This window comes from Boleophthalmus pectinirostris, unplaced genomic scaffold, assembly GCF_026225935.1.
Source record: "Boleophthalmus pectinirostris isolate CB_2022bp ecotype Guang Dong unplaced genomic scaffold, ASM2622593v1 HiC_scaffold_2, whole genome shotgun sequence".
In the NCBI taxonomy this organism is placed as follows: domain Eukaryota; kingdom Metazoa; phylum Chordata; class Actinopteri; order Gobiiformes; family Gobiidae; genus Boleophthalmus; species Boleophthalmus pectinirostris.
Window position 1 is genome coordinate 43029618 of NW_026571152.1, and position 122500 is coordinate 43152117.

Consider the following 122500-nt stretch of genomic DNA (forward strand, 5'->3'; position numbering starts at 1 on the left):
GAACATTCAGGAGCGTCATTTGCCAAACTTTTTGAAACATTTTTGAAAATCAATCTGTACCTAGAATCATTGTTTTACACTTGCCAAACTCCACGAGAAATTTCATGAAATTCTCTTGACGTTTACTGGGTCCAACCAAACCTCTGAAGTTTAGTTCCTGCAGAAGCCTGAAATCTGAGCTGAAAAATCTCAAAAATAATTAATTTATCTCACAGACATGAACATTCACACAGACCGAGGCTTCACTTTTCTGCTTCACTCGAGAAAAAACTAAAACTCAATCACAACAGCCCCACGTCCGTCCAGCTTTCCCACAATCAGGGAATAATTTAGCTCCTTAAAATGCTTCTTTATGAAAGAAAAATAGATATTTATATCATAATATAATAATGTACACTGTATTAATGGAAGTTGAATATAAATATGAACTTTGTGGATCATTTGGCGACAGTTTTATGTCTCGATCATCGTTTCTGAGAAATGGCAAAAGTGTCATTTATATGGGACTTCAAGAACCTTAAATAAGCAATTATTAATTAAAAATAATAATAATAATATGAAAATATATATTTATAAAAACAACAACATTATTTTTAAAGTTATTTGAGAAAAACTGAATTTTCTGCCAGAGCTTTATGGGATGGAGTTTCAGAGTCTTGGTGGACCCAGTACATTTTATTCAACTGATCAAATATTCCATGATTTTCTTTTAATTGATATTGTCACATTTTAAAATTGGGTAAATGATGCGTCTTACAGAACATCCAAAGCAAGAAAAATTATCCGATGAAGACTTTTTGCCAAAACGTTTTTTAAAAATTATTTAAAAAAAATAAAAAGCTTTTGGACATCGGTCGTCTGAGTGTGTTGTGCAAGTTTTTCATTTTTAAAACATCACAAGGTGGAACAGAGTGTTTTCTGTTTGAGAGAAGAACTCAGATGTAAACTCAATCTGCAGGTTTGTGAAAAAAAAAAAACAACAACACAACTCTAGATCTGTTTGTGACGAGGAAACGACATTAGAAAAAAACTCAAAAAACTGTGTAATAAAGACCTTTTAAAATCCAGCATTTGACAGTCCTAGAACCTTCATTTCTACAACTGACTCCACATTAAACCTGCCACAAAACCTTCACGACGGCTCCTGATGCTCCAACCTTCACCCAACAGGATCGATTCACTCTGACGTCACAAACCAAAGAACCAGATGTTTGGAAACATGCGACGAAACTTCCTTTGGGTTCTGTTCTCCGTCGTAGGTCTGATTGACTGAGAAGACGGAACACAAATGTCCCCAAAAACAAAATCAGATTCTGCAGATTACAAACTGCAAGTCATGAAATCTGCAGCAGAAAGAAAGTTTGGAGTGAGAGAGAAACTTGTGACACCGGGAGGATGAACCATGAAACTTTAATGAAGTCACTGGACGGATGGACAAAGTCTGGACTTCAGTGACACCGAAACCATCCTGTCGAGATTCAGAAAGACTCGAATAATTCTAACTGGAACTGATGCTGAGTCTGACGACAGCGACACAGAAGAGGAATTGTCGCTCTGTTTACCTCCGGAGGTCGAGGCCGAGTTGTTCAGATAAACTATAACATAAACAACAGAACAGAGCAAGTTTAACCAAACTCTCCATCTCACTCCAAATCACTAAATCCATTCAATTCTTCATCCTCGGTGTCACTTCTGAACAACTTGCCGCAACTTCGGTGTCACTGAAGTCCAGACTAGGGATGGGCATGATTAGTCGATTAATCGATAATTGATCATTAAGAATTTCATCGATTATGTTAATTTTAATCGACAAACTGAATGTAGGTTGCTGTGCGTAACGTGACCAAACAGGGGTCGTACATGTGTCTTTGCACTCAGAAGGAGCGAGACACAAACACAAACCGAAGCACAAATGTGGATTTAACCAGGATTTGTAGAAGAAATTCCACACTTTCCGTTGCGTTGGGACAAGTGTGAGTCCATGTGCACAGTGGATAAAGCAGCACATATGTTTCTGTGTCCAGTGGGAAAAAGTTTTTCCAGGTGAGAGTCGCTCAATGTGGATGACGAGGCCCCGCCCCCCTCCCCCCGTACGCTGTCCTGGTTTTGACAAACACAAATCTGGTCACACTGACCTGTATTCACCTGAGTCATGTCTTTTAATCCAACACAAGTTGAACCACATCAGCGACACAAGAGCTGGAGTTTTATCTTCACTTAGTTTATGTAAATTAGTGATGTGGTTTTAAGTTTTGTTTCTGTGAGATTTGAACAAAACTGAATTAAACACATTATAATGTCAAACAGCTGATGTGGATCTAGAGTCGTTAAGTTTATATGTCGTAAAGTTGAATTTATTTATGCAGATTAGTGCAGATAGTAATAATAATGATGATCATTTTAATATAAAAACATGAATGATTAATCCATAGTGAGATAGTGAAAGTTTCATGGTGCTTCCTCCTGGTTGTCGTGAAGTTGTGTTCTTCAACCCTGCTTTCCGTCAGTCCCTTATAAGTTTCTGTCTCACTCCAAACTTTCTTTCTGCTGCTCGATTACCATTTTCAGCTGCAGATTTCACGACTTGCAGCAGGACAGAGGCTCTTTCTGCAGGAGATATGCGCCGAAAACTGACACACAAGCCTAGATCGCCCTCTCGCGGCTGCCAGTCTGAAAATGTAAATATATACCTCGCACCGGAGTATAAGTCTTAGGAAACACCCCAAAAAAATGAAAAAAAGTGCAACTTATAGTTTGAAAAATACGGTACGTCCCTCCAAACCTCCCCTCCGAATCCTCGCAAATCTATGATCGTCACATGGAATCACCGCGCACCTCTTCCCTCTCCTCACTTTTTCGGCAGCTCTGCTTTGCCTAAACAATTCTCTGTGGAAAACACTGTGGTCTCTGATTTCATGAGAATAAATTTCCCTCCAAAAAGTGCGACTTATGTGTTTTTTTTCTTCTTCATTTTGCATTTTTGGGCTGGTGCGACTTAAACTCCGTCGCGTGTTTCCGAACGTTTTCCTGGTTCGTGACGTGAGCGTGAATAAACCCGACTGTTCCAAACCTACAGAAAAGATCCTCGTGTCAAAAACGTCTCTCCACAAAACCCTGGACCGTCTTTTTAACGAAACTCACTCACAAACTGTGCGCAGACATGTGCATGCTGACGAAGTATAATACTGTACTGGAAGTGATTCGCGCGTTTCGATACGGCTGCGTCCACTTTACAATCATGCAACCCTGACCTCCTCCTCCTCCGCAGATCCGGACAGGAAAAACACAAGCAAGAGTATAACCCGCGAAAATATATATATTTATAAGTACGCGGTCAATAGAGGCGTTGCACCGTCACGTGACCCCTATAGTAACGGTACCTATGCCGCCATGACACCGGGCAACACTATGTCATTGACTTCAGCAGCATCGGAGAAACATGGGCAGGTTTTGTTGTGTATTTGGTTGTTCTAGACCAGGAGAGTCAAACTCATTTTGGTCCGGGGGTCGTATCCAACCGACTTTGATCCCAAAGGGGCCGGATCAGAAAATATCCCAAAAATAACAATAAGTTCAAATATTTGTAAAAAGAAACGCAAATCTATTACAGAAATCTTTTTGAATTGATGAACTCTTTCTTTTACTAAATATTATAATATTATGAACAACCTGAAACTTTAAGGAAAATGTAATTTCAACACAAAGTTTTCACATGAACTTGTTTGCATTTCATAGAATTTAGTCATGCTTTCTTTTTTGCTCTTGAAACTCGGCATCTTTTAGCCTGCACAAGTGCATCAACATCAGGCACCAAGTCCTGAGGAGCTGTTATCTTCAGAATGTCATTCAAGTGCTTGTGTGTTGTGTGTTTGTGTGCAGCTTTGAGCGCAGCTTTGTTTTATTAATGTTCATTACTGCTCACAAAGGTAGAAACTGTAAATCTGTTATTTCTAGTTGCACGTCTGCGGCACATCAGAGGTTTTGACTGTGAATGGTGAGCGAAACAGTGCAAATTCTGTCTTCAGGTTTTAAAATATAATTAAAATATTTTAGAAGAAAATCAGCCGAGGGCCAGATTAAAGGTCTTGGAGGGCCGGATCTGGCCCCCGGGCCGTATGTTTGACACCTCTGTGACCACCTCTCTGAAAGGGATAAAATGATTCGTTTCGTCACTGTTTCTCTGGAAATTTCTCATCAGGATCAAACAAGGGAATTATCAAAAAAAAGAAACCAATTATGTCTAGAGAAAATAAACCACGAAGAGATTTTCCATCAAGACACGAAGTATTTACTATTTAAATAGTTTCATAGCTTATTTAATGAAAGAAGCACATTTACTGAACTAAAATGTCATTAATTTATCCAGGAAAACCTGCACTAGTTTACGATTCAACGAACCCACACTGGCACGAGTCGAAGAGTCTGTGAGCCGAACCTCGAAAGAATCGACCATGAAAAGATCCTCGCCAACGTTAGAAAGATCCACTCACAAAAAGAGATTAATTCAAGAAGACACAGTTGTGGATAAACAAGACAATAAAGAAAACATGGATCCTACGACGAGTGACATGTTTATATGTGCTGGAAGATCCAGTTTCTACTGCCACTCACACTGCAAATGGTTTTTTTTTTACATTTTAGTTCAGTAAATGTGCTTCTCCCATTAAATAAACTATGAAACTATTTAAATAGCAAATACCTTGATGAAACTTCGGGTGTCTTGATGGTAACACTGGAAATCTCTTCGCGGTTTATGTTCTCGAGCCATAATTCCTGTCTGTTTTGTCGATAATTCCCTTGTTTGATCCTGATGAGTCATTTCCAGAGGAACAGTGAAGAATCGATTCGTTTTATCTCTTTCAGAGCGTCTAGAACAACCAAATACACAACAAAACCTGCCCACGTTTCTCCGACGCTGCTGAAGTCAATGACATAGCGTTCCCGGTGTCATGGCGGCGTAGGTACCGTTGCCATGGGCGACACGTGACGGTGCAAAGCCTCTGTTCCAACACTGTACAGGGAATCGGATCCCGCGTTTCTGCGACCGAAAACCGCGAAACCTCTGGGTAATAAAATAGAATATCCTCAAAATAAAGCTTGGATTAAGAAAAGTTATTTACACGAACGCACGAAGACGAGAAACATTCCGCAATTCCACCTGTGCATAGTTGGAAACGAAGAGCTACGGACGCGTTTAATGCAAAAAAAAAAAAAAAAAAAGAGCTTAAAAAACGTAGATTATTATCGGTTCCTTCATTCGTCTTCAGGCTCGACACGATGCTGCAGAATCACTGGAGACGATGCAAATGTCGTAACGTCAGAATCATTCGTAATAATGTCACGCACCGAAACGTTTTTTTAAAAAGGCCATCGCAGAGTTTTAAGATGCAGTTGATTCGAAAACGATCGGCGGAGCATAAAATATTCGACGACGATGCAAATATCGCGTGGGTTAAAGTTACAGACTTCGTAGTGAAAAATGTGCTGTCGAAACGTGCGCACGGAAATACTGCAGTGAAACAAGTCCAGATCAGGCGTAACACCGACAACAAACTCGAGAAATACGATGTACTCGTCTGCTCGTCGCCGTGGAGATGTTGTTGTTTTGTCTGGAATGTTCCGCAGTAAAGATTAAACCTCTACGCTACGTTACAGGTCAGATCTGTGGAGAGGAATTATTGTATTTTTGAGTAACAGAAACTCCTGTGATGAATAAATGTGAGATGGAAATGTTTAAAGTCGTACTGTGGAACATTCCAGGCAAACCAAGGTTATTTTGTCCTCTGTATTTGAAATAAAAGAATGAGAACATTGCACATTAGTTTCAGAAACATGAGCAGAACATCTCCATGTTTGAGCTTCTTAAACCGTCACCGGGGTAAAAACCTGGAGCAGGAGGCGACAGATTTGAGAAAATCTGGAGTGAAGTTTGTTCAGGTCCAGAGATAAAATCTCTCATCTGTTTTCTTTGTTCTCATCAGTGGTTTTGGTGCTACGCCTGATCTGTTTACATCAACTTCTGTCTCAAAAGTGCTTCAGGCTGATCCAGACCCAGACTAGACCCAGACTCAGACCCAGACTCAGACTAGACCCAGACTCAGACCCAGACCCAGACTCAGACCCAGACTGAGATTGAGACTGGGACTGAGACTCAGCCCAAACTCAGCCCAAGTTCGGACTAAATTCGGACTAAGTTCGGACTAAGTTCCGAATAAATTCAGACTAAATTCAGACTAAATTCAGACTTGGAATGGGACTTAGACCCAGCTCAGTCTAAGTTTAGAGTCGACTCAGGTCAGACCCAGACTAAGCCTCAGCTCGAACTCAGTTTGAACTCAGCCTCAGACTCGGATTGAACCTGGACTCAGCCCAGACTCAGCCTCAGCCCAGACCCAGCCTCGGTCTCAGCCTCGGTCTCAGCCTCGGTCTCAGCCTCGGTCTCAGACTCGGTCTCAGACTCGGTCTCAGACTCGGTCTCAGACTCGGTCTCAGACTCGGTCTCAGACTCCCACAGCATCAGTGCATAGTTGTGTAGTGAGGTAACTGCATCCTCGTGTCCTTCAGGTTTTGGTTGAGTTCAGACCAGACTCGGACTCGGACTCAGACCGGACTCGGACTCAGACTCGGACTCCTGCCCCTCACACGTAGATCCCCTCCGGGTTGAGGCCGGAGGTCAGGGGGCTGTGCAGGACCCGCAGGTGTCCAGGTGCATGCTGGGAGCCCGGGGGCCGCTTCAGGGAACCAGTGAGAGGAACAAGATCTGAAAACACAAGACAACAAACAACAAACGTGAGAACAGAACCTGACACGAGCGCAGACGACGAGAACACAGAGAGCGGAACGTTAAAGCTGCACTGTGTAACTTTCTGGGTGTGGGTCCAGCACCTGCCTGTTTCTATGGATACATCACTGCTCTGCCTGGAATGTCCCACAGTGTGACTTTAAACAGATTTATTCAACATTTATTCAATCACAGGTGGTTTTACGGCTCAAAAACACCTCAAAAAACAAACACTGTGACTGTGAGCGGCGTCGCCTCTCCACAGATCTGACCTGTCACTCTGTCTGGTTTGGTCTCCATGGAGATAGAAAAGTTTAAAAGCCACACTGAGGAACATTCCAGACAAAGCCATAACAAAAAAATAAAAAAAAAGCATCTCTTGGATCCTCCAGCAGAAAAGTTACACAACGAACTTTTACATGTTTTAATTTTCTGCCAAATATTTGATCGTTTTATTTATTTGGGTTTAAATCTTTTTTGTTTTGTGATTTGATTTGCGATAGAAGCAGGATTCTGTTAAACGTGTAAACTGTAAACAACTCCAGAAGCTTTCATCACGGAAAAAAAAAGAAAAGAAATATGCAGTGATGAAATAAAACAAGACCCATGATTTCAAAACACTGTGTCTGTGGGACGTTGTGCAACTGTAATCGCTTCCAGTAGTTTGAACCCGACACCCGTCTGCTGCGAGAACGAACAAAACGAACAAAAGAATTAAAAAAACAAGAAAAAACAAGAAAAAATATATAAAAACTATAAAACTACTGAACATTAAGAGCCCATTTTACACTATTTTCTTTTCTAAATGTCGTTTCCTCGTCACAAACAAACCTGGAGTTGTGTTTTTTTGTTTCACTCACATGTTTAAACAGTGTGGGGGAGTAACAGATTACATGTACCAGAGTTAAGTAATCAGAGTACAAATGATGAGTAACTGTGTTCAGTTACAGTTACTGTTTCAGTGAGTGGGAATTGGATTACAGTTACTTTGTTGAAATAAATGGATTAAACAGAGGGACTTTCCTGTTTTCACATTTTGGGCTAAAACAGGACTAAAACAGGTTTAAACCAGGACTAAACCAGGTCTAAACCAGGACTAAACCAGGACTAAACCAGGACTAAAACAGGACTAAAACAGGTTTAAACCAGGACTAAACCAGGACTAAACCAGGACTAAAACAGGACTAAAACAGGACTAAAACCAGGTCTAAAACCAGGTCTAAAACCAGGTCTAAAACAGGTCTAAACCAGGTCTAAACCAGGTCTAAACCAGGACTAAAACAGGTCTAAAACAGGACTAAAACAGGACTAAAACCAGGTCTAAAACCAGGTCTAAAACCAGGTCTAAACCAGGTCTAAACCAGGTCTAAACCAGGTCTAAAACAGGTCTAAACTAGGTCTAAACCAGGTCTAAACCAGGTCTAAACCAGGTCTAAACCAGGACTAAAACAGGACTAAAACCAGGTCTAAAACCAGGTCTAAAACCAGGTCTAAACTAGGTCTAAACTAGGTCTAAACCAGGTCTAAACCAGGTCTAAACCAGGTCTAAACCAGGACTAAAACAGGACTAAAACAGGTCTAAAACAGGACTAAAACAGGACTAAAACCAGGTCTAAACCAGGTCTAAACCAGGACTAAACCAGGTCTAAAACAGGACTAAAACAGGTCTAAAACAGGACTAAAACAGGTCTAAACCAGGTCTAAACCAGGACTAAAACAGGACTAAACCAGGTCTAAAACAGGACTAAACAGGACTAAAACCAGGTCTAAAACCAGGTCTAAAACCAGGTCTAAACCAGGTCTAAACCAGGTCTAAACCAGGTCTAAAACAGGTCTAAACTAGGTCTAAACCAGGTCTAAACCAGGTCTAAACCAGGTCTAAACCAGGACTAAAACAGGACTAAAACCAGGTCTAAAACCAGGTCTAAAACCAGGTCTAAACTAGGTCTAAACTAGGTCTAAACCAGGTCTAAACCAGGTCTAAACCAGGTCTAAACCAGGTCTAAACCAGGTCTAAAACAGGTCTAAACCAGGACAAAAACAGGTCTAAAACCAGGTCTAAACTAGGTCTAAACTAGGTCTAAACCAGGACTAAAACAGGTCTAAACCAGGACAAAAACAGGTCTAAACCAGGACTAAAACAGGTCTAAAACCAGGACTAAAACAGGACTAAAACAGGTCTAAAACCATGTCTAAACTAGGTCTAAACTAGGTCTAAACCAGGTCTAAAACAGGACAAAAACAGGTCTAAACCAGGACTAAAACAGGACTAAAACCAGGTCTAAACTAGGTCTAAACCAGGTCTAAACCAGGTCTAAACCAGGACTAAAACAGGACTACAACCAGGTCTAAAACCAGGTCTAAACTAGTCTAGATCTGAACCAGATCTAAACCAGGTCTAAACCAGGACTAAACCAGGTCTAAACTAGATCTAAACCAGATCTAAACCAGGACTAAACCAGGTCTAAAACCAGGTCTAAAACCAGGTCTAAAACCAGGTCTAAACTAGTCTAGATCTGAACCAGATCTAAACCAGGTCTAAACCAGGTCTAAACTAGATCTAAACCAGATCTAAACCAGGACTAAACCAGGACTAAACTAGGTCTAAACCAGGTCTAAACCAGGACTAAACCAGGTCTAAACCAGGTCTAAACCAGGACTAAACTAGGTCTAAACCAGGTCTAAACCAGGACTAAACCAGGTCTAAACCAGGTCTAAACCAGGACTAAACCAGGTCTAAACCAGGTCTAAACCAGGTCTAAACCAGGACTAAAACAGGACTAAAACCAGGTCTAAAACCAGGTCTAAAACCAGGTCTAAACTAGATCTAAACTAGGTCTAAACCAGGTCTAAACCAGGTCATAAACCAGGTCTAAATCAGGACTAAAACAGGACTAAAACAGGACTAAAACCAGGTCTAAAACCAGGTCTAAACTAGTCTAGATCTGAACCAGATCTAAACCAGGTCTAAACCAGGACTAAACCAGGTCTAAACTAGATCTAAACCAGGACTAAACCAGGTCTAAACCAGGACTAAACCAGGACTAAACCAGGACTAAACCAGGTCTAAACCAGGACTAAACCAGGTCTAAACTAGATCTAAACCAGGACTAAACCAGGTCTAAACCAGGACTAAACCAGGTCTAAACTAAACTAGGTCTAAACCAGGTCTAAACCAGGTCTAAACCAGGTCTAAACCAGGACTAAAACAGGACTAAAACAGGTCTAAAACAGGACTAAAACAGGACTAAAACCAGGTCTAAAACCAGGTCTAAACTAGTCTAGATCTGAACCAGATCTAAACCAGGTCTAAACCAGGACTAAACCAGGTCTAAACTAGATCTAAACCAGGACTAAACCAGGTCTAAACCAGGACTAAACCAGGACTAAACCAGGACTAAACCAGGTCTAAACCAGGACTAAACCAGGTCTAAACTAGATCTAAACCAGGACTAAACCAGGTCTAAACCAGGTCTAAACCAGGTCTAAATCCTGCTGTGTGGACGTGTTTCTTCTTCTTCTATCAATAATATTTTTTAATTTGGTTCAGTAAAATCTGGACTTTTTATTTTCTTTTATCAGACAAAACTTCTTATGTGAAGATTTCCTCGTCTTTGTTTCTCTACAGCAAATCAAGTAATCCAGAGTAATCAGATTACATTACTCACCTAAAGTAATTTAATGGATTCTGTTACAAACTACATTTTGTCGTATGTAATCTGTAATCTGTAGGGGATTACATTTTAAAAGTCACCTTCCCAACACTGATGTTTAACACACAAACCCTGCACTGTAAACGCTCTGCTCCACCTTGTGATGTCATCATGTGGTGATACAGGAAGTGCTCCAGTGTGTTTTTAAACTCCACACACCTTCACTAGAAACACTTGGATCATTTCAGACCTGGACTTGCCCAAACTCTGCCGTATAAAAAGGTGAAAAGTAAGCAGCTGCTAACTGAAAACTACCACTTGATGACATCACAAGGTGGAGCGGAGCGTTTTGAGGTTTGGAGATGTAAACAGACTAATAATAAAGAGTTACTCTGCGTTCAGACTAATCATTCAGAGAACATTCCCTCATGAATGTTCCCTCAAACGTTCAAAACGACTAAATATTTTATTTTTAAAACACAAATGTGGCGTCGCTTCTTCACTTTTTATTCCGCGTTTGGACGAGAGTTTTCAGGAAATCCACACACTTTTGCGTCACCGTGAGCAGCAGATTTCCTCCTGAAAACACTCGTCTAAACGCGGAATAAAAAGTAAAGATCACTTTTTCATCATCATATAAACATGAATGAAACAAAACACAAAAGTCCACGTCTGTTTTGTTCAGATGTTTGTCTCATTTCACTTTGTGTCACTACATAAACCTTGGTTGGACGGGCCGGTATTTTTTTTCGATTAGAAACAGAAAATACTGTGGAGGGGAAAATGTTTAACTCAGTTCTGAATAATATTAATTGTATTTTTTGTAAATATAATTGTTTTGTGGAGCTGCTCAGACTGGGAAGAGTTTCTGTTCTGACTCAGCAATGAAAAAATGAAGCTGACGAACAAAAAATGTCATTAAAAAAACACGTCTAAAATAAAAGTGACGCAGATTTAGTCGAAGATTTGGGTAAAATGATAAAATCTGTTTATTTTTTTTTATTCTAAATGAGCTTAAACAAGATGATCAGAGTGAGACAAAGAGCTGGATGTGGCTCTGGAGCTGGACTCAGGTCTGACAGAATGTGAGCGAGCGTCCACCAGGGGGCAGTGCGCGGCTCAAAAGCACAAAGGCGCTGATGCAGTGAAGGAGCACGTGCCTCTGAAGAGTCTGCAGATTTACACTCGTGAGGAGGAAGAGGAGGAGGAGGGAGGAAGGTGATTCTAAACTAGGACAGACTCGGGTTGTGTGAGATTGTTCGTTCTCGTGTCAGAATCTGAGGAGCTTCTGTCTCTGTGTTTTTTTTGTTTTTTTTTTGTTCATTCACAAACTCGGATTTGTGTATTTTGGCAAAACAAACGACAATTTATGTTCCACTTTACTGTTGGCAGAATCAGACTAGACCAAAAACTGTGATAGTCCTGGTTCAGTCTTAGTTTAGTCCTGGTTTAGTTTTAGTTTAGTCCTGGTTTAGACCTGGTTTAGTCCTGGTTTAGTTTTAGTTTAGTCCTGGTTTAGACCTGGTTTAGTCCTGGTTTAGTCCTGGTTTAGTCCTGGTTTAGTCCTGGTTTAGTCCTGGTTTAGTCCTGGTTTAGTCCTGGTTTAATCCTGGTTTAGTCCTGGTTTAGTCCTGGTTTAGTCCTGGTTTAGTCCTGGTTAGTCCTGGTTTAATCCTGGTTTAGACCTGGTTTAGACCTGGTTTACCTGGTTTTTAGTCCTGGTTTAGTCCTGGTTTAGTCCTGGTTTAGTCCTGGTTTAGTCCTGGTTTAGTCCTGGTTTAGTCCTGGTTTAGTCCTGGTTTAGAGTCCTAGTTTAGTCCTGGTTTAGTCCTGGTTTAGTCCTGGTTTTAGTCCTGGTTTAGTCCTGGTTTAGTCCTGGTTTAGACCTGGTTTAGACCTGGTTTACACCTGGTTTAGTCCTGGTTTAGTCCTGGTTTAGACCTGGTTTAGTCCTGGTTTAGTCCTGGTTTAGTCCTGGTTTAGTCCTGGTTTAGTCCTGGTTTAGTCCAGTTTAGTCCAGTTTAGTCCAGTTTAGTCCTGTTTAAATCCTGGTTTAGTCCTGGTTTAATCCTGGTTTAGTCCTGGTTTAGTCCTGGTTTAGTCCTGGTTTAGTCCTGGTTTAATCCTGGTTTAGTCCTGGTTTAGTCCTGGTTTAGTCCTGGTTTAGTCCTGGTTTAGTCCTGGTTTAGTCCTGGTTTAGTCCCGGGGAAACTGGAGCGACTGGAGACTCTATATTCCTCACATTTCCTTTTTGAATCATGATTTCAGTATTTGAAGAAAAGAAAGTTTTAAAAACTTCCTTTTTCATGTAAAATTCATCATTTCGCTTCATGTTTGTCGTTTTCTCAGACGAGTTTTTGAATCATATTAAAGGATCCAAATGAGGCCGTTTTCTGATCAGTTCTAACGTTGTTTCCTGGTCAAAATCAGACCTGGACTTGTGTTTGTTTGAGTAACTCTTTATTTTTATTATTATTATTATTATTATTATTAGTCCGTCTACGTGTGCAAAGCTCTAAATGCTCTGCTCCACCTTGTGATGTCATAACAGCTCCTAGACAACGACTGAAACTTTATTGCTCCACACGGGAAATGATTTGGACACAGCGGCTCAAACGCCACAGTATAAAAATATAATAACAAAGACAGAACAAATAAATAGTAATAATTTCAACATAAGTAGCAGAAAAAGAGCACGAGACAAAGTCAAATAAAAATGATCTATAACTTTAACTCATTTCTTGTCTTGTTGACATGTTTCGGCTGCTAGATCCAAGCCGTATTTAGAAGTTTAAATACATAAGATAAAGACAAAATGAACTAGAAAAATAAAATATAAAGAAATTGAAAATAAAATTGAAAAATAAGTCATTAAAAAAAATCACGTCCTCCTTCCTTTAGTTCAGTCAAAATAGTCAGTTCCAGAGCTGAAATCATTCAAATGGTGAATGGAGTTTAAAAAACACAGTGGAGCACGTCCTGTATCACCACATGATGACATCACGAGGTGGAACAGAGTGTTTTCAGTTTAAGAGAAGAACTCAAAACACTGAAATGTGCAGGTTTGTGTGTTAAATGTGAGAATGAAACAAAAAAAAACACATCTCCTGTTCTGTTTGTGACGAGGAAACGACGTCAGAACATCAGAAAATAAAGTTTAAACGACAAAATACTTTTAGATTTGACATGAGGAGAAAAATAAGTGAAGAGTTGAGTTGGAGAAGAGGACAGAGTGTGAGGATCTCGTCTGAGCCGCGGGTCGTCGGTTCAGGCTCCATCGTCTGGTCAGGTTATGTAAGAAAACACTGTGTTTGTTTTGTGTCGGGCGGATCTCAAACAAAACAAGAGCCTTGGTCGTCCACAAGGACAGAGGAGGAAACCCTGAGCCCACAGGACGGAACGAGAGGGACGGAGGGACGGAGGGACAGAGGGACAGAGGGACAGTGGGACAGAGGGACAGAGGGACAGAGGGACAGAGGGACAGAGGGACAGAGGGACAGAGGGACAGAGGGATGAGAGGGACAGAGGGACAGAGGGACAGTGGGACAGAGGGACAGAGGGGACAGAGGGACAGAGGGACAGAGGGACAGAGGGACAGAGGGACAGAGGGACAGTGGGGACAGAGGGACAGTGGGACAGGAGGGACAGAGGGACAGTGGGACAGAGGGACAGAGGGACAGAGGGACAGAGGGACAGAGGGACAGAGAGGGACAGAGGGATGAGAGGGACAGAGGGACAGTGGGACAGAGGGACAGAGGGACAGAGGACAGAGGGACAGTGGGACAGAGGGACAGAGGGACAGTGGGACAGAGGGACAGAGGGATGAGAGGGACAGAGGGACAGTGGGACAGAGGGACAGAGGGACAGAGGGACAGTGGGACAGAGGGACAGAGGGAGAGAGGGACAGAGGGACAGAGTGGGGACAGAGGGACAGAGAAGGACAGAGGGACAGTGGGACAGTGGGACAGTGGGACAGAGGGACAGAGGGACAGAGGGACAGTGGGACAGAGGGACAGAGGGACAGAGGGACATGGGACAGAGGGACAGAGGGATGGACAGAGGGACAGTGGGACAGAGGGACAGAGGGACAGAGGGACAGAGGGACAGAGGGACAGAGGGATGAGAGGGACAGAGGGACAGTGGGACAGAGGACAGAGGGACAGAGGGACAGTGGGACAGAGGGACAGGGGGACAGAGGGACAGAGGGACATGGGGACAGAGGGGACAGTGGGGACAGTGGGACAGAGGGACATGGGGACAGAGAGGGACAGAGGGACAGTGGGACAGGGGGACAGAGGGACAGAGGGACAGTGGGACAGAGGGACGAGGGATGGGGACAGAGGGACAGGGGGACAGAGGGACAGAGGGACAGTGGGACAGAGGGACAGAGGGACAGTGGGACATGGGGACAGGGGACAGAGGGACAGAGGGACAGTGGGACAGAGGGACAGTGGGACAGAGGGACAGAGGGACAGAGGGACAGAGGGACAGAGGGACATGGGGACAGTGGGACAGAGGGACAGAGGGATGGGGGACAGAGGGACAGAGGGACAGTGGGACAGAGGGACAGAGGGATGAGAGGGACAGAGGGACAGTGGACAGAGGGACAGAGGGACAGAGGGAGGGACAGAGGGACAGAGGGACAGAGGATGAGAGGGACAGAGGGACAGTGGGACAGAGGGACAGAGGGACAGAGGGACAGAGGGACAGAGGGACAGAGGATGAGAGGGACAGAGGGACAGAGGGACAGTGGGACAGAGGGACAGAGGGACAGAGGGACAGAGGGACAGAGGGACAGTGGGACAGAGGGACAGAGGGATGAGAGGGACAGAGGACAGGGGACAGAGGGACAGAGGGACAGAGGGACAGAGGGACAGAGGGACAGGATGGGGGGACAGAGGGACAGTGGGACAGTGGGACATGGGGACAGCGGGACAGTGGGACAGAGGAGAGAGGGACAGAGGGACAGAGGACAGTGGGACAGAGGGGACAGTGGGACAGAGGATGAGGACAGAGGGACAGTGGGACAGAGGGACAGAGGGACAGTGGGACAGTGGGACAGAGGACAGTGGGACAGTGGGACACAGAGGAGAGGGACAGAGGGACAGATGGACAGTGGGACAGAGGGACAGTGGGACAGTGGGACAGAGAGGAAGGACGAGTGTCACGAGATTAAAAGTTCAAACTCTCGACAGTGAAAAACAGAGTAAATCCTGTTAAAATACAGATTTGTGTTGAGTTTTCGTCTTCACCAAACATGTTTACATGAGGTTTTTTTATTCCAAATCAATTGTTCTGAATTAAATAGTTCTGAATTAAAATATTCTCCTTCAAGTTTACATGGAAATCATAATTCCCTATTAAAATGTACATGAAAAACACATTAAATTGCTTTTATTTAATTCTGAAAACACACTTCAGCTGCTAACGGTTTTTCTGTCGTCAGTTTGTCTTTACGCCGCGACACAAACATGATACAAACTTTTTCCGCAGTCGTTCCGACTCGGCTGGATTTATGTCACAGTGAAAATGTCTCAGGGTAAACGGGGAGAAATGTCTTTTCAACATTTTGATGTGTTCAGTTGCGTCTCTGTAGAAAAACTGTCTCTAAAAATGTTGTAGTGACATTTAGACTTTGTTTCCCGTCATTTCACACTGAACATGTAAAAGTCACTGACATAAACGTCAGTGAACAGGAGCTCGTCAGACCTGATGCTCATTAGTGTTTTAGTTCTTCAAACTGGTCTTGGTCTGGTCTTGGTCTGGTCTTGGTCTGGTCTTGGTCTGGTCTCGGTCTGGTCTCGGTCTGGTCTCGGTCTGGTCTCTCTGGTCTGGTCTGGTCTGGTCTCGGTCTGGTCTGGTCTGGTCTGGTCTCTGGTCTGGTCTTCTTGGTCTTGGTCTCTGGTCTCGGTCTGGTCTGGTCTGGTCTGGGGTCTTGGTCTTGGTCTTGGTCTTGAAGGTGCTTGGACTCGGTCTGGTCTCGGTCTGGTCTTGGTCTGGTCTCGGTCTGGTCTTGGTCTGGTCTTCTGGTCTGGTCTCTGGTCTCGGTCTGGTCTGGTCTGGTCTGGTCTGGTCTGGTCTTCTGGTCTGGTCTTGGTCTCGGTCTGGTCTCGGTCTGGTCTAGCCTGACAACAAAAATCCTTCCCATTTTCTTCAGTTTTGTGCAAAGTTTCAGTGGAAGTTTTGTTCAAGAGGAGAAGAGGCTGAGGGTCCAAACACGGGCCCAGTGTGTTTAAGAGCAGAACTGTTTGTTTGGCTTATTTTAATCTTAAATTAACATTTATTAGATAAAATGGAGATAGATTTATTAAAAAAAATACAGGTTCAGTCTCATCATCAGAAGAGCCTCTAGTCAGAAGAGCCTCTAGTCAGAAAATCCATGTTCAGGTCGTGTTACAAATTGTTACAAATGAAACTGTATTTCAAGTTTTAAATATTTTTAAAAGTAAATATTAAAAGTAATAAATATATTAAACCCTTAAAATACAGCAAAAATGTTTGAGGAAATTAATGATTTGGGTGGAAATGTCGTCTTAAGTGGAACAGGGTGAATAATTGCAAAATGTTCAGTAATTCGAGCTCTACAACCTTCATTTTAATTTTATTTTAAATCTTTTTCTTTTAATAAGCATTGGTGGGTTTGTAAACCAACAAATTAAGTCATGTTGGCCTTAGCTGATGCTGTTATACATGATTATGTGTTTTCCTGTCAATATCTCTAAAAATGTTGATGTTGCAGCCATTTTTAATTGGTAAACATCCAAAAGTTTACTCATTCTTCCCTGATCCAGGGATTATTCCCTGTTGCTTTCATCAAATAAACATTCAATTGTTCAAGAGAAATGTTGCTGACAAACCAATAGAAGAGGAATGATTTTCTGACTAGTGGATCTTCTGATGATGAGGCTGTAACTGTTTGGATTTATGACAAATATCACAGAATCTGAAAACCGCCAATAACAGAAAATGACAAAACGATAATGTGTTCGATATTGAAATGATCCGCGTCTCCAAAACCAAAACAACAATCACACTTTCACTCGTTTTTCCATTTGTCTCCGTCACACTCACTGTTCGTCTGCCTTTCCCCTTCGTTCCAGAAGCGACGCTCACAAACAAACCAGCGGATGAGTCACGGCCCTCGTCTCTGTCACAATCTGAGTGGAAATATAAAAAGCTTTGTGCACCGATTATCCGACACGAGTTAAACGGACCCGAGCTAAACGGACCCGAGCTAAACGGACCCGAGCGCTTCCACCGTCACTTCAGCTCCGGCCGTTGCCAAGTGACGTGAACACGGCTCGTTCCACACGTCAGACGAGAAATACAGAAGAAAAAAGACGTTAAGACACGTTAAAGGTCCTAGTTTTAAATTCTAAACTGAGACTCACTCGGGTTGTGACGTTTGTTGTAAATAAAATGTTAAAGAGTGTGTGAGATTGTTCGTTCTCGTGTCAGAATCTGAGGAGCTTCTGTCTCTGTGAATGAACAAAAAAAAACAAAAAAACACAAACACGGATTTGTGTATTTTGGCAAAACAAACAATTATTAGAAAATAATTATTAGATAATTAGACAATTTATGCTCCTCTTTACTGTTGGCAGAATCAGACTAGTCCAGAACTGTGATAGTCCTGGTTTAGTCCTGGTTTAGTCCTGGTTTAGACCTGGTTTAGACCTGGTTTAGTCCTGGTTTAGTCCTGGTTTAGACCTGGTTTAGTGGTTTAGTCCTGGTTTAGACCTGGTTTAGACCTGGTTTAGACCTGGTTTAGTCCTGGTTTAGACCTGGTTTAGACCTGGTTTAGACCTGGTTTAGACCTGGTTTAGTCCTGGTTTAGACCTGGTTTAGACCTGGTTTAGTCCTGGTTTTAGACCTGGTTTAGTCCTGGTTTAGTCCTGGTTTAGTCTTGGTTTAGTCTTGGTTTAGTCCTGGTTTAGTCCTGGTTTAGTCCTGGTTTAGACCTGGTTTAGTCCTGGTTTAGTCTTGGTTTAGACTTTAGACCTGTTTAGTCCTGGTTTAGTCTTGGTTTAGACCTGGTTTAGTCCTAGTTTAGTCCTAGTTTAGTCTTGATTTAGTCCTGATGTAGTCCTGGTGTAGTCCTGGTTTAGTCCTGGTGTAGTCCTGGTGTAGTCCTGGTGTAGTCCTGGTGTAGTCCTGGTGTAGTCTTGGTTTAGACCTGGTTGAGTCCTGGTGTAGTCCTGGTTTAGTCCTGGTGTAGTCCTGGTTTAGTCCTGGTTGAGTCCTGGTGTAGTCCTGGTGTAGTCCTGGTTTAGTCCTGGTGTAGTCCTGGTTTAGTCCTGGTTTAGTCCTGGTTTAGACCTGGTTTAGTCCTGGTTTAGTCCTGGTGTAGTCCTGGTTTTAGTCCTGGTTTTAGTCCTGGTTTAGTCCTGGTTTTAGTCCTGGTTTAGTCCTGGTGTAGTCCTGGTTTAGTCCTGGTTTAGTCCTGGTTTAGTCCTGGTTTAGTCCTGGTTTAGTCCTGGTGTAGTCCTGGTTTAGTCCTGGTTTAGTCCTGGTTTAGTCCTGGTTTAGTCCTGGTGTTAGTCCTGGTTTAGTCCTGGTGTAGTCCTGGTTTAGTCCTGGTTTAGTCCTGGTGTAGTCCTGGTGTAGTCCTGGTTTAGTCCTGGTGTAGTCCTGGTTTAGTCCTGGTTTAGTCCTGGTTTAGTCCTGGTTTAGTCCTGGTTTAGTCCTGGTGTAGTCCTGGTTAGTCCTGGTTAGTCCTGGTTTAGTCCTGGTGTAGTCCTGGTTTAGTCCTGGTTTAGTCCTGGTTTAGTCCTGGTGTAGTCCTGGTTGAGTCCTGGTGTAGTCCTGGTTTAGTCCTGGTGTAGTCCTGGTTAGTCCTGGTTTAGTCCTGGTAGTCCTGGTTTAGTCCTGGTTTAGTCCTGGTTTAGTCCTGGTTTAGTCCTGGTTTAGTCCTGGTTTAGTCCTGGTTTAGTCGTGTTAGTCCTGGTTGAGTCCTGGTGTAGTCCTGGTGTAGTCCTGGTTTAGTCCTGGTTGAGTCCTGGTGTAGTCCTGGTTTAGTCCTGGTGTTGGTTTTAGTCCTGGTTTTCCTGGTGTAGTCCTGGTTAGTCCTGGTGTAGTCCTGGTTTAGTCGTGGTGTAGTCCTGGTTTAGTCCTGGTGTAGTCCTGGTTTAGTCCTGGTTTAGTCGTGGTGTAGTCCTGGTTTAGTCCTGGTGTAGTCCTGGTTTAGTCCTGGTTTAGTCCTGGTTTAGTCCTGGTTTAGTCCTGGTTTAGTCCTGGTTTAGTCCTGGTGTAGTCCTGGTTGAGTCCTGGTGTAGTCCTGGTGTAGTCCTGGTTTAGTCCTGGTTGAGTCCTGGTGTAGTCCTGGTTTAGTCCTGGTTAGTCCTGGTGTAGTCCTGGTTTAGTCCTGGTTTAGTCCTGGTGTAGTCCTGGTTTAGTCCTGGTGTAGTCCTGGTTTAGTCCTGGTGTAGTCCTGGTTTAGTCCTGGTTTAGTCCTGGTTTAGTCCTGGTTTAGTCGTGGTGTAGTCCTGGTGTAGTCCTGGTTTAGTCCTGGTGTAGTCCTGGTTTAGTCCTGGTTGGTAGTCCTGGTTAGTCCTGGTTAGTCCTGGTTTAGTCCTGGTTTAGTCGTGGTTAGTCCTGGTTTAGTCCTGGTTTAGTCCTGGTGTAGTCCTGGTGTAGTCCTGGTTAGTCCTGGTGTAGTCCTGGTGTAGTCCTGGTTTAGTCCTGGTTTAGTCCTGGTTTAGTCTCTTTCACACAGACAGTATTTGTTGCAACTTGGTCCATTCGAACCAAAAGCTCTTAGTTCAGTTCGTTTTCGTTGGTGTGAAAGTTTCAGTCGGACTTGGACCTGGACTAAATCACTCGGACCGAGACGTCAGAAAAGAGGTCGTCTCACTTGAATCTGCACCAAATGCCAAACTCTGGGTCGGTTCCTCTGGTGTGAACGAGAACTCGGGTCCAAACCACAGACAGCAGGTCCAAACCGACTCTTCCAAATGCATCATGGGAGTTGACACGCGTCTCCTCTGCCTGAAATGTCGCGCTGTACGACTCCAGCGCAGTAACAGATTGTTTTCCAGACGCAGTCGCGATTCATTTTCGAAATATTTTGCCAACAATCGTCAATACAGAGAATTTAACACATGAAGATCAGAGCAAAACCAACGTGTGAACATGTGGCTCCAGAGTCAGACTGATGGGAGTGTTCGTCTGTTCAGGACCTGCACACACACAGACGACCCGGTGTTCCCCGTGGACCAACCAGCATTTGTTATTTTAGGCTTTAATTAACCAAATAATTTTATGGCCATCGCCCATTCAATTGATTCAACTTTAAAAATGTCCTGCTTTTGGCCTCGTGTGAGAAATACAGTGGGACTAGATCAGATCCTGAGTCCTGAAGCAGCGGGAGCATCAGGCCGGGTTCAGATCATGTGGAGTGGGATGTGCGGAGCTTCGGCCTGAGAAGAACTTTCCCCGAGAAGAACCAAATGCACGAAGGACGGACGCTCGGAGCAACGTATGACCAACCAAACTGGACTCACACTTCTGTCCAGATGCTGCACCACCTCAGAACCAACCACGGTTCTTAAAGGTTGTATAGAAGATTTTTCCAAGGAAAGAGAAATGCAGCGACTGTTTGTCCATTTTCAATTGTCGCACTTCGCTCCTCTTCCCCGTCTCTTCTTCTTTCAGCTACGTCAAAAACAGACTTTCTTTTCTGGCGAACTGGTCGTGAGTTTTTGTCTCAACAAACTTTGTGTGAGAAGAAGCTACAGTTCGAAAAAGACGCTAAGAACCGCTGTGTTGGTTGAGTAAACAGCATCAGTGCATGAGGTAAACGTAGACCACATAATCCCAGCGCGTCGACAACTCAGTGATGATACAAACGTAGGGAGTTTGATTGACAACCCAACAGCCAATAGAAAAAGAGGTAGCGTTGTTTTCTATTGGCTGATGTTTATCTGCCCCCATCACATCCACAGTTGATGGATTTTCATTCTTTTTTTTTTTTTGGTCATCATAATTACAAGGCTGCTGCATCTCTATAATTTTATTTTGAACTTTCATAGACAATTTGAAACAAACAAAAAAAATCCTCCATACAACCTTTAAGGGCGGAGGACCAGAGCTGCCCACACCGACACGGAACCAGCGCACAGACGATGGAACGTACCTGCTCAGACTCAGTCCACTGCACGTCTGGAACCAGGACATGGAGGACGGAGCCTCTGGACCATCTGACCAACGCACTCGGAGGACGTTAAGTTGCGTTCAAAGTTCTACATGCTGCTGTTTTATGAGTTCATGGTGATAAGTTGAGATGAAGACGGCCCGTGGTCTTATCAGTATTAATAATTGGAGGTATCGCTGTTTTCCCGGGAAACAGAGGCTCGTCAATCGGACCAATTTTGGTTCGTTTACTGGTGTGAAAGCTCCACACTGGAGTGAATCTGCTGCATAATTATTTTACTGCCTGGTGCGGAGCAAATAATCAAACTAGTGGTGTGAAAACTCCCTTAGTTTAGACCTGGTTTAGCTCAAATTGGTCAAAAATAGGAACACCTGGGACATTTCTTATACGAGTCTACGTTTCTATGATGACGGTCTGAACAGAAGACACAGAAGTGGCATTGCAACGACATTAGAACAGAGAAAACAGTGTAAAATGGGCACTTTAACATCATCTGCTCGTGACGTTGTACATCTGTGACGATTTAACGGTTCCTCGAGTGGGCGGATTATACAAAATTGACTGTTAACTTTGACATGATGGTTTCCCCTTATAATTATGTAACTCACAGTTTTATTTGGGTTTATTCATGTTGGGGTCATTCTGTTTTGTCTTGTATTTCACTGAGTGTGTTTACATGCACATCAATAACTCGGTTATTCTCCATATCTCGGTTCTGTCAGTGTTCGTGTTACTGTGTTTACATGTTCACTGAGAAACCGGGACACTCATATCCACATGTACATGATCAAATGGAGTGTCCCGGTTTCTTGACATAATCTTACAAATGCGCAGGCGCAAAAATGAACTTAAATCAATTTCATAAACCAGGAAAAATACAAACCGTGAGCTCCTTTAGCATAAGAAGCTAAGGAGCTACGAGATCTCCCACAATCCACTGTGCAGATTCTTCATTCAAATCTTCTGCATAAATAAACTCAACTTTACAACATATAAACCATAAAACACTATAGACACATCAGCCCGTTTGATCAGATCATTCAGCTCTGATCACATTTGTTTACGTTTTACAGAAACGAAACTTAAGACCGTTTGGCTAATTAGCATAAACTGTTAGCGGCGATAAAAACAACTCGCTCCTTGTGTCGCTGATGTGATCAGTTTCTTTTGGACTAAATGACTCGACTTTGTGGATTATGTGTGTTATTTCTGTGACAGAAGAGGCGCTAATGATGGTGAGTGTGTTTCGTGCATATAGAGGATAGGAGATAGTTCATGTTTTAGCTTTTCAGTGTCACACGAGTGCAGGTCGTACGAGTGCAGGTCGTACGAGTGCAGGTTTAGCGCAGCTCTTTATTTTACAGTCATTTCACTCGTTTGGTCACTTTATTTATGTTGGTCAATTTATTTATGTCACTACTGTTGTGGTGAAAGGCTGGAAAGTGTCTTTTGGACACATGTGACTCAACTTTATGTTGCAGTAACCGGGATACTGCGTTTACATGCCACAAGTATCACAGTTACTATCGGAATAAACCAGCTACAGTAACTTGGTTTCTAATAACCGGGACACTGCCATAACCGGGTTACTGCGTTTACATGCACCATCAAGAAACTGGGAAACTCAAAAAACCCGATCATAACCGGGTTATTGATGTGCATGTAAACACACTCACTGGTTTAGACGTGATTATTTGAAAGATTAAGACTCAGTTTGTGTGTAAACTTGGGATAATCCTGCACCAGTCGAACTCTGTCACTGTTATTATTAATGAGACACGCTGTCACATTAATAATAATAATAATAACTCTAGTCTTATGCAGCACTTTTCCAGACGCTCAAAGTAAATTTCGGGCTTTGACGAGGAGGTTTTGGTCACATTACCTATTCCTCGGCTGCTGGGGGCGCTGTCCTCCTCCGTGGGCTCGGCCGGCAGCACCGTCACTTTGGTGCCCGTTTGTCTGATGAACTGCTGCAGGTTCACTTGTCTCAGCTCCTTCGTCAGCTGCTCCAGCTCCTGCTGCATTTCCTACGAACGCAGAAGGAAACTGGTCAGGACACGGACACTTCCTGTTTTACATTTTATACAAGTGTCGCGACAACAACTGAGTCAGGTCTGTGGAGACGCACGTTTACTGAAGGATGCAAGTTTTTCAAGGATTTAAGTGCAATAAAAATAAAATATCATAATGAAAATACATGTTTGAATTTTAGTTTATCTTTCGGCTAAAAAGTTACGCAGTGGAACTTTAATATAGAACATTTCAAAATGAACTGAAGCAAAAAATAAAAGTGTGATTCTAGAAATAGATAGAAATGAGGATTAGATTCACTCTAAATACAGCTAATGTTTGGATTGGGGACGGACATTTGATAAAATTTTCTTAATCGATCGTCGGGAGAATTAACGATCGATTATCGATTAATCATTAATGCTTTTTATATTAAAATGATCATCATTATTATTACTATCTGCACTAATCTGCATAAATAAATTCAACTTTACGACATATAAACATAACGACTCTAGATCCACATCAGCTGTTTGACATTATAATGTGTTTAATTCAGTTTTGTTCAAATCTCACAGAAACAAAACTTAAAACCACATCACTAATTTACATAAACTAAGTGAAGATAAAACTCCAGCTCTTGTGTCGCTGATGTGGTTCAACTTGTGTTGGATTAAAAGACATGACTCAGGTGAATACAGGTCAGTGTGACCAGATTTGTGTTTGTCAAAACCAGGACAGCGTACGGGGGGAGGGGGGCGGGGCCTCGTCATCCACATTGAGCGACTCTCACCTGGAAAAACTTTTTCCCACTGGACACAGAAACATATGTGCTGCTTTATCCACTGTGCACATGGACTCACACTTGTCCCAACGCAACGGAAAGTGTGGAATTTCTTCTACAAATCCTGGTTAAATCCACATTTGTGCTTCGGTTCGTTACAGACTGACCCACTGTTTGTGTCTCGCTCCTTCTGATGCAGAGACACATGTACACACCTGTTTGGTCACGACACACACACATACATTCAGTTTGTCGATTAAAATGAACGTAATCGATGAAATTCTTAATGATCAATTATCGATTAATCGACTAATCATGCCCATCCCTAGTTTGGACTGCAGAGAAACACGGCTCTAACAAAACTCTGAAACAACGGACTCGGTATTGGAGCCTCACACAACACTTTGCCATGATTCCTGTTCTGTGTGTGGGTGGAGCCTCGCACCTGTGGGCCTGTGTGTGGGTGGAGCCTCGCACCTGTGGGCCTGTGTGTGGGCGGAGCCTCGCACCTGTGGGCCTGTGTGTGGGCGGAGCCTCGCACCTGTGGGCCTGTGTGTGGGTTAGAGCATGAAAACCCGACCGAAGTCCGATGAGAACCTCTGTTGGGGCTCGGTTCGGACTCGGACACATGAGCGCGTCAGCTGTTTCCTGTCTCCAGTGGCTCCAGTGGCTCTGAGGCTCTTAAATGTTCAAAGATCAAACTCTGCACTAGATCCAAGTCCAAACTGTGTGATTATTATTTGTGAAATGTGGAGCAAAACATCAGATCCAGGATTAAGCCAAAGATGTTCATTTTGTCTTTTTATATACTTTAACTTTTTGGGTTCTTTTTAAAACAACAAGTTCAAACGCTGGATCAAGGACGACGGTGAAATCAGGAAACGAGGAACGGACAGGATTAAAGGATGACAGCGCGTTCCTCCTTTCACACACCTGGGACACCTCCTCCAGAGACACCGGGCGACGGGAGGCGTGGTCAGTCTGAGCCACCTGCAGGTCCATCAGGCTGACCACACCTACAGGAAGTAACAACAACTGATATACGACACGTCACCACCAACACCGGTGACAGTTCTGAAGATGCAGCAGCAGCAGCCGAAACATGTCAACAAGGTAAACACACTTTACTGCATTGTCTTTAAAAAGAACCTAAGAAGTTAAAACAGATCCAGGATTTTTAAAGCATAAAAGATTGGAGATAAAGTGGTGGGGAAGTCGAGTCACTGTGGAGAATCTGCAGCTTCAGCTCGAGTCGCGCGCTGTGTGCACGTAAACAGACACATGTGAGGAACTACTCTCACCTTTTTACTTTTAAACAACGCAAAAAAATTGACTCACAGCACCGTTTTGTGGACTGGGGTCATTATTTGCAGAGGACAAATTCCATGGATAATGTGGATGAGACGCTGCACTTTAATTCACGACTTTATGAAAGGTTCAGAATAAAGTCTAATCATTATTTTCGCTTTATCCTGAGTTTGTATTTTGTGTCTCTGTGGGTCATTAGGCCTGTGAAAAAAGTGGGATTTTAATTGTGTTGGGTTCAGACACAAATATCTTAATAATGATCGGCAGTGTTGGGAGTAACAGATTACATGTACCGGAGTTAAGTAATCAGAGTACAAATGATGAGTAACTGTATTCAGTTACAGTTACTGTTTCAGTGAGTGGTAACTGGATTACAGTTACTTTGTTGAAATAAATGGATTACACAGAGGGATTTTCCCTGTTTTCACATTTTGAGCTAAATCCCCCCCTTTTTTTTTCTTTTTTTTCTCAGAAATTCCACTCATGGCCAGAAACTAAACCAGATCTAAAGTAGATTCTAAACTAGAGCTAAACCAGGACTAAACCAGGACTAAAACCAGGTCTAAACTAGATCTAATCCAGGTCTAAAACAAGTCTAAAACCAGGTTTAAACCAGGACTAAATCCTGCTGTGTGGACGTGTTTCTTCTTCTATCAATAATATTTTTAATTTGGTTCAGTAAAATCTGGACTTTTTATTTTCTTTTATCAGACAAAACTTCTTATGTGAAGATTTCCTCGTCTTTGCTTTCTCTACAGCAAATCAAGTAATCCAAAGTAATCAGATTACATTACTCACTTTAAGTAATTTAATGGATTATGTTACAAACTACATTTTGGTGTATGTAATCTGTAATCTGTAGGGGATTACATTTTAAAAATCACCTTCACAACACTGATGATCGAGCTCGAGTCAGATTCAATCACTGCTCTGTGGGACGCAGGCCGGACTCAAACTGAAAAATTGGCTCTGTGTGTGGGCGGAGTCTCGTACCTGTGACTCTGTGTGTGGGCGGAGTCTCGTACCTGCTGCTCTGTGTGTGGGCGGAGTCTCGTACCTGCGGCTGTGTGTGTGTGTGGGTGGAGCTTTGTGTGTGTGTGGGTGGAGCTCTGTGTGTGGGCGGAGTCTCGTACCTGTGGCTCTGTGTGTGGGCGGAGTCTCGTACCTGCGGCTGTGTGTGTGTGGGCGGAGCTTTGTGTGTGTGTGGGGCTCTGTGTGTGGGCGGAGTCTCGTACCTGCGGCTGTGTGTGTGGGCGGAGCTTTGTGTGTGTGTGGGGCTCTGTGTGTGGGTGGAGCCTCGTATCTGCGGCTCTGTGTGTGGGCGGAGTCTCGTACCTGTGACTCTGTGTGTGGGCGGAGCCTCGTACCTGTAGTTTTTTGCCGCTCTGTCCGATGGAGCGTTCCAGAGCTCTCCCGCTGCCCTCCAGCTGCACGCTCTGCCTCTCCTGGGCTTTGAGCTCCGTCTTCAGTCGGAGGACGTGAGCTCGAGCCTCGGCCGCCGTCACCCACTGGGTCTCCTGCCTCTCGCGCTGCACCCGCTGCTCCTCCAGACCCAACTCCACCCCCTGGAGGAGAAGAAGAACAACAACAACTCAGACACTCGCATTTAAAGCTCCGACTTTTTCTGAGCGTGAAGTCGTGTTCTAATGTTGGTTCCTCCTAAAAACACACCTGGAAAAACAATTCGTTCATTTGTTTTTCAATATAAAACCAAGAATAAGAAAATAAAAAAACTGTTTTCTTCATTATTTGTCTCCAAAACCAAAATGAAAAAACAGATAATGATTCGATTTTTCAGTTTTCAATTTTGTGTTTAAATGAAAAATGGAAAAAACAGATAACGGCCGTTTCCCGTTTATGTGACTTCCATGACTGCGATGTCGGACTGAACCAGGACTGATCCAGGTCCGGGTCCAGAGCGGGACCAGAGTGGGACCAGAGTGGGACCAGAGCGGAACCAGAGTGGATTCCGAGCCTCCGCGGGGTCTGAGTCTCAGCTTCGAGCTCCGGCCCTGCAGTGGGCTCTGAGCCTCCGGTCTGGTCCCACTCTGGTCCTGGTCTCGGTCCCGGTCTCGGTCTCGGTCTCAGTCCTGGTCTGGTCCCGGTGTTGGATCGGTCCTGGTTCAGTCCGTATGCAGCGCAAAAGTCCGACATCACAGTCACTGAAGTCACGTAAACGGGAAACGGTCGTTATCTGTTTTTTCCATTTTTCATTTAAACACAAAATCGAAAACTGAAAAACGAATCTTTATCTGTTTTTTTCATTTTGGTTTTGGAGACAAATAATGAAGAAAACTGTTGTATTTTTAGTTTTCTTATTTTTGATTTTATATTGAAAAACAAATGAACGAACGACACACGGATTCTGGAGTTTTGTTTGTTTCATTCACATGTTTGAGTCACTCTTTATTATGAGTCTGTTTCATCTCCAAATCTCACTCTGTTCCACCTTGTGATGTCATGTAGTGGTCGTTTTCAAGTGAACAGATCGTTTTATTTGAGTTCAGTTCAGATTGACATTTCCGGAGCTGAAATGATGTTTGTTTTTCAGGTTTGTTGGAGAAGAAGCTCTTCGTGTGCAGGAGTTTTTCTGGAAAACAGCCTCAGTCTCACTCCTGGTTTTTTCTTTTATTGATACGTCGGTCGCTCGGACAAATTCCTTCTGAGGAACCAAAACGTCACATGAACAAAAGAAAACGAGGAGTGACAGAGTGTGGGAGTTTTTCTTGAGAAAGACTGAAATGATCTGAATGATTCAAGTGAAGCTGAGTAGAGTTTATCCTCCTCCACGTCCAACACATTTTGGGTTGTTCAGACTTTTCATAAATAGTTTTTGCAAATCATTATTCAGTTGTGACTTTACTGTGTTTCATCAAAATGATTAAAACATAAAATGACTGTTGTGTGAATGTGAATGTTCAAAATACAATAAAAAATTGAAGGAGCCTCATAAAATACATGTTTGGTTTCAAATTAAAGGTCTTTTTCTGCTCTTTCAAAGAAAATTTATTCCAAATTTATTTATCACTACCCACATTGCATTTCCTTGTTTTTAACAGGATCCTCACACATAAACTATTTCAAATTTTCAACATTTGGTGAATTTTTTTAACAGTCCTACAAGCAAGTTTAAAAAGGGGCTAAAAATGGTACGCCACGGAAATGAAAGTTTTTTGTTGTTGTCATTTTTAAGTTCATATAAAATGACTGTGAGTTGAGAGACCAAACCTTCGACAGATGTTATTTGAACACAGAGTCGAGGAGCACAAACCGACAAAACTTCAGCCCTTTATGTGTGATACTTACGGAGACATCGACCTGTGAAAACGGACGAGAAAAAACTGAGCTGAGTTGTGTGGTCCTCTGTGTCTTTTATTTATTTTTATGTGTTTTATTGGTTTTACTGATTTAATTTATTTATTGGTTTATTTATTTCTATTCTATGATTTAGTTTTAATTTTATTTTACTGGTTTTATTATTTTAAGACTAGTATTATTTTAGTAGTTTATTTTATCATCTTATTATTGTTGTTATTTTTATGTTTTTGTGCAGCACTTTGGAAACAGTTTGTTTGTGAAATGTGCTGTAGAAATAAAGTGGATTGAATTGAAAATGACGCAATTTGACACATCCTCCCCTCACTGAATGAGCTGTAACTTGAAAAGTAATGATTGAAAATCAGTAAAACTTCACAGGGTTGGTACATGATCGTAAGGGACTATTTGTTTTTGGTTTTTTTTCAAATTTTTTTGAGATCGAAGTGCGTGGACATGTCCTGCCCTAATAAAAATATTATAAAAATATGATTTGTTTTTGCACTCATCAGGTCCCGATCAGCCGAAATAACAAAGAGAAATCAATAAAACCACAAGAGTTCAGGTCCTAGGAGTTTAAAAACACAATGGAGCTCTTCCTGTTTTGCTACATGACATCACAAGGTGAAACAGTGTGTTTTCTGTTTGAGAGAAGAACCTAAACATGCAGGTTTGTGAGTTAAACATGTGTGAATGAAACAAAACACAACTCCAGGTGGTTACAGCCTCATCAGCAGAAAATCATTCCTCTTCTATTGGTTTGTCAGCAACATTTCTCTTGAACAACTGAATGTTTATTTGATGAAAGCAACAGGGAATAATCCCTGGATATCAGGAAGAATGAGTAAACTTTTGGATGTTTACCAATTAAAAATGGCTGCAACATCAACATTGTTAGAGATATTAACAGGAAAACACATAATCATGTATAACAGCATCAGCTAAGACCAACATGACTTAATTTGTTGGTTTACAAACCCACCAATGTTTATTAAAAGAAAAAGATTTAAAATAAAATTGAAATGAAGGTTGTAGAGCTCGAATAAAATGTGTATAAAAATAACAGCACCAGACATTTGGGTTGGATTTGTCTTTGGCTTTTGAAGTTTGACCATGTGAAAATAGAAACGGCTGCTGTGACCTTGGAAAATGGATCAAGGTCAAATGGCTGCTATGGGACAAAGGTCATGGTACTAGGGGTGCGCAAAAATATCAAAATATTGATATATCGTATCGCTTAATGTGATGATACAGTATCGATATTGTGGGCTGCTGTATCGATATATCGTCAGGAGTATTTTTGGTGTATTTTACTCAGTTGTTTTGGTGCAGAGCTACAGTTTTGTTGCTTGTTTAGTGGAAGAAAACACATGACACATTTCACATTTTCCCTGTTTTGAGGATTGAAATGGGTGTGTTTCATATTAACTTTGTGCAAGAAGTGGAAGTTAGTTGCACAAGAAGTATTTTTTTATTAAACTGTATTGAATCGATTTGAAATATATCGTCTCAAATTGAAAGTTCACTGTATCGAGATATGTATCGTATCGGCAACTTCTTAATGATACCAGCCCTACATGGTACAGATAAGAACTTGGCAGAGTGAAAAGGATCTTGTTGTAAAAATCATTTATATTATAAGCAAATCTAGTTCCCATATTGAAATACACTGGAAAAGTGAACTTTGCCCTGTAAAGATCCACAAAGTCACTGTGACATAATCCAAGAACTGGAAAGAGATTTGTCCAGTCATGGTTAACGGACAGACAGACAGACAGACAGGACAGACAGACAGACAGACGGATGGACGCTGGACAGTGGGTGATGGCATAAACTCAGCTTGAGCTTGTATCCTTACAGTTTTCAATACGACCTGTCGGGTTCCCCAGAGCAGGAACATTTTTATGACACGTCTAAATACGTAGAAATAAACTTTGAGCTGAGCTAAAAATATCAAGGCCTCTTATTTTCAATTTGTTCGCAAAATTGGAAGTTCATATAAAAATTTATGTCTTTATGAACTTTGAGGTGAAAATTTGGAAAATACCCTACAACACAGGTGTCAAACATACGGCCCGGGGGCCAGATCCGGCCCTCCAAGACCTTTAATGTGGCCCTTGGGTGATTTTCTACAAAAATATTTGAATTATATTTTCTATTAAAATCGTGTTAATTTTCTGTGGTGTTTATCACAGCAGCGTCTCCAGCGTCTCTGTACGTGGCCCCTCCCACCAGAGCAGCACAAATGAAGACTTGTCTCTTTCCAAACGCTCTTAAAGGACGATCGTTTTGACTGTTGACCGTGACACCCTCATCAGAAAAATGTCCAACATGAGAAAAGTGGAGCCGAGTGCAGGATTTTACAACAAAAATGGACTTATTCCTGTTTACAGACAAGTTCATGTTAAAACTTTGTGTTGAAATTGTACATTTTTCTTAAAGTTTCAGGTTGTTCATAATATTATAATATTTTGTCAAAGAAAGAGTTCATCAATTAAAAAAGATTTCTGTAATAGATTTGTGTTTCTCTGCACAAATATTTGAACTTATTGTTATTTTTGGGGTTTATATGACATGAGTTTTCTGATCCGGACACTTTGGGATCAAAGTCGGTTGGACACGACGCCCGGAACAAAATGAGTTTGACTCTCCTGCCCTACAAGATCTACTGAAAACACGACCTGAACATGGATTTTCTGACTAGAAGGTCTCCTGATGATACGGCTGACCCCCTCCAGGTCCTTGTGTGTGACGAGGAAACTCCATCAGACCAGAGAAAAGTGTGACTTCTGTAGAACAAATCCATCTCCTTTGTTCTGTTCTCACCTGGACCATGGCGAGCTTCTCCTCGATCTCCTGCTCACACCCCTGCAGACGCATGCGCAGCTCCTGCAGACGCTCCTCCAGCTGCCGCTCGCTCTCCAGCTCGATCTGCAGCTCCGTCGCCCAGAACTCCTCCTCCTCCATCTCCACCTCGTTCTTCCTCAGATGTTTCTCCAGTCGCAGGATCTCCTCCATCAGACCCACGCCGTTGCACAGGTCCCCGGAGCCCCTCGCTGCTCTCCGGCCTTCATCCCAGACGTGCAGCTCCGACTCGTACGCCTCCAGTTTCCTCTCGAGAACGTTCAGAGTCTCTCGCTGAAGACCAACTAGCCTGACCAGGTCCTCCATGCGACAGGCCCACAGGCTCGGAGACGCCGTGCCCATCGCCGGGACAGTGTGGTGATGGTGACTTCCCCCGTTTCCGTTCAGGTATCTCCGTTTGGCGTCGCCCTCGCTCAAGGGAACGCCGCTCAGGATGTCCCTCAGACTCCTGGGCGCTCCGGTGAAGGTCAGGGACTTGCGGCGCGGCTCTCGGCGGCGCAGGGAGTGGTCGGCGTTGGGGTGGCGGAGCTTGGCGAGGGGCGGGAGGCTCTGGCGGTGCAGGCCTCGCTCGGGGCCTCTCAGCGGGGGGCCCTCAGACGGCGGGCGCTCGGTGAGGGACGGGCCGGTGCGGTGGAGGATCAGCTGCACGTCGCCCGCGTACTGGCCCCAGGTGTTCAGGGACGCCACGGGACTCTCGTGAGGAGCCAGGTGACGCTCGGTGTCTCGCCATTTCTCCACCAGAGTGTATCTGCCCGTACGACCTGAGGGACGACAACACGGACAAGAACATGAACAAGAACACGGACAAGAACATGAACAAGAACATGAACAAGAACATGAACAAGAACATGAACAAGAACACGGACAAGAACACGAACAAGAACATGAACAAGAACATGAACAAGAACACAGACAAGAATATGAACAAGAACACGGACAAGAACACGGACAAGAACATGAACAAGAACATGAACAAGAACACGGACAAAACATGAACAAGAACACGGACAAGAACACGAACAAGAACACGGACAAGAACACGGACAAGAACATGAACAAGAACAAGAACACGAACAAGAACATGAACAAGAACAGAGACAAGAACATGAACAAGATCATGAACAAGAACACGGACAAGAACAGAGACAAGAACACGAACAAGAACATGAACAAGAACATGAACAAGAACACGGACAAGAACACGAACAAGAATATGAACAAGAACATGAACAAGAACACGGACAAGAACAGAGACAAGAACACGAACAAGAACATGAACAAGAACATGGACAAGAACATGAACAAGAACCGAACAAGAACATGAACAAGAACACGGACAAAAACACGGACAAGAACATGAACAAGAACACGGACAAGAACACGGACAAGAACACGGACAAGAACACGGACAAGAACACGAACATGAACAAGAACATGAACAAGAACACGGACAAGAACAGGGACAAGAACACGGACAAGAACACGGACAAGAACACGGACAAGAACACGGACAAGAACACGGACAAGAACACGAACATGAACAAGAACATGAACAAGAACACGGACAAGAACAGGGACAAGAACACGGACAAGAACACGGACAAGAACGGACAAGAACATGAACAAGAACACGGTTAATACACAGAGTTTTATTTGGTAATACTGTGGTGTGTGGACTGGACTAAACTGCACATGATCACAGAGTCTCTGAGCCGGACTCATGAGCTTGGTTTCACTTGGTGGAAACCGTGTGACCTGCAGCATTAGTATTCGTTCACTCGACAGTAGACGGGGACGTCTTTCCCCGAGATAAAATTCACCAAACATTCTCTTTGTTCCGGCTTTAAATCCTCGATCTCAGGAATCGTTGCCGACACAGAATGTCTGTCTCTTCTCTGATTGGCTGGTGCCCAAACTCGCATGTTACAGCCACGGGCCTCGAGCTCCTCCTATAGCCATGTATGTTTAAAGTCTCTGTGTGCATGCAAGCCTCCAACTACAGATGGCTGTGATTGGAGGATTTAATTTAAGATGGCACCTGGAGGTAACATCTGGCCAATCCTGGGCCTGCACCTGGAGGACCTGCCCCTTCCACTCAGGGCAGCTGTTGTGTCCGTGGACTTGCCTGACACCTTTGTTGTGTCTCTCGGTGTATTTTGGTTGAGACACTAGAGTCTTTGTGACTTAGAGACTGGTTTTGTTTTTGTGTTTTCATTTTGTATACTTTGTTTGTTTTAGTCTACTTTAGTTACATCCATTTTGCTACTCTGTTTAGAGCCTCTTTTTGTTAATTATTGAAAATATCATCTTTTGTTAGCTTCACCTTAACAATTCTTTTAAATAAATCACAACTTTAGTTTTACCATTTTTAAATCTTGGTTATTTTGTTCCTTCCCCCTGTCCCTAGCAGAGTTGGGTCGTCCGGGGTTTTTGCAAATCGTCCAGTGTTTTCTGATTCTGATCTAGTCACTGGAGAGAAATGAAACTGAGCAGAGACACTAGGTGACGCCAGACTGACTAAGTGTCTCTGTGCTGAGTTTATATCTGAACTGATGTAAATAATAAACATTTGTGTGTCTGAACTCCAGCGTCAGTCGCCTGAGCAGCCAGACTCTGTCTCTGTTAGAATCTAGAAGGATCTGGAATCAGACCATAAAATCCTCTGTCCAAACATGACTTTTTCTCCATCCTTTATCCACACGACACCACCCCCCAGAATCTAGCCAAGTTAACTTGAATTAATAAAGTTTTGTCAAGATTTGAGTAAATTTCACTTGAAGTCAAATGATCTGCCAGTAGAACAAGACTTAAAATATGAAAATACATCTTACTACACTAAAAAAAAAAGAAAAACAACAACTTTTTGCACTTAAAATAAGAAACAAAATCCAATTTTGCTTGAATTAAGAAAAACACTTGTTCCATTGGTGGATCATTTCACTTGTCAATTTGAATCGACTCAAATAAAGTCAAATCATCTTAATTTAAGTCTTTTTAATTTAGCAAGATATTGTTTCTTTCCAGTGCAAACATTGGGGGCGAGGGGCAGTAAGTGTCTTGCCCAAGGACACAAGTGCCCTTTGGATCAGAGGTGGAGCTCCTGAGACGATCTTTCTTAACTCCAGTAGTTTCAGAATGGACGACATGACGACTTGGGCTGGAGACTAAAGAAACTGTTGGTCGAGTAAAGATCTGCAGATGGATCAGTCGACTGAAGGACTCCAGCTCGAACAGGAACATTAAACAAACTCTGATGTTGTGAGTCTGTCCCACAAACGTGTTTTTCGGCAGGTCGCTGGTGTATAATTTCAGCGTTGCCCCGTGACAAACCTTCTGTGGAAACATATGATTAAAGCGTTTAAGATCCTGTGGAGCTGAGTCAGAGTCGTATCAGATCTCTGCAGCCTTCATCACGTCTGCTCCAAACAGAAGAGGCACAGGAGGGTCTCAGTGTGGAGTTTGGCAGGACGGAGGGATGAGTCACTCTTTCCCTCCTCTTCCTCCTCCTCCTCCTCTTCCTCTCCCCCCGTCCTTTTATAAAGCCATAACAGAGTCTTATACTGGGGCCCGTTCGATCTGAAGCACCACGTCATGTTCTAGATTTACACTCGAACTGTTAACGCTCAAACAAAAAACACTCTTACACCTTCTTCAAACTTACTCTACGTTCAGTCTGCAGCCTGAAGTGACCCAGATCTGATTTTTTGCTCCTGTATCTGATCTTTTAATGAATCAGATTTTTTTCAAATGTGACCCAGGACACTTGGGCTTCGTTCAGACTGCAGGGTGACTTTTTTGTAAAATTCGATGTTTTTTCGAGGTCGTTCACATTTCCAGTTAAATGTGACTTGTGTGTGACTCCAGTGTGAACATTAAACGGTCCAAAAGTGTCCCACATGTGACACTGGAGACACGACGACGTCAACCGCAGCGAGCGTCTCTGTGTGTCGTTCGTTCATTCGTTTTTCAAAATAAAACCAAAAATAAGAAAAAAACCCAACTATTTTCTTCATTATTTGTCTCCAAAACCAAAATGAAAAAAATGGATAACGATTCGAATCATTCGTTTTTTCAGTTTTCGATTTTGTGTTTAAATGAATGAATGAATAATGGAAAAAACTGATAACGACCCGTTTACGTGACTTAAAGGTTGTATGGAGGATTTTTTTTTGTTTCAAATTGTCAGTGATAGATTATATAGATGCAGTCGCCTTGTAATTATGATGACCAAAAAAAAGAGAATAAAAATTCATCAACTCTGGACGTGGTGGGGCTAAACATTTGCCAATAGATAACGACACTGCCTCGTTATCTGTGAGCTGACAGGCTGTCAATCAAACTCCCTACGTTTCTAGTGTAACTGACTTGCCTGCGCCGCCGGTACGTGGTTTACGTACGACTGTCACACAGTCCACAGACGCAAACCGCACAGACGCTGTTTACTCCACCAACGCAACAGTTCTTAGCGGCTTTTTTTGACCTATATCTTCCTCGCAGTTCGCACAAAGTTTGTTGCAATGGCGACAAGAATCCAGGAGCAGTTCGCCGCAAAAGAAAGTCCGTTTTTGAGGTCGCTGAAAGAAGAAGACAAGGGGAAAAGCAGCGAAGCCAAACTAAGGTGATTCTTGGAGATTCATTCCAGCGATGGCGCGACTGAAGCAGACGCAAGGGTCTAAAGACTGAACCACTGGTCCACAAATTACTCCTGGACAGGAAACTTCTGCTTCTGCTTATTATGAAAACGTACTTTATTTCCAAGAGTTAGACAAACGTTTTTCAGGACACGAAAGCGATATCCTATGTCTGAAAACGTAATTTTCAAGGCAAAGAAAGAGTCCACTTGCTGTTGCGTGTTGTAGCTAGTTCATTCGCACTGAATCTCCGCGCAACCTTCTCTGCACCCCTTTCCTGCTCCTCTCCCCGCTGCCCGATCCGCTCTTCCCCCTGCTCCTCACTTCTCCGTCTTGTCTAACCAACACTGTAGTTAGTTGTTTACAAGTCATGTGCAGCGGCTGTAAACAAACCTGTTTGTGGCGTAAAGAGGAGGAGGGAGGAGGTGTTTCTACGTAGGAGCTGTAGGGGAGGGGAGGTGGTTTCACACATGCGCAACATTTGAAAAAGGACAAACAGTCGCTGGATTTCTCGTTCCTTGGAAAATCCTCTATACAACCTTTAAACTGAGATGTCGGACTGAACCGGGACCAAACCGGGACTAATCTTGGACTAGGACTTGGACTCTAGGACCGCCCCTGAGAGAACCCCGAGCCCGTGGAGCAGGGTGTCCGCAAACCTCGATCAGGCGTCAGCTGTGATTCTTCCCATGGAGTGTGGAGTTCTGCACCGGTCCTTTCGTTCGCGGTTATCGTTATCCGTCGCTCTACGTGGGGCAACTCCGGGCCCGTCCCGACACGCAGAATCATAACGAAGGCATTTCACCGCTGCAGATATTGTGGTGATTTTAGCGAATTTGTATGAAGAAAAACGAAAAACCCACCACTTCGAGTAAAATATCAACATTTTTTTCCCTGTAATGCCTGATAATTTGTTACTTTTATAACGAGTTACTCCCAACACTGGAGTTCAGACACAATGTTTGTATGACGAGAAGAACGTTTGTGCACATTGAAGTCGCATGTCAAAAGATCAGATATGTATCGGTTTCAGGAGCACAGATCCAAGTGTCCTGGGTCACGTTTGAAAAAAAAATCGGATCTGTGTGGTTCAGACTGACATTAAAAGATCAGATACAGGAACATAGGGGCCAAAAAAAATCTGATTTGGGTCACTTCAGGTGCAGACTGAACGCAGCCTTGGACATGTGCTCCTAAAACCGATACATGTCTGATCTTTTGACATGTGACTTGAGTCTGAACGGACAGGTCACATTCATCCCACCTACACGTGTCACAAATGTTCACAAACGTTCTTCTCGTCAGATGAAAACTGTGTGTGAAGCAGTGAAGCACAGATCAATCGCTCCACAAAACTCCACATCCAAAAACCTGGTCCTTCTCCTTCTCAATCTCCTCCTTAAAACAAATCATCTGTTGATGTTCTGACTCCGGTTCGACAGCAGCTTTAAAATCTCCAGGTGCTCGATGCTGCACTTTTGGGGCGTTTAATGTTCACACTGGAAATCAGGCACAAGTCACATTTAGCTGGAAATGTGAACGACCTCAGCTCCCCCTGCTTTAAACACGATTTCCACTAAATTAAACATGATTTCAACTAAATAAAAGAGCTTTAAACACGATTTCAACTAAATTAAACACGATTTCAACTACATAAAAGAGCTTTAAATATGATTTCAACTAAATTAAACATGATTTCAACTAAATTAAGAGCTTTAAACTTCATTTTAACTAAATAAAAGAGCTTTAAACACAATTTCAACTAAATTAAACGATTTCAACTAAAGATTTAAAACAAACAAATTTCAACTAAATTAAACACAAATAAATTTCAACTAAATTAAACGCGATTTCAACTAATTAAAAGTTCTTTAAACACAATTTCAGCTAAATACAGGTGCTTTAAACACGATTTCAACTCAGAATTCACAAAAAAAAAAATCCAATTTGAGCATTAAGCCCTGCAGTTTGAACGTAACCTTAGAACAAAAAACAGCGTAACACTTCCCCTTTAAATAAACCTGGTCCCTTTTCCTGAGACTCACCTATGGCCTGGGCGAGCGCGATGACCACTTCCTGACAGGTGGTGGCGTCGGTGACCCCGCACACGACCCTCTGGACTCCATCCACCCACACCTTGAGCTCCATGGCGGGTCAGAGCCTCTCCGCCCTGACCGGCCCCACATGGGACGCTCGGCTGTGGCCTCGGCAGCTTCCACCCGCAGGAAACCGGAGAAAAGAAACAGGAAGTGTGAGTCAGGACGCGCTTCAGGACACAAAACGCACGGAGGAGGTTTCCACGGGCGAGTTACAGGTCAGAGCTGCGGAGAGGCGACCCCGCGCACTCTCAGGATGTCAATAAAACCAACTGTAACTGAGTAAATGTAAAGTCGAGCTGTTTAAAGTCACACTGCGGAACATTTCAGGCAGAGCAACGACGTCTCCATAAAAACAAGCAAAAACTTACATATAAAATGCACCTTTTTTTCCTTTTTTTTTGGTGGGATAAGGCTTGACGTAAAAATAAATTATAGTTTTACACAAATCAAGAAGCAGTTTGTGAAGAAAAAAAAAAATAGAAAAGTATTTTGTAAATTACAGGAAGTGGGGGAGGGTTCTATTTTAGTCCCACGCAGATGACATCACAAGAAGAGAATTCTGTCCAAAGGTCTGGTACAAGTTTACAAAAGAAACATGATTTTATGACACTTTAAATGTGATTTTAACTTAACAGAAATACTTTAAATACGATTTCAACTAAATAAAGGCGCTTTAAACATAATTTCAACTAAATAAAGATTCTTTAAACATAGGTTCAACTAAATAAAGGCACTTTAAACATGATTACAACAAAATAAAGATGTTTTAAATGTGATTACAACTAAATAAAGGAGCTTTAAACACAAATTTAATGAAATAAAGATGCTTTAAACATGATTACAACTAAATACAAGTGTTGTAAACATGAATTCAATTAAATAAAATGATGCTTTAAATGTGATTTCAATTGAATAACGGCACTTTAAACATGATTACAACTAAATAAAGGAGCTTTAAACATGATTTTAACTAAATAAAGGTTCTTTAAGTATGATTTCAATTAAAGGCTAAATAAAGATGCTTTAAATGTGATTACAACTAAATAAAGGCACTTTAAACACAAATTTAATGAAATAAAGATGCTTTAAACATGATGACAACTAAATAAAGGTGCTGTAAACGTGAATTCAATTAAAAGTGTTTTAAATACGATTACAACTAAATAAAGGCGCATTAAACACAAATTCAATGAAATAAAAGTGCTTTAAACACAAGTTCAACTAAGTGCTGTAAACGTGAATTCAATTAAATAAAATGGTGCTTTAAATGTGATTTCAATTGAATAACGGCACTTTAAACATGATTACGACTAAGTAAAGATGCTTTAAATGCAATCTCAACTAAAAAGAGGTTCTTTAAACATGATTACAACTAAATAAAGATTCTTTAAACATAGTTTCAACTAAATAAAGGTGCTTTAAACATGATTTCAAATAAACAGAGGTGCTTTATGGATAATTTTAGCTAAATAAAGGTGCTTTAAATATGATTTCAATTAAATAAAGGCACTTTAAACGCAATTTCAACTAAATAAAGATGTTTTAAATGTGATTACAACTAAATAAAGGTGCTGTAAACGTGAATTCAATTAAAAGTGTTTTAAATACGATTACAACTAAATAAAGGCGCATTAAACACAAATTCAATGAAATAAAAGTGCTTTAAACACAATTTCAACTAAATAAAAGAGCTTTAAATATGATTTCAAGTAAATAAAGGTGCTTTAAATCCAATTTCAAATAATAAAGATGCTTTAAACACAATTTCAGCAAAATAATGGGGCTTTAAACAGGATTTCAACTAAATAAAGATGCTTTAAATGCTATTTCAACTGAATAAAAGATGCTTTAAACACAATTTCTTCACACAATTTCACATTTCTTCAACTTAACAAAGGTGTTTATTTTATATTTTTTTTCATCAAAACATAATTTCTGTGTGGAGTTTTGGCCCAGTGGACCACCTGGTTTAAGTAACAGTTATGGATTTCTCTAGTCTGACGTCATAATTTCCAACCAAGAAGTAAAATTTGAAGCCTAAAAAACGGCCAAACTGAGAAAGTTGTTGAGTAAACTGTTGTGTAACATGTGAATGACAGTGATGTGTGTTGTTGTTGTTGTGAGTAAAATGAGAAGTCTGAGCGTCAGAGGTTTAAACACGAGACTAAACACAGAGTTTGGAGACGACGCGAAATGAAAAACTCCAACTTCTGTTTACACGTTCAGACTCACCTTCAATTTGGGACTAAACCGAGACTAAAACTAGACCAGGACTAAACAAGGACTTGACCAGAACCAAACCAAGTCTAAATCAGGACTAAACTAAAACCATTCAACCAAAATAGTCCTGATTTAGTCCTGGTTTAATCCTGATGTAGTCCTGATGTAGTCCTGGTTTAGTCTTTGTTTAGTCCTGGTTGAGACCTGGTTTAGACCCTGATGTAGTCCTGGTTTTAGTTCTGGTTTTAGTCCTGGTTTTAGTCCTGGTTTTAGACCTGGTTTAGTCCTGGTTTTGACCGGGTTTAGACCAGATGTAGTCCTGGTCTAGTCCTGGTCTAGTCCTGGTTTAGTCCTGGTTTTAGTCCTGGTTTAGTCCTGGTTTTAGTCCTGGTTTTAGTCCTGGTTTTAGTCCTGGTTTTAGACCTGGTTTTAGACCTGGTTTAATCCTGGTTTAGACCTGGTTTAGTCCTGGTTTAGACCTGGTTTTAGACCTGGTTTTAGACCTGGTTTTAGTCCTGGTTTAATCCTGGTTTAGACCAGATGTAGTCCTGGTCTAGTCCTAGTTTAGTCTTGGTTTAGTCCTGGTTTAGTCCAGGTTTGGTTTTAGTTTAGACCTGGTTTAGTCCTGGTTTAGACCTGGTTTAGTCCAGGTTTGGTTTTAGTTTAGACCTGGTTTAGACCTGGTTTAGTCCTGGTTTAGTCCTGGTTTAGTCCTGGTTTAGTCCTGGTTTAGACCTGGTTTAGTCCTGGTTTAGTCCTGGTTTAGTCCTGGTTTAGACCTGGTTTAGACCTGTTTAGTCCTGGTTTAGTCCTGGTTTAGTCCTGGTTTAGTCCTGGTTTAGTCCTGGTTTAGTCCTGGTTTAGTCCTTGTTTTAGTCCTGGTTTAGTCCTGGTTTAGTCTGGTTTAGACCTGGTTTAGACCTGGTTTAGACCTGGTTTAGTCCTGGTTTAGTCCTGGTTTAGACCTGGTTTAGTCCTGGTTTAGTCCTGGTTTAGTCCTGGTTTTAGTCCTGGTTTAGTCCTGGTTTAGACCTGGTTTAGACCTGGTTTAGACCTGGTTTTAGTCCTGGCACATTTCTTGTATAAATTGGGACAAATCAGTAGTTTTGTATAAATCTGTGGGACGGGGGGGACACAGACTCAGGACTGGGACTGTCCCGGGTCCATCAGGACATCTGGTCACTCTGGTCATGTGGTGATACAGGAAGTGCTCCACTGTGTTTTTAAACTCCACACACCTTCACTAGAATCACTTGGATCATTTCAGCTCTTCTGGAATTTCCAATTTCTAAAGGTAAACGGAGCTGTTCACTTGAAAACTCTGCAGTATTTGTGTGTTTGAAATATGGAACCACGTTAAATTGTTGTTAAAATCTTGAAAGTGCAGATTTATGAAAACCCCGCCCCCTGGAGCCCCGTCGTGTCCCGTCGTGTCCGTGTGAGGAGCTGGACGTACCTGTGCAGGTCGGGCCTCAGTGGCAGCGCTGGTTTTGCTCTAAGAACAGTGACAGAGAGAAAGTCCTCGCTCCAGATCAGCTCCTGTTCACACAAACACAAAAGAAACAAACATGACACGATTCTGACCTAAATAAACGTTTGTCCAGGTCAACGTGGATTCAACCTGGACTGATTCATGAGCTGGTTTCACTTGGTGTAAACTGTGACCTGCAGCATTAGGATTCGTTCACTCAACAGTATTCGGGGACTTTTTTTATTGAACCAATCGCTGCTGTTTGGTCGTGACGTAACCGTGAACATCTGGAGCCTCATGTGAGCGTCGCTGAACTCTGTAGTGACGTCACACTCGCTTGGAACTCTTCTTTTTACAGACTATGGTTTAACGTCATGGCTTCACAGCTCACAGCTGATTGGTCGGTGCGCCGTCTACAACTTCTGGGGTTTTTATAAACCATCTAGTGCACAGGTGTCAAACGTACGGCCCGGGGGCCAGATCCGGCCCTCCAAGACCTTTAATCTGGCCCTTGGCTGATTTTCAACTTAAATATTTTAATTAAAATATTGTTAATTTTCTGCGGTGTTTATCACAGCAGCGTCTCCAGCGTCTCTGTACGTGGCCCCTCCCACCAGAGCAGCACAAATGAAGACTTGTCTCTTTCCAAACGCTCTTAAAGGACGATCGTTTTGACTGTTGACCGTGACACCCTCATCAGAAAATGTCCAACATGAGAAAAGTGGAGCCGAGTGCAGGATTTTACAAGAAAAATTGACTTATTCCTGTTTACATACAAGTTAATGTTAAAATATTGTGTTGAAATTGCATTTTTCTTAAAGTTTCAGGTTCCTCATAATAATATAATATTTTGTAAAAGAAAGAGTTCATCAATTAAAAAAGATTTCTGTAATAGATTTGTGTTTCTCTGCACAAATATTTGAACTTATTGTTATTTTTGAGGTTTACATTCCATGAGTTTTTTGATCCGGCCCCTTTGGGATCAAAGTCGGTTGGATATGGCCCCCGAACCAAAATGAGTTTGACACCTCTGATCTAGTGTTTTCTGATTCCTGATCTAGAGCTGGAGAGACGTGAAACTGAGCGGAGGCACTAAGTGGTAAAAGCCTGGACAGATTCTACCTGGACGACTGAGGGACTTTACACAAATCTTAATGAGATTTAATTTAACATACCGTATTTTCCGGGCTATAGTTCGCGCTCTTAAGCCTCCAACTCCATCAAAATACGACCGCGCGCCACAATCCAGAGCGCCCCATACACGAATCCACTCGGGTGTCGCAGCACGACTTCAGTAAACTACAAAACCGCAAACACAGACACACTCATCGCTCCACGCCGACGAGGAACGGAGGAACGAACCGAAAAAGCGACGAGCGCGAACGTGCCGCTTCTAGACACGACTGAACAACTGAGTCACTGCGAACACGCCGACAATCCGTTGGTCCCAGACACACCCTCCCTACACGAAAGTTTTAAAATGTAAGAAAAGTGACCGATAACGACGGACAAAACTGAAATTTCGTTTACCAAGATTAGAATTTCTGTCAAGATGAACGGAGAACTGTGCTTAAAGACGGGGTATTTTTGGAGCTTTCTCCCGTGTTATAACATTCCATAGTCTAAAAAAAACATGTCTGAAGAGGTTTTAGAGACATCACACGTGTTTGAGTAATCTAGCGATCTCTCTGTACGAGATTTCTCCATAAATACGACAACAAACACGAAAATTTTCCATAAATAATACAAAAACGTGACAGAAAACCGCAGTAGTTTCGTTAGACGGGACGCGCGGTGATTGTGTTGTGATGGCGCTCTGAAGGGGGAGCGACTTAGCAGCAAAACCGAAACTTATAAAACATGTTAATCTGTTGTCGCGGGTGATTATACTGTTTACAAAACAATAAAAAGAACTAAAAATGTGAGGAACGGAACGGAGGAACGAACCGAAAAAAGCGACGAGCGCGACGTGACGCTTCTAGACACGACTGAACAACTGAGTCACTGCGAACACGCCGACAATCCAGCGACAGACACTACTCCCTACACGCCACAACTGAACAAAGCCCAGAGTCACCGTGAACGAACAAACAAACAAAACCACTCACCCATCATACTGTTGGGTTTCATTTAAAGTCCCACGAGGTTTATTTGTGAAAAAAGATCGAAAATAGACCAATTAATGATTTATAATCCAGAGCGACGTATAGTGCAGAAAATATGGTAATCTGACCCCAGAATGGACTCATTTGTTGTATTTGCCGCCACATTTGGTGTAAAAACTCTGCAGCATTTGAAAAGTCCAGAGATCAGCTCTTCTCAGGCTCTTCGTCTCCATGGAAACATAAAAAACAACAGTTCATTTCACTAAATCCAGCAGCACAAAGTTTTATTATTTTCATATTCTCAGTGTTGGTCTGGGAGCAGTTTGGAGCTGGACTTCAGGGGGAAGGTGCAGTCAGAGAAATGTTTATTCAAACTGATAAAGTTCAAGAGCAGAACAAAGAATCTGGAGAAAATAAATACAGTCAAGTTCACTTCTGAGAATCGACTCAAGTTACTGCAGAAAAGAAACGTCACAGTGAACAGAGAACAAACTTCAACCACAAAACTGCAAGATAAAAATAATCATCATCATCATAATAATACTCAGGGTTTTATACTCAGGGTTCCCAATTATTTTTTCTAAACTTTTTCACGAGCTAAAGTGAATTTTCCATGACTTTCCAGCACCTACATGTGTAGAACTCTTTCCACTCACCTTATGGTTTGGGATTATAGTTTTGGAACTTTCTAAATCCTGTCAGTGCATTTATTTATTGCATTTATTGTCGTCTTTTTTAAACAAAAGACTCAGACGTTCAGAAATAATCAGAACAGACTCATGAGAACTGAACAGGACACTGGAGCGGAGGGAAAGAGACTAAAATTCATGGAGGAAAAGTTGCGTTCGGAGCAGTTTTTTTTTTTTTTTTTTTTTTTTTTTTTGTGAATTCTCGCAGACTTCTGTTGTGCCACCGGGCAACGCACTTCACCTACAGCCCACTCTGTACGTGCTGTGACAGGAAGAGCGTCCTGTCCGCTCAACAATGGAAACTCCCCAAAAAAGAACACGCCAGAGCTGCACGACTTCTGTTTAAAGCTACACTACGGAACTTTACTATTGAAGAGTTCAGCACCTGCACAGAACGTACGGACTTAAACTTCTCTTTTGTTCATTTATTCAACGACTGGAGTTTAATTCTTTGAAAAACATGATTTATTTCAGAGAGCAGGGTCGCCTCTCCACAGATCTGACCTGGAACTTGTCTCCGTGGAGATGGTTTAATGACACACTGTGGAATATTCCCAACACAACAATAAAAACACTTCCACAGAGACAAGCGGGCAGCCGACTCTCCTTTAAAGCTGCACTCCGTAACTTTTCGGTTGTGTGTCCGTCACCTGCTTGTTTCCATGGATACAGGACGTCACTGCTCTGTCTGGAATGTTCCACAGTGTGACTTTAAACAGCTCGACTTTACATTTATTCAATCACAGGTGGTTTTATAGTTCAAAAATACTTAGAAAACCAGACATTGTGAGTGTGAGCGGGGTCGCCTCTCCACAGATCTGACCTGGAGAAGGTTTAATGACACACTGTGGAACATTCCAGACCAATATAACACAAGCCTCCAACCACGAGATTTTCTTACACCGATACACGCAAAAAAAACTGGAGGGTTAAAATTTCAGAGTAAAATATTTCAGAGTTGTTTTTAACACAAAAAGTGTGATTTTAACTGTTTGAAAGTTAAATGTGTACTGGTGTTGGGGTTATTTTGTTGATATGGTTGAAGTTCATGTTAGTACTAGTGTTGATTCAACTTCTCTTAGTGTTAATTTGGCTCCTCCCACCTCCACTTCAAACTCCTGTGAGAGTAGAACCAGTTTGAACCAGTTTTGTTCATAATTTCATCTTAAATTAACTCAAATAAAGTGTAAAAATAAAACACCTCTGTGTGTTGTTTAGTTAAGTTTACCTTTACACTGAAACCACACAGTAACGCCAAACCACCTGAAACACTGGTCACATGACTCGGCTGACGTCACGACGTCACGTGGGCGATAAAAACACGGAGGTGGAGCAGCGAGCGTGAAGCTGCGGCGGCCGATATCGAGCCGAGGACGATGTGAAGCCTGAAAACTGTTTTTTCAGTTCAGGTTCAGGTTCAGTTTGTCTTTGGTTTGTTTAATCCGTTTTCCACAACAGCGTCACATGACGACGTCACAAACCCAGAGAATCAGGAAGAAACGAGTCACAGAGACACAGTGTCCAATCAGGACGAGACTAATATAGAAGAACCATCCATACAGACGGACAATTTCCCCAGTTGAGAGAATGAACTTATCTTTATGTCGTCATTATATGTTTATTTAATTACATATGAACTCAGAAAAACCCTGAAATATGAAATATGTTCTATGTGCCTGTTTTGTATTATTAGATTTATTTTTTATTATTCTTTACTTCACTCTGTCAGTGGCATTAGAGGTTCTATTTTTTGTTATTGCCAAACTTGTGTCTTGTATATCTGAAGTTACTATTTAATTAAAAAAGCTCCTACTTCAGAGTATCAGAGTTTTCAGGAGTCCCACAGTCCCCGTCACATCTGGACCAACATGAACTCGTGGAGCTGGAGGCACCAGATCGTTCAGACTCTGGAGACGTTTAACATCAGATTAATGTGAACGAACACTGTTCACACAACAACACCACTCACATACACACTAGTGTGAACGGGACCTCAATCAGGATAACTCTACAAAGTGTTTTCCGTTCACTCTCAAAACATTCATATGAACATTTCCAAAAATATTAAATTAACTCTAGAACACACTGGACTCAGATAAACCCTGAGAAAAAGTTAAATCTGTTTCTGTGAGAGTCGGTTTTAACTCTCCACTCTAACTACAGACTAGAACACAATCTGGGACGTGCTCAAGGGCACGAGGGCAGAGAGTGACTGGCACAGTTCCAGATGTTATCGCCTCAGTGTGGATCTGACCTTCAGCGCACCTTTACCCTCCTCCACCCTCCTCCGGCCTCCTCCAGCCTCACAGTCAAAGGGTCCTATTGTGTGAAGCCCCCCCCCGTCTATTACCCCCCCCCCACACACACACACACACACACACACGCACACACACACACACACACACACACACAGAGACACACACACAATCTCACAAAGTCCCCCAGGCTCACGATTCTTTCAGTCCTTGTTCTGGGAAAGACATCAGCAGCAGCACCGCAAAGTCAAACCGTCCAACCCCTCGTGTGATTTATGTAAAGCGAGTTATGAAACGAGCACTTTAAAGGTGAACTTCTGAAAGCTCCTGCGCCTCATTTTTATTAAAAACATGAAACGCAAAACTCGTTCATCTGAAACAGTTTGGTCCAAAGTTCTTCTCGTCTGCTTTCACAACATCCGAACTCTTCACCGTGATGAGTTTAAAAGAGTTTTCCACAACTTTCAGAGGCCAAAGATGCAATAATCCTACAGTTTCTCGCTTTCCCCGTCATTTTGTGTTTCACCGACCTGGGACGAGTCATCGAACCAACGCCAACTGCAATTTACCAACAGTCATAGACCTGAGATCCAACGTCTATCAGCTCCTGCCAATCACCTGCGAGTGAAAACTGATCAAGACTTTAAACTTGACAAACAAATGAGTCCACGTTCAGTCTGCAGCCCGAAGTGACCTCAGGACCTGTTTACACGGAAGGTTTGCAGGTAAAAACAGCGACCGCACAATCAAAAACACGCACAGACACACTCATCACTCCACCCCGACGAGGAACGGAACGGAGGAACGAACCGAAACGGCGAGTGCGACGTGCCGCTTCTAGACACGACTGAACAACTGAGTCACTGTGAACACGCCGACAATCTGTTGGTCCCAGACACACCCTCCCTACACGCCACAACTGAACAAAGCCCAGAGTCACCGTGAACGAACAAACAAACAAAACCACTCACCCATCACACTGTTGGGTTTCATTTAAAGTCCCACGCCGTTTATTTGGGAAAAAAGTTCAAAAATAGACCATTTAATGACAGTGCGCCGCATAATCCAGAGCGAATAAAGGGCCGTTCACACCAAAGCATCAAAAAACACCTTTACGTCTCTATTTGGACGCCTTTGCCTTTGAATTTAAACACCCCTGACGAGCGTCTTTGACGCCGTGGACAAACGGGAGAAAAATACTTGACGTGCGTCCGTTGCCCTGGTAACAAGAGCCTGGTCCCGCTCTTTTCCCAAAACAATGTCAGACCAGACTGAGAGAGACTTTAGTGTTTTTATGACATAAAACATCAGCGGAGGAGATCAGGTCGACGACTGGGGCGAGTTTATATTTATACTGGGATCAGTCCCGGTCTAGTCCCGGTCTAGTCCCGGTCTGGTTCTGGTGTAGTCCTCGTGATCGTCTCGGTGATTGTGGTGTATATATTTATTCTCCGCTCATGTTTGTGGTTCTCGTTCTGGTTCTGGGGTTTTTCTTCCTGATAATAACGTCGCTGCGTCACTGGATACTCGTCCCTGATTGGTCGACACCAGATTCGCGCCGCGCTGATGCCGAAGACGCAGAAACGCAGGACGCTCTAGTCGCGCGTCCACATAGACTTTACATAGAAACTGGACGCTTTGACGCTTTAGTGTGAACAAACCTTAATGGTGCGGAAAATATACATTGTACATTGTTTTCACTCAGTGCTCCGTTGTCGCCTGGACATGAACATTGATAACATTGATCCGACACGTGTATGGACACAAATTTTTTTCAACCCGCAAAAAGAAAAATCCAGGAGCGTCGTCGTGTGGACGTCGCCTAAACCAGCGCACGAGCGTAAAACATGAGCACAATGTTTTTAAAAATCTGCCATTTAGTGTTTTTAGGTTCTTTTTTCAGACCTAGAGTTTTGTTTCATACCTGACAGTTTGCACTGCTCCCTGCGTCTTCCTCAGAGTGATACACGAAAAAAGGAACATAGAACAGAACGCGAGAAGGAAACAGCGAAGGCGAAACACGAGCAACAAAACACAAGGCAGAACAAGAACAACTCAAATCGTCCGTTTCTGACCAGTGTAAAAGACAGAAGCAGATTCTGGACTGGAGCAAACATCACTGGGACAGAGGAAAACAAACACCGTCGCTGGATTAAAGAGGCAATCGAAATACGGAGCTGTGCCCACGGGACGATAAACCGAGACGAGGGGCTTTTTTACTCTCACACACCTGAGATTCTGTCCTGAGGAAGTGGGACTGCAGGTGGCGCTGTCGTCCTGCCTCCACTGAGAGGAAAACACAGACAAACCTGTTTAAATCAACTGAGCGACATGACAAAACTCTAGGTTAGGCCTTTAACGATAATCAATAAATCAATTAATCGTACGATAAATTCTATTTGCATGTTTGTTTTCCTCGCTCTCTGTCGCTCTCAAAGAGGGTGAACGTTAGAAGCTTCTGTCGCTCTGCCTCCTCTCGTTTAACAAGCGTAATGACCTAATAGATCCATGGTAATGACGCTTGAACCAACGTGTGCTGAGTTTATCAACAGTGAGTGTGTTTACATGCACATCAATAACCCGGTTATGATCGGGTTTTTTGAGTCTCCCGGTTTCTTGATAGTGCGTGTTAACGCAGTAACCCAGTTATGGCAGTGTCCCGGTTATTAGAAACCGAGTTACTGTAGCTGGTTTATTCCGATAGTAACCGGGATACTTGTGACATGTAAACGCAGTATCCCGGTTACTGCAACATAAAGTTGAGTCACATGTGTCCAAAAGACACTTTCCAGCCTTTCACCACAACAGTAGTGACATAAATAAATTGACCAACATAAATAAAGTGACCAAACGAGTGAAATGACTGTAAAATTAAGAGCTGCGCTAAACCTGCACTCGTACGACCTGCACTCGTGTGACGCTGAAAAGCTAAAACATGAACTATCTCCTATACTCTATATGCACAGAACAGACTCACCATCATCAGCGCCTCTTCTGTCACAGAAATAACACACATAATCCACAGAGTCGTGTCATTTAGTCCAAAAGAAACTGATCACATCAGCGGCGCAAGGAGCGAGTTGTTTTTATCGCCGCTAACAGTTTATGCTAATTAGCCAAACGGTCTTAAGTTTCGTTTCTGTAAAACGTAAACAAATGTGATCAGAGCTGAATGATCTGATCAAACGGGCTGATGTGTCTATAGTGTTTATGGTTTATATGTTGTAAAGTTGAGTTTATTTATGCAGAAGATTTTAATGAAGAATCTGCACAGTGGATTGTGGGAGATCTCGTAGCTCCTTAGCTTCTTATGCTAAAGGAGCTCACGGTTTGTATTTTTCCTGGTTTATGAAATTGATTTAAGTTAATTTTTGCGCCTGCGCATTTGTAAGATTATGTCAAGAAACCGGGACACTCCATTTGATCATGTACACGCGGATATGAGTGTCCCGGTTTCTCAGTGAACATGTAAACACAGTAACACGAACACTGACAGAACCGAGATATGGAGAATAACCGGGTTATTGATGTGCATGTAAACACACTCACAGTGGATGCGCGCTGTCTGTGCTGGCAACACAAGCGCCGCTGTCAGAGTAACAAAACAGTTCATCTCCGTTCATCACCAAAACACGTCACGATGCCGAATCAACACTGGTGAGCGGGACACGTCTCAACAGCCTGTGCGTCAAATGCAGCGAGCGAAACGCAAACGACGAGAAGAAACGTCTCAAACCCCAACAGCCGATATAAACCCAAACCTGAGCCCGAAATCCACTGAAATCCCACAAGACACAGACACGACACCAGACAGAACAGAGACTCACTCAGAGCCAAACAGGATCCTGTGTCGCGGTTCATACGAACATTTAAAGACCAAAACGCCGAGGCCACAGCAGCAGGAACAGAGACGAGACACAATATAAATCAACGACTAAAACAACTTTTAAGGACAATTTTGTTACAGAGACTTAATAATCCATTTTATTTATTGTTTTGGTTGTGTTTGGTTCAACAATGGTTTATTCAAGTGTATTTTTGTGAACAAGTCCTCGCTGTCAGTCAGACACATTAGACTGTTCTTATGTGAACAAGTCTGTTTTATTTAGGCCTGTTGTTTTTGTTTGTCTTCCTGTTCCTGTGTTAAATGTTCTTTAGAAAGTCAAATTTATTGATCTTTGAAAGGGCGGATTTGCATTTTTATTCCATGGTCGTTATAATAGTTAAAATTTGTCTCAAAATGTCAATATTATCATTTATCGCAATAAATTCTTGGTCAATTAATCGTCCAGCAAAGTCTGTTACCGTTACAGGCCTGGTAACAAGAAAAAAGAAACTAATAACATAAAATATCAGAAGACCAAATGAACCTCATCGGACTATCTGCCACTACGGATTAAAATAAACTTCTAAAATCTACTTTTTCAGGACGACGACTTCTACGTTTTGTCTTCTGTTCCAGTGTCGTGACCCGGTTTATCTCTTGGAACGAGAACTTTAAAGAGTCAGAGTTTAACCCTTGACTCACCGCACGCAGCTTCTGTTTTTCACACTAAACTTCTGTTCGTGTTTTTAGTGTTTTTGTTTCTAAATGTTGCAGTGTTGGACTCACGGTGTTCAGGTCTCCTCCTCGTCCTCGTCCGTCGTCCTCGTCCGTCGTCCTCCTCGTCTTGGTCTCGGCTCGGTTCTCTGTTCTCGGTGCGAGTCACAGCTGGCTGCAGACGCTCGTGTCCTCACAGGCTGCTGCCCTTAAATGGCATCAGCGTCTGCAGGGAGAGAAGAAGAGAAACCGAGGATGAAGCGGAACAAAAACACACGTCTGGTTAAAGGGCTCGTGTTACTCTGGTCTCACAAAACTGTTTTCATGTCGTTTTACTCGTCAAAAACAAACCTGGACTTGTGGTTTTTTGTTTTATTCACAAATGTTTAACACAAATTTATGCAGATTTAGGCCGAGTTTTTCCCTGTTCTGGTCTGAGTCTCAGTCAGTTCTGGTCTCAGTTCCGGTCACCGTCCTGGTCCTGGTCTCAGTCCTAAACCTGGACTAAACCGGACCCAGACGAGGGACTGAAACCGGGACCGAGACCGGGACCCAGACCAGAACTGAGACTAGGACCATGGACTGCAACAAAGGACTGGTTTAATCCTGGTTTAGGTAGACCTGGTTTAGACCTGGTTTAGTCCTGGTTTAGTCCTGGTTTAGTCCTGGTTTAGTCCTGGTTCGGAGACAAGACCGAAACTAGACCGAAACAAGACCGAGTCCAAACGCCTTCAAGACCGAGACGAGACTGAGACAAGACTGAGTCCAAATATAGTCAAGTCCGAGACCAGACCGCGACCAAAAAAAAAAAAAAAAAAAAAAAAAAACAGGCCGGTATCGAGACCAAGACTGATAATTTTTTGTGTAAATGATCAATAACAAAGTGTTTTTTGAAAGAGAAATACAAAATAAATCCATCGTATAACTAAAAATAATCATTAGAATCATCGTGTAAATACTGACGACAAAGTTCTCGTCACATTATTTTCACATTTTAACAGATTCTGCACAAACGTCTGCCCCTCCGTCCTCCTGAGACACTTTTGTCATTTTCAAGTGAACAGCTTCAGTTTTTAGTTTTAGTTTGATAATTCCAGGTCTGAAATGATCCAAATGATTCTCGTGAAGATGTTTAAAAACTGATTTCTGTTCTGATGTCGTTTCCTCGTCACAAACCTGGACTTGTGTTTTTTTTTTTTTTGTTTCATTCACAAATGTTTAACAAATTTATGCAGATTTACGCCGAGTTTTTCCCTCAACTTTCTGATGTGACTCGTGTGAACGAAACAAAACTCAAGTCCAGGTCGGTTTTTGGATGTAAAAAAACATTAGAACAGAAACACTGCTGTGGAGGAACAGACACATGAACCAGAGGTTTTCTGGGCTAAATCCTTTCTTTTGTTTTTCTGGTAATTCCACTCACTGCTGGACACTAAACCAGGACTAAACCAGGACTAAACCAGGACTAAACCAGGACTAAACCAGGACTAAACCAGACTAAACCAGACTAAACCAGGACTAAACCAGGACTAAACCAGGACTAAACAGAAACCAGGACTAAACCAGGACTAAACAGGACTAAACCAGGACTAAACCAGGACTAAACTAAACCAGACTAAACCAGGACTAAACCAGGACTAAACCAGGACTAAACCAGGACTAAACTAGGACTAAACCCAGGACTAAACTAGATCTAAACCAGGACTAAACCAGGACTAAACCCAGGACTAAACCAGGTCTAAACAGGACTAAACCAGGACTAAACCAGGACTAAACAGGTCTAAACAGGACTAAACCAGGACTAAACCAGACTAAACAGGACTAAACCAGGACTAAACCAGGACTAAACCAAACTAGATCTAAACCAGGACTAAACCAGGACTAAACCAGGACTAAACCAGGACTAAAGGACTAAACAGGACTAAACCAGGACTAAACTAGACTAAACCAGGACTAAACTAAACCAGGACTAAACCAGGTAAACCAGGACTAAACCAGGACTAAACCAGGACTAAACCAGACTAAACCAGTCTAAACCAGGACTAAACAGGACTAAACCAGGACTAAACTAAACCAGGACTAAACCAGGACTAAACAGGACTAAACCAGGACTAAACCAGGACTAAACTAGATCTAAACCAGGACTAAACCAGGACTAAACCCAGGACTAAACTAGATCTAAACCAGGACTAAACCAGGACTAAACCAGGACTAAACCAGGACTAAACCAGGACTAAACCAGGACTAAACCCAGGACTAAACTAGATCTAAACCAGGACTAAAACCAGGTCTAAACCAGGTAAAACCAGGACTAAACCAGGACTAAACCAGGACTAAACTAGATCTAAAACCAGGACTAAACTCTAAACAGGACTAAACAGGACTAAACCAGGACTAAACCCAGGACTAAACTAGATCTAAACCAGGACTAAACCAGGTCTAAACCAGGACTAAACCAGACTAAACTGGACTAAACCCGGACTAAACCCGGACTAAACCAGGACTAAACCAGGACTAAACCAGGACTAAACCAGGTCTAAACCAGGACTAAACCAGGACTAAACCAGGACTAAACCCAGACTAAACCAGGACTAACTAAACTAGATCTAAACCAGGTCTAAAACCAGGTCTAAACCAGGACTAAATTAGGTCTAAACTAGGTCTAAACCAGGACTAAACCAGGTCTAAACCAGGACTAAACCCAGGACTAAAACCAGGTCTAAACTAGATCTAAACCAGGTCTAAACCAGGACTAAATTAGGTCTAAACTAGGTCTAAACCAGGACTAAACCAGGACTAAACCAGGTCTAAACCAGGACTAAATTAGGTCTAAACTAGGTCTAAACCAGGACTAAACCAGGTCTAAACCAGGACTAAAATAGGTCTAAACTAGATCTAAACCAGGTCTAAACCAGGATTTAACAGGACTAAATCCTGCTGTGTGGACGTGTTTCTTCTTCTATCAATAATATTTTTAATTTGGTTCAGTAAAATCTGGACTTTTTATTTTCTTTTATCAGACAAAACTTCTTATGTGAAGATTTCCTCGTCTTTGTTTCTCTACAGCAAATCAAGTAATCCAAAGTAATCAGATTACATTACTCACTTTAGTAAATTAATGGATTCTGTTACAAACTACATTTTGGTGTGTGTAATCTGTAATCTGTAGGGGATTACATTTTAAAAGTCACCTTCCCGACACTGAACAAGACTTAAATCTCCCTCAAGAGTCGGTTCGGTGTAAATAAAGGAGTGTTAAAAGTTTCTAGAGTGAAGAGGAGATGTTTTGATGCAGTCCAGGCCCGGAGCCGCAGAGGAAACGCTCGGTTACAGAGGAAGACGACACAATGGGCTGCGATTATGTAAGTGTTTAGGAAAGACCGGACTCCCGCGCACATCAAGACACACACAACTGCATCGCAAAAACAGACGCCGCGCTCTGGAAACTCACAAGTGTGTTTAGGATTTTTCTTTTTTAATCAAGATTTTATCAAGAATCGAGGAGGAAACGGTCTCGATTGTAGGAAAATCACAAACACAAAGAGGAAACTGCAGCTTTTGAGTGTTTTTTTTTTTTTAAAAGATCCGCAGATGTTTTTGCAAATAAAATCTTAAACTCGTATCGTGAAGATTAAAAACTATTGTCTGGATTTAAACACGAATCTGTAAAGAACCAGAGACTCACGAGACTCCAGACGAACGAGTAAAGAAAGTCTAAAAACAGGACTAAAACAGGACTAAAACAGGACTAAAACAGGACTAAACCAGGACTAAACCAGGACTAAAACAGGACTAAGGACTAAACCAGGTCTAAACCATGACTAAAACAGGACTAAAACAGGACTAAACCAGGTCTAAACCAGGTCTAAACCAGGACTAAAACAGGACTAAACCAGGACTAAACCAGGTCTAAAACCAGGTCTAAACCAGGACTAAACCAGGACTAAAACAGGTCTAAAACCAGGACTAAACCAGGACTGAACTAGGACTAAAACCAGGTCTAAACAAGATCTAAACTAGGTCTAAAACAGGTCTAAAACTAGGACTAAACCAGGACTAAAACAGGACTAAAACCAGGTCTTAAACCAGGACTAAACCAGGACTAAAACAGGTCTAAAACCAGGACTAAACCAGGACTAAACCAGGACTAAACCAGGAACTAGGACTAAAACCAGGTCTAAACGAGATCTAAACCAGGTCTAAAACTAGGACTAAACCAGGACTAAAACCAGGTCTAAACCAGGACTAAAACAGGACTAAACCAGGACTAAACCAGCTGAAACAGGATTAATGCAGAACCAAACCAAAACCAAACCAAGACTATACCAGAACCAATCCAGGACTAAACCAAAACCTAACCAGGACTGAACCAGGACTAAACCAAAACCTAACTAAAACCAAAAGAGGTCTAAACCAGAAGCAAACAAGGACTAAATCAGAAACCAAAACCAAACCAGAACCAAACCAGCCAAACCAGGACTAAATCATAACCAAACCAGGACTAGGTTTACACCTGATCTGAGAGGAAAAACCAGGTCTAAACCAGGACTAAACCAGGACTAAATCCTCCGACGCTCCCCCCACGCCCCGAGATCCCCCGACGCTCCAAACCCCAAACCCGGACACGCTATTGTTTGTTTGTTTTGCTTGTTTACATTTATGGAGCTAACGAGCGCGGGCAGAACATCACTTCAGCTTCTGCGGTTTTGCGACGAAGAACAACAGAGTCTTTTTTTTTTTAAAGGACTGGACTCGAGCGGCGACGGCGGAGGAGGAGGCGGAGGAGGCGGCGGCGGTGGCTCTGGGACGCTCCGATTACGAACCCGGGCCGCTTTCGAATGCTCCCCGCGGCGAAACGTGTAATTAGCAGCAGTTTATGCGCGGGTTTAATTGGGAACAGAGCTGTTGTGAAGTGGAGCTAAACAGGCTCAGGTCCAGATGCTCAAGTTTATGAGAAAACAGAAGAAAGGCCAAGTTTAAACCGGAGAAAAAGGAAAGAAGGAAATAAGGATATAAGGAAATAAGGAAATAAGGAAGGATCATGGACTGTAAATATAAACAGGAAGTGAAGTGGGGGGGGCGTCCGCTATAGTAAAGTGACCCCCCCCCCCCCCCCCCCCCCCGATAGGATTTTGACTCCCTTTACTTTTTCCTTTAGTAGTTATTTATCTGATCATTATTTCTCCAGGACTAAACCAGGCCTAAACCAGGTCTAAACCAGGTCTAAACCAGGCTAAACCAGGTCTAAACCAGGTCTAAACCAGGCCTAAACCAGGTCTAAACCAGGTCTAAACCAGGACTAAACTAGAACTAAACCAGGTCTAAACCAGGTCTAAACCAAGACTAAACTAGAACTAAACCAGGTCTAAACCAAGTCTAAACCAGGACTAAACCAGGACTAAACTAGAACTAAACCAGGTCTAAACCAGGTCTAAACCAGACTAAACCAGGTCTAAACCAGGTCTAAACCAGGACTAAACCAGGTCTAAACCAGGTCTAAACCAGGTCTAAACCAGGTCCAGTGTTGGGAAGTTTACTTTTAAAATGTAATCCCCTACAGATTACAAACACATTACAAAATGTAGTTTGTAACAGAATCCATTAAATTACTTAAAGTGAGTAATGTAATCTGATTACTTTGGATTACTTGATTTGCTGTAGAGAAACAAAGACGAGGAAATCGTAACATAAGAAGTTTTGTCTGATAAAAGAAAATAAAAAGTCCAAACTTTACTGAACCAAATTAAAAATATTATTGATAGAAGAAGAAACACGACCACACAGCAGGATTTAGTCCTGTTTTGACCTGGTTTAGACCTGGTTTAGTCCTGTTTTAGTCCTGGTTTTTAGTGGTTTAGTCCTGGTTTCCTGGTTTAGTCCTGGTTTAGTCCTGGTTTAGTCCTGGTTTAGTCCTGGTTTAGTCCTGGTTTAGACCTGGTTTAGTCCTGGTTTAGTCCTGGTTTAGACCTGGTTTAGTCCTGGTTTAGTCCTGGTTTAGTCCTGGTTTAGACCTGGTTTAGTCCTGGTTTAGTCCCATTTTAGACCTGGTTTAGTCCTGTTTAGTCCTGTTTTAGTCCTGGTTTAGTCCTGGTTTAGTCCTGGTTTAGACCTGGTTTAGTCCTGGTTTAGTCCTGGTTTAGTTTTTAGACCTGGTTTAGTCCTGTTTTAGTCCTGTTTTAGTCCTGGTTTAGACCTGGTTTAGTCCTGTTTAGTCCTGGTTTAGTCCTTTTAGACCTGGTTTAGTCCTGTTTAGACCTGTTTAGTCCTGGTTTAGTCCTGTTTTAGTCCTGGTTTTAGTCCTGTTTTAGTCCTGGTTTAGTCCTGGTTTAGACCTGTTTTAGTCCTGTTTTAGTCCTGGTTTAGTCCTGTTTTAGTCCTGGTTTAGACCTGGTTTAGTCCTGGTTTAGTCCTGTTTTAGTCCTGGTTTAGACCTGGTTTAGTCCTGTTTAGTCCTGGTTTAGTCCTGTTTTAGTCCTGGTTTAGACCTGGTTTAGTCCTGGTTTAGACCTGGTTTAATCCTGGTTTAGTCCTGGTTTAGTCCTGGTTTAGACCTGGTGTTTAATATAGTTTAAAGCGTCAGATCTGTTCGATATTGGATCTTTAAGAGACATGAGACGCTCCTTCTGACGAGACTAGAAGTCAAATATTTATTTAATTATGATTTTAATTACTGTAGTTTGTGATGTGTTCAGTGGTTTTCGTCGACAGAGAAACGTTTGAAGTCTGAATTTACAGCCATATTTATTTATTTAGGAACAGCGCCATGGCAACGTTCCACACAAACGCCGATAAATTAGACGTTCCTTAATGAGTTTTTGAATAGCAGACGTTTCATTTGGATTAATCGCGGCGGGAGAACGTGGTCAGTGTCGGTGAGAGTCGCTCCGGAGCCTCGCAAGAGCCAACGAGGAGCCGACGAGGAGCCGACGAGGAGCCGACGAGGAGACGACGAGAAGACGACGAGGAGCCGACGAGGAGACCGACGAGAACGACGAGGAAACGAGAGGACGAGAGGAGACGACGAGGAGACGACGAGGAGCCGAGGAGGAGCCGATGAGGAGCCGACGAGGAGACGACGAGGAGACGACGAGGAGCTGACGAGGAGCCGACGAGGAGAGACGAGGAGGAGACGACGAGGAGACGACGAGGAGACGACGAGGAGCCGACGAGGAGCCGACGAGGAGGAGACGAGGAGGAGCCGACGAGGAGACGACGAGGAGACGACGAGGAGACGAGGAGGAGACGACGACGAGGAGACGAGGAGGAGACGACGAGGAGCCGACGAGGAGACGACGAGAGCGACGAGGAGAGCGACGAGGAGGAGACGAGGAGCCGACGAGGAGACGACGAGGAGACGACGAGGAGGCGACGAGGAGACGACGAGGAGACGACGAGGAGCCGAGGAGCGAGGAGACGACGAGGAGACGAGGAGGAGACGAGGACGAGGAGACGAGGAGGAGCCGACGAGGAGCCGACGAGGAGACGAGGAGGAGACGAGGAGACGACGAGGAGCCTGATCCCAGAGACGGGCCCTGGATTCTGTAAACAGTCCTGATAAGACGCTCCGGCACATTCCACAGTCCAGAGCCGCGAGGAGCCAACGAGCCGTGACGCTGATAACAGACCAGAGTGTGTGTGTGTGTGTGTGTGTGTGTGTGTGTGTGTGTGTGTGTGTGTGTCTGTGTGTGTGTGTGTGTGTGTGTGTGTGTGTGTGTGTGTGTGTGTGTTTCTCTGATGTGGCCAAGATTTTAAAACTTCTATCAGATTATTCCTCTTGTGTTCAGGTTTATGCAGGGTGAGGTGTGGGTCTGTGTCGACTCTTCGCTCTCTGTCGCTGTCGGTTTTGATTTATGGATCTGAGTCGAGTTTTATGCGACGTGAAGAAATTCCCCCGTAAAACACGAGGAGGCGACGAGGATTTAAACCTGGTGTTTGTGTAAAGTTTAATATGAACCATCTCCTCTTATCCAGGGTCGGGTCTCGGGGGCATCAGTCTAAACAGGGACTCCCAGACTTCCTTCACCCCAGACACTTCCTCCAGCTCCTCCAGTGGGACCTGAGGTGTTTCCAGTCCAGTCCAGAGACATCGTCCCTCCAGTGTGTCCTGGGTCTACCTCAGGTCCTCCTCCCAGTGGGACATGAACACCTCCTGAGGGACACGTCCAGGAGGCATCAGAACAAACCACCTCAACTGCTCCTCTCCACGTGGAGGAGCAGCGGCTCTACTCCGAGCTCCTCCCGTCTGTCTGAGCTCCTCACCCCGTCACTAAGGGAGCGTCCAGACTAGGGCTGTGCAAAAATATCGGAATATCGATATATCGTATAGTTTAATGTGATGATACATCGAAATATCACCAAGAGTAATTTTAGGTGTGTTTTACTTAATTATTTTGTTACTGTGCTACAGTTTTGTTGCTTGTTGAGTGAAAGGAAATTAATTCATGCGACACATTTGACATTTTGATTATTGAAATGTTTGTGTTTCATATGAAGTTGTTTAACAAAGATTTTTAGTATCGCAGCCATGATTTAGACTTTATGTTTTATTGAACCGTATAAAATCGATTTGAAATATATTGTATTGTACCGAAAGTGCACTGTATCGAGGTATGTATCGTATCGTGGCCTGCGTATCGAGGTATGTATCGTATCGTGGCCTGCGTATCGAGGTATGTATCGTATCGTGGCCTGCGTATCGAGATATGTATCGTATCGTGGCCTGCGTATCGAGATATATCGTATGTATCGTATCGTGGCCTGCGTATCGAGATATGTATCGTATCGTGGCCTGCGTATCGAGGTATGTATCGTATCGTGGCCTGTGTATCGAGGTATGTATCGTATCGTGGCCTGCGTATCGAGATATGTATCGTATCGTGGCCTGCGTATCGAGATATGTATCGTATCGTATCGTGGTATCCTATCGCGTGTGGCCTGCGTATCGAGGTATGTATCGTATCGTGGCCTGCGTATCGAGATGTATGTATCGTATCGTGGCCTGCGTATCGAGGTATGTATCGTATCGTGGCCTGTGTATCGAGGTATGTATCGTATCTGCAGCTTCTTAATGATACCAGCTCTAGTCCAGACGCCCTGAGGAGGAAACTCATTTGTGTCGCTTGTATCGTTGATCTGGTCCTTTCGGTCTTTACCCAGAGCTCATGAGGTTGGATGAGCGGAAGAAAATGGACGAACCATCTCCAACGAGACAAAAAGACAGAACAGACTCAGCATCAGCAGAACATCCCTCTGTCACAGAAAGAACACTCATATTCCACTGAGTCGTGTCCTTTAGTCCGACACAAACTGAACCACATCAGACACAAGGAAACAACTGTTTTTATCAGCGCTCAGTTTATGTAAATGAGTCATGTGGTTTTAAGTTTAGTTTCTGTAAAATGTACCGTATTTTTTGCAACAATTAAATAAACTTTTTTCAGCGTGGGACTTTAAATGAAACCCAACAGTGTGATGGGTGAGTGGTTTTGTTTGTTTGTTCGTTCACGGTGACTCTGGGCTTTGTTCAGTTGTGGCGTGTAGGGAGTAGTGTCTGTCGCTGGATTGTCGGCGTGTTCGCAGTGACTCAGTTGTTCAGTCGTGTCTAGAAGCGGCTCGTCGCTTTTTCGGTTCGTTCCTCCGTTCCGTTCCTCACATTTTTAGTTCTTTTTATTGTTTTGTAAACAGTATAATCACCCGCGACAACAGATTAACATGTTTTATAAGTTTCGGTTTTGCTGCTAAGTCGCTCCCCCTTCAGAGCGCGATCACAACACAATCACCGCGCGTCCCTCTAACGAAACTACTGCGGTTTTCTGTCACGTTTTTGTATTATTTATGGAAGATTTTCGTGTTTGTTGTCGTATTTATGGAGAAATCTCGTACAGAGAGATCGCTAGATTACTCAAACACGTGTGGATGTCTCTAAAACCTCTTCAGACATGTTTTTTTTAGACTATGGAATGTTAAAACATGAGAGAAAGCTCCAAAAATACCCCGTCTTTAAGCACAGTTCTCCGTTCATCTTGACAGAAATTCTAATCTTGGTAAACGAAATTTCAGTTTTGTCCGTCGTTATCGGTCATTTCTTACATTTTAAAACTTTCGTGTAGGGAGGGTGTGTCTGGGACCAATGGATTGTCGGGTGTTCGCAGTGACTCAGTTGTTCAGTCGTGTCTAGAAGCGTCACGTCATGTTTGTCCTTTTTCGGTTCGTTCCTCCGTTCCGTTCCTCGTCGGCGTGGAGCGATGAGTGTGTCTGTGGGTGTGTTTCTCTGTGTGTGATTGCGGCTTTATAGTTTACTGAAGTCGTACGGGGACCCGAGTGGATTCGTGTATGGGGCGCTCTGGATTGCGGCGCGCGGTCGTTTTTTGATGCGGTTAAAGCCTTAAGAGCGCAACTAATGACCTGGAAAATACTGTAAACAAATGTGCCAAAGCTGAATTAAACACATTATTACTCAATGTTTATGGAAATAAAAGAAAAGGGAGAACAGGAAGTAGAGACGACCAATCACAGCCTCGAGTGTCTGCGACGTTTCCATTCATAGTTAGAACATTTCAGAGGTGCACGTCGGTCGACACAGACGATTCGACGCTGGACCGTAAACTGAACTTTACTACACAACAAAAACTGGAGAGTTAAACTTCAGGGTCAAATATTTCAAAATGTCAAATGTGTCGCAGAAACAAGTTTTCTTCCTCTGAACAAACAACAAAACTTGAGCTCAGTGACAAAATAATTTAGTAAAATGAACCAAAAAACACTCTTGGCGACATATCGATACTGCATCCCACGATATCGATACTGAATCATCACATTAAATGACACGATATATCGATATTTCAATATTTTTCACACACTCTTTATAATAACAAACTGATGAATTTGGTAAATGTACATTTTCGAGGATTTTGACGACAATGAATTTGAATATTTTTAAAAGTTAATGAATTTGAAATCTTGTATTTACGGAAATTAGAATGAATTTTGATTGTTTTAAATGTTTATTGATGAATTGGCTTGTGGTTATTTTAAGGAAACTCTATAAGTGATGAAATTTTGTTGTTAAAAGTCGGTTTAATGTAAATATTTTCTTTAAAAGAGTTTGGAGAAAAATCTGGAACAGAGCTTCTTTTTTTTTTTTTGAGATGAATGTTTTCTGTGCACTGTCCATGTTTAAATTTAAAATAATAATCAGTTTAACGCGTCTCTTTTCGTGAACCCGCTCCTGTCGGTCTGCTCCTGTCGGTCCGCTCCTGTCGGTCCGCTCCTGTCGGTCCGCTCCTGTCGGTCCGCTCCTGTCGGTCCGCTCCTGTCGGTCTGCTCCTGTCCTGCTCTGAGTGATTGACAGGCCAAACCGACCAATCACAGTGAAGTCTGACGTCCGAGAAGCAGCAGACGGTTTCAGTTTCCTCAGAACCGGACCAGAGATGAACTGAGGATTTGGAGTTTTTCGTGCGTCTGCGTTTGGCTTTTTGACTTTTTAGTTTGAACTTTTGAAATACGACCGAACAAAACTTCCTTTGTCTTTGACTTTTTGAGGAATCTGTGGCGCACTGAGGCTCCCCAGTCCCCAAAATCTCAAGTTTAGGTCAAGAGAAGATTCAAAAATACTGAACTGAAAGTGTTAAAGGTTTTATCTGACGCAAAACTGAACTTTAAATCCTCAAAACACGACCTGGACTTGTGTTTTGTTTCCTATAAATGTCCTCAATCTGGAGCCTTTGCGTTTGAGTTTTAGACGTCGACAACGAACATTTCGGACGCCGTGAACGAACAGGAGAAAAATACTTGACGCTCGTCCGTTGTCCTGGAAACAAGAGTCCGGTCCTGGTCTTTTCCCCGAAACGATGTCAGACCAAACGGAGAGACTTTAGTGTTTTTATGACGTAAAATCATCAGCGAAGGAGAAAGACTCAACGACTGAAGTGTGTTTATATTTATACTCCACTAATGACACTGGATCAGTCCTGGTTTAGTCCTGGTTTAGTCCTGGTCCAGTCCTAGTTTAGTCCTAGTTTAGTCCTGGTTTAGTCCTGGTTTAGTTCTGGTTTAGTCCTGGTCTGGTCCTGGTCTGGTCCTGGTCCAGTCCTGGTCCAGTCCTGGTCCAATCCTGGTCTGGTCTCTCGGTCCGGTCTCCGTCTAGTCCTGGTCTAGTTTCTCGGTCCAGTCCCGGTCTAGGTCTCTCGGTCCAGTCCCGGTCTGGTCTCTCGGTCCAGTCCCGGTCTGGTCTCTCGGTCCAGTCCCGGTCTGGTCTCTCGGTCCAGTCCCGGTCTGGTCTCTCGGTCCAGTCCCGGTCTGGTCTCTCGGACAAGTCTTTTTTGTCTTAGTTTAGTCCTGGTCTGGTCCCGGTCTAGTCCTGGTCTGGTCCTGGTTTAGTCCTGGACTCGCTGCATAGAGTTTAAAAACACAGTGGAGCACTTCTGTATCACCACATGATGACATCACAAGGTGGAACAGAGGGTTTTTTTCTATTTGAGAGAAGAACTCAGTGTAAATGTGCAGGTTTGTGAGTTAAACATATAAAAGAAACAAAAACAAAAAAATTAAACTCCAGGTCAGAAAAATTGTGTAAAATTTGCCCTTCAAAATAAAATTCGTCTTTTCTCCACTGACAGAAACGTAAATAAAATCGAGAATTTGTTTTTTTTTGTGGTGTTTTGTGTGGCCCCGTCCTGTCCTCACCTCGGGTCCCGTCCCCTCGTCTCCTCGTCCCCTCGTCCCCTCGTCCCCCTCGTCCCCTCGTCCCCCGTCGTCCCCTCGTCCCTCGTCCCCTCGTCCCCCTCGTCCCTCGTCCCCTCGTCCCCTCGTCCCCACTCGTCCCCTCGTCCCCTCGTCCCCTCGTCCCGTCCCCTCGTCCCCTCGTCCCCGTCGTCCCCTCGTCCCCTCGTCCCTCGTCCCCTCGTCCCCCTCGTCCCCTCGTCCCCTCGTCCCCTCGTCCCGTCCCCTCGTCCCCCTCGTCCCTCGTCCCCTCGTCCCCTCGTCCCCTCGTCCCCTCGTCCCCTCGTCCCCTCGTCCCCTCGTCCCCTCGTCCCCTCCCCTCGTCCCCTCGTCCCCTCGTCCCCTCGTCCCCGTCCCCCTCGTCCCCTCGTCCCCTCGTCCCCTCGTCCCCTCGTCCCTCGTCCGTCCCCTGTCCCCCTCGTCCCTCGTCCGTCCCTCGTCCCCTCGTCCCCGTCCCCCTCGTCCCGTCCCCTCGTCCCCCGTCCCCGTCCCCCTCGTCCCCTCGTCCCCGTCCCCCTCGTCCCGTCCCTCGTCCCTCGTCCCCCGTCCCCCTCGTCCCCTCGTCCCCTCGTCCCCTCGTCCCCCTCGTCCCCCTCGTCCCCTCGTCCCCTCGTCCCCTCTCGTCCCCTCGTCCCCTCGTCCCCCGTCGTCCCCCTCGTCCCCCTCGTCCCTCGTCCCCTCGTCCCTCGTCCCCTCGTCCCTCGTCCCCTCGTCCCCTCGTCCCCTCGTCCCCTCGTCCCCTCGTCCCCTCGTCTGGAGGTGAACGGGGCCCGGAGCCGAACATCTGGACGGAGCCGAGCCAGAAGAAGGAGCCTTTGTTCCAGCGCCAGGTCCACGTTTATTTCCACCGATCCAGACGAAGAGACGAGACGAGACGAGAGGAGAGGAGAGGGGGCCCCGTTTAGACCTGGTTTAGACCTGGTTTAGACCTGGTTTAGACCTGGTTTAGACCTGGTTTAGACCTGGTTTAGACCTGGCTTAATCTTACTTTAGTCCTGTTTTAGTCCTGTTTTAGTCCTGGTGTAGTCCTGATTTAGACCTGGTGTAGTCCAGGTTTAGTCCAGGTTTAGTCCAGGTGTAGTCCAGGTTTAGAATTTATGTAGTCCTGGATGAGTCTTAGTTTAGTCCTGATTTAGTCCTGGTTTAGACCTGGTTAAATCCTGGTGTAGTCCAGGTTTAGTCCAGGTTTAGTCCAGGTTTAGTCCAGGTTTAGTCCAGGTTTAGTCCAGGTTTAGTCCTGGTGTAGTCCTGAGGTTTAGTCCAGGTTTAGTCCAGGTTTAGTCCAGGTTTAGTCCAGGTTTAGAATTTACATAGTCCTAGTTTAGTCTTAGTTTAGACCTGGTTTAGACCTGGTATAGTCCTGGTTTAGTCCTGGTTTAGACCTGGTTTAGACCTGGTTTAGTCCTGGTTTAGTCCTGGTATAGTCCTGGTTTAGTCCTGGTTTAGACCTGGTTTAGACCTGGTTTAGACCTGGTTTAGTCCTGGTTTAGACCTGGTTTAGTCCTGGTTTAGACCTGGTTTAGACCTGGTTTAGTCCTGGTTTAGTCCTGGTTTAGACCTGGTTTAGACCTGGTTTAGTCCTGGTTTAGACCTGGTTTAGACCTGGTTTAGTCCTGGTTTAGACCTGGTTTAGACCTGGTTCCTGGTTTAGACCTGGTTTAGTCCTGGTTTAGACCTGGTTTAGTCCTGGTTTAGTCCTGGTTTAGACCTGGTTTAGTCCTGGTTTAGACCTGGTTTAGTCCTGGGACATTTCTTGTATAAACTGGGATAAATCAGTGGTTTTTGTATAAATCTGTGGACGGGGGGACACAGGTTCAGGACTGGGACTGTCCCGGGTCCATCAGGTCTCATCCCTTAAACCTTCATCTGGACGTTAAACAAAACCTCAGTCCAACGTCAAGTCCCGGATCATCACCGGACTCAGATCTTTTCACAAACAACAAGTGAACGCTTTGACTCGTCCCCCGCCGAGTCTAATCACGTTAAACATCACCAAAATAAACTCCGGGCTCAAGTCCCACGTCCCACGGTCCCGAAGTCCCACAGTCCCACGGTCCCGAAGTCCCACAGTCCCACGGTCCCAGAGTCCCAGAGTCCAACAGTCCCAGAGTCCAACAGTCCCAAAGTCCAACAGTCCAGTCCCAGAGTCCAACAGTCCCAGAGTCCAACAGTCCCAGAGTCCAACAGTCCAGAGTCCAACAGTCCCAGAGTCCAACAGTCCCAGAGTTCAACAGTCCGTCCAACAGTCCCAAAGTCCAACAGTCCCTGGGTCCTGTGGTTCTTGATGCTCGAGGGTAAAACCAAGAAAAATGCAGCTTTAAAAGTCCAAATGCGTCGCATCTTTGACTGTTCGAGTGGAAACTGGTTTAGACCTGGTTTAGTCCTGGTTTAGACCTGGTTTAGACCTGTGGTTTAATCCTAAAATCTAAAACTAAGTGATTAAACGTCCCTGTTTACCTGGGACAGTCCCAGGGTCTAAACCAGGACAGATGTAGACCTGGTTTAGACCTGGTGTAGTCTTAGTTTAGACTTGGTTTAGACCTGACATTAGTCCCCGTTCAGTCCTGGATTTAGTCTTAGTTTGGTCCTGGTTTAGACCTGGTTTAGACCTGGTGTAGTCCTAGTTCAAGCTTAGTTTAGACTTTGTTTAGACCTGTTGTAGTCCTGGTATAGTCTTAGGTTAGTCCTGATTTAACCCTGGTTTAGACCTGACATAGTCCTGGTTTAGTCTTAGTTCAATCTTAGTTTAGACTTGGTTTAGATCTGTTGTAGTCCTGTTGTAGTCCTTGTTTAGACCTGGTATGGTCCTCGTTTAGACTTAGTTTAGTCCTGGTTTAGTCTGGTTTAGACCTGTTTTAGTCCTGGTTTAGTCCTGGTTTAGTCTTGGTTTAGACCTGGTTTAAACTTGGTTTAGACTTGGTTTTAGACCTGGTTTAGTCCTGGTTTATACCTGGTTTAGTCCTGGTTTAGTCCTGTTTTAGTGTTCATTTAGTCCTAGTTCAATCTTAATTTAGACCTGGTTTAGACCTAGTTTAGTCCTGGGTTAGTCCTGGTTTAAACCAGTTTTAAACCTGGGTTAGTCCTGGTTTAGACTTGGTTTAGACCTGACATAGTCCTGGTTTAGTCCTAGTTTAATATTAGTTTAGACCTGGTATGGTCCTCGTTTAGACTTAGTTTTAGTCCTGGTGTAGTCCTGGTTCAGTCCTGGTTCAGTCCTGGTTTAGTCCTGGTTTAGTCCTGGTTTGTGTCTCTTGATGCTCGCAGCTTTAAAACTCCAGCTGCGTCGCATCTTTGTTTGTTTGACGCGGGGTGCGGGGCTCGACTGGAAACTCTGCCCCCCCCCCCCCCCAAAAAAAACCCAAAAACCCAAACACCCAAAACCCAAAAAACCCGCAACTGTCCCTGAAACGCTCCCGTCACCTCCGCATCTGAGCCGATCCCGAAACTCCGCCGCGCTGCGCATTAAGCCGCTATTCTTAGTCCGCCGCACTAATGTTCTTACCTTTGCGTCAGGATCCGCTCGGTCCAGATTCTCCGGGACGCCGAGAAAACGCGTAGACTCCGCCACAAAAAAAAAAAAAAAAAAAAATGCAAAAGAAAAAAAAAAAAAAAAGAAAAATCCCCAAAAAGGTCCAGCGTTCGGGCAGTATAAATCACTTCTTCGGTCACTCGCGACAAAGTGACGCAAACGGCGACGCGAACGGCGAAACAAACGTCCCGCACGCCGATTGTTGATGATGTTCGCGTCGGCGGTTTAAAGTTGAAGCGTCGTCCGTGCGTAAAACTGCGGCGCTCTCCAAACGACGCCGCAGGAAAACGAAGGAGCAGAAGAAGAAGAAGGAGGAGGAGGAGGAGGAGGAGGAGGAGAGGTCTCGTGCCGTGCCGTGCCGTGCCGTGCCGTGCCGTAGCGTCCCTCAGCGCGCTGGTAAATCCGTCCCTTTGGATCTGGGACGCGGCACCGCAAAGGATTCTGGACCGTTTTAAAGCTGCAACGCGCCGGAGGAAAAAAAGAAACACCGAGACAAGTTTAACTGAGAGAGAGAAACAGAAGAGAAAGACCTGGTTTAGACCTGGTTTAGACCTGGTTTAGTCCTGGTTTAGTCCTGGTTTAGTCCTGGTTTAGTCCTTGGTTTAGTCCTGACCTGGTTAGACCTGGTTTAGACCTGGTTTAGTCCTGGTTTAGACCTGGTTTAGACCTGGTTTAGTCCTGGTTTAGTCCTGGTTTAGGTTTAGTCCTACTTTAACTGGTTACCTGGTTTAGACCTGGTTTAGACTGGTTTAGTCTTGGTTTAGTCCTTGGTTTAGACCTGGTTTAGTCCTGATGTAGACTTGGTTTAGACCTGGTTTAGACCTGGTTTAGTCCTGGTTTAGTCCTGACCTGGTTTAGACCTGGTTTAGTCCTGGTTTAGTCCTGGTTTAGTCCTGGTTTAGTCCTGGTTTTAGACCTGGTTTAGTCCTGGTTTAGTCCTGGTTTAGACCTGGTTTAGTCCTGGTTTAGACCTGGTTTAGTCCTGGTTTTAGTCCTGGTTTAGTCCTGGTTTAGTCCTGGTTTAGTCCTGGTTTAGACCTGGTTTAGTCCTGGTTTAGTCCTGGTTTTAGTCCTGGTTTAGTCCTGGTTTAGTCTTAGTTTAGACCTGGTTTAGACCTGACATAGTCCTGGTTTACTCTTGGTTTAGTCCTAATGTAGTCCTGGTTTAGTCCTGACATAATCGTGGTTTAGTCCTGGTTTAGTCCTGGTTTAGACCTGGTTTAGTCCTGCTTTAGTCCTGGTTAGTCCTGGTTTAGTCCTGGTTTAGACCTGGTTTAGTCCTGTTTAGTCCTGGTTTAGTCCTGGTTTAGTCCTGGTTTAGTCCGTGTTTAGTCCGTGTTTACTCTGGACAGTTTCAGTTTTGATCCCAGTTTTACACAATGACAATGTCCCAGTGTTTCTATTTCTGACCAATCTGATCCTGGAACAGTAAACAGACAAAAACTCACATTTGTTTTGGACCAAAACACAAAGAAAATGTGACTAAACTGAACTGGACTCACATGTTGGTCATGTTCGTCAATAATGTTCCATAATTACACACTCGTTTCACAGTTTTATTATTAAGTGAATGTCCCAGTTTTTGTTTTTTGTTTTAATCTGGTCAGTGTATCTTCACAGGAAACTGAAACTTGTGATAAAAATGTGAGTGAAAATCTCCAAAAATGTTGAATTCATATTGAAACAGAACAATCAGAAACACCAAAGTGAAAGAGTTAAAAAAGACACTGATTTGTCCCAGTTTTATTCAAAAAATGTCCCAGGTGTCTGTATTTTGGACCAATCTGATCCTGGAACAGTAAACAGAGACAAAAACTGACATTTGTTTTGGTAAAATACAGAAAATCTGCTTAAAAATGACCAAAACAAAAAGAAAATGTGACTAAACTGACTCACATGTTCTTCATGAATGGTCCTGCAGAACATTTTAACTTAATTACACACTTGTTTCACAGTTTTATTATTACCAACCACCATGTCTCAGTTTGTTATTTGTTTTGTATTTATTTTATTTTGTTTTATTTTTGTAGTTTTTTAAAATTAATTATTATTTTTTATGTTATTTTTTATTGTTATTTATTATTTTTTGTTGTTTTACTTTTTAAAATAATAATATTTTATTTATTTATGTTTTGTTTTTTATTGTTTTACTTTATTTAAATTTTTTATTTAATTTTTAAATTTTTATTAATTTATTATTGTTTTACTTTTTAAATTATTTAGATTTTATTTATTTATGTTTTTAATTGTTTTACTTTTTTATTATTAATTATCATCATTAATTATAATTTTTTAAAATTTATTTTTAATTATTATTTAGATGTTATTGATTTATTTATTTTTTGTATTGTTTTTCTTTATAATTATTATTATTTGTTCATTTTTTGTGTTTATTGTTTTGCTTTATTTTGATTTTGATTTTTTAATTTTTATTTATTTATTTTATTTATTTTTTACGTTTTTATAATATTTGTTTATTTTTTTACTTTTTAAATAATTATTTATTATTATTATTATTTTATTTTTATTTATTTATTTATTTATTTTTATTTTGGTCACGTGTCTTAAACAAACACAGGTCTCTTCTCTCTGTTTTGTTGCAGAATTTTAGGTCAAACCTGTTTAAATGATCAGTTCTTGTAATATTCTGATTATTGATCCACCTGAACAGGAGCAGTGTCCTGTGCACGCGCCTCTGTGGCCTGTGCACGCGCCTCTGTGGCCTGTGCACGCGCCTCTGTGGCACGCGCCTCTGTGGCCTGTGCACGCGCCTCTGCAGCTCCAGAACGCGCACACGAGCACTAAGGTTCACGGGCTCCATCGTGCAGCGCGGTCATACGTCATAAACCCGGATGCCCTGCCTCGGCGCGCGCGAGTCAAACGTGACTGAGTCTGATTACGCACGAACAAGTCTGAAACTCAAATGAAACGGTTCAGATGTTCGATCCATAAAAGGTTGAACTGAGCCCGTCGCTATGATCACGTGCAAAAGTAAAGCTGCACCGCCCCCGTGTGGCCGCGCAGAGTAACGCACCGAACCGCAATCATCCTGTGACGTCACGAACATTTAACTTTATTTATTTTTCATTTTCATTTTAATTTCGACGCTCAGGGCTGTGCAAAAATATTGAAATATCGATATATCGCATAGATTAATTTGATGAATCAGTATCGATATCGTGGGCTGCTGTATCGATATATCACCAAGAGTATTTTTTTGGTTTATTTTACTAAATAATTTTGCGTAAGAGCTTCATTTTCACTGTTTTGACGAGTAAAATGTGGAATTTTCATTTTAACTTTGCACAGACTTTAAAAAGTTCAATGACTTTTCCAGGCCTGGAAAATGACATTTTCAATTTCCATGACCGTGGGAACTCGGGCTTGGATCATTAAAAAGTTGCCGATACGATACAAACCTCGATACACAGGCCACGATACAATACGTTTTTCGATACAGTGCACAATACAATTCGATACGATATTTCTCACAAGAACCTTTCATTTATTTTCTTTTCTTTTTCATTTTTATTTCTTTTTTATTTTAATGCACAGAGCTCACCAGGGCTGTGCAAAAATATTGAAATGTATCGTTTAATGTGATGATTCAGTATCAATATCGTGGACTGCTGTATCGATATATCGCCAAGAGTAAATTGTGGTTTATTTTACTGAATTATTTTGTTACAGAGCTACAGTTGTGTCGACATTTTCACTGTTTTGACGAGTAAAATGTGTGAGTTTTATTTTAACTTTGCACAAACTTAAAAAATTTCAAAGACTTTTCCAGGCTTGGAAGATGACGTTTTCAATTTCCATGACTTTTCCAGGATTTCCATGACGTGAGAACTAGGGCTTGGATCATTAAAATGTTACATACCTCGATAAACAGGCCACGATACGATACATTTTTCGATACAGTGCACTTTCGATTCATTACAATTCTATACAATATGTCTCACCAGAACCTTTCTTTTTCATTTTGTTTTTTATTTATTTTTTATTTCAATGCACAGAGCTCAAGGTTCCCACTAGGGCTGTGCAAAAATACTGAAATATCGATATATCGTGTCTTTTAATGTGATGAATCAGTATCAATATTGAGTATCGATATATCGCCAAGAGTAAATTTTGGTTTATTTTACTGAATTATTTTGTTACAGAGCTGCAGTTGTGTCGACATTTTCACTGTTTTGACGAGTAAAATGTGTGATTTTCATTTTAAAAAGTACAATGACTTTTCCAGGCTTGGAAGATGACGTTTTCAATTTCCATGGCTTTTCCAGGATTTCCATGACTGTGGGAACTAGGGCAGGTTTCATCAAGAAGTGGCCGATACGATACGAACCTCGATACACAGACAAACGATACGATACGTTTTTTGGGTACAGCGCACTTCTGATTCAATACGATATATCTCACGAGAATCTTTCATTTTCATTTTAATTTCTTTTTATTTCAACACACAGAGCTCAGGGTTGTGCAAAAATATTGAAATGTATCGATATTGTGGGCTGCTGTATCGATATATCACCAAGAATATTTTGACTTTGCACAAACTTATCAGACTTTTAGTATCAGAGCCGTGACTTGAACGTTTTTTCAATGAACAGTATTGAATTGATTTGAAATATCGTATTGAATCGTAGTGAATCAAAAGTGCACTGTATCAAAAAAAAAAGTATCATATCATGGTCTGTGTATCGAGGGATGTATCGTATCGTATCGTCAAAAGTCTCACAATAATATCTCGGGGTGTCACAAAATATCAAATTTCAAGTTTCTTTTGCTTAAATGTTTTGTTTTACAGAAGCAACAGTTTATAAACACTGAGAACTACATTTCCCATGATTCATTTCAGCGCAGACAGCATGAAGAAACATGTTTTTTACTTGAATTCTCTGGATTATGACGGAAATAATTCACACCAAAATCTTGTCAAGGTGTTTTAAAAGTAAAAAAAAAAGTGTCCAGACCGGTTTGTCAAAGTCTGATCCCGTCAGATCTCAGACGCTCATCAGGTTCTGGTCTGGGTCTGGTCCTGGTCTGGACTTGGATGGAGACTCTGGGAAAATCAGGATCCACAGGAGGCGCCAGTCACAAAACTGTTGTTGTGTCCTTAGGCAAGACACTTCACCCACATTGCCTATTGTGAAAGTGTTGTGTGTGTGTGTGATGGTGGTGGTCAGAGGGTCTGGTAGTGCTGATTGGCAGCCTCTCTTCTGTCAGTCTGTCCCAGGGCAGCTGTGGCTACAACAGCAGTTCACCATCACCAGGTGTAGAGTGAGTGAGTGTGTTTACATCAGTGTCCTGGTTATTCTCCATGTCTCGGTTCTGTCAGTGTTCATGTTACTGTGTTTACATGAGCACTGACAAACCGAGACACTCATATCCACGTGTACATGATCAAATGGAGTGTCCCGGTTTCTTGACATAATCTTACAAATGCGCAGGCACAAAAATGAACTTAAATCAATTTCATAAACCAGGAAAAATACAAACCGTGAGCTTCTTTAGCATAAGAAGCTAAGGAGCTACGAGATCTCCCACAATCCACTGTGCAGATTCTTCATTCAAATCTTCTGCATAAATAAACTCAACTTTACAACATATAAACCATAAACACTATAGACACATCAGCCCGTTTGATCAGATCATTCAGCTCTGATCACATTTGTTTACGTTTTACAGAAACGAAACTTAAGACCGTTTGGCTAATTAGCGGTGATGCAAAAGTGTGTGAATTGGATTGTGTTTTCATGTCAATCGGGACTCGGTGGTGATGTTTGTGACGTAAACTCGTACATGACCTGAGCACATCTGACCAGAGTTTTGTGTCTTGGGCAGTGTCGACGGGAACACTACGGTGGAGCGAATTCAACTTTTATTTTATTTTTTTATTAATCAATTCTAGTTTTATACACATACATATGTATACACGTATATATACATACATACATACATACATATACATATGTATACACGTATATATACATACATACATACATACATACATACACATACATATGTATACACATATACATACATACATACATACATACATACATATACATACATACATATACATATACATACATACATACATACATACATACATACATACATATATACATACATACATACATACATACATACATACATACATACATACATACATACATACATACATACACATACATATGTATACAGGTATATATACATACATACATACATACATATATACATACATACATTCATACATACTTACATATATACATACATACATACATACATACATACATACATACATACATACATACATACATACATACATATGTATACACGTATATATACATACATACATACATACATACATACATACATACATACATACATATATACATACATACATACATACATACATACATACATTACATTACCTCATACTGTTTATGGTCGTACAAACTAACAGTAGTGTTAACAAAGGGACGAAATTTTATCGTTTATGATCATGCAAAACAAACAACAATGTAAATGAAAAGATAATAATAAAAAATATATATATATGTATGCAAATTCAACTTTCACACTCTGGTGGTTTCAGATTTTTGTGTTTTTAAGCCTCAAAAACAGTCACCATTTAATCAGACGTGTCAAACTCACATTTGGTCTGTGATATAATTATATTTGTCCTGTGAGATCAAATCAAACCTGTTTTAGAGCTGCTGCTGCACACAGATCGACTACAGGGTCGTGTGGGCAGTAGTTCAGTTGGTGGAGCATTCGCCCACTGATCTGAAGGTTGGTGGTTCGATTCCAGCTCTTGACATAAACATCACAGGTCGAGCGTCAGATCCACTGACCCACAGGAGCTGGTGTGATTCCAGCTCCCACAGATGAATGCTGCTGTTGTGTCCTTGGGCAAGACACTTAACCCACCTTGCCACAGTGTCTGCGTACACTGGTGTGTGAATGTGTGTGTGAGTGTGTGTGGTTCGTTGTTGTAAAGTGCCTTGAATGTGGAAAAGCGCTATAGAAAAATGTGACTTTTTACCATTTAATCCAATTTACAGACAGTTAAATGTCAACATGCTGGATTATATTATTTTTACGGACAATTATTTTGAGTCAGTATTAAAAGGACGCTCATTAGTGCAGACTTGAGATCTGAGAGGCGCCTGTGTGAGGCTGACTGTTGCAAATGTGTTGGTTTTGAAGCTACTTTTGTTTATTTTTTGTTGTTTAGCTCTTCGCTGCTGTAGCTCTCACATAAACCTTTTTTTTTCTTACATTTTTCTAGTGTAAAGTGATTAAAGTGTGTGCACATGTGACTGGACCTGCATTTATATTTAGATTTTTTACATGATTTATTTAAAATGTTATTATTTTATATTCTGTTTGTTCTGGATTCAATGTTTAAGCAAAACTATTATTAAACATTTATTTGAATAAGAAAAGGTTTAACATGACAAATTTGGAATAAGAGAAAACAGGCAGATGATATTGAAATTTTTTGTTTGTCTTAGTCCCAGTTTTTAATTTTGGCCTCTGTCAATTTAAGTTTGACTCTCCTGATCCAAACGAAAGGCACTTCTGATCAAATATTTTGTGGTTTTTACCCACACGCTGCACACACTACAAAAGCGCACACAGGTCCACCGATCTCACTACAAATGTTCAAATGTTAAGACGTGTTTTCTATCATTTCTCATCTTTTTCTAAAATTTTACTGATTATTTTGTTCCAGTGTTTCTGTTTCAATTGGATGTTGAAAAGAAAAAAAAAAGTTCTACATTTAACGTCCAAATATTCGACTTTTATTTCTGCTTCAGTGACTGTTTTTCATTGTTTAAAACTTGAGTAAAACAAAATGTTACCGCGGTTAAATTGGTTTGATTCTGGAAATTCGACACATTCAAAGACATTTAACTTGAATAAATATCACGGATTTTTTTCAAACAACTTGTGACGTCTTCAGAATCATCCAGGGTAAATTCAATTATTAAAAAAAAATCACACTAGGAGCTGATTTAGTGTAGATTTCTGAATTCAACACTCAACTCATTTAACTTGTGATGTACAAACGTGGACAAAAATGTTGGTTCCCCCGGGACAAGGAAAGAAAAATCAACAATGGTCCAAACTAATCCACTTTATTTGTGTCGCACATTTCACAAACAAACAGTTTCCAAAGTGCTGCACAAACACACATAACAACAACAACAATAATAAAATAAAATGATCAAATAAACGCTCAGATTTAATAGTCTTAAAATAATAAAACCAGTCAAATAAAATAAGAGCAAAATCATAGAATAGCAATAAATAAATAAAGACAATAAAATACATAAAGAATAAATACAAACAACAAAACAACACATACAAAATAAATAAAAGACACAGAGGAACACACGACTCACGTCATGTTAAAAGCCACAAAGTAAAAGTGGTCAGTGTTTTTTTAATATATATTTACTGTCTTGTGATGTTTAGACGTCACAAGTTGTTTAAAAAAAAAAGACATGTATTAAAGTTAAACGTCTTTGAATGTGTCAAATGTCCAATATCCAATAAAAAAAAAAAACAATTCTGTGGCAGTTTAACTGTTCAGAAACACGATCACTAAAATATCCTCATTAATGTTCAATCATGAAAAAATCCAATTTTATTTTGTGATTTATGAATAATGTTTATTGACTTGGGTCTTGAAGGTTTGTGATTTTTAAAATAAGAGTCTCCAAAAAAAAAAAAAAAAAAAAAAAAAAAAACTTTAGTAAATGCTGGTTTAAAGGAGCACAGGAGCAGGACTCAGGACTAAACCAGGACTAAACCAGATCTAAACCAGAAACCAGATCTAAACCAGGACTAAACCAGATCTAAACCAGACTAAAGGACTAAACCAGGACTAAACCAGATCTAAAACTAAAACCAGGTCTAAACCAGGACTAAACCAGATCTAAACCAGGACTAAACCAGATCTAAACAGGACTAAACAGGATCTAAACCAGGACTAAACAGGTAAACCAGGACTAAACCAGATCTAAACCAGGACTAAACCAGATCTAAACCAGGACTAAACCAGATAAACCAGGACTAAACCAGATCTAAACCAGACTAAACCAGGACTAAACCAGATCTAAACTAAACAGGACTAAACCAGGACTAAACCAGGACTACATAAGGTTTAAACCAGGACTAAACCAGATCTAAACCAGGACTAAACCAGATCTAAACCAGGACTAAACCAGATCTAAACCAGGACTACATCAGGTTTAAACCAGGACTAAACCAGATCTGAACCAGGACTAAACCAGGACTAAACCAGATCTAAACCAGGACTAAACCAGGTCTAAACCAGGACTAAACCAGGACTAAACCAGATCTAAACCAGGACTAAACCAGGACTAAACCAGGACTAAACCAGGAAAACCAGGACTAAACCAGATCTAAACCAGGACTAAACCAGGTCTAAACCAGGACTAAAACCAGGACTAAACCAGATCTAAACCAGGACTAAACCAGGTCTAAACCAGGACTAAACCAGGACTAATCAGGTTTAACCAGGACTAAATCTAAACCAGGACTAAACCAGGACTAAACCAGGACTAAACCAGGACTAAACAGGACTAAACCAGGACTAAACCAGATCTAAACCAGGACTAAACCAGGACTAAACAGATCTAAAGGTAAACCAGACTAAACCAGACTAAACCAGGACTAAAGAGGACTAAACCAGAAAACCAGGACTAAACAGGACTAAACCAGACTAAACCAGGACTAAACTAAACAGGATAAACCAGATCTAAACCAGGACTAAACCAGGACTAAACCAGATCTAAACCAGGACTAAACCAGGTCTAAACCAGGACTAAACCAGGACTACATCAGGTTTAAACCAGGACTAAACCAGATCTAAACCAGGACTAAACCAGGACTAAACCAGGACTAAACCAGGACTAAACCAGATCTAAACCAGGACTAAACCAAGACTAAACCAGGACAACATTTGTGATTTTTAAAATATGAATCCCCAGAAAAAAAACAAAAAACTTTCATAAACGCTGTTTTAAAGGAGCACAGGAGCAGGAGCAGGACTCACGAGACAAAAATTATTTAAAAAATCACACTAAGAGCTGATTTAGTGCAGATTTGTGAATTCAACACTTATTTAACTTGTCAAATCAAATCAAACTTTATTTATGAAGTGCTTTTTTTCACTGCAAATTTTTCACTCTGAATTTTGAAGTGTTGAATTTGAGGATTTGAAAATATTTCTGGTGACATTTTTATACAAACTGAAAAAGTATATGCAAAATTTTAGCAACTAAAAACATCTCTTCAAATTCAAAGTGAGAGTTTCAGGAGTATTTAAAATTCAAAAACGCAATGGAACAAATTATCGTCCATATTTTAACGTAATCTTCAATAATGCTCATATTTATTTTGTGATTTATGAATAATGTTTATTGACTTGGATCGCGAAGGTTTGTGATTTTTAAAATATGGGTCTCCAGAAAAAAACAAAAACTTTAGTAAACGCTGGTTTAAAGGAGCGCAGGAATAGGACTCACGAGACAGAAATGATTTTAAAAAATCACACTGATTTAGTGCAGGACTGAGCCACGTTTGAATCAGGTCTAAACCAGGACTAAACCAGGTCAAAACCAGGACTAAACCAGGTCTGAACCAGGTCTAAACCAGGACTAAACCAGGTCAAAACCAGGACTAAACCAGGTCTGAACCAGGTCTAAACCAGGACTAAACCAGGTCTGAACCAGGTCTAAACCAGGACTAAACCAGGTCTGAACCAGGACTAAACCAGGTCTGAACCAGGTCTAAACCAGGACTAAACCAGGTCTAAACCAGGACTAAACCAAGTCTAAACCAGGACTAAACCAGGACTAAAACAAGGACTAAACCAGGACTAAACCAGGTCTAAACCAGGACTAAACCAGGTCTAAACCAGGACTAAACCAGATCTAAACCAGGACTAAACCAGGACTAAACCAGGACTAAACCAGGTCTAAACCAAAGACAGAAATTATTTAAAAAATTCACACTAAGAGCCAATTTAGTGCAGATTTGTGAATTCAACACTTATTTAACTTGTCAAATCAAATCAAACTTTATTTATGAATCGTTTTTTTCACTGCAAATTTTTCACTCTGAATTTTGAAGTGTTGAATTTGAGCTGAATATTTAAAAGGCGACAACTAAAAACATATTTTATTCAGAGTTTAAAAATTCAAAGTGAGAAATTTAGGAGTATTTAAAATCCCAAAACGCAATGAAACAAATGATCGTCCGTATGTTAAAGTTATGTTCAATAATACTCACATTTATTTTGTGATTTATGAATAATAATAATAATGTCTATTGTTGGATTGGTATAAGGTTTGTGATTTTTTAAAACCAGACTTTTCCTGAACGCTGCTGCGCGCGGGAGGAGCGGCGGAGGAAAAGGGAGGCGCCGTGACGCGGTTCGCCAAATGAATTCCTTGCCTGGGATGACGTCTCCGCGGCACATTCCGGTTTATATTTAGAGCCTTTATAAAGACGAGTCGCCCCCTAGGTTTTGTTGACTGTGCAGCGCGGAACAGCAGCGTGAGCGGAGCCGGGAGCGAGCGGCGCGACCCGACACCGGCACCGAGTCACCCACAGCCGCTCCACCGCGAGTAAACAACACACGAGACGTAAACACGCAGAAACACGAAGAAACACGAAGAAAACACGAAGAAACACGAAGAAAACACACAGAAAACACGCAAACGCAGCGCTCTCCTCTTCCTCTTTGGAGCTGTTTTTTGGACGATTCCAAAAAAAAAAAAAAAAAAAAAAGCGAGGGTTCATTGCGACATGAGAGAAACCAGGTCTAAACCAGGTCTAAACCAGGTCTAAGCCACGACTAAACCACTTCTGAACCAGGTGTAAACCAGAACTAAACCAAGACTAAACCAAGACTAAACCAGTTCTACATCAGGTCTACACCAGGTCTAAACCAGGTCTGAACCAGGTGTAAACCAGGACTAAACCTGGACTAAACCAGGTCTACACCAGGTCTAAACCAGGTCTGAATCAGGTCTACACCAGGACTACATCAGGACTAAACCAGGTCTAAACCAGGACTAAACCAGGGCTAAACCAGGACTAAACCAGGACTAAACCAGGGCTAAACCAGGACTAAACCAGGGCTAAACCAGGACTAAACCAGGACTAAACCAGGTCTAAACCAGGACTAAACCAGGGCTAAACCAGGACTAAACCAGGTCTGAATCAGGTCTAAACCAGGACTACATCAGGACTAAACCAGGTCTAAACCAGGACTAAACCAGGTCTAAACCAGGACTAAACCAGGACTAAACCAGGTCTAAACCAGGACTACATCAGGTCTAAACCAGGTCTGAATCAGGTCTAAACCAGGACTACATCAGGACTAAACCAGGGCTAAACCAGGACTAAACCAGGTCTAAACCAGGTCTAAACCAGGACTAAACCAGGACTAAACCAGGACTAAACCAGTGCAATCACCAACACTCCACACGTAAATAATCAGAAACACACAAACGCAGCTCCTCTCCTCTTCTCTTCCTCTTTTTTTTTTTTTTTTTTTTTTTTTTTTTGTCAAAAATGAAACGTTTTATTTGTTTCAACCACCACAAAATCACACCAACAAAAGACAATTAAAAAAAAAAAAAAAAAAAAAACGCGAGGAGGGCTCATTGCGACATGCCCCCGAGAGCAGAAACCGGTCGAAATCCCCCTGCGTTGCTTTGTGGGTAAAGTGCGGGCCCCGGTTCACGCCCATGTCCGCGTAGAGGCGCAACGGCAGCGACAGCACCGACCGACCGACCGAGGCCCCCCGAGCGCAGCGCCAAATGGAAAGTTCTATCGATTAAAAGTCCCGGCTCGGTGCATGTTCCCGTCGCTTCTGGACCGCGGTGGAGCTGCTGTAGATGCTGGGCTCTGGCTCGGACCCGGGACATGCGGAGATCGTGTGAAACTCGAGCAGCTTTGGGGCTTTGACTTTTTCGGTCGCTACTTTCGGACGCGGAACTCCACTCGCTAAAAGGTAAAAACGCATGACAACGGCGGGTTTTTTTTTTAGTTTTTTAGTTTGTTTTTTGTTTTTTTGCAAACCCACGCGTGATGTTTGAGTGCGCGGTGGGATCGTGATTGTACGTGAGCCGAAAAACACGCGTGGAAATGGTAGTTTGTGTTGTTATTTGAAGCTACGCCCTGGTCGGAGCGGCGCGTCTCCGGCCCTGCGCTGCGCTCCAGCCTCGACGTTTCCGCGGCTCCGAACCCGGTCCCGACCCGGATTTTGAATGAAATGTTGCGGGTTCTGAGTTCTGAACGCGTGTGTGTGTTGTGTCGCGTGTGTGTGTCGCGTGAAGTGCGGAGGACGTGTGTGAGATTCGGGGGTTTTAGCTCTGGAAGCTTCCGTGTGCTACGTGCTAAGCTAAGTTAGCCGCAAGCGCAACAACATGGACCCGGAGTAAACCAGGTCTAAAACCAGGTCTAAACCAGGTCTAAACCAGGACTAAACCAGGACTAAACCAGGACTAACCAGGTAAACCACCAGGACTAAACTAAACCAGGTCTAAACCAGGTAAACCAGGTAAACCAGGTCTAAACCAGGTCTAAACCAGGTCTAAACCAGGTCTACTAAAACCAGGACTAAACCAGGACTAAACCAGGACTAAACCCAGGGCTAAATAAACCAGGGCTAAACCAGGTCTAAACCAGGACTAAAACCCAGGACTAAAACCAGGACTAAACTAAACCAGGGTCTAAACCTAGGACTAAACCAGGTCCAGGACTAAAACCAGGACTGGACTGAACCAGATCTGAACCAGGACTAAACCAGGTCTAAATTGGGTGTAACCTAGGACTACATCAGGACTAAAATGAGTCTAAACCAGGTCTAAACCAGGACTGAACCAGGACTGAACCAGGACTGAACCAGGACTGAACCAGGACTGAACCAGGTCTAAACCAGGACTGAACCAGGTCTAAACCAAGACTAAATTAGGTCTAAACCAGGACTACATCACGACTAAACCGGGTCTAAACCGGGACTCAACTGGGACTCAACCAGGTCTAATCTGGACTAAACCAGGACTAAACCAGGACTAAACCAGGACTAAACCAGGACTAAACCAGGACTAAACCAGGACTAAGAAATCAGGAGAATGCATAATCTTACTCGCTCTTTTACTCTTTTATTTACACCAAACATCAGAACCTGAGTGTGTCACAGTTTAAAATTCTGAAAATCCCGTCAGCGTCACTTTAGGGCGAATGTTCAGGGAAAAGTTCAAGTAAGTTCTTTCTGTCTGACATTTAAAGTAATTGTAAAGTTATTATATTTTTGTATTTTTTTTTATAGTGAAAATGCAAAATATATGGGGAAAAAAAATGCACAATTTATAAGTTTAAATGTAAAAATATTCAGTGTGGTCACATTTAAACATGCACAGTGATTATTATCGGCTTGGATCTATAAAATCTGCATGTTCCTTTTTAAAAATGAAATAATACAGATTTATTTTATACAGTTTATTAAATCAAAACTGGACTCTTTTTTTCGATTTGTAAACAGCGACACATTTGGTCATGAGGAGAACTGCACCTGTAAGAGAAAAAAGAAAAAAGCTGCTGCTGTTGTTAAAAAGTTTCATTTATTTAGTGAAGTTTTTGAGCAGAAATCGACTGGAAATTCTAACTGATTTGTCGCCTTTCTGAAAGTTGGATAATCTATATAAATATAAATAAATACTTAAATAAATCTTATATATATTGTATTAAACTGGAACTTGCAAGGTCCAAAATATCTCGACACATTTGTTCAAACAGACGAACAAAAGATGCAAAAATGACGAGGTCTCAAACGCAAAGAGTAAATATAGTTTGTCAAATTCTTCCTTGGAAAAGTGCCTCAGAAACTCCCGTGTTCTCGATAAATGTACCACACCTATTTCAGGATTTTTATGTGACATATTCCAAAGAAACACAGAGTTCAGAGCTTCCTTAAAAGTGATTCTGAAGCATTTTTTGAGCAAATTCTGTAGTTTTCTAAGTTTCTTGTGTTGCACTGTTTACGAATTATGTTAACTCTTTCCCCCATGAAGACGACATTTGACGACCCCCCTGAACCCTTGATGACGACTTCTGACTCCTCCGCCGTATCACTAAAGTCGTGATTTGACGACCTTTAGAAACGGCTCGGTTTTTCACATTTAAACAGAGACTGTGATCGGTCGGGGCCACTACAACCCACACTAGACTGACCATTAGGATTCAAGGATATGGTTTCGCCAATTTTTTCCGAAGTTAATCGAAATAGTGACGATGGTAGCTTCCGGAAAAAACACAACACGAAACACGTGTAATGGAAAGATCGCGGCGCTGCGGCGCACAGTCTTAGAAATAATGAGGAGCGGACGTATTTTATGGATAAGTTTAGAGAAAGTGACTTTTATAGATTTCAAAGTGATGATGAGGGTGATTATAAAGTGGAAAACAGCGACAGCGACGGACTTACAGAGAGTGAAACTTAAGAAGATGAGAATACAGCTGATGCGTCTGTATGGAGTCCTGCAATATCCGAACAAACTATCCGGGCTTTATACTTGATTATGAACCAAAATTGCCCTGAAATCACTCGTGGAAGTCTGTTTTCTTTTATGCAATTATGCTCTATGGGTAGTCCTAGTAACATATGTATGGGTTGTTCCTAGTAGGCGTCCAGGGGGGAAAGAGTTAAACTAGTGACTGGCGAACGGAGCCTCGTGAAGCGTCGACACCTCAGTCGCAATATCGTCTCAAACGGTTCGATGTGTCTGAGGCCTCGGAGAAACGCTGACCTGGAAAAGTGGACAAATTTAACAATAAGACAATACTCGTGTGAAGGGCGACGCCGTACCAACAACAACAACAATAATAATAATGAATATTTAAAATATGTAAAGAGCAACATAAATAACATGTTGTAAATAAGAAAGGAGTTGACCTTGTGAGGTGGAATTAGATCAAAGTGATTCCAAACCATGGATCGATTTTTTTTCCACTTGTAGACGCCATTGAAAACAAAAAAAATGCCAAAAGTCGCCAAAATCACCACTAACGTCACACAATCCTCCTCACTAGGGACGGGCATTCGATTAAATTTTCTTAATCGATCGTCGGAAGAATTAACGATCGATTATCAGATTAATCATTAATGTTTTTATATTAAAATGATCATCATTATTATTACTATCTGCACTAACCTGCATAAATAAATTCAACTTTACGACATATAAACATAACGACTCTAGATCCACATCAGCTGTTTGACATTATAATGTGTTTAATTCAGTTTTGTTCAAATCTCACAGAAACAAAACTTAAAACCACATCACTAATTTACATAAACTAAGTGAAGATAAAACTCCAGCTCTTGTGTCGCTGATGTGGTTCAACTTGTGTTGGATTAAAAGACATGACTCAGGTGAATACAGGTCAGTGTGACCAGATTTGTGTTTGTCAAAACCAGGACAGCGTACGGGGGGAGGGGGGCGGGGCCTCGTCATCCACATTGAGCGACTCTCACCTGGAAAAACTTTTTCCCACTGGACACAGAAACATATGTGCTGCTTTATCCACTGTGCACATGGACTCACACTTGTCCCAACGCAACGGAAAGTGTGGAATTTCTTGGCCGGCGCCGCCTAGTGCCTCCACTCAATTTAATTTCTCTCCAGCGACTGTGTCAGGAATCAGAAAACACTGACGATTTACAAAAACTCTGATTTGCCCGAACTCACACTTCTGGGGAAGAGACAGAAATTCTGTGTTGGCAACAATTCCCAAGATCGAGGATTTAAAGCTTAAACTAAGAGAATATTTGGTGAATTTGATCTCGGGGAAAGACGTTATTGTTCTTCTTCCTACAGGATTTGGAGCTTTACAAACGTCACGACCAAACAGCAGCGATTGGTTCAACAAAAAAAGTCCCCGTCTCCTGTCGAGTGAACGAATCCTCATGCTGCAGGTCACACGGTTTACACCAAGTGAAACCAGCTCATGAATCAGACTACCAAATGACCTTGTATCAATTAAAAATCAACTTTGTACTTCAAGTTTTTTGAAAATCTACCTTGATAAAGCTCATGTTGAATATTTAGTTTGTGGTTTTAAGCATCTTGGCGTGAATAAAAGTCATTCTAATGCGTTAAACCTGCACATATTTTAATAATTCACTGTACTGAGCTCCAGTTTACGGCCCTTGATCGACCCTCTGCTTCATCTGTGTTTAGAAATGTGGCCCTTGATGAAAAAAGTTTGGACACTCCTGCTTCAAAAATGATTTAAAATATAATTTCATAGTAAAGTTCTGCGAGAAAATGAGGATTATATTGATATTACAAACTGAAAAAATGTGTGTCGCTTCGGGAAAATCTTTAAAACGAAATAAACGAGGCCCAATATTTGGTCTGGTACGTTCACATTTTAATTTTTATGATATAGAAACAGAACAGGCATGTCCAAATTATGGCCCAGGAGCCGAACGCGGCCCTCACACCAGTTTTTCTCGGCCCTCGGACCTCATATTTCCTCCAGTAAATAATAATTTTGAGTGAAAGTTTTTAAACATTGAATCTTTAGCGTGTCTTTTTGAAGATCTGAACTTGGATAATATTCTGGCGTCTCATTCTAACAGGTTTATAAATGCAAATATTCTAATTATTTACAGTTTTATCAGTCAGTCTGTGTCTCTTAAAGGTTGTATGGAGGATTTTTTAAGGGAAAAGAAATAGAAAACATCTAGTGCGTGTTCAGAATTACTGTTGAAGTTTCCTGTCTAGAAATAATTTATCGACCGACGCGTCAGTTTTTAGACCCTTCGTCTGCTTCGTTCACGCAATCGCTGGAAGAGAATCCAAGAATCACCTCAGTTTGTCTTCGCTCCTTTTCTCCTCCTCTTTGTCTTTCAGCGACCTAAAAAACCGACTTTCTTTTGCGGCGAACTGGTCGTGGATTCTCGTCCGCCATCGCGACAAACTTTGTGCGAACTGCGAGGAAGCTACACTTTGAAGAAGCCTCTGAGAGCCACTGCAAAAACCACGTGATCCTCGCACACCGACGAGTCAGTTACTAGGGATGGGCATGATTAGTTGATTAATCGATAATTGATCATTAAGAATTTCATTGATTACGTTCATTTTAATCGACAAACCGAATGTGTGTTTGTGTGTCGTGACCAAAACAGGTGTGTACATGTGTCTCTGCATCAGAAGGAGCGAGACACAAACAGTGGGTCAGTCTGTAACGAACCGAAGCACAAATGTGGATTTAACCAGGATTTGTAGAAGAAATTCCACACTTTCCGTTGCGTTGGGACAAGTGTGAGTCCATGTGCACAGTGGATAAAGCAGCACATATGTTTCTGTGTCCAGTGGGAAAAAGTTTTTCCAGGTGAGAGTCGCTCAATGTGGATGACGAGGCCCCGCCCCCCTCCCCCCGTACGCTGTCCTGGTTTTGACAAACACAAATCTGGTCACACTGACCTGTATTCACCTGAGTCATGTCTTTTAATCCAACACAAGTTGAACCACATCAGCGACACAAGAGCTGGAGTTTTATCTTCACTTAGTTTATGTAAATTAGTGATGTGGTTTTAAGTTTTGTTTCTGTGAGATTTGAACAAAACTGAATTAAACACATTATAATGTCAAACAGCTGATGTGGATCTAGAGTCGTTATGTTTATGTCGTAAAGTTGAATTTATTTATGCAGGTTAGTGCAGATAGTAATAATAATGATGATAATTTTAATATAAAAACCTTAATGATTAATTGATAATCGATCGTTAATTCTTTCGACGATCGATTAAGAAAATTTAATCGAATGCCCGTCTCTCGTGCAAACTGCGAGGAAGCGACAGTTTGAAAAAAAGCCTCTAAGAACCGCTGCATAAACGACGTAATCCCCGAGCGCCGACGAGTCAGTTACACTAGAAACGTAGAGAGTTTGATTGACAACCTAACGGCCAATACAAAATGAGGGAGCCTTGTTTTCTATTGGCTGATGTTTATCTGGCCTCAGTTGATAGATTTTCTTTTTTTTTTTTTTTTTAGTCATCATAATTTGAAAGCTGCTGCGTCTCTGTAATGGTATTTTAAACTTTCACTGACAATTTGAAACTTAAAAAAAAAAAAAATAAATCCTCCATACCACCTTTAATCGTCCCTCTGCTTTTCCGCTTCGTCCGTGTTCAGATTCGTGGCCCTTGATGAGGAAAGTTTGGACGCCTCGGCTCAGGGTCAGAGGAGGCATTTCACAGGGAGGTTTGGAATGTTACACATCGGCTCTATGATCTGGCGCGTCCAGCCTAAATAACTTGGGTTCGAGGTTTTGTGCCAGACCTGGTGTCGTGGATACTGGAATTTCCTGGATCGCGTTTCTGTTCCGTGATATTAGTTCGTCTGATTTCCTGTTTGGGCGTTAATCTGATGTGGTGAGATTCTTTACAAACAGCTGCACGTCCAGGACAACTCAGCATGGTTTTATGAGATGCTTTTATTTAGAGCTGCTTGATTTAATAAAAAAAAATAAAAAAAAGATCACGAAGAATATTTTGGTTAATACTGAAATAAATTAATTAAACGATTATTTTTTGAGTTACATGATGCATTTATTCAGCATTTCTCTTTCTCTTCAAAAAATTTAAATCCAAAAACACTTTGTTGTTGTTAATTTACGCAAAACTTCCAAATTTAAAATAAATATCGGCTAAAAATCTGAACCTCGGAGCAGTTTTGTGATGTATAAAACATAAAATGAATAAAATAAACTTTGAAATAAGTTGAAATCAGGCAGAAAAACATAAACGTGTCCAAAATAAACTATATCCAGTTCTTCTACAATCTCTATATTTAAAAAATGAAATAAATACACTTATTTATATAAAAATATCACCAAATAAACTTTGTTAACCTTTATCTTTTCAACTCGAGTGTGAGAAAATTTGATTAATTGCACAGACTTACTTTAATTTATACAAAGCTGTTCAAGATAAATCCACAGTTTGATCAAATTTGTAATAAATTAACAGTTTTTTAGGGGAAAATCCATTCTCAGTCCTTTTAGTCTGAGCCAAAACTTCATAAAATCCTCCTCAGCTGTTATTAGAGATGTTCATTTATCGTTTTTAGTTACTTCACTAGTTTAGTGGAGTCGAAGTAGGAGTCGAAGTAGGAGTCGAAGTAGGAGTCGAAGTAGGAGTCGAAGTAGGAGTCGAAGTAGGAGTCGAAGTAGGAGTCGAAGTGCAGTCGAAGTGCAGTCGAAGTGCAGTCGAAGTGCAGTCGAGTGCAGTCGAAGTAGGAGTCGAAGTGAGTCGAAGTCGTCGAAGTGGAGTCGAAGTAGGAGTCGAAGTGGAGTCGAAGTGGAGTCGAAGTGGAGTCGAAGTGGAGTCGAAGTCGAAGTGGAGTCGAAGTGGAGTCGAAGTGCAGAGTCGAAGTGGAGTCGAAGTCGAAGTGAAGTGGAGTCGAAGTAGTCGAAGTGGAGTCGAAGTGGAGTCGAGTCGAAGTGGAGTCGAAGTGGAGTCGAAGTAGGAGTCGAAGTAGGAGTCGAAGTAGGAGTCGAAGTAGGAGTCGAAGTAGGAGTCGAAGTAGGAGTCGAAGTAGGAGTCGAAGTCGAAGTAGGAGTCGAAGTAGGAGTCGAAGTAGGAGTCGAAGTAGGAGTCGAAGTAGAGTCGACGTTTCAGGTTGAAGGTCACATTGGGCCAGAGCCGATCATAATAAAACATAATATTCTTTATCTCCTGAGTTTGTTCTTGGTGCAGGTTACAATATTGATTTGGTAAAATGTACGAAGCCTGAGCTCTGGGCTGGACTCAGGACGGAGAAGCTCAACGTCATTTACACATTCACAGATTGTAGGTCATGTGATCGTTTGTGAACTTATTGATACGTCTCCGGCTCTCAAACAAGAGACAGACGACAAACGACAAACAACAGGCGACAGGTTGATTTGCTCCTAATAACTCAAAGTAAGAGCCTGTCACTTTGTTAAACTAGTTTGTGAGTAGATGAAACCCGCAGAGCTCCTCCCAGGCTCCAGGCTCCAGGCTGTGACCGAGCTGAGCAGAACCGTCAGAAGAGACAGGCCAGCGCTGTTATTGATGTTGATGCTGCTGCTGCTGCTGGTGTGAAAGCAGCAGACTGTGCAAAACCCCTCTGGTCTCTGGTCGATGCGTCGCCTTCATCTGAAAGTATGGATTTGTGCCTGAGGCGGGTTTGTGTTTTCACTCTGCAGCCATCGACCGTGCAGACGAATCTGTGTCAATCTGTGTCAGTCTGTGTCAGTCTGTGTCAGTCTGTGTCTGTCTGTGTCAGTCTGTGTCAGTCTGTGTCAGTCTGTGTCAGTCTGTGTCTGTCTGTGTCTGTCTGTGTCTGTGTGTCTCTGTCTGTCTGCCCTGCTCCTGCTCTTGTGCCTGAACAGCTCCCCCTCCTGTGCTCTGTGTTTCCAGGTGAATCATGACAGAGTATAAGCTGGTGGTGGTGGGAGCTGGTGGCGTGGGGAAGAGCGCGCTCACGATTCAGCTCATCCAGAATCACTTTGTGGATGAATACGACCCGACCATCGAGGTACAGACCCCGACACACGAGTGTGAACTGTGAAGTGTGCAGGGGTTTTTACGGATCTGTGCTCACGATTCCTCTTGTTCTGACGTCAGGACTCGTACAGAAAACAGGTGGTGATCGACGGGGAGACGTGTCTCCTGGACATCCTGGACACTGCAGGTCAGGAGGAGTACAGCGCCATGAGAGACCAGTACATGAGGACAGGAGAAGGCTTCTTATGTGTCTTTGCCATCAACAACATCAAGTCCTTCGAGGACATCCACCACTACAGGTGAGGCCCTGTCCGTGCAGGTGAGGCCCTGTCCGTGCAGGTGAGGCCCTGTCCGTGCAGGTGAGGCCCTGTCCGTGCAGGTGAGGCCCTGTCCGTGCAGGTGCGTACAGGTGAGTCCCGGTGCTGATTGGCTCTTGTGTCCTGTCCCTGCCACAGGTGTATGACAGGTGTATGACAGGTGTATGACAGGTGTATGACAGGTGTATGACAGGTGTATGACAGGTGTATGACAGGTGTATGACAGGTGTATGTTACACAATAATGACAGAGCAGAGTTTTGTGTTGTGTGTTGTGTTTGTGTCAGATCACTTTGTGTTTGCAGGTGTTTAAAGTTGCAGGTCTTAACTGTGTGAACCTGTCCAACCAGTTCATGACTCTTTTTTTTTTTCTCTTGTGTTTATGTTTGAATGTCTCCAGAGAACAGATTAAGCGGGTGAAGGACTCTGAGGACGTGCCCATGGTGTTGGTAGGAAACAAGTGTGACCTCCCGTCCCGGACAGTGGACACGAAGCAGGCTCAGGACTTAGCGCGCAGCTACGGCATTCCCTTTATCGAGACCTCGGCCAAAACCAGACAGGTGAGAGTCCAGAGGGCCGCGCCCTCCACTGTTCACTGCAGATTATGGCTGTAATCCTGCGCTGGTATGTGGAGCATGTGAGCGCGCTCTGTTCCCTTCAGCTTCAGCAGGAGCCAATCACGGGGCAGAAGAGAATCAGGATCTGAAATGATGCGGTGTTTCTTTTTTTCATGTCAAATTTGGTGGATTTTCTGTTCAAATCAGAACTCTCTGGACGTGTTTCGGGTTGTTTGACTGGTTAATAATTCTTTTTTATTTTATGGGTGATTATCTAATCAGTGCATGTTCAGTGGCTTAATCACAGAAACAGCAGTGCACCGAATGAGCCGGGGCCCCAGAGGTGTGTGTGTGTGTGTGTGTGTCTGTGTGTCTGTGTGTCTGTGTGTGTGTGTGTGTGTGTGTCAGGAGTGTGTGTGTGTGTGTGTCAGAGGAGCGTGCATGTGGACAGTGATGGTGTAAATCGTGCTTGTGGTTGGTTGTGAGCGCAGAGGGACGTCACGCTGCTCTGATTCTCACAGCTCTGCTCATTTCAATCACATTTCACACACACACACACACACACACACACACACACAGTCCATTATCACACGTGAAACTGCCCACCGCACTTTCACTGCTGAGCGACATCACGCTGGGGGCGATCTACATGTGTGTTCACCGGCGGAATGTGCAGTAGTTACCACGGTGACGCAAACACGGACAAAAAAAGTCTCAAGATGATCATAAAAACTAATGATTTTAAGAGCACATTTTCATTTTCAGACCATCTTAAAACTTTTTTGGCCGCGTGCGCATCGTGTTTCTGTGACTGAACATTCCACCGTACACAAACATGTACACCTCCCCCAGCGCGATGCCACTGCAAATATCAAAACAGTCCAGACTATTTTAATTAATAAATCCATTTCTTACTATTAATTAGAGCAGTTGGCAGTTGGCAGTGGCAGACACGTTCAGTCTCCACAGATGGCCGCTCGCTCGCTCCGATTTGGATTTTTATTTGAGTCTTGGACAATTTTCAGCAAAAGTTTTAATTTTTTTTATCAGTTTATTTTTCCTTTTGGCAGAACAGCTCGTCATTAACACATATTGTGGAGTCACACGGGTCACTACTGTTGGCCACAATCACACATTTCTCACACATTTTCATCACAGTTTGGCTTAAAGATGCACTGTGTAACTTTTCTTTTCGGTTGGGGGTCCGTCACCTGCCTGTTTCTATGGAGACGTCATTGGTTTGTGTGTCTGGAATGTTCCACAGTGTGACTTTAAACGACTCTACTTTACGTTTATTCAACTGCAGGTTTTTAGGGATGCAACAATATTCGATTTAGTATGAATCGTTCGATACTGGTCTCACGATTCGATACTCGTGTTCGTTCAGGCCTTTATTTTGGTCCAAAGGTTCTTCAGTTCTCTCTGTGTCCTTCTCAAACGCAGCAGAAAATAGAGCTGAAATATTCTAAAAGACGAGGGTTTGATGTTTCACTCACTTTTTATTTGACGTTCATAGACGCAGAAATGACAAAGAAATTCACTTTTAAACACTTTAGAATCACTTTTGGCTTCACATCGACTTTAATCAAACGCGCTCGTATTCGCCGCCGCGACGCCGCTCGTGATAAACTCGATCTTTTTCTCACTCTGTCTCACAAGTTTGAGTCAGAAAACGTGTGTGAGACATTTCTGTGGAATAGGCGAGTTCGAGCAGCGGCATCGTGACGTCATCATTTTCTTAAAGCTGCTCATCCACACGAAAACGCAACGTCGGCTTTCTTAGATTTCTCCACTCTGGAACTCGTTCTCAAAAAACACAGTTTTAGCCCACATGAAACGTCGTCTCTGTGTGGGCGAAAGACCAAAACGAATAAAAACTTCAGTTTCGACCAAAATCGTTGTCGTGTGGACAGAGCCTCAGGAGGAAAACAAATCAAATCATCATCAGAAAAGTAAAAGTCCCCTACAGTCTCTATTAAGAGTCGACTGGTTTATTCTAAAATATAAAATATCCTGAGAAACTCTGTTCTGATTTTCACTAAATAAAAACTCTGAGCTGTGAATCATTGAACCAAATGAACTAAAACACTTCACATATAAACTCCAGATGTACACGAGTTCTACTGTAGTGAGTTGTATGTTTTATTATATCCATCCATCCATTTTCGTCGGCTTATCCGGGGTCGGGTCTCGGGAGCAGCAGCCTAAGCAGGGACTCCCAGACTTCCTCCACCCGAGACACTTCCTCCAGCTCCTCCAGGGGGAACAGAGGTGTTCCCAGGCCAGTCCAGAGACATAGTCCCTCCAGCGTGTCCTGGGTCTTCCCCGGGGCCTCCTCCTGGTGGGAAGTGCCCGGAACACCTCCTGAGGGAGACGCCCAGGCGTTTTATTATATCAGTGTTATTATATTTTACTTATTAGCAGAACAAAATAACGTTAACTCTTGTGTTGTGTTAGAAAGCTGCTCACATCTTTAGCGTTGGCGTCAAATTTGACCCATGATTTAACTCTGCCTGAAAAGACTTAAAAACACGAGTTTTCATCCAGTATTGTTTCCCCCTCATAAATAACTTGGTATCTAATGATTTCCATGGAAACACTGTTTTTTAATTAATTTATTTATTTTTGGCTCCACAGACTTTTCTTACAATATAGGAGATTACAGGAGGTTTTCGATTACAAAAACTGTTTAAATTCAATAATTATATTAACTATAGTGATAAACTGAGTAATTATATTTTCAGTTATAATTTATTTATTTATTCATTTATTATTATTTATAATATATTTTTTTGTTGCATTAAAACAGTTGTGTCTGAGGATTAGATGAAGCCTCGTCCCAGTACAAAAAAGCAAATGGTACTTTTTTTTACAAACCTGAACTTGAAAATGGGTCAATTTTTTTCACAAACACAATTTAAGGGTTAAAACGTGTCAAAGTCGGATCGATATCGTGACCCGTGTTTCGAAATCGTGGGAAAACCATATCGTTGCATCCCTAGAGGTTTTACAGCTCAAAAATACAGATAAAAACAGACGTTGTGCCCGTGACTTGTTTTGGTTTCCATGAAGATAAAACTGTGAAACATTCCAGACAAAGCAGCCGGATCAGTAACGAGCATCTGACGGAGCCTCCGCCCGTAAACAAAAGTCGGACGCTGCACTTTTGAGGCTGATGCGAGACTGTCCGTGCTCTGGTGTGCGGCCCGCGGTGAGTCTCTTGTGTTGACCGGTTCCCTCTGAGCAGCTGTGTTTCGTGCAGAGAGTGGAGGATGCCTTTTACACTTTGGTGCGGGAGATCAGGCAGTACCGGCTCAATAGGCTCAGCAAAGAGGAAAAGACGCCGCGCTGTGTCAAGCTTAAAAAGTGCATTGTGCAGTGAAGGGTAAGTGAAAGCAGCGGCGCGCACACGGCTCCTCGGCGTCGTGTGTGTGTGTGCGCGAGTGTGTGTCGACCCCCGGAGACTGTGTAAACAAGTGGACCGAAGGCTCGCACCATCGACGACGTCCCACACACGCAGAGAAACGCGCAGGCTTCAGTTCTGGCTCTAATCTGCTCCGTTTCCTCAGATCACGTGGAATTTAAACCCCGGAGCTGCACTGAACAACAAAGACAAAAGAGGAAAACGGCTTCAGAGTTTCTGTTTTGTCCAGACAAAAGTAGAATAGTTGGGCTCCTAATATTTGACAACTCAAGTCACACCAGCCAAAAAATGCGTAATGAAGACGAAAAAAACACAAGTCGGTCTTTCTGGGGGAAATTAATTTTATAAAATCAGAGCTGGAGCAGAATTTCCTGTTTGAAAGTCAAGTTAATAAGTAATAACAGTAATAATAATAGTAAGTAATGACAATAAGTAATAATAATAATAAATAATATAATAATAATAAAATAAGTAAAAATAAATAAATAATAAATTAAATAATAAATAAAATAAAATGAGTAATAACAATAAGTAATAACAAAAATAAAAAATAAAAAAATGAAATATGTAAAAATAAAATAAATTAATTAAATAATAAATAAAATAAAATAAAATTAAATAAGTAATAACAATATAATAACAAAAAAATAAAAAATTCTAAAAATTAAATATGTAAAAATTAAATAAATAAATAAATAATACATTTAATAAAATAAATATAAAAAATAAGTAATAACAATAAGCAATAACAAAAACAAAAATAAAAAATAAGTAAAAATAAAATGAATACATGAATTAATAAATAAAATTAAATTAAAATTAAAAAAGGTAATATTAACAATAAGTAAAAACAACAAGAGAGAACAACAGACTGTTAACGTCACATATTTCACAGTTCTTCAGATAAACTGTAACATAAACAACAGAACAAGTTTAACAAACTCTCCATCTCACTCCAAATCACTAAATCCATTCAGTTCTTCATCCTCCGGTGTCATTTGTGAGCGACTCCGGGTTTGATCACAGTCGGTCGGTGAGTCCAGTGTCGGGAACTACACCTGAAGTTTCACCGCATGTTTCCAAACGTTTCCCTGTGTGTAAAATCCTTCAGTTGTCACAGGTAAAATGCAAGGCCAAGGAGAAAATCAATTTGTTGACTGGACAAAGTTTATTTTGTCACATTTGTTTTGCAGAGCTGCGAAACGTTAATCAGACTGGCGCCACTTAGTACCTTCACTTAATTTAATTTCTCTCCAGCGACTAGATCAGGAATCAGAAAACACTAGACGATTTGGAAGAACCTCAGAAGTGTGAGTTCAGGCACCAGCCAATCAGAGAAGAGACGTATATTCAGTGTCGTCATCATTTTCAAAATTTTTATTTATTTAAAAAAAAAAAAAAAGTACCCGCCTACTTGTCGAGTGAACGAATCCTAATGCTGTGAGGTCACACGGAGTCTATGAAGTGAAACTGTCTCATGAATCAGGCTAACGAAACATATTCAACCAAATAAACTTGGTCCAATTTCTCCTTTGCCGTGGATTCTACCTGGACGACTGAAAGGATTTTACACATGTCTTGAGGACAACTATGAGCCAAACACTGTTGGACTGGAAGAAAACTGGAAAAGGATAAAAAAAAAATAAGTATGTATAAATAAATAAATAAAATTAAATAATATATAAAATAAAATAACAAGTAATAATAACAAAAAAGTAAAAATAAATTAAATAATAAATCAAATCAAATAAAGTAATAACAATAGTAAGTAATAACAAAAATAAATAAAAATAAATAAGTAAAAAAAAAACTGGAAAAGGATACTAAAAAAATAAAAATATATATAAATAATTAAAATAAATTAAATAATACATAAATTAAAAATAAAATAAGTAATAACAAAAATAAAATAAGTAAAATAAAATAAATCAAATAAAATAAAATAACAATAGTAAGTAATAATAAGTAATAACAAAAATAAATAAAATAAAAAAACAACTTATAAAACAATTATAAAAAAATAAATAAAAAAAACTGGAAAAGGATACTAAAAGATGAGCAGAGAACAGGATAAGGAAGTGTCCACCAGCGTGTGACCAGAACTGAAGAAGCAGTCTGAACGAGCTGAGAAAATAATTTGACCAAAAATAAACTTTGGCAAAGGAGAAATTCAGTTTGTCGACTGCACAAACGTCTTCCTGGTTTGTGACGTAAGCGTTTAAAAAAAAGCTTTTTCTCAAACTGATTGTCGGTGCCCTCTGCTGGTGGTTTAGTCTAAATACAGTTGGAACACGTGGATCTGTTTACGTCTGAAATTGGAGCAGAAATGAGCCTTAAAACCAAAACGAGGAGTCTGACAGCAGCATTTCTGAAGCTATGGGTGAGATTTTTTTTTCAATACAAAGTGAACTGGAGCCGGAGCGGATGGAGCCAGAATCTCGGCCGTGCTCACTTCCTGTTTGGTCGGGCCGCGTCCATTTGTGTACACAGTCTACGGTGGAGCGTCTGTGGACTCTGTGGACGTGAGGACAGGTGCATTGTGGGACGTGGCTTCCTGGGGTCTGTCCTGCTGCTGGGATCTTCTGGGCGTCTGAATCGTTTGGATTCATTTTGTGAATAATTCTGATGTTTTGTAGAATCTTCTCATTCTCGCTGATTGTCGATGAGTCTCTGTTTCTCCCTGGGTCTGTTTTTAAATCCGTGTGTCGTTCGTTTGTTCGTGTTTCAAAATAAAACCAAGAATAAAACGAAAATAACAACTATTTTCTTCATTATTTGTCTCTAAAACCGAAATGAAACAACAGATAATGATTTGTTTTTTTTTCAGTTTTTGATTTTGTGTTTAAATGAAAAATGGAAAAAATGGATAATGGTCTAAACCAGGACTAAACCAGGACTAAACCAGGACTAAACCAAGGACTAAACCAAGGACTAAACCAAGGACTAAACCAGGACTAAACCAGGACTAAACCAGGACTAAACCAAGACTAAACCAGGACTAAACCAAGACTAAACCAAGACTGAGCCCAGGTCTAAACCAAGACTGAGCCCAAGACCTGATCCAAGGACTGATCTGAGGACTGACCCAGGTCTGAACCAGGACTGAGCCCAAGACTAAACCAGACTGAAACCAGGACTGAAACCCAAGACTCTAAACCAGGACTAAACCAAGACTGAGCCCAAGACTGAGCCCAGGTCTAAACCAGGACTAAACCAAGACTGAGCCCAGGTCTGATCCAGGACTAAACCATGACTGAGCCCAGGTCTGATCCGAGGACTGAACCAGGTCTAAACCAGGTCTGATCCGAGGACTGAGCCCAGGACTGAGTGTTGGGACAGGCCCAGAGTTGTGCCTGCATAAACTGCAGAGACTGAGACCGGGAACAGGACCGGGTCTCAGTTTAGTCCTGGTTTGGGAAACAGGAAACGTCCGTTATGTTTTTTTCCATTTTTCATTTAAACACAAAATCAAAAACTGAAAAAATAAATCATCATCCATTTTTTAAAGTTTGGCTTTGGAGACAAATAATGAAGAAAATAGTTATTTAGTTTTTTTTCATTTTCTTATTTTTGGTTTTATTTTGAAAAACGAACGAACTAACGGCACACGGATCGTTTTACCTCAATCAGTCGTGTTGAGCTGCACTTTTACGGTCTGTTTTCACCACTGCACTTAAACCTCCTGAATCACACAAAACAAAACTTTAAACTGTGTTGTTTTGTTGTTCCCTCGTCACAAATTGACCTGGAGTTGTGTTTTATTCATTCATCATTAGTCTGTCTACACATCCAAAGGAAATCAGCTGGAAAATCGTCCTGAATTGTACCTTTTATTAAACTTACTTGGTTCATCTGTAGATCAGACAAATCTAAATATCGGTCTGAGTTGGAGATTCAAGACCGATTCCTGATACTCTAAAAGTGCAAATATCGGCCAAATGTTAAATCGATCTGTCTCTATTTAGGATTTATCTTGGTTTCTCGATTCAGGGCTGGGTGATCCTGCGGTAAAATTAAACTCTGATCTCATCTCTGTGACGATCGTCTATTTTGGTCGTAATGTTGTCAAATCGTGAGTCACTGTTTCTCCTTTTAACGCAGCTTTGTGTTCAAACAGACACTTTTATTTTTTGTTGTGAGACTTTGGTTAAACCCACGTGTTGCTCAATCAACCAGTGAAGTGTGAACTTACATCTTAAAGGTCCCACGTTACTCAGATCTAAACTATGATTTAATCCTCTCAAACAGACCTGGAGTTGTTTTGTTTCTTTCACACGTTTGAGAAACTCTTATTATTATATTTTATTCGTACAAATGTGAGTAACGAGCGTCACAAAGCGTTTATAACCTGGATTGAAGTGGTGGGTTTTTCGTTTTTCTTCGTACAAATTTGTTAAAATCTCATCATCGATCCGGTTCCGAGTGTCGGGTCGGGTCGGAGGTGACGCCCGCGTAGACCGTCGGGTGACCGCGGGCGAAAGGGTCGACGCAGAACTCGACGCTCCACGAGGCGAAGAGCAGCCGACGCCCGATCGAGATTTGAGGAAAAAACTGCTCCACGAACTCAGGGTTCACTCAAGGACGGAACTAGAGTCCAAGTCCTAGACCTAGACCAAGATTAGTTTAGACCTGGTTTAGACCTGGGTTAGTCCTGGGTTAGTCCTGATTCAGACCTGGGTTAGACCTGGTTTAGACCTGGGTTAGTCCTGGGTTAGTCCTGGGTTAGTCCTGATTCAGACCTGGTTTAATCTTGGTTTAGTCCTGATTTAGTCCTGGTTTAGACCTGGGTTAGTCTTGGGTTAGTCTTGGGTTAGTCTTGGGTTAGTCCCAGTTTAGACCTGATTTAGTCCTGATTCAATTCTGATTCAGACCTACTTTAGTCCTGGCTTAGTCCTGGCTTAGTCCTGGCTTAGTCCTGGCTTAGTCCTGGCTTAGTCCTGGCTTAGTCCTGGCTTAGTCCTGGCTTAGACCTGGCTTAGACCTGGCTTAGTCCTGGCTTAGACCTGGCTTAGACCTGGCTTAGTCCTGGCTTAGTCCTGGTTTAGTCCTGATTCAGACCTGCTTTAGTCTTGGTTTAGTCTTGGTTTAGTCCTGGATTAGTCCTGGTTTAGTCTTGGGGTAGACCTGGTTTAGACCTGATTCAGACCTGATTCAGACCTTTTCAGACCTGGTTTAGTCTTGGGTTAGTCTTGGGCTAGACCTGGTTTAGACCTGATTCAGACCTGGTTTATTCCTGCTTTTGTCCTGGTTTAGTCCCGGTTTAGGCCTGGTTTAGACCTGGATCAGTCCATACACAGCGCAAAAGTTTGGCATCTTCAAAATCTGCGTTCGTACGGAGACTCAGAAGTGTAAACAGACTCACGCCTAAATCTGCAGGTTTTGTCTTTTAAACACGTGAAAGAAACAAAACCCAACTCCAGATCTGATCTCATGTCATTTCCTCGTCACGAACACATCCGAAAACAACCTAAAATCAACCATTTATCAACCAAAACCGAAAATGGAAAGTTGTATGAATCTCGCGGGAGGAGCGGGCGGCAAAAACTCACGAAAAAACTGAATCACGATCTGACAAAATCTCTAAAAAAAGAGATGAGATCATAAAAAACACAACTCATCATTTCAACTCCAGCCCTTTTATTTTGGCAGACGGGACAGAATTTGGAAAGAAAATACACGAAATTTGAGCTACAGAGTTGAACGTTGGTGCAGAAACGTGAAAGCAGACCGGCCTTGGCGACTCGGGGGGGAGGGGGTTCTGGTCGGACTTGACTGTAAATCCAGCTGTTATCTGCGGTGTTTCCTGGAGGATGTGCGCTGGTCCGTTCCACGAGACCTTCTTCCGGGCCCGAGCCTCGTCCCCTCAGAAGACCCCTCGTCGCTGCTCTCTCTTTGTCTCGTTTTTTTTTTTTTTTTTTTTACGGCGTTCGTTTTGTCGAGCTTTGCAACTTTCGGTCATTTTCTTCCTGCTTTATCTCGGTGTGCGATTTTGCAGACTCAAGCTGCTTTGGTAATAACGTGTTCTGTTGTGTTTCTGTAAATCGATGTCGCGGACGAGTTCAGAATGTAAACGTAAAAGTGTAAAGGAAAGAAAGGAAAGGCCTGGTCCTGGTTTAGGATTCAGTGGAAGTAAATTCTCAGTTTTATTCTGGTTTAGGTGGGATTTTGAATGTTTATGTATCCGAATAATTATGTTTTACTTTTATTTTTATTTTAGTTGGCCAAAATATTTGCCAAGAACTTAAAAAAAGATGGTAAAAAGTTGATTTAGATAATATCCAATTCAGTATTAAAGGTTCTATATGACGCAAAATTTACTCTTATGACGAGGGATGGGACAAGAGCTCGTGCCAGTAAATCTCACAAGAAAAAAATTGACACAACACGATGCAAACCTGGGTTCAGTCAAGTGGTAACGGAGGAAACAGGGTCAGATTTTTGACATGCAAATGTCTCTTATTCAGAAACTAGAGGAACTATTGAAATAAGTAAAGTATCAGAATGTAGGAAAGAGTTACACTCCAACAGGGTCAAGTTAAACCTGTGAGATTCTTTCAAGTTGTTGACAAAAAATTTAAAAACTCATGTCGGTAACGGAGGGAATGAAATATGCAGCACTTTTTGGTCAATAAATCCAAACAGTGATAACTCTTGGTTCTCACTTCCATATCCTTAACAAACTGGTTTGAATATTTGCTTCATATAGTTTTCTACCATATGGTACAAGATTAGGTTGAAAAACCTCTGACTTTTTGACTCATGAGATTTTTTATTAAGAAAGTTCATGGTAACAGAGGGAAAAGTAACGGAGGGAAAATTGTACAAACAAGTAGAAGGTGCAGGATTTTACATCATTTGATTGACTTTTTTCTTCTCAATACTTTAATATTACTTCAAAATGAAAGGAAACTATTTCTATAAAATATGTCAGTCCTTCCAAGAACATTTTTATAATTTTAAATACATAAAAAAAAAAAAAAAATCCTGTACCTTCATCAACAGTTCAAAGATGGAATAACACAAGATATGATGAAATACAAACATTTATTTACATGATTTTCAGGTCTTTGAAATTTGGGAAATAATTTTTGTTCCATGTTTCATTCATGGTCTGTTTAAAACATATGGAACTTTAGAACCAAAAATGGTACAGAAAAAAGGTCAACAGTTTGATAAACTAGAGTACATATGTATCTGTTCAATACACTTTTATATCAGATGAATTAACTTGAATTTTTGGCCTTGTTGTTTACTTCTGCTTGACCAGGACCAGATGAGGAAAATTATCTTGTGATTTTTTTTTCCTTACATTTTTATATTTCTCTTGAAAGAAAAAGCAGGTTAACGCCTCTTGAGAAGCTGCGATACCAAAAAACACGACTACAACAACTGTAAATTAACATTAAATAAAGCATGGCAAAGGAGAAATTTAATTGGTCAAATCCAGGCTGCTTCTTCAGGACCTGACTTGTCTCCTTTGCCATGGATTCTACTGGATGAGAAATTCTACACATTCAATAAAGCAAAAAACTGAAGCAAAATTGTGAACTGATCATCACAATTTATTTATCAAAAATTAAATAAGTCTCGTCTTGTCTCGATCTCGTTGACTGAATCTCGACACCCGTCTCGTCAAAATTGTATCTCGTCCCATCCCTACGTATGAGTCATGTTCTAATGTTGTTTCCTCCTCAAAAACAGAGCTGCAGTTGTGTTTTGTTTCATTCACATGTTTGAGTCACTCTTTATTATTAGTCTCTCTACATCTCCAACGCTCCAAATGCTCTGTTCCACCTTGTGATGTCATGAAGCGGTAGTTTGCAGCCAAGTCTGTAGTTGAGCATAAAATAAATATTTTAAAAGTCTGGAATGAGTCCAGTCGTACATAAAATGTAAATTACAATCACCGAATAAAATTTACACTTTCTTCAGTATGAATATGAAGTCATCGTCCGTCGCCCGATCACGCTTTACGGACACCCTGCTCCGCGGACTCGGGGTTCTCCCCCTCTCGCTCTCAAATCCAAGATTAGTCCCCAGATTAGTCCAAGATTAGTCCCCAGATTAGTCCCAGATTAGTCCCCAGATTAGTCCCCAGATTAGTCCAGATTAGTCCCCAGATTAGTCCCCAGATTAGTCCCAAGATTAGTCCCCAGATTAGTCCCCAGATTAGTCCCCAGATTAGTCCCCAGATTAGTCCCCAGATTAGTCCCCAGATTAGTCCCCAGATTAGTCCCAGATTAGTCCCAGATTAGTCCCAAGATTAGTCCCCAGATTAGTCCCAAGATTAGTCCCAAGATTAGTCCCAAAGATTAGTCCCAAGATTAGTCCCAAAGTTAGTCCCAAGATTAGTCCCAAAGTTAGTCCCAAAGTTAGTCCCAAGATTAGTCCAAGATTAGTCCAAGATTAGTCCCAAGATTAGTCCCAAAATTAGTCCCAAGTTAGTCCCAAGATTAGTCCAAGATTAGTCCCCAGATTAGTCCCAAAGTTAGTCCAAGATTAGTCCCCAGATTAGTCCCCAGATTAGTCCCAAAGTTAGTCCAAGATTAGTCCAAGATTAGTCCCCAGATTAGTCCCCAGATTAGTCCAAAATTAGTCCCCAGATTAGTCCCAGATTAGTCCCCAGATTAGTCCCCAGATTAGTCCCCAGATTAGTCCCCAGATTAGTCCCAGATTAGTCCGGGTTTAGACCTGGATCAGTCCTAATTCAGTCCGTATGTGGCACAAAAGTCCAACATCTCATTCGATGTTTCTTCTGCCTGTGAAGTGTATTTCTGACAGTCGAGTCGCGTCTGTGAATTCGTGTTCGTCGTGTCGTACTGAAGAAAGTGAAATTGTAAATTTTCATTTGGTGATTTTAATTCTTGACGTTGTAACTTTTCAGTTCATATTTTGATGGATAAAATACACACAACACATTTTACGTACGACTCGACTCATTCTAGAGTTTTATTTATTTTACGCTCAACTACAAACAAATATGCTCATGAATATTTCTGAAAACTTTTCTGCTCTATACAATTCCAGAGCTGAAATCATCCAGATGATTCTAGTGAAGGTGTGTGGACTTTAAAAACACAGTGGAGCATTTTCTGTTTTACCACATGACATCACAAGGTGGAACAGAGTGTTTTCTGTTTTTGAGAGAAGAACTTTAAAGCGTAAAAGTGCAGAGTTTGTGTGTTTTAAAACTTGTGAATGAAACAAAAAAAAAGCACAACTCCAGGTCCGTTTGTGACGAGGAAACGACATTAAAACACAAATCAGTTTTATAATGGGCCTTTTTAAATGTTAAAAACCTTTCTTTAATGCGGCTGCTTTGGTTGATTTTCTATTTTAAACTTCCGTACAAGTCCATTCTAACGGCGCTCATAATTGGTACACGCGTTCTTAAGCCGTCTGAATGTTAAAGAGCAGCTCTGCGTCCGCGCTCCTTTGGGTTATTCTGATACTTTTTATGTTTTAATTTCACAAAATCCCTTCAGATAAAATTGAAGTGGGAGAAAACAACAGTTCAATAGCCCGGACCAGAGCGGCCGCATTGTGTTCTGACCTTTTTGGGGCCATTTTTGAAAAACCCAAAACATCATTTAAATGCAAATGCGCGCCGTAGCTGGCTCGCCGAAAATAATAAACCCGTCTGTAATTTCCTTGTTTTTTTTTTGTCCTTCGTTTCAGGGAGTGGACGACGCCTTCTACACTTTAGTGCGAGAAATCCGGAAGCATAAGGAGAAAATGAGCAAGGAGGGCAAGAAGAAGAAGAAGAAGTCCAAGACAAAGTGCACGCTCATGTGAATCACCCCCCCGGGAAAAGAAAAAAAAACCAACCCACGCCGAACAGTTCCCAGTCCCGACGTTTTTGTACATTACACTAAATTATTAGCCTCTTTCAAAGCGCCCGTTTCGACAGCCTTGTTATTCGCTCGCCGGACTCCATAAGCTTATTTTAGTGCCAGTGGCCTTCATCCTAACATTTTATTTTGGACGTTTTATACAATTTTAATGCTGTAGCTACTTCCCGTCGGATCAAACTTCCCCCTTCCCCCTGAGCGCTTCGGGGTGCCAAAGAGCTAATTTATAACCCTGTCGATGTTTTCCGAAAAAGGATCGGGACGAGATAAACGAGATCCACTGTGTAATGTAATGTCCCCCTCCTCCTCCCGATGTGAACGACCTCTTCTTCTTGTGACTTAGTTCCGTCTTTTTCTAGTCTGCATGCGACTGCTGTCCGGACCCCGACCACGCGGGCTCCGATTAACTCTGTCTGTGTTTTTTATCATGGGGGGGGGGGGGGGGTGTTCCTTCTGTTTGGATGGTTCTTTTTTTTTTTTTTTCGCGCAGTTCCGGGTCGACACCGGCGTCCGGACTGACTGCGGAGTGTTGTCGGTGGCCTGCAGAGGGGGGAGAGCGCCTGCTGCGGGGGTTTGAAGGCGCGTCGTGGAGGTTTTCTGGTCGGAGAGTCCGTCGTTTTCTCGTTTTTCTGTCTGGAATGTTCCACAGCAGGAGTCTAAAACCTTTTTTACTCTGGTGAGACGCCGTTACGAAACAAAAACGACAGAGAGCTGCTCGTTTTATCGAGACGCTTTTACGGTTCGATCAGAGTACAGACCCAACGCAAAACAGTAAATACAAAAAAATAAAATACACAAATGATTCCTGTTTGTCTATCATACACAATTTGTGCTGGACATTTTATTTGGCGTTAATAAACACATTTTTAAGCAGCCTGAACTTGCGGAACGTGATCTAATCTCGCGCACATTTTAGACAGTTCCTTTCTGCGTCTTCGTGTTTAGAGTGTAAGAAAGAGAACGTCCACATCTTGCGGGATTTAAGGGCAAAATATTGCGGATACGAGCAGGAGCGGGAATAAAAAATACAATTCTTTCGCGGGCAAAAGCGGGACTGAGAGTTCTGTCCCGCGCAGAGCTCTAGATCGCAGAACTTGGACCAAATCTGAAGCTGAAGCGTCGTGTTTTCAGGGGTCTGTGCTCGTTGGTTCGCGGACCCAAAAATAATTTTCTCTTCCGCGTTTATGAGCTCCTCCCACCTGTGTAAAGCCCAATTTGCGGTCGTGCGTGAAATCGTCGGCGTCAATTTGTTAATCAGCACTGGTAGAATTCAGGAATCCGAAATCGTCTGCGTCGCTTTGAACCCGCTCCTGCTTCGACCGACGTGCACTTCTGAAATTTTCTAACCGTCGCAGACAGCAGGGAAAGCGACGCAAAAAATAAGGGCTGCGGTTCTCCGCTTTCCCGCTTCATTTTGTAAACTCGAGCACCAGTTTTAAATCCTGGCCTTGAAGTGTTGTGGCGGTGAATCACTTCGCGGCGCTTAGACCTCGACGCAGATCCATAAAATCAAAAACAACGGCGACAGGACGACGGCGGCGGAGTGCGAAGAGTCGACGCAGAAATAAAATAATCTTTAGGTCTGTAACTTGCACGACGTGGAGCGTTTGGACCAATCAGGACGGCGAGGCTCAGTCAGACAAAGATCACTTTCTGGAAATTTGAGGATTTAAACAATTTAAACAAGTTTATGTTGTGAAAATTGAAAAGAACCCAACAAAATCGGATCTTTGTGAAAGCCGGACGGCAGGTTGAATTCCCAAAATGCCCAAACTCCCGGAGCTGCAGTACCTGGAGTGTCCACCAGGAGCTGGGACCGACGGAATTCCTTATCCAGATATTTTAATAGATCCATGAGTTAAGACGCCGATAAAAACATAAACCATTGTCTGTTTATTAATGCACAAAGTTTGGCTCCAAAATTACACATTTATAACGATAATGGGCATTTAATTAACCACATTTTTGTTACTCGGCACTGGTAGAATTCCGAAATCCCTTGCCGAGCTTCGTGGAAGACGGTAGAGAGCGACAGATCGGAAACTCCTGCTCCACAGTCTGACTTTTTAATCAGTTACAGGTGGTTTTAGAGCTCAAAATTCCCTCGAAAAACCGACATCCTGACTCTGAGCGGGGTCGCCTCTCCACTGATCCGACCTGTAACTCTGCCCGGTTTGGTTCCCGTGAAGACAGAACGATTTAATTCCATTCCTGCCGCCCCGTGAAACATTCCAGACGACAAATCTCCGAGGAAAAAAAAGCTCTTGACGGACGGACGGACGGACGGACCCTCCTCGAGAAAAGTTCCACGTCGCGCCTTTAAGCAGAGACTTTTTAGGATTTTTTCATAATTGATAATAGTTGATTAACGAATACGACTCCTGCTTTTCATTTGAGAGTTCACGGAATTGTCTAGAATCTGAAATTAATTACGATAACGAAAGCTGATTCATTGTTTTTAACTGTTTTTTAATGATGGTATAACTTTATGATTTTTGTGAAAGAAGGGTTCAGAAAATGTATTTGTAATAATAAAAAAAAACACATAAAATAACTGTAAAACGGCATTCGAACTCACATTTGAACTGATCAAAACGGGCCACGGTCGGTTCAGGTGACGCTCGGACCTGAGGCTAATAAACAAACTCATAGAAACCGCCTTTTCGTTTTTGGTTTCGGATGTTTTAAAGCGATTTTTTTCCGCTCAAACGGCTCATTTCCATCCGACCGGTTTCCCAGGGGACTTTCGCGTTTGCCTTTTCTTTGCATTAGGTGCTAATTTAGAGCGTAGACAGTGACTTGTGTAACTCGGAAAAAGAAAAGAAAGACATTACGGAATATTCCCAAAACGATCCATGTTGATTTGTAGGTTATTTTATTATTATTATTTTTTTGACTTCCAGTTTGATGAAGGTGACGACTGTAAAAATAAATGGAAACCTGTTGTTAAACGGTTTATTTTACGCCGTTACGTTTTCTGAGCTGTTCTAAAGTGTCGTCGTCACAAACAGACCTGGAGTTTTGGGATAAAAGTGACTGGATTTTCTGAATTCTAAACTGGGACACACCCGGGTTGGGAATAAAAGAGCCGGTCGTGATCTGAGGAGCTTCTGACGCTGCATTTTTTTTTGCTTTTTGTTCATTCGCAAACTCTTGGCGAGGATCAGATTAGTCCAAAATTGTGTGTTTTCTTTTTTAATTTTTTCTAACGCGATTCATTCTTTCCCAATCCGATTTTGGAAGCTGCTGTTACCTTTTTTCAGGAGTGTAGTGGGCGTGGTACGCGGGAGGTTCGCCGTCCGCCCACTTCTCCCAACGTGAGATTAAAAAAATAACATGTAAATGAATAAAAAATAGCTACGATTGACTGGCAACGGTGAAAACAAAGACATAAACTCAGAAACATAGACTCATGAAGGGACCAGCCCTGAACCAGAAGGACTGAACCAGCAGGACTGATCCCAGGACTGATCCCAGGACTGATCCCAGGACTGATCCAGGACTGATCCAGGACTGATCCCAGGACTTAACCAGGACCAAACCGGGACTGATCGTGTGGACGAGCTCACAGGACGAAGTGCAGCCGTCGCCCGATCGCGCTTTGCTGACGCCCTCGTCTACAGGCTCGGGGTTCTCCCTCTCAAGTATAAGATTAGTCCAAGATTAGTCATGGTTTAGACCTGGTTTAGACCTGGTTTAGACCTGGTTTGGACCTGGTTTAGACCTGGTTTAGACCTGGTTTGGACCTGGTTTAGTCTTGTATTAGTTCTTCTTTAGTCCTGGTTTAGTCCTGGTTTAGACCTGGTTTAGTCCTGGTTTAGACCTGGTTTAGTCCTGGTTTAGACCTGGTTTAGACCTGGTTTAGACCTGGTTTAGACCTGGTTTAGACCTGGTTTGGACCTGGTTTAGTCTTGTATTAGTTCTTTAGTCCTGATTTAGACCTGGTTTAGACCCGGTTTAGGCTCGGTATAGACCCGGTTTAGTCCTGGTTTAGACCTGGTTTAGGCTTGGTTTATAGACCCGGTTTAGTCCTGGTTTAGACCTGGTTTAGGCTCGGTTTAGACCCGGTTTAGTCCTGGTTTAGTCCTGGTTTAGGTTTGGACCTGGTTTAGACCTGGTTTAGACCTGGTTTGGACCTGGTTTGGACCTGGTTTAGTCTTGTATTAGTTCTTCTTTAGTCCTGATTTAGACCTGGTTTAGACCTGGTTTAGTCCTGGTTTAAACCTGGTTTAGACCTGGTTTAGACCTGGTTTAGACCTGGTTTAGGGTTTACCTGTTTGGACCTGGTTTAGTCTTGTATTAGTTCTTCTTTAGTCCTGTTTAGACCTGGTTTAGTCCTGGTTAACCTGGTTTAGTCCTGGTTTAGTCTTGTATTAGTCCTGGTTTAGTCCGGTTTAGACCCGTTTAGTCCTGTTTTAGACCTGGTTTAGACCGGTTTAGTCCTGGTTTAGACCTGGTTTAGACCCGGTTTAGTCCTGGTTTAGACTCGGTTTAGACCCGGTTTAGTCCTGGTTTAGACTCGGTTTAGACTCGGTTTAGTCCTGGTTTAGATCAAATCGGTCAAAAATAGAAACACTGGGACATAAGATTTGCCTTTATTAGTCCCACAGTGGGGAAATTCCAGTGTTGCAACGCGCAATTCAAGAACCGCAGGAAAATAGTAACGCGCAATAAAACAGATAATAAAGACTTAAAAATAGACTTAAAAATAAACTCTAATGTAAGACTCTGTTTTGGTGGAACAAAAATATAAAATACAAAATACATTTATACATTTCTTTTATAAAATTGTGACAAATGAGTGGTTTTGTTTAAATCTGTGGGACGGGGGACACAGACTCAAAACTGGGACGACTGGAAACTTTAAACCAGACGTGTCCAAACTATGGCCCGTGGGCTAAATGCGGCCTTCAGACAAATTTTTCTTGACCCTCGTCCAGGTGAATTGGACCAAATGACCTTGCATCAATTAAAAATGAACTTTTTACTGCAAGTTTATTGAAAATCAACCTTGATAAAACCAATATTTAATAGTTAGTTTGTGGTTTTAAGGATCTCAGCGTGAATAAAAGTCATTTTAACGAGTTAAACCTGCACAGATTTGAATTATTCACTGTATTGAGCTCCAGTTCACAGCCGTCGATCAGTCCTCTGCTTCAGTCCTTCAGACGTTTAGAAATCTGGCCCTTGATTAAAAAAGTTGATTAAAGATTAAAAAAATGATTTCAAATATGATTTCGTAGTAAAGTTCTGTGAGGAAATGAGGATTTTATTGATTTTACAAACTGAAAAAATGTGCGCGGCTTCAGGAAGATCTTTAAAACGACACAAACGAGGCCTGACGTTTGGTCTGGTACGTTCACGTTTTCATTTTTATGATATAGAAACAGAACAGGCACGTCCGAATTATGGCCCGGGAGCCCAACGCGGCCCTCAGACCAGTTTTACTCGGCCCTCATACCTCATATTTCCTCCTTAAACGAAATTTAGCTTGAGTTTTTCCCGTCAAACTCTGGATCTTTTGGCGATTCCAGTAGCGAAATCCTCCAATCTCCAAACGAACTAAAGGTAAACGGAGCTGTTCTCTTCACATCACAAATTGGAACAGAGCGTTTTGAGAGATTTTTGGGGACGTAGACACAAAAACAAAACGCAAAACGCACAACTCCAGGTCTGTTTTGGAAGAGGAACGACATCAGAACACGACTTGACGCTCACAGGAGTCGGTTCGGCGTAATATCAAACCGTTTAACTTCTCTGACGTGTCCTTTCTCCACGTCCCCGTTTTTCTCTCGTGCCAACAGCGTTCGGGTCTCGTCTGAGGAGCTTCGACCTGATCGTATTTTCACGGCCTTTGTACAGTTGTGATCCCGAACTCTGGTGCAGATTTTTTGTAAAAAAAAAACGTGCTTCATGTTTGGTTGGTGTGTGTGTCTCTTAAACGATGTTGCTTTTTAACGGAGGCGGCTCCTCTTCGCGTTCGTGGTCGGGTTCGGGTCGATGGGAAGCGGATGAATGACCACTCGCCTGCAGGGGGCGCCGTGCAGTGGTGACCCCATCTCAAATGAGTCTATTTTTTGCCATGAATCTCACCACTCCTATTTAATGTGTAATAAAGAACAAAGTAAAGAGGAGCTGTCTGTGGCTGGTTTTGTCTTTAGAACATCTGTGTCTCCAAGTTTCTGTATCTAAAAAATCTGCAATTAAAAACAAAAAATCAAACAAAAACTGCATTTTATTACGACGGAGTATAAGGGTCAGATAAAAAAAATAAATAAATGATGCTGGCGTTACGAGAATAAAGTCGTAACATTTTGACATTAAAGTCGTAATATTAAGAGAATCTCAGCTGCTCGGAAAGTCTGAACAAGTGGAGAATGAGGAATTTGGAGCATTTTGTAAAGGAGAAGAATCCATGGATCATTCGTTCATTCGACTGAACAAGGACTGAATCAGGATTAAATCTGGTCCGGAACCAAACCAGAAAGACCAGGATTGAGACCAGGACCAGACCAGGACTGAAAACGGTTTAGTCCTAGTTTAGTCCTGGTTTAAGTCACGGAAATGGGAAATGGCGTTTCCGTAACTTTAAAATGCAATGTGGGAATATTGCGCCGCATACAGACTGAACCAGGACTAAACCGTTTTCAGTCCTGGTCTGGTCCCAGTCCTGGTCTGGTCCCAGTCCCAGTCCTGGTCCTGTTCCCGGTCTCAATCCTGGTCTCAGTTCTTGTCTGATCCCTGTCTCAGTCTTGGTCCCTGACTCAATCCTTGTCTGGTCCCGGTCTAAGTCCTGGTCTCAGTCCGGGTCTGGTCTCAGACCTCGTTTAGTCCTGGTTTAGTGTTTTTTTGTTTTCTTATTTTTGGTTTTATAGTGAAAAACAAGGTTCTTCTTCTGCTGCATTTTTCACTTTGACTTTGATTTTATTACGACTTCATTCTCGTAATATTATAACTTTATTTTAACTTCGACTTTATTCCTGTAAAATTACGACTTTTTCTGGCTTCGACTTTATTCTCATAATATTAAGACTGTTTTTTTTTTACTTTGACTTTATTCTTGTAAAATTATTATTTTATTCTCTTAAAATTAAGACTTTAATGTCAAAATGTTACGACTTTATTCTCATAGTATTATGTCTTTAATGTTGAAATGTTATGACTTTATTCTCGTAGCACCAGCATCTTTTTTTTATTTTTTTTATCTGACCCGTATACTCGTACTACGAGAATAAAGTCACAACATTTTGACATTAAAGTCTTAATTTTAAGAGAATAAAGTAATAATTTTACAAGAATAAAGTCAAAGTTAAAAAAAAAATCTTAATATTACGAGAATGAAGTCGTAATAAAATCAAAGTCAAAGTGAAAAAGTGTTTTTCAATATAAAACCAAAAATAAGAAAACAAAAAAAACAACAATTTTCTTTGTTATTTGCTTCTCCGGACTGAACCAGGACTAAACCAGGTCCGGGATCAAGGACTGAGACCAGGATTGAGACCGGGAACAGGATCAGGACCAAACCGTGATACCGAGACCAGACCAGGACTGAAAACGGTTTAGTCCTGGTTCAGTCCTGGTTCAGTCCTGGTTCAGTCCTGGTTCAGTCCTGGTTCAGTCCTGGTTTAGTCCTGGTTCAGTCCTGGTTCAGTCCTGGTTCAGTCCGTATGCGGCGCATTAGTCCCGCATCACATTTAAAAGTCACAAAAACGCCGTTTCCCATTTCCGTGACTTAGACTAGGACTAAACCAACACTAAACCGTTTTCAGTCCTGGTCTGGTCCTGGTCTCAATCCTGGTCTTTCTGGTTTGGTTCCAGATCTGATTCAGTCCTTGTTCAGTCAAATGAACGAATGATACACAGGATTCTTCTCCTTTACAAAATGCTCCAAATTCCTCATTCTCCACTCGTTCAGACTTTACGAGCAGCTGAGATTCTCTTAATATTACGACTTTATTTTGACTATGACTTTATTCTTGTAAAATTACGACTTTTTCTGGTTTCGACTTTATTCTCATATTACAATGTTGTCGAAATGTTGTGTCTTTCTTCTCATAGTGCCAGCATTTTTTTTTTTTTTTTTTTAATCTGACGCTTATACTCCGTCGTACTTTGAAAATAAAATAAATCCATAAAAAAACACAACAAATAAAAACATTCACATATAAAAGGGACAATGTCACCTTTCAAGATCTTGTTCTCGCCTGGATTTTTTTCTTAATTTTGTGTTTAAAACTCTCACTTTTACCCCCTAATGAGGTTTTATATATAATTTTTTTCACTACAACCTGTTATTTTCACAATCTGCTGCTGTAGTTGTGTCATAATCACTGTAATAAAAAGTACAGGTCCCGAAATACACGTGGAAAAAAGCAAAAACGAAAAATAAAATTCACACTTTTTCATACAAAACACAGCAAACATGTTTAAACAACTTTTTGGACTTAAAAAAAGCTTAATTTAGGGCCTTAGCTACAAAAGTACAAAATATCAAGTCTGTAAATAAAGTAAAAATCTCCTTATTCCCTCAAAACAACAACAAAAAAAACTCCATGACTTTCCTCAGGTCCAGGGCTCAGAGCCACATCACTTCTGCATTTCCATGTGTTTATTACATTTGGATTTGGACGTTTGGACTCAAATAAACCTGAAAATAAAACTATCCAGGGATGTGCAATGACACAGAACAAGATTAAGCGTAATTTGTCCATTTACGTGAGAAACATCTGCACTTAGAGCGACTTTTTTTATTGTTCTGAACACAGACGCTCAGAGCATCGGCCGTTTTGACTCACTACACTCTTTGGACCAATCAAAATGGACGGAGTGCAGGAGTTTGATGGAAAACAAGGTTCCTACGTCACAAAACCACGTGACCTGATGTTTATGCTGCCAGACTGGAGTCAAACTCCATCTGGACCAACGTGTAGTGTTGTATTTTCTGCACTATGAACAGTGTTATGAAGTTTACTTTTAAAATGTAATCCCCTACAGATTACATCCCCCAAAATGTAGTTTGTAACGTAATCCATTAAATTACTTAAAGTGAGTAATGTAATCTGAATACTTTGGATTACTTGATTTGTTGTAGAGAAACAAAGACGAGGAAATCTTCACATAAGAAGTTTTGTCTGATAAAAGAAAATAAAAAGTCCAGATTTTACTGAACCAAATAAAAAATATTATTGATAGAAGAAGAAGAAACAGGTCCACACAGCAGGATTTAGTCCTGTTAAATCCTGTTTTAGTCCTGGTTTAGACCTGCTTTAGTCCTGGTTTAGACCAGGTTTAGACCAGGTTTGAAACTGGATAAGAAAAAAAAAACAAAACCCAACAATTCCAGCCCCTGCAGCGAGTCTTCAGCTCCGCTCCTGAGCCTCTCTCCTCTTCCTCTTTTTATGAGTTGATGAGGTTATTTTTAGTCTGGCCAGTAGGTGGCAGCAAGAACAAAACTCAGGTGACCAGGTGTGTCTCTGGAATCATTGATTTAGGCCCAGGTGAACAAACACAAACAGAACCAAACGAAGGAACGTGAAGGAAACACAGAGACGCTGGTGAGGAAATGTACCTTTAGAATTAGTTTTAAGTTTAGTCAAAGTAAATAGTAAATAAATTCAGTTTAAGTTTGAAAATGCCAAAATAGAGCTTGTTGAGTTGAAAAACTAAATAGTTTATTTATAAAGTAGTAAATCTGAGTTATAGTAAATGACGTAAAGTTAAAGTAGCTCTAGTTAAAAATATATATGTTATAATAATAAAATATTTCATTTCATGTAGTCATTTAAAACTGTATAAAAAAGTTATATTTAGGATTAAAAATGTATTTGTAAAATGATAGATTGGTTAAAATTTGAGCTATTTAAGTTCATGTATAAAATGTATATTAAATATTATAAATAAATACAACAAATATTATATATAGATATAGATATTATAGATAAATAATAAATATTATAATTGAAGTGTATTAATTAAAATTAAAATAGATTATATAAAATGTAAATTACATTTCTTTACAGATTTATTTACTTTAAAGGTTTTCGACCTGCAGCTACTACTACTACTACTACTACTAACTACTACTACTACTACTACTACTACTAAAGGAATCAAATTATTTCAATAAAAACCTTCGAGCCGAGTTGAACCTTGTGTTTATTTCTGTTTTTTCTGTTTTCTGAAAGTAAAAACTTGACGTCCACTTTGACCAGATTTTGTCCCGTCATTATTCACGTTCACCTCATCGCAGCTGAAAGACAAAGCAAAGTATTCGCTTATTTCCTAAAAAGATCTAACATGAAAAAAACAGATAGTGGAAGTTGGGCACAGAGCTGCATCGGGATTAGATGATTTATTTATTTATTTATTTATTCATTTTGCACAAATAACATGACAATAAAAAGAAACACACTAGATAAAAAGTAGGAGCCGGAAGAGACAAAAAACCCAACAGGGCGAAATATTAAAGCCCGACATTTAAACAGCATGGATTCAATTCTTTTGATTCAAACACGGATTAAAACACAATGAAACATCCAGAATTGAAAGATGATCAAACATCAGTGCGAAATATCAAACATTTCCTCAAACTCTTTTTAAACAACACGTCTGATCTGCTTCATTAACCAGATGTGAGAGATCAGGATCTGTTCCACAACCCAGGAGGACGACTTTAGATTTATACTTTTCTAACGACGCTGATCTAACGAGCTGCAGATTTCAGACACTTTTATGTCGCTGTTCAAAGTCGCCGTGATTATATTGTAATAAACTGAATAATCTCAATCTTCACCTCCAGTGCGGACGCCAAAACATTAAATCACGTGACTGACACGTCAAACGCAAATCCTCAGTTGGACACTTGTTTTCCCGATGTGAACGTGCTCGGAAAACCACAACTAAAAAAGTAAGTTTCTACCTTTTATAATTGGAAAGTTCTGTGCGCTTTTATAAAACATAATTCCAGGTATTGTTTACGATATCGTTGATCTGGAAGAGTTAAAGGAATAAATAAACATTTTTCCAAAAGGACACAAGAAAAGCAGCGTCTTTTCTTTCAGTTTGGCCCAAACTAAAAGTTTCAGGTCGTTCTTCAAATGTGGTTTCATCTTAAAAATCTATAAATTGTTCATACCAAGTTTCATTCTTTTATCATCTATTAATACATTATTATTTATTATTTTTTTTTATGGTTAGAGGGGCAAAAGGAATTCCCCTGGACTGAAACCAAGACTGAAAATCAAACCAAAATTGTTCCGCAAACTCACATTTAAAAAAAGAAAAAAGTGTCATAAATATAAAAAATACATTCGCCGTCTCAAATTTGAATTTTTGTTTTGGTTTTTCATTGGTTGGATAAATTTTATTGTAAATTTTAAGTTGTATCTCCTTCACTTTAGAGCAGGGGTGTCCAAACGTTTTAAATCAAGGGCCAAATATCTAAACACAGACAAAGCAGAGGGACGATCGAGGGACGATCGAGGGCCGCAGACTGACGCTCAATACAGAGAACAGATGAAAATGTGCATGTTTAACACATTAAAATGACTCTTTATTCAGGCTAAGATCCTTAAAACCAAACACTACATTTTAAATATTAGCTTTATTGAGGTAGATTTTCAAAAAACTTGCAGCAAAAAATATTTTTTAATTGTTGCAAGGTAATTTGGGCCAATTCACCTGAATGTCTGAGGGCCAAGAAAAATTTGTCTGAGGGCCACATTTGGCCCCCGGGCCATAGTTTGGACGTGCCTGCTTTAGAGGGAACTGGAAAGGAAATATACTTAATTTTAATCATTTTAATTTCTTTATTTTCAAAATTTCTTTTAAGAATCTAATCTCTTTTAGTCGTGCAAAAACACAAACTCAGCATCTTGTGTTTTAAAATGATTCTTCACGTCTCGGTGTTTGACCCAGTTTTTCACTTCACAAACTTCACTTTCTCTTCCTCTTGGTGAACTCCCCTCAGGTCCGACCGACCGTGAACCAGACGTGTCATTTATTGTTCCTGGACTGACTCCGAGTGACCAGCAGATGGCGCTGGATCCTCGCTGCAGCTCCGAGGTGAAACAGAAGCTGCTGCTGTGGAGGCTCAGATCTGCACGTCTGATATTTAACACTGAAGCAAACTGAAGCAAACTGAAGCAAACTGAAGCACACGTCATAATCCTGCGTGTTCAGATCTTCCTCCATCGCGATTTTTACAAACATCGAGTGAGTTTACGAGCAAACGAGTCTTATCCCGATAATTATGAGTCTTTATCCTGGTTCAGAGTCTCAGATGCTCGTCGCTGTTTGTTGATAAACTCATTTTATCTACAAAATGCTCAGTTTGTGTTTTCAGGCCGACAGAATCGTGCTGGTGCTGCTTCTCGCACTGAATCTGGAACCACCTGACGCAGAACGTTCAGGAACCGAAATGTTGGTTCCCAAAAGTAAACCAAGTAAAACTAGTTTTTCTAAGTGAACCGTGACGTCACAGTCGACATGAGCAGGTTCATCCAAGTCACACACATAAAATAAACATGTGTGAGGAACATGGAGGAGAAATCAAGAGACAGAAGATTGAGCTGATGGTCAGAGGAGAACAAATATTTGCTGTATCCGTGTTTGCCATGTTCACATCTTTAGATTGGACATCGCTGCCGCCTTCTCCACAGCCGACGTTTCTCCACAGCCGACGTTTCTCCACAGCAGATGTTTCTCCACGGCAGATGAAGCGATCCATGATTACAGTTTCTTTTAATGTTTATTTGGCACCAACAAGAAACTCGTCCTTATAAAATATAAATAAAAGTTATAAAAAAAAAAACAAAAACAGAAAGAGAAGGATGAAGTAGGCAAAACCAGAAAGCGAACGTAAACAAACGTGTCCAAGCTGCATTAAACATTCTGACTCGATGTTTTTTTGAGTCGTCCTCGCAGGAAATAAAAAAGTCTCAAGTGTCGTCTGTTTGTTTCACTTAATGCGCCTTATAATCTGAAAAATACGGTAATACTAAATGTTCAGAGACACAATCACTCAGGAAACAATAAAATATCCTCGTTAATGTTCAATAATGCTCTGATTTATTTTATGATTTAAGAAGAATGTTTTTTGTCTTGGGTCGTGAAGAACTGTGACTTTTAAAATATCGTCCCCAGAAAAAAAGGTTTGGGAAACACTGAGCTACAGACAATATTTGGGAGTAACAGATTACATGTACCAGTGTTAATTAATCAGAGAAAATTATTACTGAAATTATTATTAAATTACTGAAAAACAGTAACTATTCTTCCTGGGGTCAGTAACATTCTATAAAAACAGGATGTACATGCATCACATTCACACTAACAATGAAAGATGACAAAAGATAACAAAAATATACAAATAATCATAATAATTGAGGCACATAGATGTATGTACATACACACATACACATACACACATACACACATACACACATACACACACACACACTTGCACATATACATGGACGCAGTCAAACAGAAGTAAACATCAAGGCCAAAAATTCAAGTTAATGCATCTGATATAAAAAGTGTATTGAACAGATACATATGTCTCTAGTTTATGAAACTGTTGACCTTTTTTCTGGACCATTTTTGGTTCTAAAGTTCCATCCGTTTTAAACAGACCATGAATGAAACATGGAACAAAAATTATTTCCCAAATTTCAAAGACCCAAAAATCATGTAAATAAATGTTTGTATTTCATCATATCTTGTGTTATTCCATCTTTGAACTGTTGATGAAGGGACAGGATTTTTCCAAAAAAAAGTATTTAAAATGATAAAAATGTTCTTGGAAGGACTGACATATTTTATAGAAATAGTTTCTTTCATTTTGAAGTAATATTAAAGTTTTCAGAAAAAAAAAGCGACAAATGATGTAAAATCCTGCACCTTCTACTTGTTTGTACAATTTTCCCTCCGTTACTTTTCCCTCCGTTACCATGAACTTTCTTAATAAAAAATCTCATGAGTCAAAAAGTCAGAGGTTTTTCAACCTAATCTTGTACCATATGGTAGAAAACTATATGAAGCAAATATTCAAACCAGTTTGTTAAGGATATGGAAGTGAGAACCAAGAGTTATCACTGTTTGGATTTATTGACCAAAAAGTGCTGCATATTTCATTCCCTCCGTTACCGACATGAGTTTTTAAATTTTTTGTCTTGAACTTGAAAGAATCTCACAGGTTTAACTTGACCCTGTTGGAGTGTAACTCTTTCCTACATTCTGATACTTTACTTATTTCAATAGTCCCTCTAGTTTCTGAATAAGAGACATTTGAATGTCAAAAATCTGACCCTGTTTCCCTCCGTTACCACTTGACCAAACCCACATACATATATATCCCCATACATGCATACACCTAGATATACATACATATATATATATATATACATATATACATACATGCTGTATAGAGCACTGTCCTCTGGATTTGATTTGAGTGACAGGTGACAGGCCGGTCACACAGTGACTCTCTCTGTTTGTCTTGTGCAGTACTGATGCACGTCACTGAACATGCTTCATTTTCAGTTCAGTGTTTCTGGTGTTTTTGAGACGATCAAGTTTCTAATGAATTTAATCAAAGAGTAAATGATCCTCGTACATGCAGCCACTTGCATGTTCACTGTTTCAGTGAGTGGTAATTGGATTACAGTTACTTTGTTGAAATAAATGGATTACACAGAGGGATTTTACTGTTTTCACATTTTGGGCTAAACCAGGACTAAAACCAGAACTAAACCAGGACTAAAACTAGGTCTAAACCAGGACTAAACCAGGACTAAAACCAGGACTAAACCAGGACTAAACCAGGACTAAACCAGGACTAAACCAGGTCTAAACGAGGTCTAAACCAAGACTAAATGAGGTTTAAACCAGGACTAAACCAGGACTAAACTAACCCTCCCAACACTGTCTACAGTATAAATGTATAAATGTATAAATGTGCAAGAGTCTATATGTGTAAATATATAAGTGGTGTTGTTTAGGTCTTTCCTGTCTCCTGCCGCTCGGCTTCGTTCTTCAGAGTTTTATTTACGTCTCGGTGACAGAATCGTCCTCCGGAGCCATTGAGGAAGACGAGGAGGACGAGGAGGACGAGGAGGACGAGGAGGACGAGGAGGATGAGGAGGATGAGGAGGAGGAGGACGAGGACGACGGGGAGGAGGAGGAGGAGGAGGACGAGGAGGACGGGGAGGACGAGGAGGACGAGGAGGACGGGGAGGACGAGGAGGAGGAGGAGGACGGGGAGGACGAGGGAGGACGACGAGGAGGACGAGGAGGACGAGGAGGACGAGGAGGATGAGGAGGATGAGGAGGACGAGGACGACGAGGAGAGGACGAGGAGGAGAGGACGAGGACGAGGACGGGGAGGAAGGAGGAGGAGGAGGAGGAGGAGGAGGAGACGGGGAGAGACGAGGAGACGGAGGACGACGGGGGGAGGAGGAGAGGAGGAGGACGGGGAGGACGGGGAGGACGAGGAAGACGACGAGGACGACGGGGAGGAGGAGGAGGAGGAGGACGAGGAGGACGGGGAGGACGAGGAGGACGAGGAGGACGGGGAGGACAGGGAGGAGGAGGAGGACGGGGAGGACGAGGAGGAGAGAGGAGGACGAGGAGAGGACGAGGAAGGACGAGGACGGGGAGGACGGGGAGGACGAGGGAGGAGGAGGAGGACGAGGAGGACGGGGAGGAGGACGAGGAGGACGAGGAGGACGAGGAGGCGACGAGGGAGGAGAGGAGGAGGAGGAGGACGAGGAGCGAGGAGGAGGGAGGAGGAAGACGGGAGACGAGGACGAGGACGGGAGGAGGAGGAGGAGGACGAGGAGGAGCGAGGAGGACGAGGAGACGAGGACGGACGAGGAGGAGGAGGAGGAGGACGAGGAGGACGAGGAGGACGAGGAGGACGAGGAGGAGGAGGACGGAGGAGGAGGAGGGACGAGGGAGGAGAGGAGGAGGAGGACGAGGAGGACGGGGAGGAGGGGAGGAGGAGGAGGGAGGGAGGAGGAGGAGGACGGGAGGAGCGAGGAGACGGGGAGGAGGAACGAGAGGAGGAGGACGGGAGAGGACGGGGAGGACGGAGCCGTGTTTTCCTCGTTCTCGGTGAAGCTGGTGTCATGTTCCATCACAGAGCAGATTTTTCTCGCTGCAGATTTTTCACAAGTAAATGCCACGAGGCAGAGAACAGGGCTCACGCAGACAGGCGGCGCGCGTCTGTGTCAGGGGCCCCTCCGCTGGGGGCCCCTCCGCTGGGGGCCCCTCGCTGGGGGCCCCTGCTGACAGACAGACAGACACCGTCTCGCACGCTGGTTATGCAAATAAAACGTTCTCTCGTTTCATTTGGAGCTCGGGCGCCGGAGTTTGGACGTGACGAGGAGGAGCGCTGTCTTCTTCTTCTTCTTCTCTGACAGCTCGACGCGGGGACGGCGGGGGGTGTCTTGCCCAAGGACACAACAGCAGCGTCTCTAGCAGTGATCAAACCAGAGGTTTTTTTTTGTTGATGAGGAAAATCTGGCTCATACGTCGAGTTTAATCCACATGTTTGAGGAAGGTCACACTGATACAGCATGTGTCAGGTTAAAGCTGCACTGTGTCACTTTTTGGTCAAGGGTCCCTCACCTGTTTGTTTCTATGGAGATGTTATTACTCTGTCTGGAATGTTCCACACTGTGACATTAAACAATTAAACAGATCTACTTTACGGCCCTGTCACACCTTGAAGATTTAGGTCACGTTTACGCTGAAATGAATCAACTTATCACCGATTATCAACGATTTGTGTCCAGACACGTCGTTTCTTTGTCCACACAGAAACACAAATCCACCTGAAAACGTTGGTCACATGACTCGGCTGGTGTGTCACGACGTCACGTGGGCGGTAAAAACAAAGAAGTGGATCACCGTGTCTGAAGTTGCAGCGGCCGATTTCGAGTTGATGAAGATTGAAAGAGTGAAAAAAAAAGAGTGACAAAAGACTTTTCACGGACCAACGACGAGGTTCACTTTGTCTGTGGTTTGTTTTAAACTTTTTTCCTCAACAGCGTCACACGAACGACGTCACGAACCCATAAGGACGAGACTAATATTAGAAGAAGGATCCATACAGACGGACAATGAACTTATCTTTATGTCTTCATTATATGTTTATTTAATTACATATAAACTCAGAGAAACCATGAAATATGAAATATGTTCTATGTGCCTGTTTAGTATTATTACATTTATTTTTTATTATTCTTTACTTCACTCTGTCAGTGGCATTAGAGGTTCTATTTTTTGTTATTGCCAAACTTGTGTCTTGTATATCTGAAGTTACTATTTAATTAAAAAAGCTCCTACTTCAGAGTATCAGAGTTTTCAGGAGTCCCACAGTCCCCGTCACATCTGGACCAACATGAACTCGTGGAGCTGGAGGCACCAGATCGTTCAGACTCTGGAGACGTTTCAATCAGATTAGTGTGAATAAACACTGTACACACAACAACACCACTCACATACACACTAGTGTGAACGGGGCATTAGACAGTGTATGCCGACGTACCAGAATCTCCCTAAAACTCTGAACTATCGATGTTTTTTTTTTTTTTTTATTCCAATTTTTGCCATATACATATTGTATTTGTAACATTAATCTGTGTCACACCAAAGAAAACTTCAAACCATGAAATCTGGAGGAGAACTGACGATTTCCCATTTTTATACCGGACTGAGACCGGGACTGAGACTGAGACTGGGAACAGACCAATTTTCTCCAAATCTATTTTGGTTTTGGAGACAAATAATGAAGAAAATAGTTTGTTTGAAAAACAAATGAACAAATGAAACACGGATTCTGCAGCGTCAGTGTTCACTTCTTCTTCCTTGATTTATCTTTTTTTCATACATTAGACTCGGCGTTTATTTGGAATCTGCTGATATTTATCAAAATAGACACACACATTTACACATAAAACCCGATTATTATTTGGTATTTTATTGTATTTGCTGAACAGAACCTCCTACACCGTCTATTCACTGTATTTTTTCACCAAAGATCTAAATTTTATCTTTAAAATCTTCACTAAAGCAGGTTTTTCCCAGCGTCGATTGATTCTTGCCTCATTTAACCTGCTCCGTGTTTGTTTGTTTGTGTTTTTGTGTTCGATCCAAGAGGTGATCTCCTCCAAGAATCCAGATGTTCCTCAAAAGAACTGAAGACAAGAAGGACGTTTGTGAAATATCGTCATGAAAAAAACCCCCAAAAAACCCACGTTCGTTTCTTTGGCTGCAGAATCGTGAGGTGAGCTGAGGTGAGTCTGACTTTGAAGCTTCAGATTTTCAGGTTGGATTTCGTCTTTTTCGTTAATTCGTCTTCGGGGGGAAAAGACAAAAAGCTGAAGATGTTTCCAAACAAGAAACTCTCCTCAGGTTTTGTGACGAGCTCCGTTTTTCTCTTTTTTTTTTCCTCCTCGACGGCGACGACACAAGAGCCCGAAGGAAACGCCATGAATAAAACATGGACACCTCAACAACTCCTCACACTCCTCTTTTCACTCTCACTCTCTCCTCTTTCCTCTCCTCTCCTTTCTCTTCTCTCTCTCACTCTCTCTCTCACCTCGCTCTCTCCTC

The 122500-nt window shown here is 41.9% G+C and overlaps 2 protein-coding genes and 1 long non-coding RNA gene across 4 annotated transcripts; 2 read left to right on the top strand and 1 right to left on the bottom strand.

The window, feature by feature from the left end:
• Nucleotides 1-6632: 6632 nt before the first annotated feature.
• On the bottom strand, nt 6633-68167 carry LOC110170290 (ras association domain-containing protein 8). Its single transcript, XM_055155229.1, has 8 exons — nt 68104-68167; nt 51954-52107; nt 42278-42360; nt 38548-38714; nt 31833-32632; nt 27059-27256; nt 23472-23616; nt 6633-6760 (listed from the first exon to the last, which is right to left on the bottom strand). The coding sequence occupies exons 4-8, from the start codon at nt 38648-38650 to the stop codon at nt 6639-6641; spliced, it is 1368 nt and encodes a 455-aa protein (XP_055011204.1). The 5' UTR covers nt 38651-38714; nt 42278-42360; nt 51954-52107; nt 68104-68167; the 3' UTR covers nt 6633-6638.
• Nucleotides 68168-80886: 12719 nt separating this feature from the next.
• On the top strand, nt 80887-106539 carry kras (v-Ki-ras2 Kirsten rat sarcoma viral oncogene homolog). 2 transcript variants are annotated; one of them, XM_055155236.1, is made up of 6 exons: nt 80887-81199; nt 89645-89762; nt 89852-90030; nt 90448-90607; nt 93867-93989; nt 103707-106539. In XM_055155236.1, exons 2-5 carry the CDS (start codon nt 89652-89654, stop codon nt 93984-93986), a joined length of 570 nt encoding a protein of 189 aa, XP_055011211.1. In that variant the 5' UTR covers nt 80887-81199; nt 89645-89651; the 3' UTR covers nt 93987-93989; nt 103707-106539. The 2 variants fall into 2 exon arrangements, with proteins under 2 accessions (XP_055011211.1, XP_055011213.1); XM_055155238.1 differs by lacking the exon at nt 93867-93989 and having other exon boundaries at nt 80904-81199.
• A 5326-nt stretch (nt 106540-111865) lies between these two features.
• On the top strand, nt 111866-116754 carry LOC129409380 (uncharacterized). Its single transcript, XR_008632385.1, has 3 exons — nt 111866-113433; nt 114678-114785; nt 115848-116754. It is a non-coding gene; the product is annotated as an uncharacterized LOC129409380 (long non-coding RNA).
• Nucleotides 116755-122500: the final 5746 nt, after the last annotated feature.

What these genes read in the sequence shown, in the direction of transcription:
- LOC110170290 (XM_055155229.1), bottom strand. Translation starts at nt 38,650, where the DNA reads ATGGAGCTCAAGGTGTGGGTGGATGGAGTCCAGAGGGTCGTGTGCGGG. An exon ending in AGAGCGGCAAAAAACTACAG is followed by an intron (nt 23,617 to 27,058) that starts GTACGAGGCTCC and finishes CTGCGTTCGTAG; the next exon opens with GAAATGCAGCAGGAGCTGGA. An exon ending in CCCCAGCAGCCGAGGAATAG is followed by an intron (nt 6,761 to 23,471) that starts GTAATGTGACCA and finishes TTGTGTTTTCAG; the next exon opens with ATCTTGTTCCTCTCACTGGT.
- kras (XM_055155236.1), top strand. Translation starts at nt 89,652, where the DNA reads ATGACAGAGTATAAGCTGGTGGTGGTGGGAGCTGGTGGCGTGGGGAAG. An exon ending in GAGGACATCCACCACTACAG is followed by an intron (nt 90,031 to 90,447) that starts GTGAGGCCCTGT and finishes GAATGTCTCCAG; the next exon opens with AGAACAGATTAAGCGGGTGA. An exon ending in CCTCGGCCAAAACCAGACAG is followed by an intron (nt 90,608 to 93,866) that starts GTGAGAGTCCAG and finishes TGTTTCGTGCAG; the next exon opens with AGAGTGGAGGATGCCTTTTA.